General features: G+C 50.2%; 3 protein-coding genes across 8 annotated transcripts; 1 reads left to right on the top strand and 2 right to left on the bottom strand.

Annotated features, from left to right (window-relative positions):
• The first annotated feature begins 5,035 nt into the window (after positions 1-5,035).
• Positions 5,036-16,361, top strand: Rbm22 (RNA binding motif protein 22). Its single transcript, XM_005074699.4, has 11 exons — positions 5,036-5,196; positions 5,568-5,621; positions 7,728-7,757; positions 8,317-8,449; positions 9,518-9,618; positions 10,423-10,595; positions 11,224-11,424; positions 13,389-13,553; positions 14,551-14,639; positions 14,798-14,929; positions 15,767-16,361. The coding sequence occupies exons 1-11, from the start codon at positions 5,143-5,145 to the stop codon at positions 15,895-15,897; spliced, it is 1,263 nt and encodes a 420-aa protein (XP_005074756.1). The 5' UTR covers positions 5,036-5,142; the 3' UTR covers positions 15,898-16,361.
• A 939-nt stretch (positions 16,362-17,300) lies between these two features.
• Myoz3 (myozenin 3) lies at positions 17,301-35,698 on the bottom strand. Of its 2 annotated transcripts, none has more exons than XM_005074698.4 (7): positions 35,479-35,698; positions 34,007-34,068; positions 24,519-24,673; positions 23,486-23,539; positions 23,260-23,398; positions 22,843-23,005; positions 17,301-19,722 (listed from the first exon to the last, which is right to left on the bottom strand). In XM_005074698.4, the coding sequence occupies exons 2-7, from the start codon at positions 34,065-34,067 to the stop codon at positions 19,554-19,556; spliced, it is 741 nt and encodes a 246-aa protein (XP_005074755.1). In that variant the 5' UTR covers position 34,068; positions 35,479-35,698; the 3' UTR covers positions 17,301-19,553. The 2 variants fall into 2 exon arrangements, with proteins under 2 accessions (XP_005074755.1, XP_040597699.1); XM_040741765.1 differs by lacking the exon at positions 35,479-35,698 and adding an exon at positions 34,669-34,727.
• A 1,877-nt stretch (positions 35,699-37,575) lies between these two features.
• Synpo (synaptopodin) lies at positions 37,576-103,234 on the bottom strand. Of its 5 annotated transcripts, none has more exons than XM_040741763.1 (4): positions 103,138-103,234; positions 72,337-72,977; positions 45,307-47,684; positions 37,576-40,154 (listed from the first exon to the last, which is right to left on the bottom strand). In XM_040741763.1, exons 2-4 carry the CDS (start codon positions 72,716-72,718, stop codon positions 39,501-39,503), a joined length of 3,414 nt encoding a protein of 1,137 aa, XP_040597697.1. In that variant the 5' UTR covers positions 72,719-72,977; positions 103,138-103,234; the 3' UTR covers positions 37,576-39,500. The 5 variants fall into 5 exon arrangements, 4 of the variants coding, with proteins under 4 accessions (XP_040597697.1, XP_040597696.1, XP_012972268.2 ...); XM_040741762.1 differs by lacking the exon at positions 103,138-103,234 and adding an exon at positions 89,492-89,592; XM_013116814.3 differs by lacking the exons at positions 72,337-72,977; positions 103,138-103,234 and adding an exon at positions 55,576-55,600.
• Between the last annotated feature and the right edge of the window lie 13,082 nt (positions 103,235-116,316).

Here is a 116,316-nt window from a genome sequence, read left to right as displayed (position 1 = left end):
GCTGCCCCTCCCTTCATTCTTTATGTATATTAACTTGGTAATTTACCAAACCCTGCCTTGTGGTGGCACACGCCTTTAATGCCAGCACTAGATAGGCAGATCTCTTGTGAGTTCAAGGCCAGCCTAGTCTAGTGAATTCTGCAGAGACCCTATCTCAAAAAAAGAAAAAAAAAAAAAGGTAAGGTAATTCCTGGAACATAAAGGTGGATGTACCAGCATTTATCTCCTGGCTCATTACTTGCAAAGATACCTTTAAAATATACAAAATGGGGGTTGCTGTTGAATCTCCTAGCTCAGCTTTCCCTGCTATGAGTAGCCAGCATGAAAGAACCTGATTATTCAAATCTGTTATCCATGCATTTCTCTGCTGAACCCAGAAAGGATCTCCGTTATTTAAAGCGTATGATATGAACAAACTCCTAGTGCTTGAGAGGGAGCTAACATGGAATCCTTCATGGAGACCTCTTTCTAGCCATCAGCATCCTCCTGCCCACTCCTGACTGGGCCTTTGCCCTACAAGTGTCCTGTTGGCCCCTCCAGGAACCCTTGTTGCCTGGGTTCTGACTTTGCTGGGCTTCTGCCCCAACAGCAGTTTGAAAAAACAAGGATCTGGAAGCTGAACTATAGTTAAAGAAGATCCAGGTAAAATCTCTCTTTTGTGTTTGTTCTTCCTTTTTGTTATTGTTTTATTGAGACAGTGTTTCTCAGTAGCTTTGGAGGCTGTCCTGGAACTCACTTTTGTAGACCAGGCTGGCCTCAAACTCTGCCTCCCAAGTGCTGGGATTAAAGGCATGTGCCACCACCACCTGGTCAGGTGATATCTTTTTGAACATAGGGAAAGTTAAATGAGATCCAGGTGGTATCTTGGTGTTGGGTTTATTTGGTTTGTTTCCAAATCACTGTTTATCACTGAAGGAGGCCAGGATAGGAAGGGAATCAAACAGCAGGAACCTGAAGACAGGAGCTGATGTAGAGGTTATGGAGGTGTGTGACTAACTGGCTTGCTCAGCCTGCTTTCGTACAGAACCCAGTGTTAAGGTGGAAGCTTTGTCCCAGCCCCTGGCATCCATATACCCAGAGTCTGGGATGTTATGGTGGAGGTTCCACCCAAGCCCCCTCCCCCATCTCCCTCCAAACCCTGCTGCATCTCAGAAAGCCTGCCAAATGGCGGCCCCTCCCCCAGAGACACTCAAGACCACTCCCACAGGGTATTTAAACTGCCCCCCTCCTCCAGAACAGACTCATGGTTTTTCCAGTCTCTTTCCCTTCTCCTCTCTGGGGGCTGGAAGGTCACCCAGGAGCATTGTATCCATTAAATACGGGCTTTTTCTAATTTGATGTGATTTGGACTGCTGTATCTGCAGAGAGGCTTATCCGGGTGTAGAAACTTTTCACCCAGAACCACCAACCAAGGGGTATTCCCATCCACAATGGGCTGGGCCCTCCCACATGAATCACTAATTAAGAAAATGCCCTACATGCACACCTTTAATCCCAGCACTCGGGAGGCAGAGGCAGGCGGATCTCTTTGAGTTCAAGGCCTGGCTGGACCGACAGCCTCCAAAACAATACAGAGAAACCCTGTCACGTAAAAACCAAAAAAAAAAAAAAAAAAAAAAAAAAAAAATGCCCTACAGCCCAATCTCGTGCAGGCATTTTCTCAATTGAAACTCCCTCCTCTCTAGCTTGTGTCAAATTGACATAAAACTAGCTAGCATACTGTTTTGAGAGTCTCACTTTGTAAAGCCTGGCCTCGAATTCAGAAATCAGCCTTATCTGCCTTCCAAGTGCTGGGATTAAAGGTGCCACTATGCCCAGCCATAAAGTTTCTTGTCATGATTTGGGGGCTGATGGTCCAAAAATCCTGCAAGAGTAGGCATCCTTAACTTCGTTGAATTAGTGTGTATGGGTGTTTTGCCTGTATGTGTATCTGTCCATGTGTGCAGGGCACATGGAGGCCAGAAGAGGGGGTCAGATCCCCTAGAACCGGAGTTGCCATGTGGGCTCTGAAAGCTCAACCAGTGCTCTTAACCATTGAGCTGTCTCCCTTTGGTCATTTTGTATTCTATCAGATGTTTTGCCAAATGCTTTGTGCTTTCTTCTGATGTCTGTACAATTTAGAATAGTCTTCCCTCTCTCTACATGTCAGGGTTACTTCTACTCCCATCTAAATGTAATTTTAGCTGGACAATGGTGATACACCTTTAATCCCAGCACTTGGGAGGCAGAGGTAGGTGGATCTCTAAGTTTGAGGCTAGTACAGTCTACAGAGCAAGTTCCAGGGCAGCCAGGTATACATACAGAGAAACCCTGTCTTGGAAAACCTAAATAAATAAAATGTAATTTTCTTCCTTACATTGTGAGGTTTTAAGTGCACATAGCTCTTTTAATGGGTAGTAACTCCCTGAGAATCAAATACAGGTTCATTGTGTTAGGTCTCAGACAGTACGTATGTCCAGAAATGATACTCTTGGCTTAACTCAAGCTGGACTATAGAGGGATTTGTGTCTATTAGATTAAAAAAAAAAAACAGCATTACTCAAGAACTTGTGGATTGCATTCCCTTCTACAAAAGGAATCATCTCCCTTGCCTATGGCAGACGGGATATATGGCTCTCCATTGACATATACCTGTGGTTACATATCAAATTCCTGTACTGACCTCCAAGCTCCCTCAGTTTCAGTCACACATACATGTTATGCATCTTAAAACCCCCACAGTAGCCTCCTGGCACCTCCCCAAGTTCTCCCCACTGCAACCTAACCCCTTATAACCAACAGGACTCTCCAACCATTTCTGCTATCTTCTTGGCTTCCTTAGATGACCATATCCAGCAAGTTTCTTTTTCTCTCAGTTCTGAACTTTTCCAGATGTCTATGGATGTTCTCACTCTCTCTTACCTAAAATAAAAACCTTCCCACATATAATGGAGTCACCATTTCAATGGTTTCTTTACTGTGCCCCTAGAATATACATGGTCATCTGTTTCTTCTACACTCCTTTCAAAGAGCAACCTAGAGCAAACTCCAACCCTCAAGCAATTGCATTTCAGCCATGCTTCATATATGATTTTTTTCTGGAAACATAAATGCTGTGAATTCAAGAATCTACCAGCCAGGACTGAAGAGATGACTCAGGAGTTAAGAATATGTCCAGTGCCGGGCGTTGGTGGCACATGACTTTAATCCCAGCACTCGGGAGGCAGAGGCAAGTGAATCTCTGTAAGTTCAAGGCCAGCATGGTCTATAGAGCGAGTTCCAAAACAATACAGAGAAACCCTGTCTCAAAAAACCAAAATAAATAAATAAATGTGTCCAGAAGACCTGTGTTGATTCCCAGAACTCATGTGGCAGTTCACAACTGTCAGGTCCAAATTCTGACTGTTAGACAAATATAGTTGGAAATTTCTTTGGGCCACCAACCAGCTCCCAAATAAAGACATGGAGACGTATAATTATGAATGCTCAGCCCTAGCTTAGGCCTGTCCCATTAGCTCTTACAACTTAATCTAACCTGTTTCTCTTCATCTGTTTCTGCCTCAGGGCTCTTTCCCTTCCTTTCAGTCTGTGTGTCTTCTCTGCTTCCTCCATGTCTGGCTAACCCCTGGTGTCTCTTTTTCTTTCTTTCTCCAAGCCTAAATTCCTCCTCCTACTTACTCTCCCTGCCTGGAAGTCCCGCCTATACCTCCTCCCTCTCTATTGACCATTCAGCTTCTTCTTAATACCAATCAGCTGCCTTATAGCTTAAACCTAAAGAACAATGATTAAGGATAAGAAAGCCATGATACACTAGAGGGAATCATCAAAACTACCCAACCCAGACCCAGCTCTGTTGACTAGATCCTTCAAACTCCACACAGCGGAGCTCAACAGGACATAATCCACCTTCAATCCAGGAGCATCTGTATAGGGAGAGAACATAAATCAGTCATTACTATAGGCTGAATATGGAACTGAGTTGACTGCCTACAAGCACATCAAAACTTTAGGATGAGCCGGGGAGTGGCAGCACAAGCCTTTAATCCCAGCACTCAGGAGGCAGAGGCAGGGAGTTCAAGGCCTGGTCTACAGAGCAAGTTCCAGGACAGGCTCCAAACCTACACAGAGAAACCCTGTCTTGGAAAATGGTGGAGGGAGGACACAAGACTTTGGGATGATGAAAATGTGAATGTATGTAAAAAAGAAATCATAACTGATTAGAAAAAAATATTAAAGCTGGGCAGTAGTGGCACACGCCTTTAATCCCAGCACTCGGGAGGCATTGGCAGGCGGATCTCTCTGAGTTCGAGACCAGCCTAGTCTACAAGAGCTAGTTCCAGGACAGGCTGCAAAGCCACAGAGAAACCCTCCCTTGAACCTCCCCCCAATAAATAAATAAATAAAAACTCGAAAGCTCTGACTTGTAAGACCCTTTTCATGTCAGAAGTTAGAAAAACGGGGGCTGGAGAGATGGCTCAAGAGCCCTGGCTGCTCTTCCAGAAGTCCTGAGTTCAATTCCCAGCAATCACATGGTGACTCACAACCATCTATAGTGAGGTCTGGTGATCTTGTGCACTCTTCTGGCATGCAGGCAGCACACTGTACACTTAAGAAATACCTTTAAAAAAATAAGTTAGAAAAACTGTCTTGGGATCTGTGGGTTCACCTTTTTTTTAATCTCCAGAACCAAAAACAAAAAGGGGGGTTAACCTTTTATATAAAAGAGGAACCACTATCTTAGCCATAACGGTAGGTAGGGTGGCAACATAAGACAAAGGCTATCTAGTTAATGATAGACAATGAATCCGCTCTAGACTAAAGAATGCCCAACATTATACCGAAGTGATTCGTTGTCTTCTAGCAAACATACTAGACGATCTGTAATTTTGTATTCTAAGAGTAACAACGCGAGAGCGCCTGAAGACAGCGTGCGGACCCCAGCCTCGGGCGGTGCTCCTCCATCCCTTCATCCTTCGGCAGCGAGGAGGCGCGCTAGGCAGCAGGGCGGAAGCGCCGAACACAGCCGCGCTCTGACGCGAGGCCCCGCCCCGAGGCCGCCCCCGGCGCGCCCATTATACGTAGCCGGCGCCCGCCCGGAGTCTGCCGGGATTGTGGCGGTCGGTCTCCCGAGTCGGAAGCCGGCGCTGCCTCGGGATTCCCGATATGGCGACCTCTCTGGGTTCCAACACCTACAACAGGCAGAACTGGGAGGACGCGGTGAGTGCGCGCCGGAGGAGGACGCGGGGCCTGCGAGGCGGGGCGGGATGGGAGACCGTGGCCCGGGCTGCGGCGGGATCGGCCAGAGCCGCGCTGCGGCCTAGCCAGGCGGGGCAGCGGGAGGAGAGCCCTCGTGCGGCGGAGCAGGGTCCCGGGACTAGCGCTGTCCACCCTGCGACTCCACGCTTCCCAGATGCTTTCTTTTTTTCCGCTTGCCGGAAGTGCAGACAGCGCCCCTTCCCGCCCCGCGGCCAGTGCCGGAGCTGGGGTTCCTGCCAACCTTGCACCCTTCCCCGCCCCGGAAAGTGACTGGGGGAGCAGGGTCTTCGGGGGACTTGATCTTCAATCATGTTTCCCATTTTCCCCCCCAGGACTTCCCCATACTGTGTCAGACGTGTCTTGGAGAAAACCCTTATATACGAATGGTGAGTGCTTGCCTGTGCAGCGGGAGTTAACTGTACAATATATCGTGGTCCTTGCACGCTGGTTGTAAAATATTTCTCTTGGCCGCCAGAAGAATTATGTTACTAACCCGAAGTACAGGCCAACTTGCAAGGCAATGCCATCCGTACTTAATCTCCTAGACACTGAGCAATAATTCTGTAATGTAGGAGCCGTAACATAACAGCTAATACTTGTTGAACATCTACCTAGAAAGTAGGTCTGTTGGCGAGAGAGTATACCTTCTTGGTTTTTCGAGACAGGGTTTCTCTGTACCTTTTGGAGGGTGTGTCCTGGAACTCTGCTCAGACCAGGTTGGTCTTGAACTCACAGAGATGCATCTGTGCCTCCCGAGTGCTGAGATTAAAGGCTTGTGCCACCACCACCACCACCACCACCACCACCACCACCACCACCAGGAGATTCTTGCCTTAAATCCCAGCACTTAGGCAAGTGGATCTCTGTGAGCTGAAAGCCATTCTGGTCTACAAATCAAGTTCCAGGCCATTCAGGCCTATGTAATGAGACCTTGTCTTTTTCTTAAAGCACATAGACACCATTCTCCCCCACTGTCTACCTCCTCCAAACCAGTGACCTAGGAAACTGCTGGGAAAAAAAGCCGCCAGCCAAGTTTCAAAGTAGATGCTTTGGAAAGCCATTCCAGCTTCGGGTGCCACCGTCTCCATGTTTGGTTCTCCTCCTAGAACAGCCCCACCAAGCATGTAAAGGCAGCCAGGCAGGTGGTTGAACTCATCTTTAAATCAGTTTCCTCAAAGAGTAGTCAAAGGGAAACATGTGCTGGAAATTGAACGTTTTCACCTGGAATTTGTTTTCCAGGTAGCCCTTGAAATAGCCACCTCCCAGAACTGACTTTTTTTAATTATACAGGAATGGGTTTCATTTTATGCCATGTTTTGTTTTCAATTATTTCCTCTTCCACTGCCCTCCACCTTTCCCTGCCCCTTTCTGGCTAGTTTTCTTATTTCTCCCAGTAGACTCTTCTTTCTTTTTGCTGGGGGTGGTTTGAGACAGGGTTTCTCTGAATAGCCTTGGCTGTCCTCGAACTCACTCTGTAAACCGGGCTGACCTCAAACTCACAGTGATCTGCCAGTCAGCTTCCAAACGCTGGAATTAAAGGCGTGTACCACCACTACCCAACAGGAGCCTTTCCTAGATTCATGATCTGCACACACAGCACAATTTGAAATCTAGGTTCCACGTGTAAGAGAAAATATGGTGTTTCCATTAGGAATTTTATTCTTGAGAGCCAGAAGTAAATCTAAGAGTTGTAGCTCTGAGAAGATACTTACTTGTTATTAGATCCATGTACTCTTGGGAGAATATCACCTTGTTAGTATATCTCTCTTAATTCCTTTTCTCTTGGTTATGATAAAAGTTCCTGACACAAACAACTTAGGAGAGAGGGGGTTTATTTGCCTTGCAGTTCTCATTGTGGGGCGATTGGGACAACAGGAACTTGAAGCCACTGGTCACATGACATTCAGGCCAAGAGCAGAGGATGAACGCATGTGTGCTTGCCAATGCTGAGCCACTTCTTCCACAGGGTCCAGGATCTGAACTCTGGGAATGGTACAGCTCACAATCAGGGTGGATCTTCCCACATCAGCTATAGAAACCAAGATAGGCCAGGCATTGGTGACCCACACCTTTAATCCCAGCACTGGGGAGGCAGAGGCAGGCAGATCTCTGTGAGTTCGAGGCCAGCCTGGTCTACAGAGCGAGTTCCAGGATAGACTCCAAAGCTACACAGAGAAAACCTTTCTCGAAAAAAGCAAACAAACAAACAAACAAAGAAACCAAGATAGATCCCATAGATATGCCCACAGACTGATGTGGTCTAGACAGCTCATTCTAGGTTATGTCAAGTTGACAATTAGATTTAACCTTTACAGTATCCCTTATTGTACCACCCAACTAAAAGATGATTTAGGTTTGGTTTGATTATCTTTATTTACAGTGCCAGAGATCTCCAGGGACATAGCATGTTTTGTACTTGGGTGGTAAAAAACTGTTAGTTTCTTTTGTTTATTTGTTTTCTCTGCTGTAATTCCAGTTCTTTTCTATTTCAGACCAAAGAAAAATACGGAAAAGAATGCAAAGTAAGTGTGCCTATTAAGAAATTAACTATTTCATTTTCTTTATCCTACCAAATTGGCTCTGTGCTTACTAAGTTTTGAGGCCCTTCCAGCAGAGCTCATGCTCACAGCTTTCATGTGTTATTGATATACTCAGTGGCTGACAGCTAATATGGGAAATAAGAAAAGGACTCTTCTAATGTAGATTCCTAAGCAGCTTTCTGAGTCTGCACTGATGACCATGAGTCTGTGAGCTCGCTGTTGTTTGACTACTCCACGGGAGAAGGGTTGGGGCTATTACAGTATTCTCAAAGACATAATATTTTCTGCTTTGCTTTCCCTGTTCCTCACGAAAAAGATAGCCTGATTGTTTATGTTTGCCTCTAGGTAGGAGGACTTTGGCTTTCTGGATAGTTGCTTTTGTACTTTGTGAGCTTTTTGACTCCTAGAAAAGAGAAAGTAAATGGAATTGAGGGTTAGCTGACATATCCATTAGGTGATTGCTAAGGTCAACTCTACTTAGTAAGTGGAATTGAGCCCAGGTCAGGACTGTTAACATTCTGTGTTCTTGATGTGTGTTCAGATCTGTGCCAGACCATTCACAGTGTTTCGCTGGTGCCCCGGAGTCCGCATGCGCTTCAAGAAGACTGAAGTGTGCCAGACCTGCAGTAAATTGAAGAATGTTTGTCAGACCTGCCTATTAGACCTAGAGTACGGTATGTTTGCCACATCCACTAGACCTGAAAGTGTACTACCCTAAACAAGACACCAGCTTGATGTCTCTCACTCCTTCCCCATCTCTGGTTCTGATCCCACCATAGAATGTCTGCTGTGATCTGCTTTTCGCAGGCATAAACCCACAGTTAGACTGCTGTGGAACAGTAGTAGGAACAGGGACGAACTCAGAGCTAGAACTAACCTGCAGTTCCATCTCTGTAGTCAGTTGGGATAAAAGGCAATTGCTCCTATCATGGACCATTTCTTTGCTGGGGCCTTTTTCTTGATCTAAAACTTCCCACAGTCCCAACCAGAAGTTCCTGGGCTAATTATGCTGTGTGCTTTTGTTTCAACCATACTGTTAGGACTGGGTATTGCTACCTTAACACCTGCTTCTGGAACTTTTTTTTTTTCCTTTTCAAAAAAAGTAATTACCAGCAAGGAGGAGGGGGGGGGAGAGAGGGGGGAGAGAGAGGGCGCGCTATGGCTACATACTGACCCTTTAATATAACGCTATCCATAGGTCCTTTGAGACCAATTTAACAATAAACCATTGTGTTATATGGATTTTAAGTAAATTTGCTAGAACTAGATACATTATTAATTTATTTGGCAGTGACTAAAGTCTATTCTTTGAAATGATTTTCTAAAACATTTACCTCACCAAATTCCTTGACAGCACAGGAATTTGGACAGTTTCTTAGGATGGTCTAGAGCAGTTGTTAGCCTGATGGTGCTAAACAGTTTGGTTTTAAGATATTGTGAGCTGTCACCCAGTAGGTGTCGATCTTTGTGGGGGTGGGGTGCACATTCGAGTGCAGGGCAGAGTCCAGAAAAGGGTGTCAGCGTCTGGAGCCGGGTTACAGCGAGCCACCCTGCATGGTTATAAGCAAATGCACTCTGGTCCTGTGCAAGGACAGTTTGTACTCTGAAGCACTGGACCAGCTTGCTAGCTCCCACCAAGTAGGAAAGAGAGGGAAGAATGATGTTGTAGTTTATGTACCTATTCAGTATGAATGTGTCTTCAAATCTATATGATGTTTTTCCCCTCCATTTCTTTGTAACAGGCCTACCCATCCAAGTTCGTGATGCAGGATTGTCATTTAAAGATGACATGCCCAAATCAGATGTCAACAAAGAATATTACACACAAAATATGGAAAGAGAAGTATGTTTCTTATTTTAACTAAAATAAAATTCTCACTTCCTCTCTCTAACCCCTCCTATGTCTTCTCCCTCCAACCCCTCCCAACATCCCCATTAATGACCTCTTCTGTGATTGTTATTGTTTGCGTGTGTGTATATACTTGAGTATGCAAGCAACATAAATACAACCTGCTAAGTCTGTTTAATGTGGCTTATATGCATGTGAGTTTGAGGCTGACCACTTGGTGTTGGATAACTAGCTAAGGGGCTCATCCCCAGAAGAGACTGATACTCTCTCAGCAGTCATTATCATGAAATGTCTATAGTTCTTTAGTTCTTTATCTAGGGATGGATGGGACCCATGAGATTTAGTAGATTTTTTTTTTTTTTTAATGAGACAGGGTTTCTGTGTAACCCTGGCTATCCTGGAACTCACTCTGTAGACCAGAGTGGCCTTGAACTCACAGACTAGCTGTATCTCCCCAAGTGCTCGGGTTAAAGGCATGTGCCATCACACACACCCTCAAATTAGTATATTTGTTGTTCATGTCTTTTTGTTTAGATTTGTAGATGTTCATATTTTACTTAGGCAGCTATATTGTTGGGACATCATGGGGTAGCTTCCATGTCATTTCTAGGAAACACAATCTCACACTAGATTTTCTGGTCCTCTGGCCACTTTCTTAGTATCATTGTCTGTCTGAGGGGATGGATTTATATATATATAGTGCTGGGAATTGAATTCAGGGCCTTGTGATTGATGTAGTTTTGATTTGATAAAAGTCCTAATGAATTGACAGCCTATAAAGTTGTCCTTTTCATGCAGATTTCTAACTCTGATGGAACACGACCAGTTGGCATGCTGGGAAAAGCTACATCCACCAGTGACATGCTGCTCAAATTGGCCCGGACCACACCATACTACAAACGGAATCGGCCTCACATTTGTTCCTTCTGGGTGAAAGGAGAGTGTAAGAGAGGAGAAGAGTGTCCATACAGGTAAGAACTGCGCCTCACTTCCTGTATTTCCTTTCAGACAACTGATGAGTGGGAAACTCTAACTTAAACTCATGCTTTAGCATCTAAAGCTCTTATTGTCTGTTTGCCTATAGAGTATTTTACAAGAGCCTAGCCAAATTATATTTTCTCCTTAATGACTAAGAGAAAATAAATTGTTATATCATATAATGTACATGCTGACCTTGAAGTTTCTAAGGTAATTTAGTGTCATCATTTAAGTTGTTTGGGTAGCAAAATATAGTTGAAGTCAAAATAAGACCAGACTTCTGCAGGCTACTTTTGTTTCAACCACGACTACCAAACATCAGAAATTAGAGGTTCCAGCTAATGATTTGTCAGCTGTAAACCTTCCCCCTCCTCCAAATATATGTCCTTTTTCTGAGGTGAAGTCCATAGCTTTAATCAGATTCCATTACAGCAGTGAAAGTGGATTACTTAGACGATTAGGAAGTCTTTGTGTGGTATAGTAATCCCTTGGTATTTGCTGTTTAGTAACAGTATTTTTGTATTGACATGGTTTCTAGTTTGAAAGGCATTTGTAGCTCCTGTAGAGTCTTCATTTTTCCCTGCATTTCACCTTTGTGCTTTTTTCACTTGTGAATCTCAGACACGAGAAACCTACCGACCCAGATGACCCTCTTGCTGATCAGAATATAAAAGACCGGTACTATGGGATCAACGACCCTGTAGCCGATAAGCTTCTAAAGCGGGCTTCAACCATGCCTCGTCTAGACCCACCAGAGGATAAGACTATCACCACTCTGTATGTGGGTGGTCTGGGAGACACCATTACTGAAACAGATCTCAGGTTTGTGGGCATCATTTCAGAACTTTTTAACTATTGAAATAGTTTGCAAAAAGCAATTCTAAGGAAGGTTCATTTTTAAGCCATCCTGTCATTGAGATGAATGCTGACTGAAAGTTTTACAAAATTCTTTTTTGTTGTTGGGTTTTTTTTTTTTTTTTTTTTGGAGGGGGGGTTGGTTTTTGAGACAGGGTTTCTCTGTGTAACAGCTCTGGATGTCCTAGAACTAGCTCTGTAGACCAGGCTGGCCTCAAACTCTCAGCATCCGCCTGCCTCTGCCTCCCAAGTGCTGGGATTAAAGGTGTGTGTCCCCTTTTATGATGCCAGTATAGTTGCATTTCTCAAGAGTGCTTTTTTCATTTTTGTATCAGAAAATAATAAAATATGGGCCTAGTGGTCAATTTGGATTCTCTTTTTTTTTTTTTTTTAATTACTGTGTGATGTATGTGTAGGCTTGTGCAAGTGGCCACAAGTACCAAAAGAGGCGTAGTGTTATAGCATCCTAGAGCTGGAGTTATAGGTAGTGAGCCACTCGACATGAGTACTGGAAACCAAACTTAGAGTAGCATGTTCTCTTAACCTCTGAGCCATCTCTCCATCCCCTACTTTGAATTCTTAGGGATGACACACACGCATACACATCCAATTATTATGGAGGGTAGTGAGCACTGTGACTCTGAAACTTAGTAGAGATTCTGATTTAATTTGTATTTCTGGCTTATTCTGTGATTGACTAGGTGAGATATCTTTTCTCATTGAGCTAGTAATCTCCAGGAGCCAGCTAACTTTTTATGAAAGGGCTAGAGAAAATACTTTGGGCTCAGTGAGGGCCTGTGATCTCTTCTGGATATTGCTCCCCTTTTTTTGTTCGTTTGGGGGTTTTGGTATAGTTTCCTACAGTTCAGGCTAGCATGGAGAGCTTAAATGACCTTAAACTCCTGACCCTCTTGCCTCCACCTCCTGAGTACTGCCATGGTAGATATTGGCCATCAGGTCTGGTTTGTTTTGTTTGATTCATTAATCCATCTATCTATATATCTACTTATTTATGGTTGTTGGACCAGGTCTTGTCTTGTAGCTTAGACTGGTATGAAACTCAAGATTTTCCCCTCTCTCTGGTACTAGGATCTGTGCATGGGCTCCCACACCTGGCTTTCTCCTCTGTCTTGCACTTTCTTCCTTTCAGTTTTAAGCATTTTTTATTTCATTCATTGTTTGTAATCATTTATTTTTCCAGTGCTCGGAATTGAACTGAGGGCCTCACACATACTAGACAAGTGTTCTCTGCCATTGAGCCACACAGTCCTCAACCCTTAAACATTTTCTGAAGCATTCTTGGCTCATGGCTGGGCTTGGTAGCATTTGCTTGCAGTCCCGGCAGAGGCAGGAAGATCACTTGAGTCCAAAATTACCTTGGGTAACATAACAAGGCTCGATTTTAAGTGAAAATAGTCTTAGCTCATGGATCATAAGAACTGTAGCTTGCCAGTGCCTTATACTAGGGGTAAGACAGTATGGCTTTTTTTTTTTTTTTTTTTTTTTTTTTTGGTTTTTCGAGACAGGGTTTCTCTGTATTGTTTTGGAGGCTGTCCTGAACTCACTCTGTAGACTAGGCTGGCCTCGAACTCACAGAGATCCGCCTACCTCTGCCTCCCAAGTGCTGGGATTAAAGGCATACATCACCAACCCCGGGCTGAAAGTATGGCTCCTAAGTAACCAAATAAAGTCCCTCCCTTCTCCACAAGAAAAATCCAGAGGTACGTGAGAGCTCTTTTTAATTTTCCTTTATCTCCAGTAAGTAGCTCCTACATTAGGGCCAGGTACAAGGAAAACCTAAAGACAGGCATATGTCCATGGGGCCACCTGTCTAGTGGTGACTCAGAACATTCTAAGTTCATAGGCCATTTCTGTTTTGCAAGGCAGCATCTGGGTTGCTAACCTGTTTTCCTTGGCCTGTGTTCCTTCAGAAATCACTTCTACCAGTTCGGGGAGATCCGCACAATCACGGTTGTGCAGAGGCAGCAGTGTGCCTTCATCCAGTTCGCCACCAGGCAGGCTGCTGAGGTGGCTGCTGAGAAGTCCTTCAACAAGCTCATCGTGAATGGCCGCAGACTCAACGTAAAATGGGGAAGGTATGAACAAGACTGTTCTAAACTGTTCAGCTGCATGCTGAAAGCCTTGGGTAAACAGGTTTGACAGGGCCTTTAGAAATCTTTAGAAGAGCCTTCTCTAGTGTTTTAGTTAATGTGTACGGATGTTTTGCACTTGTGTGCTTGGTGTCAGAAGAGGGTGTTGGATACCCTGGGACTGGAGTGAGTCACCATGTGGGTGCTGGGAATTTAACTAGTGTCCTGAAAGAACACCCAGAGTTCTTACAGCTGAGCCATCCTGACAGCCCCCTTAGTATTTGATTTCTGTGGCTGTTGGAAGCATCTTACTTTAGAAATGTATTTAAGGTCTTGCTCTGATAACCTACTCCTTTGGAGTTCATGTTTTACCAGCCAGTATGAGCCAAGCATAATGCCAGGTTGCCAAAGGAGGATGTTGAGGGTTTTAGTTGAATTAGACCTAGATTCTCCCCCTCAGAGCCTGTGTGCTGGAGAAGTGAGGAAAGGGATAAGCAGAATAGATGTTGTAAGAGTGAAATTGACTGCATAAGAGAGATAATAGCGTCTTGGGAGCAGAGAGGAGCACCCTGGCAGCAGGTCCCTGGGTGGCCTGTTTTTTGTATGCTGGGCTCTTGCTGCACACAGGAGTGTTGTCTTCTCCAGCAATGACATGGTTTTGGTTTGGGTTTTTTGAAACAGTGTTTCTCTATGTAGCCCTGGCATTTCTGGAACTCACTAGACCAGACTGTCCTAGAACTTGTAGAGATCTGCCTTCTATTTCCCAGGTGCTGGGATTAAAGGCATGGGCCACCATGTCTGACCAGTGACAGTTTTGAACCCAGATCTTTCCACCTTCAAAAAACCTTGCTTTTAACCACTCTACACTTTACCATCTGTGGGAAGAGAGCGTTTGCTAAAAGGGGCAGGAGTGGTGGCACTCCGTTTACTGGGAATGAGTTAGCGCAGTGGTGTCAAGGAAGGCTGGACAGGGTGCTCATGTCCTGTGCATGTATGTCTCCAGATCCCAAGCAGCCAGAGGCAAGGAAAAGGAGAAGGACGGAACCACGGACTCTGGGATCAAGCTAGAGCCTGTACCAGGGCTCCCTGGAGGTAAGCGCGAACTTCTTGCTGATGGAAACACAGTCAGCTCGGGTTTCTCTGTTAGAAGAGGCCAGACTTTGTCAGCTGTTCAACAAACCCAGGATATAAATGATGGAAACATGCTATTGATTGTCTTCCCTTCTAAGTGTCTGCTATTTCCTCTCCAGCTCTACCTCCTCCCCCTGCAGCAGAAGAGGAGGCATCTGCCAACTACTTCAACCTGCCCCCAAGTGGCCCTCCAGCAGTGGTGAACATTGCCCTGCCCCCACCCCCTGGGATCGCCCCGCCTCCACCCCCAGGTAATTGCCTTCTTCCTTCCTGGCCTGGAGAAGGCCTTGTAAAAGTCCTGCACCTGAGTTGAGGCTGAGGCAGCTAGGTCCTTTGTAGACGTCTCTGGACAAAGATGGTAGGTGGAGAGGAAAGGCCCCACTCTGTAAGTCTGAGCATAGGTATCATAGGATAGGAGTTACTGCAGGCATCTGCCACCAGTCTGTTTCCCGTTGTAAATTTGTCCTAACTGTTATCTGTCCACAGCAGGGTGTAGGCCTTATATCAGGATGAGAATCAGTAAACCACTGCTTTCCGCAGAAAAACTTGCTACAAAGACACATATGAATGACATGGAGTTGCTCATGGAATCCAGTTGCACTTGGGCTCATATTCTTTTTCATGTCAGTGGCCACTAATAAACAGTTCAAGAGGTGGCCCCCCATGTGAATGTCCATGCAGTGTGGACAATGTGGGAAATAGTGGGTGGCTAGTGTTCTTTTGATGGAGAGCCCGTATGTTTGAAGAAAGTCATTTCCATTCTGGAATCCAGCAGTGAGGCTAATGACAGAAAGGACCTTGACATGGGCATGATTTTTTTCTGGTTTCCCACATCCTGATTGACTCCTGTCTGGTAGAATTTGCTATGTTTGATTAGTAGCAGACAGTTGGGTGACATAATAACAGGTGCGTGAGCCTGAAGTTTTTTGGGCTGAGGGAGAAAACAAGGAATATAGATAGATATTCCTAAGCACTTAACACTATGTCAGCCTTGATTCATGTGTAGGTGGGTTTGATCTTAGAAAGATTCAGAGGTTTGGAAGGTTGTCAAGGGAACTGAAAGCCTAATTTTTTCTCTTCCACATCAGGTTTTGGACCACATATGTTCCACCCAATGGGACCGCCCCCTCCTTTCATGAGAGCTCCAGGACCAATCCATTACCCTTCTCAGGACCCTCAAAGGATGGGAGCTCATGCTGGAAAACACAGCAGCCCCTAGCACAACATCACCACTCGGGCTCTGAAGAAGAAAGGGCACTCTAAAATCCCAGTAAATGAATCCTGGGATATTTATACTTTTCCTTGCTTTGTAGTTTCCATGGTAGCTGAATGTGTTCAGATGTGGGCAGTCAGAGAACACCGCTATGCTTCCCCACATGTGTCGGAGGATCATTGGGCCCAAAACAAGCTGCCATGAACACAGCTACCACCACCGCCCGGCCAATACCCAGTCTTTTTAATACTAAAAAGTTGGTAGTAGGGTTGAAATAAGAACAGACAGAAAGCTGAGTATAGTGGTGCACACCTTTAATCTCAGCACTCAAGAGGCAGAAGCAAGCAGATCTCTTATGAATTTGAGGCCAGCCAGGCCTACATAGTGAATTCCAAGACATACTGAGACCCTGTCTTTAAAAAAAAATTTATAGAGTCTTGTCTGTGACTTTTAATAAATGGTAATTTTAAGTGTTGTTCTTATACAAGCCATTGTAAAAGAAACAGCAAACCAAAGTGTGTTTGATGCCATTTTTTAGTTAAAATCTGTACTTTAGAACTTAACGTGTGTAACTTGAAATCAGGGATTAGGTGGTTTCCCCTTTTTCCAGTCACCCAGGTCCCCAGCTAGTTGGGCAGTGTTCCCACATTACAGACAGGTCTTCTTGGCTCACTGACCTGCTCCCAAGGCTTCTCTGGAAACCCACACAGGCACACCCAGAAGTGTCTGCAGCCACACTGCAGGTGATCCATTGCATGGCTTGTTCACATCACTGCTAGAAAGCGTTGCTAATTCGACCTTTTCTCGTACTTTCCATCTTTTTGCCTCTGGGATACACATGGGAGCTTGTTATTAGTTTTTCATGTGTAATGTAATGGATTTATCTGTAGTGTACATTCAGCCTTTTCAAAATTTTTGGTGGCTCTGGGGACTGAAAGTAACTTCAGTTAAAGAAGGGATCTTTTTAGTGGAAAGTTCATAAAACACAGATAACAACCAACTTCCAACTGTGTAACAGGCATCTGTGTAGCAGTCAGCCAGGTCTAGAAATAGAGAACCTCCAGTCATCCCAGAGATATTTGTGACCTAGTCACTCACCCACAAACAGCACTATTTTATGTTGTTTCTGGGTGTAGTAACCATACAGGTGTGTGTTTGGCTGGCTTTGCTCACCACCCTGCTTCTGAGAGGTACCCATGTGCTACATCTAACTGGTTCATGGTCATTGCTGCCAACTCCATCAGGTTTCTCAATGTTTTGTTGACTAGTCTTGGTACTTTATGTAAAAAAAGGAGACAAAATTAGAGAGTTGTATGAAGGACTAGGTTCCCAAATTGCATGAAATGTTTATTTGCATTTTCAGAATCCAAAATATCCTTGTTGAATAACTAACAGCACACATAGTATGGTTCCATTAAAGACCAGTGTTTTTTATTAAGTAGCAAAAGTCACATGAGAAGAAGGAATGAGGACCTACTTTAGGGTACAGAACCCCACCCTCCCAGGGTCTCTTCTGCACTGAGTACATTTCCTTCCTGCAAGCTTCACAAACAAGCAAAATCCCACTTTTCTGATGGTGTTGGTCTATAGATTATGGAAACTTGGCTTTCAATGACAGTCCCAAACCCAAGGGAAACATCAACTGCAAGGAATCCCAAGATTCAGGCTACTGGTTCCCTGGAACCAGGAAGGGAAGCAAAACTCCACAGAGCAAAAGAAAAATACAGCCATTGGGTCATCCAGCCTGGCTAGCATTCCTCATCACTGACCTGGAATCCTGCATCCTCACAGCCTGCTTTGTAAACGGCATCAACTGCATATCTAACAGGAGCGGTGGAGTATCTGGGACTGTCCTGTACTATGCTCCCAAGCCCTGCAGAAGACCTATGCTTGTCTTTACCTTACAAATAGAGAAGCAGAGGCTCAGTGGAAAATGGCTTCCCCAAGTTCATACCACTCAGGGTCCAAGTCCTATCTAGTGGGGTGCCTCTGGTCCCCACAAGATACAGGTAACACTGCTCCACAATTCCAGAATGAGTAGGCATCGGCTCAGCCAGTGAAATGGTTCTCGGGCAGAAGTCCTTAATAGACTCTGGTTCTTCCACCCTGACTCCAGTCCAGACAGCTCGTTTGCTTTTAGAGATGGATAGCCACATCTACAGAAGAGACTTAAGACTCACACATCACTGTCAGCAGTGTCATCCTCATCACTTGGACTAGAATCTTGTCAGAATGGAGCATGGGAAGGTGTGAGTGTTGTAGTTTGTACCTGATCTGTAAAGGGTGTCACAAGCTGGCCCCCTTTTTTTCTCCCTTCCTGTTCCAGGCCTTTCCTGCTCTCCAGCTATTCTCCTGAGCCCCACATAGAAACCAGTGAGGCCAGTGTTAACCTCTTCCTGCTCTACCCAGTAGAGCCACTGTCTCACTCCACAGCCTCTCCCCTCTCCAAAACACCGTACTCTGCAGTTCCCACCTCAACACGTGCCAGAAACGCCCTCCTCACTCCTTTCCTTGATGGGCTCCCATTCCTTCTCTAAGGTCTGATTCAAATCTTCTGGAAAGTTTCTGAAATCCCACTCACCCACACAGGATCCTGAAGTGCCACCCACCCATCCAGGGTTCTCCTGTTCGTGTTACTTTGCTCTCCTGGCTGTCAGAATTCAACTGCCTTACAAATCTCCTCCCTACCATTTCCCCTGAGACCTTGGCTGGCACTATCTAGCATGGAGCAGATGTTTCAGAAATACTGAGAACATGTGCAGAGGAGAGCCAGCTGTGTCTCAGCAAGTGAGAAGTCATGGGGTGCACATCTGTTAATCAGCACTTGGGAGAGGGAGGCAGAAGTATCAGGAGTTCAAGGTTGTCCTCAGCTACAGTTCATCGCCTGAGTTACAACCTTTTTTCTTATAGAGTCTTATGTACCCCAGGCTGGCCTTAAGTTCATTGTTAGTCAAGGATGACTTCAGATTTTCAGTCCTTCTGCCCCTGTCTCCCAAGTGCTGGATTTTAGGCATATCCACTATTACTGGTTTACATGGTGCTAGGAATCAAACCCAGGGCTTTGTGCCTGTAGGCCACATTAGACAAACATTCTACAAACAGCTGCATTCCCAAGTTACTCCTTCCCTAATGATCAGAACAATCCACGTATATGGACTACTATCAAGTGAGTGACAGCTGCTGGGGCCAGGCAGAACCAAGCATGGGTATAGCTTCCTAGAGATGCACACACCATAGGCAACTTACACAAGCCACCTGGAGTACTTGATACTAACACCTCCTATCACAGGTGGATCTGAGGCTGTGAGTTCTAGAACAAGTTCCAAATTCACATTAGTGCCAACGTTTGATGCATATCTGCTCTGAGGACTAACAACCCAGTGATCTTTGAACTGCTATATTTAGTAACGTTCAGTAATGAAGTCAGCCTGGCATGCTCACTTTGTAACCCTGGTGCTTGTAACCAGCTCACTTTGTAACCAGCCTGGGCTACATATTAAGTTCCAAGCCAATCAGGCTATAGGGCAAGATCCTGTCTCAGAGAGAGGAGGGGGGGGGGGAAACTAAGAAAAAGAAAAAGCAAATAAGCAGAGTAGAGACAAACATGGTGTTTCTTGAGCTCTAAGCCCAGGAACTGTAGCTTCAGGTTGAGGCTACAGCTCCTACAGCTCCTCAGACTCAGGGAGCTTCCGCACCCAGCCCTGAGCAACTCTGTTGAAACTGGGTCTGAGACGGAGAAGTTCCAAGCCACTGAAGGGCTCCGGGACAAAAGGGGTGCCTGCTTGGAAAATGGTCTCCCCGACATGGGGTCCTCCAAATGGCACTGGGGTCCTGGAAAAGAAACAGGAGAGATGGCCTGTGTGAAGGAGGGGTAACATGCATGCACATGTGAGGCCTGTTTCCCCTTCCAGGCAGCAAAGATCTATACTATCATTAGTGATCCTTAGTCCCGCTTTGTCTAAACCCATTCCCTGTAGTTAGAAGTGGCCTATGCTAAGTTCTAGGCGCCCTCCAGTCAGGGTCAGAAGAGAGCAACACTGGAAGGTGGATTTCTCTTTCTCACTTGCCCTTACAACAAAATACCCACAACCCAGGGGACAGAGGACGTCCAGGAGCAAAATGCAAGCGACAAGCAGAGCCCAATCCTCCCCCACATAAGACCACCAACAGTAAGACAGTTAATGAGGAGGCGGGGACAACGCTCCACTCATCATCTGCTGATTTGGTTTGTGGGTAACTCCGTGCCTTTACCTCAGAGGACAAATTAGCAGAATCGTTTTTAACCTGAAAATGTATAAACCGTCACCCAGCAACTGTGTTTCTAAGCATACGGCTGGGGGAGGCTCCTGCTTGCTCGTGTGAAGAAGCAGACAGCAGGGTATTAACAAGCAGGAAGTAGCCCTACACCCTCTGGTGAAGGGGTGGACAAGCCAGAGACACACAGAAACTCAAGGGAGAGAGAATCGTCTATGTGAGAGCGGTGGGTTTCAAGTGCACCAAGCTGAGCGCAGAAAGACAAGCTACAAAATGAAACAAAGTATTCATACACACAGCAATGCGTATCCTCTGCTAAGCAGTGGCCAGTACAAAAAAAAGTTCTGGGGCCATAGGGCATCCTGAGAACCGTGTTACCACTGCAAAGGAAACCAGGATCTGAGTGACCAACAAAGAGGTCCTGTCTTTGCTCCAGGATCAAGTCCGCTCTAGATTCTCCCAGATGTCAGGCCTCTGGCTATGCTCTCCCTCGTATCTACAATAAACTTCCCCCACTATACGTAGGAGCAGTCGTGTTCTTTCCTTCCCCCTTTATATTTCTTTCTTTCATTCACAGTTGACTAAGGCTATGTGTGATTTTTAAGCCTTTTTCTGGAAAAGAGCAGCGCTGGGCATTGAACATGGGGCCTCATGCATGCTAGGCAAGTGCTTGATTCCTTGGTTGCATCCACAGCCCTCTTTAAGAAATGCATGCAGGAGGGGCTGGAGAGATGGCTCAGAGGTTAAGAGCACTGGCTACTCTTCCAAAGGTCCTGAGTTCAATTCCCATAACCATCTGTGATGAGATCTGGTGCTCTCTTCTGGTGTGCAAGCATACATGCAGGCAGAGTGTTGTATACATAATAAATAAATCTAAGGAGAGACAGAGACAGAGAGAGAGAGAGACAGAGACAGAGAGACAGAGAGAGAGAGAGAAATGCGTGCCAGGCAGTGGTGGATCACACCTTTAATCCCAGCATTCACATTCGGGAGAGCAGAGTTCCAGCACATCCAGGGCTACACAGAGAAACCCTGTCTCACAAAGGGTATTCCTGTAGAAAGCAGTATTCCTGTAGTTCCCCTGCAGCAGGAACTACTGGAAAAGGGGTTTGCCTCTGGGTGGAATTGCAAACCTTGGCCAGGATCTGGGACCCTGCCAGGGCAGTGCTACTGCTGGGCTACCCCAGTTCCAGTAACAGCCAAACCCTTTTGGGGCAGTCTGGCCAGTGTCTGAGCCCAGCAGGCCTCAAGCCATGACTGGGAGTCCAGAGTCCTGCTTGTCCACAAGGGAGCTATTCCTCCTCTGCCACCTCAGTTGCTCCTTCTGTCCCAGAAGGGGCCTCCCTAGGACCCTCCTGCTGCTAGCAGTGTACCTCGGCTGCCATTCTGAGACACAGGAGTGAGGCATGCCTCCAAGTCAGCCAGTCAGGAAGCCAGCTGCCAAGACTGAGCCTGCTGTGGAGTTGGTGTCAGGCAGCAGGTGGGGACAGCAATTCTGCCTGGTGGAGAACTTAGGCTCTCACAGACTCTTCTGCCCAGTCCTTCCTCCCAGAGTCCTCCTTGCCCAGTCAGCCTGGCCAGACCCTCCCCACATAGTGCCTGTCTCTCAGACAATCTTCGTGTGTGGGCTCAGCAGGTACTGAGAGGGCTGGCTGGCAGTCTCCTCTCTGAACCCTCCTTGTTCTCACTTACTGTAGTCCAAACCAGAGAGGAACATGTTCAGAAACATCTTCAAGACAAAAAAAACAAAAAAAAACACACACACACACACACAACTACAGTGGAAACCCCCATCCCCCCAAGCTGGTGCTCCTCTGCAAATTCGTCTCCATCTGGGACTCGGGCTCTGCTTCCAGGCTCCCAGAGCAGAGTTACCCCCGTTTCTGCCCCATTTGCCCATCCACGTTCCCCATCATTTCTATCTACAAGCAGCAATCACCGTAGCAGCCCTAGAAGCAGCCAGCTTATTGTCCGACAGAAACTTCTAGGACTTCTCACATCGTCTCCATAGCAGCCTTATGTCCTTGGGAATGCTGTATTTTACAGGCAGAACAGCAGACGTGCAGAGATGTTAAGTTACTTGTCCAAGGCCACACAGCCAGGTCTGGTATCTGCATTGAAGCCTGCACTGAGGCCATGCACTAAACCAGTATAGGTCACCCACTGCCTCAGCAGCCCCAACTCTGGTGCTATTTTTCCACTTCCCACAGCCTCAGAGACACGTTCCAGGCCTTTTCCATAGTACTGGTGAAAGAAAAAACAGAGTGAACCCGGACCGGTGAGATCTGGAGGTGTTCCCAGAGAAGGACAGAGCTCAGATGTCCATTCCAGAACTCAATGGAGAGCAAGGCAACACAGATTTCTGGGACTTGATGTCCAGTGCTGCCCCTTCCTCCGGGGTCTGTGACTGAGCAGGGTGCTCATATGCCTGAGCGTGGTCTCTTCCATTGTAGAATGAGAGGAATCTGGTACTTGCAACAGCATGTGATGGAGGTGGGGCATGTTCAACACCCCCCCCCACACACACACAATGAACACCGAAAAGGTGCTAGGCACTGCTCTAGCAAGACCTCAGTAAGCATTTACGAAGTGCTGGGGCTACAGCTAGCTAGTAAGCAGAAAATACGCAGGCCTCCCCACCCTGTGCATCCCACGCAGGCCTCCCCACGCTGTGCGACCCATGCAACCTGACTTTACTTGTTGAAGTTGCGATAGTCGCGGAGAATGGGGGTGCGACTTCCGCTGCTACTCGGGAAGTCTCGGTAGCTGATGAACTCCTGCCACGGGCAACGGTAGCCTTTGGGGACGGCGGTGTGGTTGAACTTCTCTGGCGGGATGCCCTTCAATGGCTCTGCATAGCCTGGGGGTGGAGTGGCACTGGTGACAGGCACTGCCTGGGCTCTGCCATCACTCCCACTCCTACCCCGCGGGCGGGCGAGAATGGTCAGGGTGTCCGGGAGGAGTCAGCGGAAGTAGGGGAGGGGTACATGAGCTCAAAGCAGACTCCCCATCCCAGGACGTCTGCAGCAGGGGGTCCCAGCCTACGCTGAGACACGGATTCTCTGTGTGACTCTTTGACCCATCTGTGCCCCAGGACACAGGGCGGCAGCTCACCTGGTGCCAGGGCGCTTGGACTACGGAGCGACTCAGCCCCAACCACTTCCTGGTGGGCAATCCTGGGATCCCCCGGCGACCCCTGGAACACGTGAAGCTCGGAGCGATGGTTCTGTTGTTCCTCCGGGCCATTGGGAACCTGAGCACAGGGGCGAGCACTCACAGACAATGGCCAGCCTTAGCAGGCCGGAAGCTATCGCTGGGGGAAGGGGTCTCTCGTCCTCACCGTCTCTGGTGCTGCTCTGCCAGTCACTTTCCCTCGGACACTTCCAGCCAGGAGCTGTGGGGGGAAATAAACGGGCAGGGATGCACAGAGAAGCAAGAGGCCAGGATTTCACCACCACCACCACCTAAGGGATGTGGAGGGAGAATGTAGGGAACCGGGCAGCCTGGGAATCTACTAGATGGCTTGCAGGGATGAACCAGTGCCCGTGATGTGATGGAGAAATATCACTAGCACTCATTGCTACTGTAAATCTGGTCAGAGTAAGACACTTCTTGAGCCTCGGTTCCCTTCTGAGGGCGATGGTGGTGGTGGGGGCAGGTTGGTGGTGGTGGACGAGTGGGGTGGTGGTGGTGTTCTGTTGGTATGCTAATGGTGACATATCCACCTCATACATGTCGAGCCCTTAGCAAGCACCTGGCAAAGGTGGCCCTTTTGCCATCTCTCCTCCCGCTTCTCCCCCCACTCCAGTAAGGTCCAGAAATTGAACGGTAAGGGGAGAGATGCCCTGGTCTTTGTTAGTGTTTTCCAAAATGACCTGCCACCAGCAAACCATTGTTTTGTTGTATTTTGAGGCAGGATTATTTATGTAGCCCAAGCTGGGTTTGAACTTGCTCTGTAGCCAAGGACAACCTTGAAACCCTGATCCCCCTGCTTCCACCTCCCAGATGCTAGGATTACAAGTGTGTAGCACCACACTGGCGTTGTGTGTTACTGGGCACGGAGCCCAGTGCTTCTTGCACGCTAGGCAAGCATTCAACCAACTGGGCGACACCATGCCCCCATACTTAATTTTGTCTCTGTCAGCCAATTCTATGGCATTCTACTTCTACACTTCCTACCTAAGACCACGGGAGATGTGAACTGCGTCTGACATGCAGACAGCCCAGAGCATAATCTGATGAGGGCACGCAGGACACCCCACTCTCCCCACGCCCCATGCACAAAGGTCTTTAGTCTGGCTCACTGTCTTTAGACTAACCACTGGCTCCCTCTTGGCCTGGGTTTCCCCAAGAGCGCATGATGGCTTACTCACAGCCTGCAAACCTTCTGAAAGCTCAAAGGTAAACTTCTGCACCCGGCGCTGCCTCTTCTGGAAGAGGAGGGATCCCGGGTTGTTGCGGAGAGACAGCTCCTCTATCATCAGGTCCTGAGGCACACTCAACTTTTTTCCCAGGTCCAGTGAAGGGACTGTGGGAGAGGCCAGAGGGGGCTCTTACTATCTGACCTCAAGGCAGCCCTGCCACCACCCCTGGGCAGCACCAAGCCTCACACTTGCCGACACCAGGCATCATCGTTCTTTGGGATGTTTCAGATGTTCTTGGCCACTTATGCTTACTCCGTGAATTTCCTTTGCACCTCTTTGCCTATCTTGGTAATGAGAACAGATCAGACTCTAAGGTTTGTTTTGTTGTCGTTGTTTAAGGGAAGCCACAATAAGAGATAGTAAGAGAAAGGGAAGACTTACAACCAGAGTCACTGGGATGGTGGAGCAGCCATTCACCAAGATGGGGGAGATGGAAGAGATGGTTGGGGGAAAGATGCGGAGTTTGACTTGAGACACATTCTTTAAATTTTACTTATTTATATTTATTTTTGGTTTTTGAGACAGGGTCTCACATAGCCCAGGCTGGCTTCAAACTTGCGGAGGATGACCTCGAATGCCAATCTTCCTACCTCTATCTCTTGGGTGCCAACATTACCAATATATGCCAGCAAGTCGAGCTATGTCTTTTTAATTTTAAAAAGTGTCTTTTAACATTATTAAAACAACATATATGTTTAAGAGAGTTATAAAGTATAGATATAAGAAGAAAAATGCCATTATCTCCCACTCAGAGATGTACAGCCTTTCCGTCACTAAGTATTTATATAAGATTTAGTGGCTCTCCGGGATCTCCTGGACTGGGAACTGCAGCAAGCTTGACTCTCCCCCGCTCCTGGAGGACCAAGCTACCAGGAGCCTGCTGAGAGAGCCTGCCTACGCCTGCCCCCACTCAGGGCAGAAGGCAGAGCGCAGAGTGCAGAGGGCAGAGCTCCCACCCACCAGGAGAGGGAGTGTCTGAGGCCCATCTGCACCCACCATGAGACCTGCCAGTGAATTGGACCTGCTTGCACCCACCGGAAGAGAACCTTGGACCCCTACTCACCAGGAAAGGAAGAGACCCCACCTGTACCCACTGAAGGAAGAGATGGGAAGACAACAATACAAGAACAAACTCAACGACAGAAAAAACAATATGACGCCACCAGAGTCTAGGGACTCTACACCAGCAAGATCTGAGCATCACAACACAGATGAAACAGACGAGGATGACCTAAAAAACAACTTCATGAAGATGATAGAGACCCTAAAAGAAGAAATGAGAAAATCTTTTAAAGAAATGGAAGAAAAGACAAGCCAAAAATTACAAGAAACAATTCAAACAGTACAAGGTTTGAAAGCTGAAATAGAGACAATAAAAAAAAAACACAGTCTGAAGGAAAGCTGGAACTAGAAAAGGCGAGTAAATGATCTGGAACTACAGTTGCAAGCATAACGAACAGAATACAGGAGTTAGGAGAAAAAATCTCAGGCGTGGAAGATTCACTAGGAGAAAATACATTCATTGACCAAAGAAAATCTTAAGTCCAACAAATCCCTAATACAAAATATCCAGAAAATATGAGACACAGTGAAAACACCAAATCTAAGAATAACAGGTATAGAAGAAGGTGAAAAAACCCAGTTCAAAGGTGCAGAAAATCATAGAAGAAAACTTTCCCAACCTAAAGAAATACATGCCAATGAAAGTGCAAGAAGCCTACAGAACACCAGAGTGGACCACAAAAGGAAGTCCCCTCACCACATAATAGTAAAAACCCCGAACATACAGAATAAAGAATATTAAGAGAAGCAAAGGAAAAAGGCCAAGTAACATACAAAGGCAAACCTATCAGAATCACACCTGATTTCTCCATGGAAACTATGAAAGCCAGAAGGTCCTGGATAGATACTCTACCAACACTAAGAGACCACGGATGCCAGACAAGACTACTATGCCCAGCAAAGTTGTCAATCACTATAGATGGAGAAAACAATATAGTCCATGACAAAACTAGATTTAAACAATACATATCCATAAATCCAGTCCTACAGAAAGTACTGGAAGGAAAACTTCAGTCTAAGGAAGGTAACTATGCTCACAAAAACATGTGCAATAGATAATCCAACTTTACCAAAAGACAAAAGAAAAAGGGGTAAATCCACAAACAATTACACCAACAAAAACAAATAAAAAACAAACAAGAATTAACACTCAATGGTCCCTAGTTTCCATCAATATTAATGATGTTAATTTGCCTATAAAAAGACACAGGCTAACAGAATGAATACGAAGATAGAATCCATCCTTCTGCTGCATACAAGAAACACACCTCAACTTCAAAGACAGACATTACCTCAGAGTAAAGGGTTGGGATAAGATTTTTCCAATCAAATGGATCCAAGAAACAAGCTGGTGTAGCTATCCTAGTATCGAACAAATTAGACTTCAAACTAAAATCAATCAAAAGAGATGAAGAAGATCATTTCATATTCATCACAGGAAAAAAATCCATCAGGATGAAGTCTCAATTCCGAACATCTATGCCCCAAATACAAGGGCGCCCACATTCGTAAAAGAAACATTACTAAAACTCAAATCACATATAAGACCTCACACAGTTATAGTGGGAGACTTCAACACCCACTCTCACCACTAGATAGGACCACCAGACAGAAACTCAACAAAGAAACAAAGGAACTAACAGAAGTTATGACCCAATTGGGTTTAACAGACATCTATAGAACATTCCACCCAAACACAAAAGAATATACCTTCTTCTCAGAACCACATGGGACCTTCTCTAAAATCAACCACACACTTAGCAACATAGCAAACCTCAACAGGTACAAAAAAATTGGAATAACCCCCTGTAGGTTATTCCAATCAGACCACCATGCTTTAAAGTTAGAATTCAACAACAACACAAATTGCAGAAACCCTACAAACTCATGGAAATTGAACAATGTACAATTGCACCATTCCTGGGTCAAGGAAGAAATAAAGAAAGACTTCCTAAAATTCAATGAAAATGAAGACACAACATACCCAAATTTATGGGACACTTTGAAGGAGTACTAAGAGGAAAGTTCATAGCACTAAGTGCACATATGAGAAAACTGGAGAATAGTCACACTAGAGAATTAACAGCACAAATGAAAACTCTAGAAAAAGAAGCAAACTCACCCAGGAGGAGTAGATGCCAGGAAATAATCAAATTGAGGGCTGAAATCAATCAAGTCGAAACAAAACAATACAAAGAATCAATGTAACAAAGAGTTGGTTCTTCGAGAAAATCAACAAGATAGACAAGCTTCTGTCCAAATTAACTAAAAGGCAGAGAGAGAACATGCAAATCAACAAAATCAGGACTGGAAAGAGGGACATAATAACAGACACTGAGGAAATCCAGAGAATCTTCAGGTCATACTTTGAAAACCTGTACTCCACAAAATTTGAAAATGTAAAGGAAATGTACAATTTTCTGGATAGACATCACTTATCAAAATTAAATCAAGAGCAGTTAAGCAATCTAAACAGACCTATAATCCTTAATGAAATAAAAGCAGTCATCAAAAGTCTCCCAACCAAAAAAAGCCCAGGTCCAGATGGCTTCAGTGCAGAATTCTACCAGAAATTTAAAGAAGAGATAATTCTAATACTCCTCAAAGTGTTCCACACAATAGAAGCAGGAGGTTTGTTGCCAGAATCTTTTTACGAAGCTACAATTACCTTGATACCCAGCCACACAAAGACACAACTAAGAAAGAACTACAGACCAATATCCCTCATGAACATTGATGCAAAAATACTCAATAAAATATTAGCAAATCAAATCCAAGAACACATCAGAAAAATCATCCACCATGATTAAGTAGGCTTCATCCCAGGGATGCAGAGATGGTTCAACATATGAAAATCTATCCATGTAATCCACCATATAAACAAACTGCAAAAGAAAAACCACATGATCATCTCACTTGATTCGGAAAAAGCCTTTGACAAAATACAACACCCCTTCATGATAAAGAGATCAGTAAATGGCATTCCTCCATGAGTCTCCACTTCAGTTCCTGCCTCCACGTTCCTGCCCTGATTTCCCTCCATGATGGACTGTGATCAAGACCTAGAAACAAATCAACCCTTCTCTCCCTAAGTTGCATTTGGTCAAGGTGTCTTTGTCACAGCAGTAGAAAGTAAACTAAGACATGCTTGCTTTACCTAGTTTTACTCTCTCAATTATCTGGAAACTTGGGAATATTCTCAGAGGCTAATGAGAAAGGACTGTGTTCAAGGCAGGCTGGGCTCACTGTAAGTCCTGAAAAGGCAAAGGCGCCTTTTCTGTCTGAGTCATCTTATAAACGTTCAAGTGGAAATGCCAAGGAGGGACTTGAGAGTCTAATGTTCAAAAGAAGAAGACTATAGAGATCAGAATGTGGGGCATCGTGATCTTATAAACAGTAGTTGTTATTGCTACCGTTTTCATTTTCCTTTCCCCTTTTCTGCTCTTGTTTTCATCACATTCATCTATTTATTAAGTTATAGGGGCTGGAGTGTGCCATAGCACACCTGTGGTGTCGAGAGAACGTGCTGGCCCTCTTACTCCACCTTGTGGGTCGCAGGGATAGAATTCAGTTTGTCAGACTTGGCAGTGAGCACCCTTACCCACGGTGTTTTGACACAGCCTCATGTGGCCCAGGCTGTCCTTGAAATTGCTATATAGCTGAGGATTACCGTGAACAAGTATGCACCCCCAGGCCTGTCTCATGTTGCTTTTCAATGAAGAACCTAATATTTATCTCTCTTCTCATGGTTAGCATCAGTCATTATGCCCACTTAGAGGATTTTCAGGGCTGCTGACTGTCCTTAAGTGTTTGGGTCCCATCCCATTGCTTGTGCTTCCCTGAGAGCAAAAGGCGTAAGTGTATATTTAACCAACAAAGGAGAAAGCCTCCTGGAAGACACAGTGATAGCCTGCTAAGGATGATGGAGGGAGACCATGTTCTACATGGGCAGCTTAGCTAACATTGCCAGCTTCAACATCTGATTCAGGGTGGGGCTGTCGGTCAGCGGTAGAGTACTTGCTTGGCAATCTCCTCCAGCACAGGAAAAAATACACACACACACACACACACACTAAAAACAGACACAGAGCCTCCTGTGTCAGGTGAATAAATGACATTTTTAGATAGGAGGCTGGATGAGGTCAGGGAGAAAGCAAAACAGATCCAGAGAGTCACTGGCTTAGCCCAATTTCAGCGGAGTAGGAAAATGCCCTTGAAACCTGGAGACAGGGGAAGCAAGGAGGAAATGCAGAAGGAGGGCACCTGGAAACCAAATTCTGAAAGACTTCAGAGACAGACAGCCTAAGGAGTCAAATTCTGCTGACATGTCAAACCGGGTGAGACCCGAAGACTGACCGTCAGAGTTACCAAGTTGGGGGTCAGTGGTGATCTCCACTAAAGCGTGTCCATAGAGCATTTGGCTGTGAATGTGTGACTGGAGAGGGCTCAGGAGAAAACTAACAGTGGAACAAGGGGGCATGAGCCAGAAACAGGATGTAGGATGCTTGGGAAGTGCAGCTGTGCAGCTGTCTGGTTTCTTCAAACAAGAGGACATGAAAAAGAAAGAAAAAGAGAGGGACTGTTTAGATTACATGATATTTAAGAGACAGTGAAGCCACATAAGAACCATGAACCTCTCTTGGGTCCTGATTAAAGCTACAAATGGGGGCTGGAGAGATGACTCAGCATTTAAGAACACTAGTTGCTCTACTGAGGACCCAGGTTCAATTCCCAGCACCCTGAAGGCAGCTCACAAGTGTCTGCAATCCCAGTTCCTGGGTGGGTGGTGGAGGCATTTAATACCTTCTGGCCATGTAAGAACTGCATGAATGTGTAAAAACACCCATACACATAAAATACATATATAAGTCTTTTAAATTTTTTTGAGAGCCTGGCATTGGTGGAGCACACCTTTAATCCCAGCACTCGGGAGGCAGAAGCAAGCAGATCTCCATGAGTTCAAGACCAGCCTGGTCTACAAGAGCTAGTTCTAGGACAGCCTCCAAAGCCACAGAGAAACCCTGCTCCAAAAACAAAAAACAAAACAAAATTTTGAGACAGGGTTTCTCTATGTAGCCTTGGCTGTCCTGAAACTCAGTCTATAGACCACACTGGCCTCAAACTCAGAGATCTGCCTGCCTCTGCCTCCCAAATGCTGGGATTAAAGGCATGTACCACCACTGAAGCTTAAAAACTATTAAAAAATTAAATGGAAGAAATATGAATACAGCCGGGTGGTGGTAGCACACACTTTTAATCCCAGCACTCTGGAGGCAGAGGCAGGTAGATCTCTGTGAGTTTGAGACCAGCCTGATCTACATGAGCTAGTTCCAGGACAGCCTCCAAAGCAATACAGAGAAACCCTGTCTCGAAAAACAAAACAAAACAAAAAAATCTGAATACAGACTAGTTCTTAGATGACACTAAATCATTACTGATGATTCTGTTCAATGAGCTAATATTTTGAGATAAATAGGGAATGTTACTTTTCCTCTGGTTATAGGAATTGGAGATGGAGGAGGTGACCTGCTCTCCAGGGGAGGACCCTCCCATCTCTGCCTCCCGATGCTGCATGGCCCCTCCTGTCTCCTTATGCTCAGGTTACAGATGCCTGCAGCCATGCTCAGTGACTTTTACATGGGTGCTAGGAACTGGAACTCGGGTCTCCATGCTTGCATGGCAAGTACTTTGTACCCACTGAACCACCCCCACTGTCCCTATTGTCACTGCCAACAAGGACTCAGACTACAGCTAAGCTATATCCTTTGCACAAGAGCACCCAGACACTTTTTTCAAGGGTACCACCTAAGGTAAGCTTTGGACCACCATCACGAATTTGTTGGATAAATAAGACATGTTGCAAGCAATGATATGCTAAGGAAGCAGGTGAGGGGGACACAGCAAGATAAATCACGCCAGGATGGAAAGAAACCTGTGGTGTGCCGTGAAGGAACAAGAAGCCCAGCTGGAGAACGTGATCCATGCACATGCATTCATATAAAAATTTTGATCAGAGGAATCTACAGCAGTATGCTGGCAGTGGCTATCGTATACAAATTGTTTCATTATGAAGAACTTTCAAAGCCACTCGTGTGTTTTGTTTGAGTTTTTCAAAAACAATTATTTTGTGTTTGGATATTTTGCCTGAATGTGTGTCTGTACACCACATGTATACAATACCCACAGAGGCCAGAAGAGGAAGTCAGATCCTCTAGAAGTGGAGTTAGTTATAAACAGTTGTGAGCCCCCATATGGATTCTGGAAACTGAGCCCCAGTCCTCCGGAAGAGCCTCTGGTGCGTGTAGCCATTAAACCATCTCTCTGGCCACTTGTCCAGATGCTTTATTGGATGTATTATTTACAAAACCGCAATAGAAGCAGCAGATCTGGAGACAGAGAGACCAACAGTCAAATCCCAACTTTGATGCCTACCAATCAGGACCACCTGGCCGCTCTGAGCCTTGTTTCTGGTCTGCAGAACCAGGATGATAATCTGTAATTTAGTGCTGTTGTGAAGCTCAGGTGGCTTAGTGCATAAATGCTTCTAAACACAGTGTCTATCCCATAGCACCCAGAAATGATGGTAAGTGATTTGATATTGTTTTTTGGTGGGGGGATTGAGACAGGTTTCCTTATGTAGCCCTGACTATCTTGGAACTCACTCTGTAGACCAGGCTGGCTTTGAACTCAGAAATCTGTTTGCCTCTTCCTCCCAAGTGCTGGGATTAAAGAGGTATGCCACCACTGCCCAGTGATCGCTATTGCTTTTCAATGGCTGCCTTTAACTTTAAAATGTCACTAGTGTCTGTGATGGTTTTATGGAAAATTTCCCCCATAAAATCACTATTTAAATACATGATCCCTAGTTGGTGGCACTGTTTAGGAAGGTTGAAAACTTCAGGAGGTAAGGCCTGTTGAAGGAAGGATCTCTCTCTCTCTCTCTCTCTCTCTCTCTCTCTCTCTCTCTTTCTCACACACACACACACACTCATCCACCTACTCCTGCCCACCCCCACCACAGTGCACTCTCAAAGGTCATGTCAGCTGTATAGCAAAATTGTTTCTAAAAATAAATTTTAAGACACACTGTTGTAGAATATTAGTTAAAGATGTGTTACATGTGTTTGTGCTGTGGAACATTTGTTTAATGATGCAAAGATATGTTGCATTCTTTTATGTTGCATTTCTTTAACTCTGTGAGCTGTGTTACTGTGCCTGTCTAAAACACTTGATTGTTCTAATTAAGAGCTGAATGGTCAATAACATGCAGAAGAAAATGAGATAAATAGAAGGAGAAATCTGGAAAGAGGACATCAAAGATCAAGAAAAGAAGAAGCCAGCTATCCAGCTATCGAGCTACACAGCCAGTCGTGGAATAAGAAGGAAAGAAAAGACATTCAGAAATAGAGAAAGGTAAAAGCTCAGAGGCAAAAGGTAGATGGGATAATCTAAGTTAAGAAAAGCTGGCTAGAAATAAGGTAAGCTAAAGTCGGGCATTCATATGTAAGAAAAAGTCTCACTGTGTGATTATTTGAGAGCTGGGTAGTGAGCCCCCCAAAGGAGCCAAAGAGAAAAGATTAAAACAACAACAACACAACACAATTGTTGAGTCTGTCAGTCTCTGACCAAGACTAAGCAGCAAAGGAGCTCGGGAGCAGTTACCAGAGTGTCTCTGTTGCCATCCACGCCAGTCACCTGGGCATTAGTCCAGAAGACAACGGTGTGGGCCGCACCCCAACTGCACCAAACCATAGTCCCAGGAGACGATGCTGTGGGTCTGGATTTTAACTGGCAACACAGAGCCATTGAGGTCACATGAAGGCTTGAAACTCCAAACTTAGTTGGATTAATTTTTGGAATGTTTGAAGTGCTGTAATAATAAACTCCAAGATTATAAATGGAGTCCTCAAGGGGGCCTTATAAAATTGCCAAGTGTGGAATTGGGGTGATTTGTTCATGAAAGTAAAATGGTTTGAGGCCAACTGAGCCACCCTCCCTCCAGTCCCCCCATGCCCCAACACACACATAAACTCCTATTCCCAGAAACGGAGCTGGGCTACCTGTCCTGCCCTCAGGCCTCAGTGAGACCCACAGTTGGGCTGAACAAGAGGGAGTCCTTGGAGCTGTTTGGCCTTAGAGAGGGCTGGGAACAGGGTGGCCTTGGAACCAAGGACCAGTCTGGGTACTCAGTTGTAATGGAGAAGGATAAGCTTCCACAGAAGCCTCAGAAAGGATCCTAGCCTGGTGGCATACTCCACAGACATGTCTAGAGACTGTTGTGGGACCCTCACTTGCTTGCCAGCCCTGGGGGGCCAGCAGACCTGAATGGCCATACCCTGAGATCAAGAGGAGTTTGTTTCCTGGGTCCACCTTACCTGGTTCAGCAGGATCTCCTGTGACAGCCATCACTGGCTCCTTGTGCTCCTTGGGGATCATCCTGCAGGGGAGAAACTCCCACAAATGGCCCAGGAAGCCTCCTTTTCTCCCCAAACCTTTCTAAGTCCTTGTCACCCAGCCCCAGGCCTGAGCTGACCATAACCACAAGCAAAGGCTAGAGGGATTGAAGGGCATTTGAGGACTCTATAGGAAGGAGGAGAATGGACCCATGAGGCCACACAAATCAGAAACCAATCTACTAGGAAATCACTCTCTTTAAGGGCTTCTCTTTAGGGTCCTGTCCCCATGCCTGGGGCTTCAGGGGAGGGGGAGGCAGCACCTCAGACACAATTGTCATCTGCTGACCAAAGAGCTCTAATTGGATACTGGGGTAGGCTGGGGGGATCGTGAATCAGGCCAGAGCTACTCCGGGGTCTTGAGGGACTTGGTCTTGAGGCTAGTCCAATTATATAGGCAAAGCCATCACATGCTCCTCTGTCTCTCCACGGCAGCAGAGGTCTCTCTGGGAAATGCCAGTATAACCTGCTCCATCTCTGCATCCCCTTTGTAACACTCCCCTTTTGGAAAGCTGGCCCCTGCCCACCTGTCCCAACTCAGTTCCCAGCATCACCTCAAGGCCCCAGCCCTCAGCTGTCCCTACCTGTCTTCTCTTACTCTTCCTTCATCCCTCTCTTGCTTTCCAGGAATCTTGGAGCAGATTCACAAGCACAAGCCCCAGAGAACATGTGTGAGTTCCCAACTCAGTTCCCCAACATGGATCAGAAAAGGAAACCTAACCCTGAGTCCCTCGTCCCTGCCTGCCCCTGTCTGTGCCCCTCTTCTTGGCTTCCAGGTCTTCCCATGCTCCATCTGTGTCCCCATGCACAACAGGACCCTGGTGGACACTGGCTGAGGAGTCCAATAGGCTCCCTGGACTTTCTCTGCACAGATGAACAGGTCATTCACCGGCTCCATGCCGCAGTTTCTCCTTTGTAATTTAACAGTGCTGGTTGGACTAACCGCAGGAATGGACTTCAGGGTGTCCATGGACCTCTAAAACTGAATGCAAATCTGAGCACATCTGCACACAGTTGAGGGTTAGGGTCACAAGATAATTGACAGGTGGGAACTGAACTAGAACACCACAGCCCTCAGATCTGACCCCAGATAAACATCCACAGGATCTCAGCAGGGTCCCTAATTCAGAGTCAGGGAGTTGTCTCCCTGCAGTGCCTAAGGATCCTGGAGACAGAGAGAGTCCTTATCTCTCCCTCACCTTTAACCCCAGCCTTCCCATTTGATGTCCAGGACCCTGGAGTTTATAGTTCCCTTCCTCCTGATGCAGACCCTAGGCCTCTGTGAGGCCCAGACTCTCCAGATCCCCTGTAAGGCCCTGAAAATTATCTCATCTCCTCTGCCCACTCCCCCTAGGTCCCAAGAGCTCCCAAAGATGAGAGGATAATGCCTGTACCTGCAGGGGCCACAGTAGGTGGGAAGGAAAGTCAGACCCTCAAGATTAACACCTCAGTCGGGGAGCTGGAGTTGTGTGGTGAGTGTCTATTGCAGTCTCCCTGGTCAGCGGTCTGCGGTCAGCGAGCAGGGTGTGCCCTACAGCCAGTGCTGGCTTCAGCTGACAAGAATCACTCTCGCCTCGTCCGTGGGTCAGCCTTATTTCGGGCTGCAACAGGAGCCAGGGCCAGATGCTAAGAGCACTGGCCTCTGGGGAAGACAGGTGCCCCGGCAGCAGGCCCTTGCAAACAGAAGGCCTTGAACCCCCTGAGAACTCACATGAGAACTCTTCAGTCACCTGGGAATGCTGGAGATTGACGGCATTTGCTGAAGCTTGGTAACTGCTATAACCCTAGTGTCTAGAGTAATGCCTAATAGAAATTCAGTAGCTGTTTGCTGGATGAAGGAAGCATGGGTGAATGGAGAAATAAATGAATTAATTGTTGACCAATGTTTTTCTTGACTTTTCCTTCCTTCTTTCTTCCCTCCCTTCCTCTCCCTCCTTCTTTCCATCTCTCCTTTCCTCCCCTTGCCTTCTTTCCCTCCTTTTTCTCCCCCCCCACTGTCTTCTCATATTCTCTGAGCCTCTATCCATGAGCTAAAAACAAATATGCCAAGAGCTCAGCTAGCTCAGACTCGACCAGTAAAACAGCCTTTGTGCTATTACATCTCTAGCGTTGCCCTGAAAGAGCTCAAGGAGCATGTGGCATGGTGCCAGGTCAGTGTGCAGGCTGGGAAGGCCTCCCAGAGGAGGAGACGTTGGCACTGGATCTTGGAGGATGCAGGATTTCTGGGAGTTTACCACAGAGAGGCCAGGGATCCTGCATTTGAAGGATAGACCTCTTGCAAAGACTGTGGAGGGTTGGTAAGGAGGGCCAGAGATAGGAGCTGAGGCCGGTGCTGGGAGTTGAGGCCAGACAGGCGGGCAGGGGCCAGGTTTTCAAAGTAAAGTGTGCTGCAGAAGGCTGATGAAGAGATTGAGCTGGCGGATAGAGGCGATCAGATTGACGTTTCCCAGAAACAGCTGCTGTGCACATACAGGTTGAAGGGGCCCGACCAGAGGCAGGGAGATTGTGTGGTAGCTAAGGGAGAGATAGGGGTAGCTGGCTTAAGGTGGAGTCAGAAGCGACGGGGAGGAGAGGATGTTGAGGACACTTGGATAATACCCATATCCTGGAGACGGTCTGGAAACGGGAGGTGTGGTGGGGGCAGGGTCAGGTGGTGAGCTCATTCCATCACGGATGAATTAGTTTGAGGTCCTGAGCACTGGGCCAGAGGTAAGGGAGTGAAGCCGCCAGCAGGCGGTTAGATACTGACTGTACACGGGACAGGCTCTGGCAGAGGTCATGACTTGTTAGGGGCACACAAGTCAACCTCAGGGAGGGTGGGCGCACCAAGAGTTCTCTGGAAACAGGCAGGCACCTGAGTCCATTAGCGTGGATGGCTCCAGTGGCCTTCCTCACACCCACTTGGGGCAGCATCCTGGGCTCTGCTCTGAACTCCGCTTTCTGCCCCTTGGGTTGCCCAGCCCAGTCTCTGCTGACCCTGAATCTAGAGCGTAGGGCTAAGGGATGTCCTCACCTAGAAGTAGGAACACAATCACTTTCTCTGAGCCAAGAGCTGCCCATAGGAATCGGGTCCCTGATGACCCCGGTCTCACTATAGTTGCCTAAACTCACATGGAACCTCCTGGAATCTTGATGGCAGAGAAGAACTGGTAGCAGAGCACTGGACCCTGATCCAGCTTGGCTCTGCCCACTCCAGCAACAGCATTCCTGTAGCAGTATTACTCCAAGACACTACTTAGATCAACTCTCCTATCACTCAGATGGGGAAGCCAAGGCATGGGGAGGGAATGGCTTACTCAGATCCACCTAGTTAACCAATGACAGAACCTAGGCTTCAGTCCAAGGACGTCTATGGTCCCAAGGTTCTCCACCTGTTCTTATGTCTTCCAAACTCCAAGACCATGCACCTCAGATATTCTATCTGCTGATATATATATTTGGGAAGAAAAGAACGACTTCCTGGAAGGCAAAAATGACACCGGAGGCAGAAGAATGCAGGAAGCATTTATTTCTCTGAATTCTACAAGAGGCTCGAGGCAGGATACAGGCAAGCTCTAGTGTGTTAGAGGAGACCATAAGGGAGAAGGCAGTCGCTATGCCAGAATAGCAGAAACAGCTTCTCCACGCTGCCTCCTGCTGGTTCTCTAAGGAAATGCAGGTAGAAGCTGATCCATGCTCCAGCATCAGCTAGATGTCTAATAGTGTCTCTTCTCTGGGAGGCATTCCTAGCCTGAGACTCTTTAGCTACAAGGGATGTTGCAGCAGGTGGGGGCTTTGGTAAATGTGTCCATTTATTATTAACTGAGCTGAGTACCCTCTCATCTTCCCATAGGGCCAGGTTCCCCACAATGGGCATTACGAACCTCCCCTTTATTCCAATGCACTCCATCCCAACCCTGACTATTCCGTTCTTACCCTGGCTTCCCCTAGCCTTACTCGTGGGCTCTAGATCACCCTGATGTGTGGGTAAATCTACTAATTGCACCAAATCACATCATCCCTCACCTACATATATTTGCATCTACATATATTTACACCTCATTGAACTCCAGCACCCACACCCCCAGGTTCCGAAGTCTGAAGCTGATATTTTGAACCCCAAGGGTTAAAATCAGCCAATAATGAAAACGACAAAACTCAGCTACATTCTTCCCAGTGTCGCTCTTGGGGATTGGAATCAGAGTCACTAAAGTTTAGGGGACCAGCTCCTCAAGGCCACTGGTAGAGGCATGAGCTAGGCCAGAGTGAGATGTAAAGAAAAGGAATATAGCAGTGCCCACTCACCTGGGCACAGTGTAGACACTAGGCCACGGCCTGAAACCGAAGGGAAGACACATTTACTTGGTGGCTGGAAACACAGGCCCACCCTGGCATGGCCTCTTGAGTTCCCAGCCAGGGGCACTGTCTCTGAATTCAAGCCCTGTGGTCCCTCACCCTCACCCTCCCTTTCTAATACCCATAGGACGCATTTCAGGGTGGGAATCCTCAGAGGTTAGGAGCCACCTCCACCCAATACCGAATTCCCCACAACGCATCCTAGCCATGGCTTACAAAACAAGTACCTCTTTCCAAATAGGTAAGGCCAGACGGGGAGGGGAGGCAGCCATGTAAGGCTGCCATCTCTCCTCCCCCCAGCTTTGAAAAAACTCAAATTTGCCATGAGCAGGCTGAGAAGGGCAGAGGTCTGGGACTCCTGAGAAGCGTAGCCCCGGGGAACTCAGCACCGTGCATACTGCTCTGCCCTGGCCATACAGATACCCTGGACACCCTGAGCTGGGGTAGAAAAAGCAGCATGGCAGAACCTAGGGAGAATCTTCCAGCTCCTTCTCCCCAGAGGGGCCCAGTAAGGCACCTTGAGCTTGCCTGGGAGATCTCTCTAAAAGGTCACCAGGTTAAAAATAGAGCCAGTCTGAGAAGGGATGGAAAACAGCTGCTCCTGCCTAGGACTTGGTGCCAGGAGCCGGTGGTCAAGCCAGGGCCTGGGCATGGGTCATGGCCTAGGTTTTTTTTTTTTTCAGCACACACTTCATTTGCCAGGCTGCTGGAGAACAGAGTGAGGGCAGAGCATGGAAGCCTGGCATGGTGCAGGCCCAAGGGTGGGGTGCACAGTAGCAGTCCCCCAAGGCGCGAGTGTGTGGATGGAAAGGGAAAATGTCTGGAGACTACTGCATCGGTCAGAGCTGAGGGTCAGAGACAGGGAGGGGGCTCTTGCTCGGGGTCACACGAATGAATGACAGAGCCAAGGGCTAGAACCCAGGTTTGAGTGACTAGCTACTCAGCGCCCAGGCCCAGAGCTCTCCTTCCCTGACCGCATTCTCCCGGGCTGTCCAATGAGGTCAGACCTTGAGGGGTCCCAGTGCTGGGGTTCCCCAAACTTGGTGCTTCTTCTGGCTCGGCCCTCGCGGGGTGGGAAACTTTAGGTGGTGCAAGAGGCCTCGGTGGGGAGACTACCACGCTTGAACCTCAGGCTGCCATTCCAGCCTCGAGGACAGATATTGTAGCCCAGGATGCCAGGCGACTTAAGCCCGGAGTCCTCAGAGTCGAGGGACACGTCGGAGTCTGTGGGCGAGCGACGGTAGGGAAAAGGCCTGGACGGAGTGGCCTGGGGACTCCGGGGACTAGCGCAGGACGAAGGCCCGACGGGCAAGGGGCTCCGCGGGATGGGGGCGAAGGCGCCTCCGCGGAAGCTGCCTGCGGGGCGGGCGGGCTGCGGAGAGCGCATGCGCGGCGGCGGCCCCTGCGGCGGGGAAAAGGGCCGCAGGGGCTCGGCGGTCGCTGGCCGCGGGGAGGCGCTCTTGCGCCGGGCCGCGTTGATGATGTTGCGCGCCAGAAGCGCCTGCAGCTGGCGGCTCGGAGGCCGCACTTCGACCTCCGGTCGCAGCGGGGACACCGAGCGCTCGCTCCACGAGGGGGACATTGGCGGCGGCGGCGGCAGCGGCGGGGGGCTGCTCATGCTGCTCCCGCGACCCGGCTCCCACGGCCCCGGGCTCACCCAGCCGTCCAGGCTGCTGGGGGGCCGGGAAGCGCCCGGCGTCCAGGGTGGGGACGTGGGCAGGCTCTCGGGGCGGTCCTGGGGAGAGAGCAGAGAGGCCGAGGGGGAGGTTTAGTGCCAGGTCTTCCAGAGTCAGGGTTTTGGAAAAGATCGATATAGGAAAGGTACTCAACAAAGTCAGGTAGTGCCTGAAGTAATAACGCAGGCGGCTCAACTCAATGCAGAAGCTTTAAAAGCCTTTGCCATCTGGGGTCAACCACTGCTTGCTTTGGAGACAGGCTCCCTCACTTGGTGGGAGGGAATGGGCAAAGGATTGTCCAGCCCTCTAGCCTTCAGCTTCCTCCTCTGTATAATGGGGTGTCCACGAAGCCGGGAGGAAAGAACTCGTGTGAAAGGACACAGCATGCTCGCACGTTCCTTGGAGGGAACGGCTAAACAGATACTGCTAAGAGGAGAGATGGGAAAGACACACGAAGTTAAGGAATGGGGCTGGCAGGCACACTGCACACAGTCACAGGGGGTGGGAACCAGTCTTTTTAAGTTACTATTTTCTATGTATGTTTAGAATTTTGAACCATAGGGGTTTTATCTATTCAAAAATGTAACTTAAATTGTGTGTGTATATATATATATATGTACATATATATATATATAAACATTTTTGAGAGAAGGTTTTATGTATCCCAGGCTGGCTCTCAATATGTCGCTGAGGACGACTTTGAACTTTTTTTTTTTTTTTTTTGGTTTTTCAAGACAGGGTTTCTCTGTGGCTTTGGAGGCTGTCCTGGAACTCACTTGGTAGTCCAGGCTGGTCTCGAACTCACAGAGATCCGCCTGCCTCTGCCTCCCGAGTGCTGGGATTAAAGGCGTGCGCCACCAATGCCCGGCGACTTTGAACTTCTGATCCTGCCTTCACTCTTGGCAACAGGGACAGTGAGCCGGGTTCTGTGTAACCAGGCGGCGACCATCTCTGAGGTTACAAAGCACCGCATGGCTATGGTGGCGAACCCATTTCCTATCTACTGGAGTACTTATCCGTCTAATGCTCCATCTTCATCCATCACCTCTTACTCCTCCCAGTTAGGTCAGACTGGTTGGGAAGTTGGCCTTATCACATCCATTTCACTAGTGAGGAAAATGAAGCCAAGAGGTGTAAATAACACCCCAGAGTGTTCTCCCCAGCTGGGGTGTGTGTGCGCGTGCGTGTGCGTGTGTGTGTGTGTGTGTGTGCGTGCGTGTGTTTCAAAGGCTACATGTGCTTAAACAGTGTTAAGGGGGTTGAAAGTGGAGGGCTTGGGAATACAGGCTAAGCACGCTACTTTAAACTATCTAGCTGTTCACCCATATTCCAGAAATAAGCAGTCCACCTGGGCTTTCAGTTGAGTCCCCATTCACTATTGATCATCCATTCATCTCATTGCTAAGCCATTGGGTCCAGCCAGTGACTTCATCCCAATCAGAGTCTGAATCACCCACAAGATCCATCCTTTCACCCAGTCGGTAATCTGCTAGTCATCCTTTCACCCAGTGGAGAATTTAGTCCGTGCCAATCAAATGAAAACAGTAGAAGTACATGGCATCTATTCCCCAGTCACACAACAGCAGCGGCCAGACGAGTACAACCTCTGCCCTTTCACTGGAAAGGACCGTTAGGAGGAGCCAGAAGAGGACCCTTTTGGTGGGATGTTATGTGGCAGTGGTCTATGGAGGCTTTTCCAGGGTATCCAAGTCATCAAGGAAGCCTTCTCAGCACAAGGCCTCCTCCCCGTTTTATTCTCAGGGTCAGGGTTATATGTGTACATACAAGCCAGAGCCCCTGAGAGCTATTCTCTGTGTGTGACACATCTCTGCTTACAGCCGGGCCACCTGTGGGAGGCATACCATACCACAGGCTTGTGGAGAAGAGCTTCAAGGGAGGCCTCTGCCCTGGTGAGACAGGAAGGACTGGAGACTGAGGCCAGAGTCTCAGAGCCAAAAGCCAATCAAAGGGGCTCAGGCATGTCCCATCTTCTAACGAGTGCCACTCCGAGTTCATGGCCCAAGTCAGTCAGCAAATGTTCTGTTGTTGTTATCTTAGACAGGGTCTCTCTATGTGGCCCTGGATGTCCTAGAGCTCCCTATGTAGACCAAGCTGGCCTCAAACTCAGAGCTCCTCCCGCCTCTGCCTCCTGAGTGCTGAGATCAAGGGCGTGCACCACCACACCTGGCCCCAGTCAACAACGTTAAGGCGGAACCGGAAGAGGCTAGAGGAGCTGTGAGAACTGTTTAACAATTTCCAAAATTTTGTTTTCACCTTTCCTGGTCATAGGGGATTGCCGGTCCAACAAGTGGAAGGAGTCATCAGATTCAGCCAGGTCTATGAAGTGACATGGTTCAGGGACAGGCTGAACTGTGGAGGCAAGCCAGGCCTGACCTCATGCTCATTGCCATGTCTGAGGGCTGACCCCACGGGGTCAGAGTAGGCACAACACAGAAAGGAAGGAGGAGGCAGCTGTTGACTTCCGCCCAGGAGCCCAGGGCACCGTGCCTTCCAGACTCCTTGAAAATTCAGATAGTGGCAGCCAGTCACCCCAGCCTCTGGAGGGGGCAGAGACCAAAGCTGAGCAGTCACCACAGTACTGTCAGTGACCACAGAACTTCTGGGGCCACGTCCTGCAGCCAAGTCACTGCACTGGGAAGAACCAAGGGAAGGGAAACCAGGGCCAGAGACAGGCAGGGGCTCTGCAGACTCACACAGAACTGACCCCACAGCCTTTTCTTCTCCACCAGGAGAGCCAGGCAGGATCGGTGATAAACGTGGGAAACAGTCCAATTTACATGAAAAAGGAGACTGAACAGTGAAATTTCTGGTGGAAGACACTTCAACACCCCCACACACACACACAGGTGGATCTCGGCAAGTTCAAGGACAGCCTGGTCTATCTAGCAAGTTCCAGGTCAGCCAGAGCTACACAGCGAGACCTTGTCTCAAAAAGCAAAACAAAAAGAGTAAACAACAAGAACCAGGTACAGAAGCTCATGATTATAGTCCTAGCACTCAGGAAACTGAGGCAGGGGGATCATCATGAATTCAAGGCCAGCCTCTGCTACAGACCCTATCACTGCAAACCAGTGTGGACCACACAGCAGCGTGCTTCCTCTTCCCTCAACACCGTCTGGGCCAGCCTCGGGAAAGGAGTGAAGGGAAGAAAGCGCCCTCCTTTCGCAGGCAGCACAGGGCGGGCACCAGCAGACCCAGACACACTGCAGGCACTGTCGCACTCGGGGACACAACCTCACTTCCATGCGCGCGTGCACACACAGCAGTTGAGCCAGTCCATTTCACTTCCAGGCCGGAAACCAGGGAGGAGAGAGGGAGCCCCAACCCGTGGCAGCAACAGCGCAGAAGAAAGAAGCAAGACAGATTTGAGACAGAGTGTATTGAGAACAGGAGACAGAACCAAGTGGCAAAGAGCTCAGCCTGGTGACAAGGGCCGCGGGGTGGGGGAGGGGCTCCTCCACTGTCGCCCCCACCCCCACTCCAGGTGCAAAAGAGCGGGGTCTCCTAGAGGTTCTCTCTGTTCTGGGAAGACCTGGCCTGAAAGAGCTGCGCTCACACACAGTTCCCACATGCATCCCCTCTCCTGTGTGGATGAGCTCACTGACAAGCCACCCCTGTTCCCATAGAGACAAGCCCAAAGCTCACGGAAACTGCGCACTCAGCCCAGCATGGGCACCGCCTCCACCACCCCTGCCCCTCTGGGAGCCCAGAAATAGGGCTGGGGAAGAGGAAGTGGGTGGTCCTAGCCCCGAATCTTGGGAAGATTCCATCTAAATGTGTCTTCTTGAGTCTGCATTCTCTCGCCCCCAACGACTAGTTCTAGGGGCATGGGGGGGGGGTTGTGTCACATCAAAGGGAGGCAGGGAGTGGAAATCTCAGGCTACCTGACTCTATACCCTCTGTATGAACAGGGAAACTGAGGCCCGAGGTGCGCACCCAGTCTGTCAGAACCCACGTCTAAGTCCAAGGCTTTCCCTCAAAGTTCTAGGGTCTATTGTGTCCCTGTCTTCTGAGCTACCGAGCTATGTTCCCACTGCCACCGGCTGAGCCCAGGCTTCTGACTGGTTGGCTACAGCAGCTCAATCTGACTGTTCCTCACCAGGCCATTGGGAAGCTAGCTCCTGTGTCCTGCAGCCTCAGCCCATCCTTTGTACTTCCTTTCTACGTGACAGTCCCCTCGCCTCTGAGACTTCCACCCATGGCACCGGCCTCATCTCTCAGTCTTCAATGGTTATCACAACTGGAAGACTTCGTACATGGGAAAACTAAGGCCCAGAGAAGAAAAGTCACCCAGCAAATGGGAGGTGTGAGTCTAGAACACTCCTCCATGGCCTCTCCCGTGTTGTCTGTCTGTCTGTCGCACTGAGGTGGCTTATTTTTTTTGGTCAGGGAGACCGTGGCTGAGGTTACCGTATCACTAAAGGGTCACTCTCCTAACAGCATACTCATATCTGCAGAGCCCTCTAAATGGCATTCTTCTCAGGGATACCCTGGGATGTCCCCTCACCCCGGAACAGTGAAGGCAAGGCAGTTGGAAGGACTGAGGTCTGGGCCCAGGAGTTTCCCTCCCGGCGTAGAGTCAGGTCCCGGAGGAGGCAGCAGAATCTCAGAGAGCAGTAAGACAAGCATCAGCGGTGATGTGCTAAGTCCACAGGCAGCAGAGGGCTCAGGAGAGGAGGCGGAGCCAGGCAAAGGTCTCTGAGGCAGTAGAGAGGAAACGTCCAGAAGGCAGAGGGGAAGAAACACCCTGTGAAGGTGAGAATCCAGAAGCAGGAAGCCAGATGCCAGGAGCTGAGCCCTATGAGTAAGGCGCACCCAGGACTTGCAGATTCACGGGTGTCAGAAAGGTCGTCTGTTCCCGGAGTCCCCATGAAGACCCCCCTGGGACTTCTCCCAGCAAGACACTGTCATCAGACTCCCACCCCTGAAGCTTGCAGGACCAGGGAAAGACTCTCTGCTTATCGGGACCCTCCGTGGGTATTCTCTTTCCATGACCCTCTTCACCACCCAGACACGGAGTCTAAACCCCTTTGTCTACAGCTCAGACAGGGGAGATGGTCCACCCATGGCCACCTCGATCCTTGGGTGCCTGTCTTCCTCGCTAAGCCCTGAGCCACATCTGACCCACAGAGAAGGGGGCAAGACAGGCACTGGGAGGTGTTACTTGAAGCAGAAAGAAGGCTTCCACACCTGGGCCTCGATTCCAGCATTCCGGGTAGAGAAGGAAGGCCTGGGGGCCTGCTTGGCTCGAGGAGACCACGCCCTGGAGGGAGACACGGGGGAGATGTCACTGCTATAGGTGGGGCTCACAGCGGTGGGCTGGAGGCTGTCCTGGACGGGGGCAGTGTAGAGGCCTGGGGAGGAGCGGGAAGGCCGAGGCAGAGCAGGAGACGGTGGGAGCCCTGCCCTAGGCAGGTTGGGCACCAGGTCCAGGGAGCTAGGCTTGGCTGGGGAGGCAGCCCGAGGTGAGACGGTGCGTGACGGAGTGCGTGACGAGGTGGTACGCGACGAGGCCTTGGCAGGTTCCTTGACGGGAGACAGAGCATAGAGTGAAGGCCTCATCTGGTATGGTTGCTGCTTGGTAGGCTCTGGGCGCAGGACCCCGTTCTCCGGCAGATAGCCGTGGTAGAGAGAGGCAGGCGGAGTCCGCGCCGGGCTTAGGGATGCCACTCGGAAGCCCCCAGGGGCATTCGTGGAGTACTTCCAGGATGAAGGCAGGGACATGGTAGGTGAAGGGCAGCGGGCCAATTCAGCATGGCCCGATGACTCTATGACGTATTTCTCCATCCGAGACTGGCGCCGGGCATAGAGCTCAGCCCCCTTCCCTGAGGCCTCTGAGAGGTTCTGGTTGGGTTTGGGCTTCGGCTTGGCCTGGATACGAGGAGACTTGAGGCAGGAGGCCCACTCGGGGACAGTCTCCTCAGTGGCCGCAGGGCTAGCCCTGTCCCGAGCTACCGGCTCCTGCTGAAAGTTGGATGCCTCAGCTCCCAGGGCGAAGGGCTCTTCCTCCATGCCCACCTCGCCGTGGTCTCTCTGCCTCCGCTTCTCGTCAGCTGTCTGCACTAGGTCCAGCAAGTCTGGATTCGGGGTCACCTTGGGCTTCTCCACGAAAGTGAACATTGATTTCCGGCTGCCTCGGCGGGCCATAGACTCTTCCAAAATGCCTGTCTTGTTGGCAGGGACTACCTGGCTCTTCAGATGAGGCGGCTTGGGGTCAGAGCTGGGGTACAGGGTGGAGTAAGAGGGAGGAGACCTAACCCGGGAAGCCACCTGGGCTGTCGACAAAGTCTCAGCATAGGTAGGGGGTGGCGTGAAGCTTCCTAAGGGGCGCCTCTCCAGGACTGGGCTTCGCTGTCCAACCAGCCTCCTTTCTACCATGGGGCTGCGGGACATTATGTGCCTTTGTGGCTGGGGACTCCTGTCTACCATGGTGGTAGCTGGGGGAGCCCAGGCCTTCTCTCCAAAATGTCTTCTTCCCATCATGGGGCTCTGCTCTATCTGGCTGGTACTCGCCGGTGACTGGATCCCAAAAGGCCTGGCCGTTCTGTTGACCACTGATGCAGGCTTGGCTAACGTGAGATGCACTTCACTGTATACCTTAGTGGGTGTGGTGACAGCTGCAAGTCCAGACATCTCTGGTTCTGCTGATGCCACTAGGCTGCTAGGCTGCATGTCAATGAGCAGGGAGCTGGGCGTGAGATCTGCAGCTGGTGGCCCAGAGCTGGGGAGGGGAGTGGCTTCTCTAGAGAAGGTGTTGGTGGCAGATGATGGAGCTGACACCTTATCAATCAGGAGAATGCTGGATCTCACCTCCTCTGCTGGCACCTGGCGCTGCCCATCAGCACACGGAGTGCTGGGTTTGGAATCGGGTGTGCCATTTGGGGGACACTGTGCCTCCGGTGAATTCTGCTGGACAGGGGTGACGGTGGCTGGGGGATTCTGATTCACGTCGGCGGTGGGCTGGTTGTGGTGGCCGTTGGACGCTGGTGTGGTGAGTGTGGCACCAGGCGAGGAGGGGTTCTGGTTGACGTCCGCCGCTGGGCTGTGCACCTCAGTCGCTGGAGGGTTTGGTGAGGACTGTTGGGGCTCTCGGCTCTGGGACAGGTGCAACCCATTAGCTGTTAGCAAGGCTGCATTCTCCTTTAAATAAACCACCAGGGGCACTTCTTCCTCCTCACTGGCAACCTTCTCCAGGTGCTGCAGGAGACTGGCTTCCTCTGAGTACTCCTCCATGATGTGACCAGGGACCCCTCTGCTGGGGCTTCGGGGGCTGGGGTGCTTTGGAGGGCCTGGCTTGGGTGGAGATGGAGGTCTCAGACTGAGGCCTGGGGCATGGCCTGTGGGGCCCGAAGGATGCCCTGCTTGGAGGGCCTCTTGGCTAAGCTTCGGTGGCCTCTGGCCACGGCTCTCCAAGGTGAACTCGTTCACCCTCTGCCGGCGCCTGTTGAAGAGCTGGACCCCTCGGGAGTTGGAGCTGGGAGGGGTGGTCAGCTGGGCTGCAATCTGCTGGCTCCACGCCTTGGCCTCCTTCAGGTCCTTTTCAGTGAAGCTAGTGCTCCGGCCTAACGCTGCAGAGAGTACACAGGCCTAGTTAGCAAATGGGTGTACAGACAGACAGTCATCACGCCCTCCCACACCTGACCCTTTCTTTGAAATCTGATCTTCACTCGGGTTTCCTAGAATCGGCTGTCATGAAACTCAGGGATGAAGCTGAGCAGGATGGCCTGCCCAATGGACTGCCCTGGAAGGATGCTAATACAGTACTTCTCACTGACTACATCTCCCATGGTCCCCCTGGCCACTGACCGCTCTCACCCCTTGAGAGTGTTTCACATCAGCTCTGCCTCTCTTCTACACTGAAGACGGGGAAGAGGAAGAAAGACGAGGCATGGTCAGGTAAGGCCTTGTGTGTGCTGGGACCATCTTTCCTCCTGACAGCGCGCCCTCCCTGGTGGGGCCTTCCTGTCTGTCTTATCTCTGCTTTCCCTCTGTAGCGTTCACCACTGTTTTGAGATTAAAGTGTTTGTGCATCTCCTGATTTATCTTCTCACCTCAAGCGCAGCTCTCAGGGACTCGCTTGACATGTTTACCTCTCTGACTCCAACTCTGAGACTAGTGTTTAGCCTAAAGATTCCCAAATGGGCAAAGCAACCCCAGAACACCTTCCATATACCTTCCTGGGGATCCTTCATATTTTCAAATTCAGAGTATGGCCATTTGCTTGATATTTTATAGAAAGACACTGCTAACATTTAATTTGTAAGTATTTTAAGTTTATCACTGTGGGGAAGCATGCACCACGTTGCATGTGTGGAGGTCAGAGGATAATGTATGGAGTCAGGTCTCTTCTACCTTTACACGGGAGTCAAACTCAGTCACCAGGCTTGCACAGCAAGTACCTCTGCCTGTTGAGACGTCTCACCTGCCCCCAAAACTTCTTTAAAAAACATAGGTTAACACATCAGGCATGGTGGCTCACACCTTTTATCCCAGCCCTTGGAAGCAGAGGCAGGTGGATCTCTGAGTTGGAGAACAGCCTATTCTACATAGTGAGCTCCAGAACAGCCAAGGCTGCACAGAGAAACCTGTCTTTTTTAAAAAAGGGAAGGTTAACACATTCACATAAAAAAGAAGCCATGGCAGCGTGGCAGTGTTCCCACCCCTGATTAGTGGCTACACTGGCCCACTGAATTCATTCATCTGGCTCTCCCAAGCGCACTGGGTAACAGCCACTGTGTGCCTGTAGTGCAGGAGAGAGAAACTTCTGTGAGGAAGTTCAGAGATTCCTGACAGACGCAAGGCCACACGGCTACAGGTGGCCAAGGCTGGGTCAGGCCATATAGCTGTGTCCGGGGTCTTTCTGGGGGAAGAGGCAGCAGGAAGTGGAAAGGACAGAGGCCATGGGTCAGCCCCCTGTTAGTGAGGTCACCATTTCTCTTTCTGTCCACAGTGCCCAGCTGGCACGCACTCGGGGCTCTACACTGTTGAACAATGAACAAACAAAGATGCCTGGACAGATGAGTCACAGGCAGCTGGGAGAATCAGTCTATGACCAGGGTCATACTTACTCAGTGGCTGAGAAAACCCCTCCCCCACTGTGGGAAGCTAATTAGCTCTTGAGGAATCTGACCCTGCCCTCCCTCCTAACTCACCCTAATTAGCTCTGGCCCTGACAGGCTGATGGGTCTCCAGGGACCATCTCTCTAGGCATCCTGCCAGCCTGGCTCAGAGTTTGTGGACTCTGAGAGACGTAAGTGCCTTGATAGAGGAGATAGGTAGTTCACCACTATCCCATTTTATAGATGGGGAAACTGAGATCCAGCGAGTATCCAGGGCAAAGCCCCCTCCCCCCTATGCTGGAGTCAGCAGAGCGGTCCATGGAGACCAGGTACAATGTTTCATGGTTTTCTGGCTCCAACCTCCTGTCTGTCTACTATACCTGTAGCTCCCCCCTCATGCCACAATGACAGCCCAGAGCCGCCCCCAGCTGTGGTATTCCTCTTCCGACCTAGGTACCCACTGTGTAAACCATGGAGTGTTCAGCCAGACCATTCCCCTGGGACAGCTATAATGAGGTTTCCACACACGGAAAAGTCATGGGGAATGTGTGGACCATGCGGTGTCTACCTCCTCTGCTCGGCTTGGAAACAGGTCCGCTGGTCCAAAGCCAAGTCCTTTGGCTGGGCTGTCCCCATGATCTTGGCAAGCTCTTACCTCCTCCCAGAGCCATGGGCTCCTTTGCTGAGAAACAGTTGGGGACCACCCTGATATGACAAGTACAAGGAGTCTGTCATTATTATCAACTCCAGAGCAAAGAACAAAGGAGGCTCATGCTACCCCAGGAGGAGTCGGCCACGGTGACCCCACTCTGCTCGTGGGGACAGACAGTGTCCCAAAGGACGCACATCAGGGGACTCATGTTATGGAGAAGCACCATAGAGTCTCAGCATCTCAGAGGAGGCTGTCACAGCAGAATCCATCCACACAATCCTTGCACTCCTAAAGCCCTGTGTATGCAAAACTGTGTACACAGCCAGTTGGCATGGGCTTATGACTCCGTGGTGTGCCTCCCACTGGTACAGACCTCCCAACCATAAATTCATCCAGTGGCTTCCACATCTTGGCGTTTCTGTGCACCACCACCACCACCACACTACCAACACCACAGCTACAACAACAACACCACCACCACTACGCCACACCGCCACCGCTGCTGCCGCCACCACGGCCACCACCGCCACACCAGTGAACAGCCTTACTTTACGTCCTGACATAGCATGGAGAGATTCACAGGTGCAAGCCCGCCCCATATGACCCAGGATAAAGAGCCCGCCGATGTTGCTTATGACACACTTGCAGCAGGTGCAGCTAACATTGATTAAGCACACACTACACACTTAACATGCACTTTACATGTGTTGTTGGATTCGCACAGCAACCCTGTAAGGGGCAAACTGCTACTGTGCTGTTTGTGTTGATGAGAAAAACCAAAAACCGGAACACGGAGGTGAGATGTCCAGCATTACAGAGCTCCCTTTACACCTGGCTCTCGTCACACAGAGCACCAGGATCCTGGCTGGCAGGATCCCACAGTGTAAGGCAGACAGACAGCAATCTGGTGTTTGAATATCCAGGCCACTCCCTGTCCCTGAAGGTTACTGTTCCCTCCTTCCCTTCCTGCTTTAGGACAATCCTGTGTCTCCCACAGCCCCTCACATACACACTGTCCTCTCCAGCCCCATCTTCCAACGTCAATGTGAAGGGCCCTTGGGGGAGAAGCCAGCTTGGGAGGCTCAGGAAAAGGAAGGGTCACAAAGAGGAGATGACCCAGGAGGCTGCTGACTTCCAGTCAGGCTCCTCACAGCCTGCCCTGCCCTGAATGACTCTCCTCTCCTGTGAGTTTGGAGCTGACCCTAAGCTCCAAGAGGAATGGCAGAAGGGGCCGGAGGGGAATGAGTCTCCCTCCCAGTAGAGCTCTGCCCCCAAGGCCAGCTGCAGTGACACCATAAAAATGGAATTTGACTGGAGGTTTGAGGCCAACCCAGTCAACAAGCCTGGCAATTTTTTTGTCACCCTGCACAAACATGGGGGAGGGGGAGGGCAGGATTTGACCAACAAAGGCACCCTGGAGTGCCTTGTTATAAGCAACAGGGGACGTGCCAACTAAAGTCTCCTAGGACAATGCCACCTCTGGCAATGGCAAACGTGTAAGATTTTGCTTCTCAGGTTTAGAGAGTCCAGAGGTGAGCCCCAGCCACAGGGACCAGCAGCCCTCAATGCCTGGCTGTGGCACAGGTCATGATGCCCTTTCTTCTAGCCTAGGTCTCTGGGAGGCCCACTGAGAGCTCTGGACAGCAGCCCTGAGTACAAGCCTTTGGTGGAAGAAGACTGGAGGGCCGGTGAAAAGAAGAGCTGCCTGGAGCCAGGTGAGACGGGGCAGATCCAGAGTGCAGGACAGGCTCCAAGACAGAACATTGCCTCAGGAAGGTGGGGATGCCATGACACAGGCCTCACGTGGCCCATGGACAGCACTCCTCATTCATTGCTTTGATCATCTATAAGCTGGTGATCCCAAAAGATAATGCTGTTGCTACTACCACTGTACATGACAGCCAGGCTCAGAGATGCCCACTAGGTTGTCAAACAACTTCAGGTGGAAGAGCTACAATTCAGAACTCAGGAAGTCTGACTGGCTTTCTAGCTTGGTGCCTTGGCGGGAGGGACGTCAAGGAAGCTTCAAGCTTCCCAAAGGACAGTCTGCAGACCCCCATCTCCCATCCCGCCAATGCCCCTCGACCGCTTCTGCCACTCCTTCCTTTTAGGAGAAGCTGATGAACTTGTTCTCACGGAGACAGAAATGACTGACAGGCTATGAAATGCCGGTGAAGGATGAGGAGTAGGATTAGAAGTAGGATTAGGAGTCAGTAAACTCCGAGCTGTGGTTTTGCTCTAGCAGGAACAAGCCCTCTCTCCAACTACTCCTGGTCCTTATCACCGTCTGTAGACAGTCCCCTAATCCTGCCCACCACTTCGTCCATCTGAGCTAAAGGAAGGGATCCGTGGCAGGGGAAGAGAGGCCAGAGCAGAAGGTCAGGACATTCAGAATTCAAGGAAATGTTTCTCCACACTAGTGCCGTCAATGGGAGTGTCCAGGCAAGGCCAGTCGGGGAGGATGGGAGTCAGAGGTGGGAACAGAGGTTGGCGTGAGGCAGCCCATTGTAGCAGCCTGGGAGCCTTGGCAACAGGATGGGTAAACAGGCTGGGTAAACTGCCCCCCTGGTGGGGTCAGGAAGGACCCAATGTCCCAGCCACAATACAGCCTTTGGCTTGGCTGGGGCAGGAAAATGAGGAGGTCTGAGTAATAGCCTAGCCCCTTTGCCAGTCCAGCCTACATCCTCCCTGCACAGAGGGAAATGACACAGACCCCAAGGATGCATCCATGCCAGAAGTGGACACAGACCTACGCATCCCCCTATGGAATGATCCACACTTGAGAGAGAAGGGCTGATAGCCAAAGGGCATACAGGGATAGGAGCGGGGATCCCTAGGGCCAGCTCTAGTCTTGCTACTAACAGGCTAGCAGAAGTCCCCATCTGCCTCTTTCCTGGCACTGGGAGGGAAAATAGGCCAGACAGGGGATACCACATGCCCTGAGTCACACCCCAAACCCCAAAGGCCCCTCTGAGTGTTCAGCTTACTCACTCTGACTGGGTCCTCCCTGCAGCCCAGCTTCCCCAGGATGCTCTGCCGCCGGCCTCGGTTCTCAAAGCCTCTGGGACAGGCAGCCAAGCTCCTGGCTGATGGAGAGAGGAAAATCCTACCTTGACAGTACCCAGAGGAGCTAGATATGACTTCTCTCCTCCACAGATGACTCAGCCCAGCTCTTTATCAGGAAAACGATTCTGCAACTGCCTTTTAAATGGCCTCTCCACCCCCAGTCTCTCCCCCGCCAATCAACCCACCCCACGCAGCCAGATTCACCAGATTCACTTGTCCTCCCTCCTGCTCTCTGCTTCTCTCCTGCTCAGAACCCCAAGCTACGGGAGAGCCAGAAGGGTCTGCCTCATCCCAGCATTCCGGGGTCCTGATAGCAAAGCTACCTAAGCAAGCACTCTCTTTCTGTGTCCTCGGCAATGGCTGGGAGCACAGTGGTTCCCGGGTCACGCTCCTGCCCTGGAGTTCCTGCCTGGAAACAGATCAGGAACCTCTCCACTTGAAGCCTTCTACTTGCCATCTTTTCTACGCACCCTACGCCCCCAGCCTCTCACCCAGTTTGAATGTGATCAACCCCACCCCGAAGCCTCTCAGCCTGTCAGTACTTAAACTGTACTGCCTGGGGTCATCATCACTTGTGAGCAGTCTCACTTCCAGGGAGAGCTTGCTGTTTGCTAGGAACTATGACAGGACCTTGCTTCATCACTCTGATCACAGCAGCCCCGAGGCTGGCAGTGACCTCATCTCTACCTCAGAGGAGACGTGTACTGCAGAGGTGCTGTGACTTGGAACAGGCCACAAGGCTAGTTGGAGCTGAAGATCACTCAGGGTGGCCCTCCCAGTGTTGGTTTCATGACATCCAGGGTCTGGGTCTTCTGTCCCCCATAGACTAAAGGAGCCTGAGGGCAGGGCCACCCACGCTCCACTCCTACAGGCCTTCCTGCCCACATCTTCTGTGAGGATGACAACTGCCACTCTTTGCCTGCTGAGTTCCAGATGTTCCTGGTCCCCTCTCCTCTGTCCCCGCCACCCCATTCTCCCGCTATCAAAAGGGCATCAGACAGGCAGAGACAGAAGAGGAAGACAAGCTCAGATCAGCTGCCAACTATCCCTGCAGGTAAAAGACAGACTGCTGGCTGACCAGGGACTTAAGGGCTGGCTAGGAGGTCCTGGTAGGACCTGACTGTCATAGCATCCCTCTTGCCTGTTCTACTGGCTAATCACTCATGTAGAGTAGGTTTCAGAGTCTTAGAAATGGCAGCCAGAGGACTGGAGATACAGATCAATGTGGAGCACCAGCCTAGCCTGCACAAAGGCCTTGCATTCAGGGTAAGTGGCACGTGCCTTAATCTCAGCATCGGAGGTGGAGACAGGAGGGTAAGAAGTTCAATGTATGGTTACTCAGCAAGTCTGAGGCCTGCTGGGCTACATACGACTCTGTCTACAACAAAACAAACAACAAACCAGCCAGCCTGGTGGTGCGCGCCTTTCATCCCAGCACTAAGGAGGCAGAGGCAGGTGGATCTTTATGAGTTTCAGGCCAGTCAAGGCTACAAAGTAAGACCTTGTGTCAAAAAACTGACCTATTATTAGGAAACAAGAAACAAACAAGCAAAAACAAAACAACAATAAAAACAGAAACCAGGGGCTGGAGAGGTCTCTCAGAAGTCAACATGGCTTACTGCTCCTGCAGAAGACGCAAACTCAGTTCCCAGCACCCACATGGTGGCTCACAACCATCTGTAGTTCTAATTTCAGAAGATCCAACACCCTCTCCTAGCCTCCATGGGCACTGCACACACATGATACACAAACATATATGCAGGCAAAACACCCACACTCATAAAATAAAAATTTATAAATTTTAAAACAAAACCAAAACAGGCATGTGGCACACACCTTTAATCCTACCCTTCTGGAGGCTAAGGAAGTCAGGATTTCTGAGAGTTCCAGGCTTGCCAGGGTGACACAGTTGAAACAATAGAGAGAGAGAAGACAAAACCCAAAATGGTAACCAAAGACAGGTAAGTTTAGGCCTAGGCGAACAAGACCTACAAAAGAGGTAATGTAGGCCTGCAGGCTATGAGGTCTCTTAGGTCTCTTGGAGGAGTCAGGAGCACAAGACAGAACATACGAATAACCCTAGGGACATGAAGGTCCAGAGACACGGAGGTGGCAAGCCAGGATAGGAGAGAGAATTTTCCTTTATCTCTGCTCATCAGGGCCTGCCCCACTCTGGGCCCTACACACAGATGAGGCCTTTTCCCTGAGCTCTGTGCCAAGGCCTGCCTCTAGCATCTCTAAATGCCTCAGCCCAGGCAGAAGGATCAGGAGGGGCGCGCAGTGGGTGTGGACTGAAGGGTCAGTAACCCCACATCCAAGGAAGGCTTCTGGGTCTTCAGCTTTGCTCCAGATTCATCTGGATTGTAGACTGGAAAGTGGTTCTCTCGGTGGGTTAGACCAGCAAGCCTGTGGGTGGGATGGGAGATGAAGCCCAGAGTCGTGTCAAACCCAAGGAGAAGAATATTCCCTGAAGTACCAGGAGAACACAGAGCCTGGGAAAGAGAGAAATCAGGACAACGCAATCCAAAGGTTTCCTTGGAGAGGACAGCATTTGCCTCAGGTTTTCGTAAGTGGAGATGAGGGATGCTCCAAGCAACAGGGACAGTTTCCAGACACTGGAAGACTCAAGGTAGTCTGGCCCCATCCACCCCCACGGCCCAAAGCAAGACGGAGAGAAGAAACCTTTGACAAAGAATGACAGCAGCCTTGCCTGGAGTCCAGTTTGCATGCAGTGAGCCGGGTATCATTTCACAGGAGCCCAGGAACTCTGAGGCTCTGCCCTGAGCTACGTGCACCCTGGGATATGCCTTGGGCCTCTGGGTGGTTATATAACACACACCGACCGCACAGCCCCGACGTCAGCCAGTCCCCTCTGCCTCCTCCACTCTGCCATCTGTCTCTCTGCCACTTCCTTCATATAGAAGAGGCTTCTGTGCGGCCAAAAAAAAAAAAAAAAACGAAGGCCAGCCCTGTGGTAAATTCCCCACATTCCTCCCCTCAGAAAAATAAATAACCCAGGAGAAAAAAACACAGGAGGAATGATAATGACGGCACAAGCATGCTGGCACTTGGGCTGCTCACTGGGGTAGACAGCATGGGAACCCAGCACTGCTTTGTGCCTCCCCCGAGGTGGGGCCTGTTGCTGCCTCTCACCAAGGGTTTAAGGCCAAACTGGGGCTCAGGCGTGCTCACAGCTTCCAGAGGTGCGGGGAGTCCCTGTGGTCACCACAAGTAGTCACCACAGCAAACCTGTCAGCGGCGAGGTGCCCTCGCTCCTCAAGTGGCCACCCACTCACCACATGCACGCACGGGGTCTTCCTTCTTCACGTAGAATCATCCTGTCAACGTTTTACTTTATCCTCGTGCGCTCTAAGCATTCTTATCTCCATTCTCGAGACAAGGAAACCGAGGCTCTGAGATCTGAGGATTCCCTACAGCATTGGGCTACAGAGTCAGCTGTGAGTCTCCAGCACCTGCCTACATTCCCATCCTGTCAGCTGGCGCCTCCTCCAGGTAGCCCGCCCTTCTACCTACTGTGCAACAGGTCGCCCATCACCCACCCAGAGTAAGTCACTGCGTCTCCCAGTCTCAATAAAACAAGGATAAGCAGCTTAGAGTAGTGGTTATGTGCCTCAAATCCCAACACTCAGGAGGTGGAGGCAGGTGGATCTCTGTGAGTTAGATGCCTACCAGGGCTACATAGTGAGACCCTGTCTCAATCAGTCAATCAGTCAATCAATAAATAACAAAGACAGTCTACTTCTTAGTCACCGCTCAGCAAGCGGCATGCAGAGGTGGCTATCAGGTTTAAAGTCACGGTCACTCCTGCCGCGGTTAACTCTGGAGAGCCTTGCAAGGCTGGGGCTCTTGGTCTCTCACCCCCTCTGCCTCTCTTCCCCAGGCAACCTCTGCTCTATGTATAACCAAGCCTACCCCCATCCCGTTTCCTCTACCCTAGGGACCCTCTGAGGCATGTCCCAGGTCCAAGATCCCAGTAGGGAAGAAGCAGCCTATGTAGGTTCTGGCTGGCCATGCACCCAAGAGCGCACCAGGACTCCAGGGAGCTAGAAGATGCTGGCCCTACCACACCCATTTCAATGGGGCTCATCAGTTTCCAGGCCTAACTGTCCCCTGGACCCAACAGGAATCCTGCCAGAGAGGCCAAGTGAGCCAATCCTGCCTTTCCATTTTCCTCAAAGTACAAAAGAACATAGGAGGCCAGGACGATTCTGGTGTTTGTCCTGTTGTGTCTGGGTGGCCTTGAGCTAACTCCTAAACCTCTTTGAACCTAGTTTACCCATCTCCTCAAAGAGGGGGGGGATTGCACTGGGACCAGTCCTTAACATCTTAATAGCTATGTAAGTCTCAAATGTGTCTCAGAAAACACAAACCAAGCCTGTGGCCTCAGGTGTATCACATCTTAGGGAGAGGATAACCAGACAGTTTAAAGAAAATAAGTATAAGTAGTACACACTCCCAGATTCAACCAATATTTATCTCACAAACTGAGGGTCGGGCACTGTTCACAGCCATAAAAAGAAATAGTACAAAATGTGCAAATTTTAGAAAGGGGGCACAATAATAAATGCACACGTAGTCTAAGCCTGTGGAGAGGTCACTTGCAAAGTTAGCTACAGCAATAAAGGTCGTCTTCACAGAGAAAGAAAGCACTCTGAGTGAGGCCGTGAGGAGAACGAGTAGCTTGGCAGAGGGACAGCTTGTGCTAAGGTCCTGAGACAGGCTCCACCACACCCAAGCAGGGAAAGCGTCTTTTCCAAAGGCCTTCTCTCTGGGATCTCATTCTCTTTCCTCAAGGCAGGACAGACGCCAGCGGGTGGCACACCTCTCCCTTTGCACACAGGCTCCCACACAGAGGTTCTGCCTGCTTCAAATCTGCACGACACACAGCAGAGCCCACCCAGGCATGCACACACTGAACACAGTGGGCAGGACAGACACATGAGCGCCTGCAGGCATGTTCATGGAAGTACACCGTGCTCACACAGTGCGCCAGCATGGGCACACTTGAAACAGGTACACACTTTGTGGGCGGGTATGTGTCCGTTCAGGCTACCCAGTCTCCAGGTATGGAGTTACCAACTGTTCTTGCCACAGGCACACGCTGCTGGAGAGGGGCCAGTGACCTAATGGTATGCTCTGCAATCCATGACTCTGCACCTCTGTCAGAGCCTCTCTCTTCGGGGACGCATTAAAATGTACCACATGGTGCTTGAGTGTCCCAGGAGACAACAGTGTTCCAGAGAACGTCCCCCTTTCCACCCTTACAACACCTGTAAAGTATCTGTGCGGCACTGAGTATATCCATAGCAACTGTCAGCATCATCAGCTGCCGCCACAGATGCCCCAGCTCTTTCCTATACAGTGATCAGGACAGCTGAGGACCGGGAGAGAAAGACCAGCCCCAGCCTTAGACCTCAGCAAGTCCCCTTCTCTCCTGCCCAGATCAGAACTTGCAGGTGGTCCACATGGCAATTCCTGGGCTCCAGTCTAGACCTATGGCTCTACCTAAGGGACTCTGGTATCCAGCCAGGGACTCACTGGACCTTAAGAGCCCATCAACCCATAAGTTAAGTTTATTGCTAGCAAACACATAGACAGATGCCTAGACTGTGGTCTGGAATAAAACATGACTCCTTAATACTAACCCAAAACATTTAATAACATGAACTATGTGAAAAAATGTATTATGTGGGATGGGTATGAGAAATGTTTATTGACGTGTACCTATACATAGTGCTGTGGGTGATAATGTCATGATGAAACCTAGTTATTTTGTGTGCTAAGTAGAAAACTTAATAAAAATGATACAGTTCCACACACAATGATCTACAGTGAATATAAGTCATCCTTTAAGTCCTCCACCACTTTGGTAGTTTCCATAGCACTTTTCGTTTATCAGAAATGCAGGCAGAGCAGGGATTGTTACATCATTCTACAGACTAGGAAACTGAAGCAGCGGCTAGGTGTAGTGGCATTTGCTTATACCTGCAGAATTTAGAAAGTAGAGGTAGGATTGCCATGAATTTTATAGCCCAGCCAGGGCTACATAGCAAGACCCTGTCTAAGAAAAACTAAAAAGCAAGAGGTGCAGGGGGGCAGAGAAGGTCATCCTGCCTCCCAGGATTTCATAGCACACAGCCTTTGGTTTCCAGCCTGAGGCTTAGCCACCTCCAGCCTGATCCACTCATCCCTTAAAATTTGGTTTTAGCCACAGGGTAACTGGCCTTTATTCCAGGTTTGTGAAAACTGACACATGTTACTTCAGCGACTCAAGCTTCCCTAGCCATGGGACAGCCTCAACCAGTTAGTTAATCTTCCAGCATGGTAGTTTCTCTCTCACTGGGCTGTATGCAAAGGCCCAAAGCCCTGGAACTACTTGCTAGCATTTGACCTAAAACAATTATTTTGCCCTAACTAACCTCATCGTGCGCTACGATGACCGTCAGCTGAATCTCTGTAACAGTCAGGGTTGGTCACATACATGCAGAGTACCCATCAACAGGCCCATGGCTCATGCCCCAGTGACGGTGGTGTGCGTGGGATCTGACTAACATGCTACCTTTTAGAAGAAGAGAAGCTTGTTTCACTTGTCAGCGTACATACACACCGCATATGTACAACTGCATACATGTCTTTTGTAACTCTCGACGGCCTCAAACTTGCTGTGTAGTGGGAGACGACTTTGATCCTCCTACATCTACTTCCCAAGTGCTGGAATTATAGATGTAGATGTGTACCACCACACCCAGGCTTGTGTGGTACTGAGAACTGAACCCAGGGCTTCAGGCATGCTTGGCTAGCATTCCCCCCCACCGAGCCACATCCTGGATTCAGCATTGTATTTCACATTCCATTTACCAGCTTGAGCTTTACAGGCCGAAGTGGGGTGACAGGCCAGATGACAAAGCCTGCACCTCCGCAGCACCATGCAATCTCACTCAACTGGAGTATTTATCTGGGAATGGGGTTTTCAAGATGGGTGAGGTCAGGTCTCCACTCGGAGGCTTCCTGGGAACTCAGTGGCCTTTGCAGGTCATGCCCCTTCTTGGTGTGGGTTCCCCAAAAGGGTTTGTCAAGTTTGGGGCCCTGGGAAACTGTTTTCCTCTCTACCTGGTGCCAAGCACTTTCTCACCTCAGGGCTACACAGCAGATGTGCTTGTCACAACAGTGACGAAGGCCAGGCTGGAAAGGCCATGTCCTGGGAGCCCTGAATGTAATCCTGCTGACGAAGAGGCATAAATAATGTACCAGTATGTTCTCTCCTCCCCACCCTGAACCGCTAAGAATAGAACCAGCTACCCTTCCAGGGATCCCAAAGAGAAGAGGACAGGACACCAAATGAGAACAAGCAGGCTGTGGCCTGCCAACTGCTCCCGTTAGCCCACATTTCTAGACTCTCAAGATATGGAACCCCAGAGAATTAAGGGTGCTTAGAGGCCAGTGACCAAGTTCTTGAGTAAAAGAGAGGCCCGGGAAGACTATATGTAAAACCTCGGAGAGGGAGGAAGCATCTGTGGACTTGAACTCTTTCCAAATTTGAAAATGCTTGGCCTAGAATGGTTCTCATGCTCTGAAGCACAGGGGAACGGTGCAGGACACTTGTCAGACTTCACACTGTAACTCATGGGGAGGGTGACTGCAGGGGGCGAGGCACGAGACCCTGAACTTCCAGTGATGCTGTCGCGGCAACCACATGCCCCCATTTTGAGAGCAGCAAAAAAAAAAAAAAAAACAAAAAAAAAACAAAAACAAAAAACAAAAAACAAAACAAAACAAAAAAAACAAAAAACTATTCTCTAGGACACTGATTGGGAAACCGGGTCCAAAGAAAAAGGCTTCCACAGAGCACAAGCAAATGAACTGCCACCCCAGGGCTTTGACTTCCGGGGACTCTGAGCTGCTTGCCCAAGGACATGCTCTGACCTGTGGCTGCTGGGCCACCATACCCTGCTCATGGCAGTGCCTTCATATACAAGCACAATGACCCCAGCAGAGAGGTGTGACTCCAGATGCTCTGTGAGCAGCCGTCTCTGAAGTAGCTGAGTATGGGATCCACTGACAGCGCCTGTCACAAGAAAGAGGATGCAGGCCGCCTTTGGCACAGCTCCAGAGAGACTTCTCCTTCTCAGTGTCCCCCTCAAATCCCTTTGGGGCTCCAGGGCTGGGTGACTATCTCCATTGCCCCGTGATGCTCCTACCTCTCTTTGGACGCCTCATCCTCCTAACACTGCAGGCTCGCTGGCCTTCCTTTAAAGGTTCATTGGAGATGCGACACCTTTTCTCATGTCAGGGCCTTCCCCTCGCTGTGTCACTGCCTCCAGCCCCGTTCTGTCCCTTGCCCCATCAGCTGTGACCTCCTGACCACACTTCTCCTTCTTTGGGGGTGCTAGCATGTGGTTTCTACCCCTGGGAGTGACATTCTCACCATGGCATCGTCAGAATATTCTCCCAACTCATCAGATTCCACCACTGTTTGTTTTAATATCAGTCTGCTCCACCCTAACAGGGCAGAGACATTGGCGGTGACCTCCCGTGCCTGCAGCTGGGGTCGGACAAACATCTGTCCACCAGGAGAAAAGAACAGAGGAATGACCTGTTCGCACCTCATTTTGCAAAGCCTTCGCCGCCCTATGAATCTCACTCAACCAGAGAAACTGTTAAGAACAGTATTTTCGAGATGATTGGGGGTAAGACCTGGACCCTGCTGCTCTCTGAGGCACAGTGGCCTATACAGGCCATGCCACCTCTTGGTGTGGAGTCCCTAGCACAGTAGTCTATACAGGCCATGCCACCTCTTGGTGTGGGGTCCCTAGCACCGTCTGCCAGGTTTTTGTGGAGAAGGAACCTGGGTAAGACTTCTAAAGCTGCAAAGAAAGCACTTTCACTAATCCCATTCCTCTATCTTTGCTTAATGCCCAGAGAGGGATGGGGTCTCACCCGAGGCCACACAACCAGTGCATGGCGACACCAGACATCCTTGGCACAGTTAGAATCCAACAGCCGAGCTTCAGGCCCACCCTAGCTCCATGAGAGCTCCATCTGCCTAGATACTAGGAGGGAAGAAGAGAGTAGCTGTGGCTGAGCGCATGTGGATTCAGGCCCAGAGCCAGGGTTGGTGGATGGGACTCTCAGCAGGAGGCCTGAGAAGAGTCCAGCAGCTGGGTCCCTGGAAGCCAAACAGAGGCTGGGTGGTGGCATGTCTGGCCCTCACGCACATGACAGTCTATTTTTTAATCAGTACCCTCCCCACCCTACCCCCAATTCCATGTATGCTCTCAAAGGGTCCTGTGTCCTATCTCTCCATGGAGACCAAAAGGATACAAGAGTCCAAGAACGAAGAGTGTCCAGCTGTCTGGGAGGTGTGGGACCGGTCTGTGGACTCTGTGACTTCAGTTTCCCTCTCTGTACAGAGCAGGGACATGCCAGGCTGCATGGGTTGTTACAGCTCAGGCACTGACACCCTTGCAAGCTCTTCAGCGTCAACCACACTCACTCTGGCAGGGCTACCCCTGCCTGTTGTACCCACGGAGCACATCTAATCATCCTTTGCCTACCCACAAGGAAGAAGGGGCGGGAAAGAAAGGAGAAGCCCAGGAGGCTACTCTTGCCAGTGCCTGAGGGTTAGAGACAATGAAATTCGGGAGACACTCTATGATCTGGAGAAGGTAGAGTGGCCTCTCTGGACTGTGTTACGCAGTAATAAAGCATGTGGTCTATGGGGTCAGTCTTTGGAGCTCATTGAACTAGCCACTCTGTGCCTCAGGTCCCCATTCCTAAAACAGCGAGGCTGGTCTGGAACACAGGAACAAAAATAATACTTTTCAAAAACTGTTTTTTATTTATGGAGCACGTTGGTTCCAAGAGATCTTATTCTGGACTGGCCACAAGGGTCTCAAGTCGGCCCACTGTTCCAACCACGGTCTCGTCTAACTGTTCTTTCCTTACTACAGGTCAATGATCTTGGGTTCTACAAAGTAGCTCCGTCCCATCCTTCCTTCTCATTCCTTACGGCTGAAACCTGAGGCCTGAAGGAAGCAAAGGGCTGCTGGAGACCACGGGTCTATGAGGTAACCCTGAAGCTCACTCCAGGTCCTGTCCGTTGTGCTGGCTCGCCCTGCCACCTCCACAACACGCTGGCCAAACAGCAACAAGAAATTTACAGGAGATATGAGGAGCCTTGGGCGAGAGGCCATCTGCTCAAGGGCTTGCTATTTTAATGGAGACCGAAACATGGAGATACTATTAATAAGTAGTAGCACATTTCTTAAGTATTCATCATCAACTCGCTCCATTTTCGTAACACTACAAGGCCTAGCATTGTCTCTGTCTTATAGATGAGGAAACAAGGGTCCAGAGGGGTTACACAATGTGCTTATGAACTCTCAGGCAGCCAGGAATGAAACCCCAAAGTCTGACCACAGCATTCATGCGCCAGCCATTCAGGAAGCAGGCGACACAGAGATAGACTGTAGCATCCAGGGAGGTACACGGGGCAAGGCAGGGTCAGCACAGACCCACAGTGGGCTGCCTCACTGAGTGGAAAAGATGAACCGGGGTGATGGAATGTCAGCATCAGCCAGTCAGTGAAGAGTTCATTCCAGAAAAAGGGCTTTGGTTAAGCCTCTGGAATTACAAGGCCTGGGGGCTGTGTCATGTAGACTCCTCCTCCGGTCACCCTGAGTAATAACTGAGCCCCAGCGTCCAGGGATAGTTCACAAAGGGCTCCATACACACACTGACCTAACTCACAGAGCCTCCCCAGAGGCAAATTAAGCCCTCCCTCTGACCAGACATCAGGCCCAAATCCTATGGCCTGTGTTTTAAAGCCCTGGCCTGGGGGGGGAGGGGAGAATATGTTACAATCTGCAGCCAGCACACACCACCCACACCTAAGTTTTCTTCGAGACATGCTTCCTCCAAGAAGCCCAGAACACCCTTCAAATACCATTCAGACCCCCAAGCCACAATGGCCCCTGATAGGCCTTCCCTGGTCACAAAGGAGCCCCTCAGCTTGCTCTCCATCTCAACAGTGGACTTCTGCTACCCCCTGAAATTATCTTGTTGATTTACTCATTCCTTTTTTGTTCTTTTCTTATTCTCTCAATTAAAACAAAAGTGTCCATGGGGAGATGGTCCATCATATAAAGACGCTTGTCACCAAGCCTGATGACCTGACTACAATCCCTGGGACCCACATGGTAGAAGGAGAGAACCAACTACTACTGATCTCCATACACATACCATGTGCTTATTTACAAACATTCATGATGCATTCCCCTCCCCACACACATACAAGAAATGTAATTTAAAAATTTAGACAAAGCTTCTAGCTTCTAATCAGGTGAGGCAGCACGTATCTCCTGTAATCTCAGCACTCAGAAGATGGAAAGAGACCGATCGTGAATCAGTGCCAGTCTGAGCTATATAGCAAGTTCCAAACCAGCATGAGCTACATGGTGAGACTCTGTCTCAAAAAGCTCAAGACTATGTGTGTGTGTACACATATATATACTCTGTGTGTGTGTGTAAATACAAATATATAGCTAGCACCCAGAGGGCAGAATCTGAATGGCTTGTTTTCTACTATAACCTGGTTCCTAAGCACCCTTCCCCCACTCATTGCTAGCCAGGGCTATTGAGGTCCCAGGAATGCAAGGGATTTAATCAAGGTCAATTGTCAAGCCAGCAGGTAGCAGAGGTCAGCCTGGTACTATAGCTGGGGCACTCAGCCTGGCTCCCATCTCTCCCTGCCAACTTCCTGCGGCCTGTTTTGATCCTGCTTCACAATGGGACAGAGCTGGAAAGCCTTTGACAACAGTGCCCACTCTACTTCTTAGAGCCCGTGGTAGCCTGATCTGGGCAGCCCTGACTGCTTCCCCTCAGTCCCTCCCTTCCTGGCATCAACTGCTCAGATGAGCTCATGTCTGGAAACCTAGGAGCTGCCATGAAGGAAAAGGTGCCTCCCAGGCCTGGCCCCTGGGCTGGAGGTGTGTTCAGAGCCTTGTGAGAAGGCTACCTTCGTAGGTGGGGCACATGCAGAGTGTGAACTTCCCACCTAGCAGGCTCTGGAAATCATCCCTGAAGACTATAGGGAAAGAGACAGAGAAAGGCCCCCTGTGTCTCTTGCCACCCTCCTGATGCCCTAGGGCACTGTGCCCCACTTATTAAAGGGCTCCGCTGCCTTCTGCATACAGAAGTGCCCTGACAAACTCTTCCCCTGCCTGGCCTCAGTCTCCCCAACTCAGACAAGGGAGATGCACTAAGCAGTCAACAGTCCATTACAAGGAGCCTGCAGGCTTGAGTCACTGTAATAAGAAGCCAGGAGCAAAGCTAGCTATCCAGAAATCAGGCACCCCCTCCCAAAAAAGTTTACCTTACCTTCCAGACAGAGTAGAAGGACAACAGCTGGCAAGGGAGGGAAAGAGTTAAAGGCCTTTTTTTCCCCCACTGTGCAAATACTGACTCAGTGCTAACTTAGTTTAAAGGGGTGCAGGAGATAGGGCGTGGCTTGCAAAGTGATGGCAGGCTAAAATTTGGTGCCTGAAAGCCTTGGTGGCCCCGCAGTAAACATTTGCTGTTAGTTCTTCCAGTATCAAACATGAATGATGCTAGAACTAGGCAAAAGCAGGTCAGTTCCAGACAGGGATTTCGGCCTCCCTCTGCGGGACAGTCTTCAGATTCAGTTTTGCCTTAATCCCCCCTCCGCTTACATGGCTAGGGGCCAGGTCTGGGTCAGTGACAGGGCAGGCTGGCTTCAGGCAAAGCACCTCACTGTACCCTCTCCCTCATGACAAGCATCAGATTTCATCCCCCACTTTCCAAAGCAACAAGGGTGGGGCATCCTGACTGTCCCTAGGGCCACCATGGTACTTGGATTTGTAAGGCAGTTGCCCCCTTAGGGTCCACCTACCTACTTCTGTGGGATCTGGAGAAGGGAAGGGCAGGTCTAAATCCTACAACAAGACCTTACACTCCAGGGCCACCTGCCACTCCCTACCGGTGGGAATGGGGATAGGATACATGCTATCTGAGGTTTCTCACGCAACTGTAGAAACTTGTAGAAAGCCCAGATGTGGAGCACAGGCGTCTGTATCTCCATCTAGAACTAGGCTCAGAACTTGGGGTTGAGGGAGAACGAGGAGGCTTTTCCCCTAGATTCCTCAGAGGTCTTTCCAAGGCCCTAGACGTGACCTTCCCCCTCCCCTCATTCCAGCGTAGTGTCAGAAAGGAGCCGGCCCTTTCCGATAATTAAGAGAAAGGGAGAACAGTAATCGCGTGCTGTGAGATTAGGATGAGGAAAGGCCCAGGAGTCCCTAGGGGCACTTTAGGAAGGTCTTGATTTCCCCAGGTGGGATTGGGCCCTGAAGGTCCCAGCTGGGTGGCGGTGTGGCAACCCTGCGCACCGCACTATGCAGCTCCCTCTGCCCGGCCGCTCCGCCCGCGGGAAATGGAGGTGTCCGCCGGCACAGTCAGTCCTGCTGCCCCCGCAGGCGCCCACATCGGTTCACCCGCAGGCTCCTGGGTCTTGCAGCCTGATTTCCCGGAGCGGGCAGGGGCTCAGAGCTAGGACGGTGCCCATTGCTGAGCCTGAGGGCTGCATGCCCCCAACACCGACAGCCTTGAGGAGAGGGACACACAAGCTGAAGCTCACACAGCTGGGGAAGATAGCGCTCCGGCTCCGGAACAGAGCGTCCTCCGGTTTCCTAGCTGCTGGAGAGCCTTGAGATCTCTCCAGCCTGCACTGCACAGATGTGGGAAACTGAGGCTCCGTGTAGAAGCAACTAGGCAAAGCTCGCCCTGATTGCAGGGACTGGAGCCCAGATGTGCCACCTTCTCCGGGGAGGTACGAGCAGCTGCGCAGGTGGCAAGGGCGAGGCTCACTGGGCGCCTCGCCAGCCCCGAGCCCCCCCCACTCACCTCCAGCAGCGGTGCGCGGTCCCTGAGCTCCTGGGCGCCGCCGCCTTGGCTCACCTGGCTACGTCCACGCGTGAGCCCCGCCCCGAGATCCCTCTGCACCCCGCCCAGCAGCGGCGCCCGCTCAGCGCCCGAAGCAAGGTCCTGGCCGCTGGAGGCTGAAGGGGACCCGAGCGGGAGCCGCGGGCGCTGGGCGGGCGCCGCTCTCCTGCTGTGCGCTCCCCCGGGCCCTAGCGCCGCCCCTCCCGAGCCCCGCCCAGCCCCCGGGGTGTGACACCCCCTTCCCCCCTGTGACCGAAGCCTCATCTCCCGGCGGGTCCAGCTCTCAGCGTCCTCACTACACATCTCACTTTCAGTTGCCCCTATCTCCCCCGCTCCCCCCGTTTCCTCATCTTAGTGCGTATCTGTGGGTCTGTAGTTCTGCCCTTAAATTCTTTTTCATTCGTTTTTCTCCGTGCGCCGCCATCTCTTTGCCCCATTCTCGTTCCCTCCCCCATTACCCTCCTTTAAAATCTGTCTTTGGGATTCTGTCCCCTCATGTGAGAGCCACAACACTCCCACCCCAGTAACTAGAGTAAAACTATCGTCCTTGGTAGGGCTTAAGCAAAGAGGCTGAGGAGGGCTGTTGACTTAATTAGCTATCAGCAACAAGGGCAGAGATGCCGCGTGGCTTCGATTCCCCAACTTTTGCAGAACACCGTTTAGGCTGAGCTCAGCAGAAGCCATGGCAATTGTCACTGTGCTTCAGTGGGAGCATCCACACATAGTCCATAGTCTCACATTCCAGGGCAGATCCCGCGGGGAGCCAGTGGACTGGGAAACATAACGGGTTAACAAGCACCTCCACATCCCCAGCAATTCGGGAGGGAGACCACACTGGTTGATCACTCCTTCAGCCAGAGTGACTCCTGTGTCACTTGTCTCCAAGTGACTGTGTTTAGGTTTCTGATAAAGGAACTTACAAATATGCTGATGTACACCCGCCACACTCAAGGTCCTCTAAAACACAGACAGAAAAATGTTCAGGTTTGAGACTGTCCCTGTCCCCAGTGGGTAGGCTCTGAGCGCAGGAGGTCAGGTGACCAAGGAGGTAAATTCATTCCGGGCCCCTCCACCCCTCTGTCTGGCTTTGTGGGCTTCAGGGCATTCCCCTGACCCGTGGTCACCCTTGTCCTGTTGTGTTGGGTAGGGCACAAGAAGCTAGTCTGGTGATGGCACCAGGCAAGTGACTGCCTTCTCCTAGTATATGCGATGGGGAGGTGTCCGCCCAGCCTGTAGAAATCCAGGAAACAGAGTGCGTGGGTGAAAGGAAGAGAGAGAGAGAGGGAGGGAGAGGCTAGGATTACTGTGTGGGTGGTTGTGAAAGAGAAAGAGATTGGAAAAAGACAGGAGGAGAGAAAGTGGCTCAGTCTGCATGTGGGTGTGTGACAGTGGACCTGCAGGAGTGACCGTGCCTGGAGGACAGGCCATGAGTGTCGAGCACACGAAAGTGAGAAAAGGACGAGGTTTAGCTCTTGTCTACAGGAAGCTGTGTGCTTGTGTGAGAGCACTTGCCTGCGTCTGCATGGCCTGAAGTAGGATAGAAGCTATACAGACAAGCCTGAGATTCTTGTCCACATGTACTGTGATATGATGGATAAGGGGTTGTTTGGGAGTGCGTGTGCCAGTGTCTGCCCATTGCACATATATGTGCCAGGGTTTGATAGCATTCACACATGTATAAACTCTAAAAGTCATATATGGGAGGATGTTTGTCTGAGAATGGGGCATAGTCTACATTGTGGTGTGCACATGTGTTTATGAATGTATATGGTATGTACGTTCGATCAAGCAGCACGGGAAGGTATATGTAAACCTGTGAGCAGTGCTCTCCCTTGTCACCTTCACACACCTGTTAAAGTCACTAGGGTGTGGGGCTCCCTACCCAGCCTCCTGTGCCATCTGCTCTTTTCCAGAAGCCCAAGGGACAGGCTTGACCTTGACCAGACTCTGTCAGCTCTCTGCCTAATAAAATGGATGTAGTTTGTTTTCCTCTGCTTCATCAAGATGGATGTGGCCAGGGCAGACTTCCCATACAATCTATACTGGTACCCCTGTCCTCCTACCCTTCTGAGGCTCAAGGTGGTGTCTATTAGAGTGACAAAGGCCCCCGAATTCTCTAGATAACCCTCACCATCAAAATGGCCCCTGGCAGAGGAGAAGCTGGGTCAGCAGCGGCTCACAGGTCTCCCCCATACAGCCGAAGAAGAGGAATGTGCCTTGGCTGGGTCCCCCACCCACTCTCAGAGCCTGAACAACCATTTTCCAGCCCCAGGTGGGTGGAAGAACACAGCCTGCTTCCTTGTCTCCATGGAAACAAAGCAGCAGAAAAAGTATTTAGAAGCATGGGCCCAAGACCTCCCAGGGTTCAAATCTCAACTCCTCCACCTACAGGCCATTGGATTGCAATTTTGACACTTTTCTTAAATTCTGTGTACCTAGTTTCCTCACCTGTAAGGTAGGGGTAAGAAAAGAATGAACTAGGTGTGGGAGGCACACCTGGAATCCCAGCAGTGGAGAGGCAGCTGTTCAAGGTCAGCACAGGTTCCTTGGCAAATTCCAGGCCAGCAAGGCAACATAGCAAAATAAAAAGAAAAGACGAGGGAGAGGAGGAGGAAGAAGAAGAGGAGGCAGCAGTGGCAAGTCTGAACTCCCTAAGGCTATTCCGAGGATGCAATGAACTCATCTGTATAAAACATTCGATACAGAGCCTAGCGTCCGAAAAGAGAAGCCTGGGTTTCAGCCTTCGATTTTGCTACCAATCTACTGGGTGACTTTGCACACTTGTCGTTTCCTGCTTCTCTCCTTCTGTCTCCATCAGCCCTGCAGACTCGACCTTCAGCTGAGAAGAGGACGGTGGAGAAGATGGCTACCGAGCAGGGCTCTTTCTTGGTGAACTGTGGACCATCTAGCGTTTGGCAGAGGCCTGATCACATTCCTCTATCAATCAGGCTTCTCTCAGCCACTGCTGACATGGAACTTGAACTTGAGGCTGCAGTCCCTTCTCTCTTGCCAAAGGCCCTGTTCTGCCCAGCTCAGTGGTTACCAGCATCCACTGACTCCCAAATAAAGTTCTGCAAGGTGCCTCAGGCAGACGACGAATGGCTTGGACTTCAGTCTGCCAGGCAGCACTCCAGAAAGCCAGGTTTAATAGCGGAAGGATGGGTGTGATTGTCTGAAGATGCTTATGATCCTCTCTGTAATGAGAGGAAGCTTGGAGAGGAAGCCCTAAGCTGCTAATAACCTGGCAGCTCCCCAGACTTCTTCCCTCTGGCTCTCTAGGCAGAGGGAAGAGACCTGCCACTCCCCATCCCCGGGGAGCAGAGAAGCCATTGAGACTTAGATCCAAGACCACCCAGATTTCAACTCCTTAGCAAGACCAAGCTTCCTTTGAAAAGTCTTACTGCTCCCTTCTCTCCTCCTTTGGCTGCTCCTGCCCCTCTGCCCCTAGAATGCTCAGACCGACTGGATAGACAGTAAAGAGACAAATGAACTGGGCTATTCATGAAAAAGACACAGTGAGTCTCAGGGATGACAATGACTGTGTACCTTGGATGGGTGACCTGATTACTGAGTCTCTGTTGCCTCATCTGCCCTTCCTTGGAAAACTACAGTAAGCCAGAGAATGAGATCCCATCAAATGACCCATGGGCTGTGAGATGCCACCAAGGTAATTAAAGGTGATCTTTTCTCCTCTCCACCCCACCTGTAGTTGCTACCCTTCCAGGGTATCTGCAAAAAGCACACTTTCAGAATAGAATCCTAGCTGACAACACAAGGCCCCTAGTCAAACAACTATGGTTGAACATGTTTGCCACGTCCTGTACCAGTCACTTACGTTCCTGAGCCTCCATCTTCCATCTTTGTACTGGACTCTGCTGTGAGACTGCAGGGAGCCCTACACAGACGCTGTTAGCACAGCAGCAGCCTCTGCACACAGCTCAACCAACAGCAGCTAGGCCATTCAGCCAGCAACGATCGTTTCTATTTCACTTTACACAGCTACCTAGAGCACTGTAAATTTTCCAAAACATAGTCACAGCTAAGACCGTGGCACCCTTTCAACGGCTCCCGCTTTTATTCTGTTTTCACAGATGAAAAGGAACAAAAAGATGAGCTCACCAAAGGGACTTGCTAGGGCTTGAATACTGAGCACCGGGCTGATAACCCAACATCCTACCTCCTGACCCAGCTGTGGCTCCGGGGAAGGAGAGAGAGCGAGCCACAAAGCCCCTCAGGTTCATGAGGACCCACATTCGGGCTGACTCTGGGATCCTCCTCCCTGCTTAGAGACTCTGAAGGCCCCTCATTGCTCCCGACCAGCTCTCTACAAAACCCATGCCTCGGCAGGGACTGGGACCAAAGGAGATGACCAGAGCCTGGAGAGAGTTACTGCAGAGAGCAGAGTGGGTGAGAAGGTTGGCGAGGTGCCAGCTCTGGCGTCGTCAACAACACCTGCAGAGAAATGAAGTGTTCCTCCACTCTCTGGACGTACAAGCCCTCCCAGGACTGTCCCCCACACACTCTGCACCCTGGGCACTTGCTGGCAGCAGCTCTCCTGCCTGGGCAGATGGTGGCTCAGCTCACGGTCAGCCCTATCCCCAGTGCGAACCCACTTCATCTCCATTGCCATTGGCCAGCAGCGGAGGGACTCAGTAACCTCCTCTGCCTCATCCTGCCTGCTCTGAAGGCCCCAGCTCTTACTTGCCCCAGGAGAAACCGATCTTCTCCCTCCACAAGCTGTCACTGGATCTTGCTGCAATCCAGGTGACAAGGCTTCTGCCTTTGTCACTCAGCCCTGACAGATGGAGAACCAAGGGCTGAGTGAGGACCCTTTGCCTAGCTCAGCCATCAATATGCTTAGGGACCCTGATGAGCACTTTCCTCCTTTGAGTCTCAGTTTCCCAATGGAGGTCAGCTTACACTAAAGGCTTCACTCTGCCCGGTCAGCACCTGTGAGGCGATGACCGCTGTCAGTCAGAGAGTCTGTTTGTGTAGAGCTCTGTAGGTTTAATGAGGGGCTCTGCCCACTCAGGTGCTCAGGACTTCACAGTCACTTGCTACCAGTAATGGCTAAAGGGCAGGTGTGTGGGGTTTTGTCAACCAGGTGATATATAGGCTTTCTACTGACAAACAGCTGGAACTGCACATATGACCCAGGTGCCCATCTCCCCACAGCTGGAGATCTGGGCGTGCTGGAAGACTTGTGATCATTGTTAAACATCCTGGGAAAGCATGCTTTAAAAGTCCCTGATTAGCCAGGCGTTGGTGGTGCACGCCTTTAATCCCAGCACTCGGGAGGCAGGGGCAGGCGGATCTCTGTGAGTTTGAGGCCAGCCTGATCTACAGAGCGAGTTCCAGGACAGCCTCCAAAACAATACAGAGAAACCCTGTCTGGAGAAAAAAAAGTCCCTGATTAAGGCCTTGTGGAGTTTTCTATGACCCTAGGGAGAAGGGACACAAGCTTACCTGGTTTGGGGGCCACCCTGGGCCCAGGGCTGCTGCTGCCAGTTGCTGTCATCACTTTCCTGGCCTGTACCACATCGCAGTCACGGCTGGCTGTATCACGGTGCTGGAACCCATCTCGTGCCTCTCTGGAACAGCTGGGTGGCTGGATCATGCCTGAGGCTCTGGATAGCTGTGGTGTCCCATGGTTGACTCCGCTTCTGCCAGCCACCTCTTGTTCCTGGTCCACAAGCCTCACCTCTCCCTGCTGGCCGTCTTCACTGCTGCTCTCCTCAGCTTCCAGAGTCAAGCACCTGTAGCTCCCATCTGGGATCTGAAAGGTGCAAGGGGCAGGCCTCGCCTCACTGGGTCCAAGGGCTGGGGGTGGGAAGTGAGGGCCCAGCATTGTGGTCCTCTCCTTGGTGGTGCAAACGAGCAGCCCCCTGGCGCAGGGTGGGCGGCCGGTGTGAGAACTGTTCCTCACTCCTCTTGAGGCCTCCTTAGGTTCTCTGCAGATTCACCTTCTTCTGCTGCTGCACAGGGCTGGAGTGAGGTCTGGATGAGGGATGAGACAGACCTTTCCTGGCTGGGGGAAGATGTAGTCCTCCAACACTTCTCCTTACTCTCCTTAGCTCTGCTCTATAAGGACCTTCAGAGCGATCTGTCTGTACAGGAAGAGAAGGTACCACATGTCGGAGAGCTCACTGTGTGTTCGGAATGGAATCACTGAGACCCGTCCACCCCTGGGTAGCCTCGAGAGCTGGCTGGGATCTGGGGTACAGTTCTCACTCCTCCACAGGGAAGTGTTCCCAGAGGTCCGGTCTTGCAGCCTGTCATTAATACCCTGTCCTTAGGCTACCTGATACTTAACGTTTCCCTTCAATCCACTTTAAATCACATAACTTCTATTACTTTAGACTTATCTTGAGCAATAATTGCAGGAAAACCACAAGCACATAGTGCCAAGCCATCCCCTTGGCTTGTGCTGACATTAAATAAATATCTAGTTATTGTAAAACACTCATGAATTCTTTCACATCCCACCAAAGGTACACACACCACAAGAATCACAGGGACAGTGGGGTGGGGGTACACAACTAGGGTACACAGCTGGTTATAAGAGCCAACACAATGGGGTGCTGACATGGGCCCAGACTTTGAGCCAGAACCTAACTCCGCCACTTACGTGTTGGTCTCTGAGTTTCCCCTCCCCCACTTGTAACCTAGCTTGAGCACCCCATTATCTGAAAACCCCAAGTCCAAATCTTCTGAACACCATTGTGTAGCCACTGGTCCAAACCCCATCCCCAGACTTGAGGACTAACTCACAATAAGCATAAGGCTCAGTCAAAAAAAAAAAAAGCATCGTATAAAATGGCCTTCAGGCTGGGTATAAGATATGTATGAAACAGAAATTAAACTTAATTTTAGACTTGGCTTCTCATCCACAAAGCTAGCTCATTATGCATATGCAAATTTTCCAAAAAAAAGTCTAAAATCTGAAACACTTTGGTCCCAAGCACTTTAGATGAGGGATCAACTCCAATTTAGTTGTGCAAAGGGTTCTATGAAAAAATAGGCCTGGCATGGTGGCACACGCCTTTAGTCCCAGCACTTGGGAGGCAGAGGCAGGCGGATCTCTGTGAGTTCAAGGCCAGCCTAGTCTACAGAGTGAGTTCCAGGACAGGTCCAAAGCTACAGAGAAACTCTGTCTCAAAAAACAAACAAAGTAAAAATAGAAAAAGAAATGGATGCAGAACATCGAGCACACTTTCTAAGCCATTACTCAACCTATGTGGGCTACTCTTTAATGCCACAAAAATTCATCAGGCCCCTATTCTACTTCAGATCTAGTAAGAGACATGTAGTGTAGATGAAGGTATGGTATTCTAGCTCATGAAGTTTTGACATCTATTAGAGCAGTGGTTCTCAACCTTCCTAATACCGAAACCCTTTGATACAGTTCCTCACGCCATTGTGACCCCCCAACCTAAAATTATTTTCATTGCTGCTTCATAACTGTGATTTTGCTACTGTTATGAATTGTAATGTAAATATCTGTGTTTTCTGATGGTCTTAGGCGTCCCCTGTGAAAGGGTTCTTTGACCCCCAAAGGGGTTACGACACACAGATTGAGAACTGCTGTGCCAGGGAGAGCTGTGAATGATAATGAAAAAAAGGGTGATAATAGTAGAATTATTTATAAATGTTACAAATGATGATGATAATTGGGATAGGGCGGAGGCTCTCTCTTAGGGCTGAGGAGGAGGGCATGAATGGAGGTGACTCAGGGGAAGAGCTTAGCAGATGGACAGTGGGTGTAAGGAAGGAGGAGGAATGTGGGGTACCACACAGGTCTCTGGCTCTGAGGATGCGTGACGGCGTTCACGGGGGGGGGGGGGGGTGGAAACAGGGAAGGGCAGCTGTTTGGTGGAACAGGGAGGTGTCTGATGTTTAGATTTCCAGGGGAGACCTGCAGTGGGCAGGTCTCCAGGGATCCCAGAGAGCAGGAGAGAGTCCCACAGTGGGGACAAAAGTCTGGAAATCATTTGAAGAGACACAGTCTGACATGAACAAAACCTTTCCAGTTGAGGAGGTAGCCGCCAGTTATGCTTGAAGGCACCCTTGTAGTGAATGGATCTTATTGAAAGAGTCCATTCTACCACCGCTTAGCCATGGGAACTTTAGGAGATAGATGGAGGACTCGGGTGTGCACATAATCATGTACTGGCTGTGACTGACTGGTGAGAATTTATGGTAGCTTAATGACAGTGGGGTTGAGCCTGACACCCATGGCCCTTAGGCCTCTAGTCCAGGCCAGTCATCGCAGCTGTAGTAGTGTGGATTGAGGTGCTGGCCTCTGTCTGGGGCTGTACCAGGAGAGACCGGCAGGCAGACTGGGAGATAAACGCATTACCAGACCCTCTGGTAGATCAGAGCCAACCAGGGGAAGGCAGACATGAGTCCTGATCAGAGAGACAACCAAGTACCTATTAGCAGGATCTGGGAAGAAGAGTGCCTCCAGGACTGGGTATTCCTGGGTATCCACTTAGGCAAGCATCTCGGAGTACTAGACAGATGCTTTCTTTCGTAACTCATCCTAGAGGGAGGGAAAGTGAGAACCCACCGAATGAAGTGACCCAGCTGGGGTCACACCTTGCTCTGACACCTTGACCATGAGGCTGGACCTCAGACCTGGCAAAGGTGGCCTCAGGTCTTCCCTCTTCCCAGGACCCTGCTTGCTTACTGACAGACGTCAGACTCCTGCCAGTGGAGTCGCAAAGGTCTTAGACTCTCATGAAGGGGACCAGAGCTTGGCCAGGGGCCTCCTGCCCTCTGGAGTCAGTTTGCCCCAAGGGCACAATGCAACTCAGGCAGCCTGTGCTAGAGCGGCCACACGTCACAGATCCACAGTTTTCAGTGCTCAGAGCCACCCACCCCTACCCTGTCACAGAACCAGATGGCAGGAGGCAGCAAGAGTGGGTGAAGGGCGGGGGCGGAGCTCTCTGACTCCCTGCAGGGGCCTCGCCTGCTCCATCCCTGCTTCTGTTTTGCTGTATTTGACAGTGGCCACGGTTTCCAGGAAAGAAGAGAGAGGCGGAAAAGTTAACTTTCCGCCACCCACACAAATATTTTTGGCCAGCTTTGTCTTCGGGCTGCCAAGCCAGGAGGGAGGGGTTGGCAGGAGCACTGCTTCGAGCTCCCTCCCAAGGAGGCAGGGTTTCCAACCCAGGCAGGGGCTCAGCAGGGGTCCTAGCAGGCCTGTGCTCTGAGACACCACCACTCCAGAGACACAGGGATTCATAATCACAATAGCAGGCACCGCCTCCTAAGTGCCTACTAGGGCCTTTACCCATAACTCTCCAGGAGGGTGGTGGGGGAGTGTTATCTGGGCATGAGGACCCTGAAGCTTGATACCATGTGTAGAGTTTTGGGCAAGAAGGGTAAGAGGGTGGGGACCAAGGTTGTCAGGATCTGTGCTCGAAGGTGCCACTTTCAGCAGCTATAAACTGTGACTCCAGGGACTACACAGCCCCTGGAGATGCTGAGCCCATGTGGCAGCTCCATCTGTGTGGGCAGGAGAAGGCCAGTCCTGCTTAGCAGAGATGGAAAGGGTCCCTCCCAAGCTTGAAATGCATTTTCATGCACACACTGCCCCTGTCTTGCTACCAGCTCTGAGCTCTGGCAGGGGCCTACAGAGCCCACGGTTTCTCCACCAGAGGGAACTTGAAGCCCAGGTTAGGTGGCAGGTCCTAATTGAACCCAGGCACCAGCCTCAGCCCCACAGCCCAGTTGGGCATCAGATGGCCTGCAGTCCCAGTACCTGATCAGACAACCTAGGCTCTTTCTGCTGCCAGTTTTTTAAAATGGAGCCCAGTATCTGTGATGGGGGAGGGGGCCGTTTTGAGTCCTTTTGTGCAGCTCTCTATATAGTGGAGGAAGGATGCTGGCTTGGAGTCAGATCTTGGTTCAAATTCTCTCTGTCTCTGTCTCTCTCTCCCTGTTCCTCTTTCCCTCTCTCACTCCCCCTCCCTCTCTCTCTCTCTCTCTCTCTCTCTCTCTGTCTTACACACACACACACACACACACACACACACACACACACACACGCACGCACGCACGCACGCACGCACGCTGAGCTGCCTGGCCTGAACCAGTCTCCTGTGCCTCCCAGGGTGGTTGTAGGGATTTGTAGACAGAATGCAAGCTCACTGCTTTCAGCCACCAGCTGCTCCCCAGGCTCTGTGGATGCTTGCACACCAGACATTCAGGGCCAGTGACTGGAAGACCACAAGAGCCTACTACATTGTTACAAGGAAGTGAAGAAGCAAGGGCTGCCAGAGACACACAGCAGGGTGCACCGAGAGGTGCACAATGGTGTCCGGGCACGGGTCCTGTCATCACTCTCCCAGAGTCATCACAGGATCTGAGCCTCTCTGGTTTTGCCTTTTCCTTTTCTTCTTTTTTCTATTTATATTCTCCCCCCTTCTCTCTCCTCTCTTTCTTTTGACAGTCTCCAGCCCACACAGGCCTCAAGCTGGTTTTGTAGCTAAGGATAACCTTGATCTCCTGTCTACCTCCTAGGTGTGGATCACCAGGCCCAGTTTATTCAGTGCTGGGGTTACAGCAAAGGCCTTGTGCATGGTAGGCAAGCACTCTACCAATTGAGCCACACCTTTGGCTCCCTTTTTCTTTATAAAAATACTTTTAACTTTTTATTTCATCTGAACCGGGCGTTGGTGGCGCACGCCTTTAATCCCAGCACTCGGGAGGCAGAGGCAGGCGGATCTCTGTGATTTCGAGGCCAGCCTGGTCTACAGAGTGAGTTCCGGGACAGCCTCCAAAGCTACAGAGAAACTCTGTCTCGAAAAACCACAAAAAAAAACTTTTTATTTCATCTGTACAAGTTATTTTACTACATGTATATATGTTCACCCTGTGCCTGCCTGGTGCCCACAGAAGCCAGGGGTCAGATCTCCTATAACAGGAACTAATGGATGGCTGTGACCCATCATGTGGGTGCTGAGACCTAAACCTGAGTCCTTTGCAAAAGCAACAAATGCTCTTAACCGTTGAGCCATCTCTCCAGTCAACCACCCCCCACCCCCCTCTTTTTTTTGACATAGTCTCACTATGTAGCCCTGCTTCTCCCTTACCCCCACCCAAGTGCCAAGACCATAGGCATACCTGGATGACAGTCTAATTCCTCTTTTTTTGTTTGTTTGTTTGTTTGTTTGTTTGTTTGTTTTGAGACAGGGTTTCTCTGTGGCTTTGGAGGCTGTCCTGGAGCTAGCTCTTGTAGACCAGGCTGGTCTCAAACTCACAGAGATCCACCTGCCTTGGCCTCCCAAGTGCTGGGATTAAAGGTGTGCGCCACCACCACCTGGAGGCAGGGTCTAATTCTATAGGTAGAGAACAAATATTAGGCTGAGAAGGAATTAGCAGCCCAGGAAGATAAGACCCTCATTCCCCAAAAGGTCCTTCTCCTTATCTGACCCTGTCCTCCTCTACGGTCTATTTCTGTCTCTATACTGTATAGGATCTGGAAATCCATTTGAGTTTGGACAGGCCAAGGTTGAGCATGTTGGGCAGGGCACAGGCAGGGGAGGCTGGAAGAGAGAGGGTCAGATTGTGACAGGCTTCAGTTGCGAGGACCCTTTCCGCTAACAGTGTAGACGCAACCCTGTAGGACTGCTGCTGGCCAGTTCTGTGGAACGGGACTGGGGGCAGCGGAGCTGGAGCCGATGGCAGGGGACTGGACCAGGGCTGACACTGAGGGGTTGGTTCTTGGAACAGAAATGTGCTGGTTTCCTTGGCTGGCGGCACAGTGCAAGCATATAAAAACAGTATGGGTGATAAGAGATGATGAGTGTGTATTGTCTTTGTCAGGTTCTCTTCCAAACAACTCACTCATTTGACCTTCCTCGGGAGAAGGGGGCTGCTATTATTAACCCCATTCCATAGATAAGGAAGTTGCGCTTCCATGACCTGCCAAGTTCACACAGCCAGCAAGTGACCAAATCAGGTTCTGATCCCAAAGTCTCCCTCTAGACATCACAACTCATTCACAAGGCTTCACTCCCTCAACAGTGTAAATAATTACTGAATGAACTAACGAGAGAATGAGGAAGATGACAGGACAGGAGATTCCCTCCAATGCCTGCTACATTACCTGGCACACTATAGTCCCTTAACACATGAATATGGGATAACCAGCCAAGGGATTAGCTACATATGCAGCTGATGTTAAAAATGGCGTATCCCTGGAGAAGGGGTTACTCAGAATCTGCCCAGGCCTCTCCTATCTGGCAGTACCCTCAGCTTCAGAGTATATAAAGGACAGTGTCTGGCCTATTTAAAGCTGAGGTCTTCCTGCTATTAAACAGAAGGCTGGTGCTGTCCCCAAGCATCTGAGCTAAGAAGGTGCTGTGTCTGCCTATCTCTTGGAGCAAGGATGGGTACCAAGGCAGGGGCATCAAAGCAAGAATCCCATGACTGGCTGGGGCACTTGTCATTGCTCTGTTCTACTTTCTTGGAGAAGCTATTTCCTTTCCCTAGGCCTCACTTTCTCCAATTAGAAAAAAAGGTCTTGAGTAGTGTGGTTGGTGGAGCAGAAGCAGAGAGGTGACAGACACTTCATGGACCCCTTCCTTGAACTTCCCCTGTCCCATTGTCCTTGGGGTGGATGGAATATGACTGCCCATTTCCCAGCCCTCCTCCTAGACCCTGAAGGAAGACAAAGATTTTGATCTTCTTCATCTATGTCCCATCAGAGGTGTCAAGAGACCCAACCTACTCTGGTTTCTCCTTCTTCTTTGATATTATTTTCCTTTCCTCCTTCCCCACCTGTCCCTCAGGGAGAAGGGTGGGGTGGGGATGGTGTGAGCCTAGGAGAGCCCAGAAGCATCAGGAAATCCCTGGCATGAGAGGGCAGTGAGAGGGGTGTCCCCCAGGGAGGTGAGCGCTAACTAAGCCTCAGGTTTGCAAATAACCTCGGGTGAGTCACAATGCCTCTCTGAATCCCTGGTGCCCTCTTGGCAAAGCAGAGTCTCGGTCATTCCTTTCTCTGTTCTTTCACTCAACACGAATTCACGAATGCCTGCTATTTTAAGCTCTGGTGGCGCACAGCGAACAAGAGGTAAAGAAACCCTACCCACGTGGAGCTCACATGTTGGTTGGGGTGGACAGATAATAAATAAATAAGTAACTTAGCGAATCAGATGATGCTAAACAGGATGGAAGCATAATTAAGCAGGAAAGAGAGCCAGGAAGTGTTGTGTGGAGCGAGCAGAGAGAAACCTCCACAGACGCTATTCTGGGTTTTGGGTGGCATATGTACTTCAAGTTTGCGGTGGTGTTAGATTTTTCATATGCAATAATTTTTGAAAAGCACACAAATCGACATTAAATGGCAGAAGCCCTGGGAGGTGCTATTGTTCTGAGGGCTCAGTTACTCACTGTTTTAGAACCTGCTCATCCCCCTGTGACTGTGACTACTGTATTTTTTGTTTTTTGCAATCTGTATCCAAGGCCTTTGATTTCACATCTCAGTGTTATTTCATTTGAGAGCAGTGTTTCAAGGTTATGAAATGGATAGGATGCCTCTCCTCCTCCTGGAAAAACAGACAACCGTGCAATGCGTCTGGATAGACCTTGCGAGGACTAAATAAGGCGACCTGTGAAAGCGCTCTCTAAGGTGCAGCTCTTGCCACTGTAATTATTGTTTTGTGAGAGGATGCCTGAAGGCATAATAAGTATCAGAGTCGCCATCTGCTGAGCGCTAACTCCATGCAGGGCCTATCCTGGCCACCATGTCCACTGAGGCCAGCGCCTGCTACTCCTCCCTGTACCTGCTACTCATTCTTCCCAGTTACTATAAGAAAGCAGATGCCCAGCAAAGAGGAGTCCCCACCCATGGTCCAAGAGCATGGGGAAGGCCAAGCTGGGACCTAGCAGATCCCTGGGATATGAAGTCGTCACTAGGGTCCTCTGAGGACTCCAAGAGGATCCTAGTGACAAAAGGGCTTCATTCTGGCCCTGGCTTAACCACAGCTCTCCATTCTGGTCCTCAGTGAGCCCTAAGCCTGAGCCTCAAATGCCATTTCCAACTCTGGGTTGCCTGTGGCACCTGACACTCGGGGCTCTACATGCCAAGCCTGTTCAAAATGGACTTGCAAATCCAGGCTGCACCAAATCGGCTAAGTCCCCTTCCGTCACACCTATTTCTGCCATGCTGGGTTGACAAGTACATGGGCCAAGGAACCAGCTCTGACGAAACTGGAGAGACTGAAGTCATGGCTATAAATATAGGGCTAGTGCTGGCCGGATCAGACCAGCCTGGGAAGCCACAAGTCCCCTTCTGGCCACAAGAAGAGATGAGGACCAAGAAGGGAAGGAACTTCCCCAAGGTTGTGTGGTCATGGAGGGTCCACAGTAGGCCAGAGCACCAGGAGCTTAGCCCTAAAGCTGTTCTTTCTGGCCATCCTTGCCCTGGGAACTCAACAGGGCAAGTCCAGACTGAACAAAAAATAGTGTGGTATGAGTTCAGTTTGTAAAAGAAGCAAAAAATTCAGAGCATTCTTATCCATTTTCCTTTCATTCACGGGCCCCTTCTTCACCCAGAGTTATCAGCATGTGGGAACCCAGGCATATCTACCTTACTGTCAAATACCCTCTCTTCTGTTTTATCTGAGTGCATGTGTGGGCACATGTGCGTGGAGTATGGGAAGGATGCACTAGTAGAGGCCAGGGGAGGACATCGGGGGTCCTAGTCTATCAATCTTCATTCTATTCCTTTGAGACAGGATCTCTCATCGACCCTGGCACTAGGCTGATGGCCAGCAAACCCCAGTGATCCCCCTGTCTCTGCCCCCACAGCGCCGGGGTCACTGGCACAGTCACACACCTTCATGCTTATGCGGCAAGCACTCTTCCACCGACCTGTCTCCCAAGTCAGAAGTGTGCACACATCTCTCGCCTCCTCTATGCCCTCACAAGGAGAACCGATAGCTTGAAATGGACTGTGGTGGGAGTGGTTGCAACACGGAAATGTGAAGATGTTGCAAACCATGGTCTTTCCCACAACAAAGCCCACTCTTCAGCACTGACCACCCCAGAACTGGTTAAAGCCACAGCCAGCGAATTCCACTACCCCACATTTCCTCAATTGAGGTGAACCTCTGCTTTCCCTGAAACCACACCTGTGCCATGACCACCATGAGAGCTGCCTGGGCACATGCCCCGGGCACAGGTCTCCAAGAGGAAGCACCTGCTCCCCAAGATGGCCCATACATTAGAACCACCTGAGAATGTTCCACACATTTCAAAGCCCTGGCCGAAGCCCTGGCGGATGGCATATGTGTCTATGAGTAGGCCGGGAGCATCTGAAAGTTTTTATCTTTCCCAGTGATTCCTGTGGGCAGAGAATTTGGGAATACCACTCTTTGAGAGCAGTCATTTAGCTGTTCCCAGACAACAGTAGGAAGAAGGGAGCAGTGCAGACCCCTATCTCTGTTCCACTTAATAATTCATGGGGTTTCATGAAACGTGTGTGTGTGTGTGTGTGTGTGTGTGTGTGAAGGATAATAAGTTTTATTTGTTGGCGTACAACCCTCATAGCAGAAAGCACACAGGAACCTGGGAGGCAGAATTTCCTTTGCCTTCTTTTTTTTTGCAAGCCAGTCACTTACACCATCCTGAGCAGATGGGCCACAGGCTTATCAACCCTCTGGAGGCCTCACTTCATGTGGTACCCAGCTGGCCAGCCAGAGAGGTGGAGGGTTCTCAGCCAGCCCCTCCTCCTCTCCAAGCTGCCACTTCCTAACCTCAAGGCCAAAGGTTCACAGAGGTGGCTCCCCCCAGGAGACATCAAGCTTCAGGCTCAGAAGCCTGGAAATAGAGACATCGGGGTGCAGCTTATGCCAAAGGCTTGTGGCATCATGACAGCCTCTTCTGGGACAAACAACAGCTAATGATAAAAATGATCATGCAAGAGTCTAATATTGATGGGTCTCTTCCTGTGACCCAGAGACACTGTGGTAGTAAGCCCTTGCAAGGATGCACTAACCGCTAGTCACACATGCTTCTGAGTAGTTGTAATGTGGCACTCCAAGTGACACATGCTCCAAGCAAAGAACACAGAACATCCCCAAGATGACACCAAAAGAAAATGAGAAAGAAAAAAAAGTAGAGAATGTCTCAGAACAACTCCACCTGGTTAGTAAGCAAGTTATTAGAATTGACTGCACTGGTGTCTTTCTTCCGCCACTGTTTTTGTTTCTTTTGCTTTTTTGTTTTCTCTTCCCTTTCAGGGTGACTGCAGACATTATAAAACTACACATGGGCCTCTCTGGTCAGCCCTAGCGTGAGTCTGGAAAGGCATGGCCGCCACTGCCACGCCTCTGAACTCCAGACTGAATTCTGCATCCTACCACTTCACCAGCTCAGAGACTCTGGGCAAATTATGCATCTTTTCCTCAATTTCCTCATTGTCAGCTAGGACAATATTAGCCAGTCTCCAGTCGATGTGTACCTGGCATCTCAGTGCTTAAAAAGTCGAGGCAGGAGGATTGAGGTGGGAGGCCTGCCTAGACAACATAGTGAATTCCAGGCCAGCTTGGGCTACAGAGTGAGACCCTGCCTTAAAGGAAGAGAGAAACAAAACAGCTTGGGATAAGAATAGTATGAGTTTAGCCAGGCAGTGGTGGTGCACGCCTTTAACCCTAGCACTCAGGAGGCAGAGGCAGGTGGATCTCTGTGAGTTCAAGGCCAGCCTGGTCTACAGAGTGAGTTCCAGGATAGTCAGGGTTACACAGAGAGACCCTGTCTCAAGGTGTGTGTGTGGTGGGGGTGGGGTGGAGGATAGTGTCTGCTCCTCATGGTCACAGTTGGGGTTTCAGCAAGCGCTGCGCAGAGACATTCCCCAGTGAAGAGCAGCCGAGCTGGGGAAATTCAGCGATGCACTAAGCGCTGCACAGAGACATTCCCCAGTGAAGAGCAGCCGAGCTGGGGAAATTCAGCGCTGCACTAAGCGCTGCACAGAGACATTCCCCAGTGAAGAGCAGCCGAGCTGGGGAAATTCAACGCTGCACTAAGCGCCTTTTTGGACATCATAGGCCTCAGCAGTTGTGGCAATTCCCACCAGTGGTAGGGAGCCAAGGGGTCTGCGAAGCTCTTTAGCAGGGCCCCTCCGATGGTGTCTCAACGACGGCAGATGAGGGACCCTGTGGGAGGACACGGGGAAAGGCAGCAGGGTTGAAGAGTGTGAGGCAGGAGCTTGAGTGTCACAGAGGGTGGGGGATGACAAGGTAGGAGAAGTTGCTGAGCCTCTTAGCCTTAATCTGACAACCTGTAAAATGGGGCCAAGGACAGGGTCTCCTGGGCACTGTTGTGGGGCCGAAATAAGGTGACACAGGAGGGGCACCCTGAGCCCTGCCAGATACAGAGTCTGGCTCAGGAAGGGTTCTGGTTAGTCATCCTCACTCTGCCGATAATGTAGCTTTTCTCACTGCGTATTCACCCCAATAGTTTGCTTCTTTGGGGTTGGGAAGGGTAAATTGTTATATTTCCTTTTTTCTTTCTCTTTCCCTCTTTCCTTTCCTCTCTTTCTTTCTTTTTTTTCATTTTTGAGATAAGGGGCTTATTATGTAGACAATAGCCATGGCTAACCTTCAAATCACTATGTAGCCCAGGCTAGCCTAACAACCACCTAACAGTATTCTGTCTGCATGTATGCTTGCAGGCCAGAAGAGGACAGGACACCAGATCTCTCTACAGATGGTTGTGAGTCATCATGTGGTTGCTGGGAATTGAACTCAGGACCTCTGAAAGAACAGCCAGAGCTCTTAACCTCTGAGCCATTTCTCCAGCCTGCCTCAGACTCTTAAATGCTGTGATTACAAGTATGAGCCACCACCTAGTGTCCTCTCCACCCCTTCTCTCACTTTGTTTTGACAGTCGTTCTATATAGCCCTGGCTGGTCTGGGACGATGTAGCCCAGGCTGCCCAGAATGATCCTCCTGCCTCTGTGTCCATCGTACCGGGCCATGGTAGGGCCTCAGTGGCTCAGACATGGTTGGGGAGCTGACAACTTAAGCTCTGCACTCTGGTGGTCTGCTTTGGGATAGCTACTAAACAAACTGCAGCCTCCAGCAAGCTGCTCTTCTGCTCTGAGACTTGACTTCTCCATTGGCACCTCGGGGCTGATGACAGTGCCAATCTCACGGGGCGCAGTGAGGGATGACAGTGCCAATCTCACGGGGCGCAGTGAGGGATGAGCAAGGTAATGTAAGAGTTTTGGGCAGAACCTGGCTCCATACATGGCAAGAGTTACTGACATTGCAGTGAGGGCCGAAGAGAGGCAGAGGCAGGAGGTTGATCCCAGCACCTGCCCTCCAGCTTGGAGCCTCCCAGCCCCCTCTGCGTGTGTGTGTGTGTGTGTGTGTGTGTGTGTGTGTGTGTGTGTGTGTGTGTGTGTGTGTGTGTGTGGTTATGTGTGTGTGTGTGTGGTTATGTGTGTGTGTGTGTGTGGTTATGTGTGTGTGGTTATGTATGTGTGCCCGTTTCCATGCCCACATGCCCCTGTGTGTCTGAATGCTGATATATAGCTGTATGCTCGTTTCCGTGTGTGAGATGCATGCCCATTGATGAAAGGATCTGTGTGTGCTCATTTGCTCATGTGTATGTGTGTGTGGGGGGGGGGTGGCCTGCAGACCCTGGGAGTGGTCCAGGAGGCTGCTCAGCTGACCAAACAACCCCATCTTAGCACTCCAGGCTTTCTCCTGAATTTGTATTCCTCTGCTTTCTGGTTCTTTTAACCCTTTCCTGTTTCCAGGGGAGCTCCAAGGCAGCCTGGTGTAGGCTCGCCTGGTTCTTTCTCCTCTCCTGCACGGGTCCCACACTTGTTCACACCAGCCCTTACCCTCTCAAAGCCTCCGTTTCCCAAGTGTGTCCCACTCAGTATTCTTCAGGTGTGAAACCACCCCACTGTCCCCACCACTCACCACGCCCATCCTGTGAGTCTAGAGTGAGCTGTTCCAAGAGCTATTTTGGACATTGTTCATGGCAAAGTCTAAGACAAACCCTGGGGCAAAGTACCTGAAGTCGCTGGCCAGTGAGCCAACTGACTCTGCAGGCTGTAACCTGACAGCGCAGGAGGGGACTATAGGAGGGGATTCATCTGAGGCACAAGGCCTCGAGGCCTCCATCATCAAAGTCCTTCCAGTGTACCAGGACTTGAAGAGCTGAAGGAGTCCTGTAGCCACCATGAGATGGACGCTGCTCCTGCATCTGTTTCATATGAGGAAATGAGACTCAGCAGAGTTCAATGACCTGCTTGAAGTCACAGAGCTACAGGCCAGGACTAGAACCTAGCCTGGGGAAGAATTGGCGCTGGTCCTGCACCTCAGGGCTCCATACTCAGTGTCTTGTCTTCTCTGTCATAGGATGATGACAGCCTTCCCTGGGTCAGTAGAGTTATGGAACTATAGTGTCCTTAGTGTCCCCTGTGGTGTGTACAAGGCAGTCTGTCCTCCTGGTTACTGTGTCCCTTTCTGATGATCCATCTTACAGCTCAGGAAAGTAGATCCCAGATTCTCATAAAGATCTAATGACCTCAGCAGGAGCTGAGAGAACGAGCCATGCAGGCTGCCTAGCTTTATCCTTTGTTTCCTGATCCAGCTGCGGCCCTCAGTTTCCCCTTGCCTGAGGCTGAAATTGCCACTAGCAGCTTGGGTTCAACAAACCCAGAAAAAAAAAAAAGAACTCAAGGAAGCCAAAGGAGGTGGCGAGCCCAGGCATGGCTGCAACGGGGAGCTCAGTGGAGCGCTAATCCTATGCCGCGTCACTGACCACCGTAACAGAAGCAGGTCTGTTCTCTAAATGAGGACATTTCTTTGGGGAAAAGCTGGTCTCGCAGCTCACATCCTGCCCGCTGAGCAGAGCCTCAGTCAAGCTGATCCCCATGACTCTCAGGAGCAGCCCAGGGCAGGTCTACTTGACCTTGGCAGTGGAATAGCAGTGAGTATTCCGTAGACCTCACAAGGCTTGTTAGATGAGTTCCACAGGCAGGAACTATGCCCTTGAACCTGGCCAGCTGCTTCTCCAGAGTTTGAAAAAGTGACCACCAGCACCCGTGAAACCTGGACCTGCCGAAGGTCGATGGCTCCACTCAGTCAGCCTGCTTGAAGGAGCCATCCACATTCTGCAGGAAAGTGTCCTTCTAGAAAAGAAAGAACATTCAAGAAGTGGGTTGCTGGTCCATCACAGTGTATTCAGTCCAAACAAAGACAATGATGCCTTGAGTTAGAGGAGAGAAAGAGAATACCCTAAGGAGCTAGTTCATGGTCACGCAACAGATTAGTGGTAAATGTAGAATGTAGAATGAGCCTAGCCTTCCGCTCCTTCTATCACCTGCTGCCTCCTCAAGAAGGGGTCATAAACTCTTCCCTACCCAAGGATGTTCTCCACCACCGTGTGCCAAAGGTACAGGATGAGATGAGAAAGAATGGTCCCGGAAGCTGCTGTTTTACCTCAGAGCAGAATAAGGCTTTCCCAAGGGCTGGTGATAAGAAAGTGCCCAGTGAAGCTCTGTGTACGAGCAATGACCAAGCCACAGCAGCCGCCGCAGTGAACTCATGCAAGAGAGGCATGTCCTCAAGGGTGCCGTCTCAGGCCAGCTCAGCCTGGAGAAGTGACTAGGATGCGGCTAAGGCTCCCCCAAGCCCCTGCAAGTCCCCCCAGCACTCCCTACTGAGGTAAGTCCTGGCTCAGCGTATAAGTCATAGCCAAGTGGCTGGGAGCTAGGACTGAATGGCCGGAAAGGCGTGAGCCTTAGGACAGCTCCGCCCGACCCTCTCAGCAATTCAAAGGAAGGCTGAGACCAGAGGAAGCACTTGAAATGCCACTCAGGGGACATTCTTTTTCCCAAGACCCTGCTTTTGACCTTAGACACCAAACTCACAGTAAGAATGAGCCGGTCTTTCCCCTCTGCCCATGCTGGCCCTTGCTTTTCCAAATAGCACCCATCATAAACACACACACACACACACACACACACAGACACACACATGCACACGCACACACTCACAGTAGCAACTGTGCTTTCTCCTCTGAACTCATAGAATTTGGCACTACTAATTTGTGGGACCAAAAGATGGTCTCCCCAGAAGATCACATGTGGCTCTCAACAGCTAGAATTGCACTCTTATTTTTTGTAAGACAGGGTCTCGTGCATCCCATAATGGCCACAAACGACATATATTGGAGGATGACCTCCACCTCCTGGCTACTGGGACTACAGGTACACACCGCCACTCCTGGCTTATGCAGTGATAAGGATCAAACCCTGGGCTTCATGCATGTGCATAAATAAGCCCTCTATTAACGGAACTGCATATACAGCCCAAGAACCAACACTCTTGAGAGCAGTTCCAATGCTATAAGCATAAAAGGAGTCACTGCCCAGAAAGACAGGACCTAAAGGATTCTCTACTGAGTGCCAGGTTTCATTCGTTGTAGAAGAGTAGATCTCACAAACTTGAGATGCTGTTTGTATATTTTCTCAGCATAAGGAAGACTAACACACACCCCTTGTTAAGATGAAAACTAGCAGTGCACGGAGCACTCTGACATGAGTGAGCTGCCAGTGGTATGCACGCTGAGCTCTGGAAGCCCCGCCCTGGCCCTACAGTATGTCACTGTAGGCAAGAAGACTGCAGCCAGGTGATGGGCGGGGCCCTGTGTGGCAGGGCTTGGCAGAGCAACCTCCTGAATAGGGAGCTAGCTCCCCTCGAGGCCCATTCTTCAGGAAGAAACAGCCTTGGACTCGGGTTACTTGACCCTCAGAAATGATCCCAATGGCCAAAAGCATGGAGAAGGGAGGCCCTGTCTTTGCCCAAGCTCAAGTCTTCACTCTAACCTACCCATGCCTCTGGCTGAATCTGGACAGCCAGTCCTCCTGATGGCCATGGCTCAAGCTTGGTTTCTTTACCTTCCAGAGCTTTGGTGACAATGCCATGCTCCCAAAGGTGAGGGACTACTATGAAGAACAGAAAACAGATGGGAGGGGGACTGCTATTACCCTCCCTGTCTTCTGCTGTTTCATCTGGGAGATGGAAGAGGTGAGAGAAGTAAGAGAAGATGAAATGTGGTTGTAAGAAACGCATAATAGAGAGAAGCTGGCAGAATAGAGCCCAGTAAAGTAAGGACCCCACTGGGCCAGGAGGGAAGCTATGTGAGCCCTGAGTCTACCCACTCCAACTTGATGATGGCCACATGACCTTGACATCCTCTTGCACTCTGATGACCCCCAACACACACACACACACACACACAAGCACACACACGAATGGGCACACACACACATACACGTGTGCTCGCGCACACACACGCACACCCCTCCACCCACCCTGGAGCACACTGCAGACCAGCCTACATCTTTTCTCTCCCAGTCCCAAGCCTCAGGCCAGGCGATGTCCTTGTCCCGCTGCCTGGGAGGCACATGTGGTTTCAGTTAGCAGCAGAGCGGGCATTTCCGTCCCAGACAGTGGGACCCTGCCAGGGCCCCAGCTCCCCAGGAGTCCACAAGAAGGGCCACCTCAGCTCCCACTCCCCACTGGACATCCCAGGGACCATTCTCCTCTGGAAAACTCTGCAGCCCTCTCCCGCTCCACCGCCTCACCTGGAACTGGACTCAGCACACAATGGAGAGGAAGCCGGCTGTGCCCGGCCTCTGTCCACAGCAGCTCGCTGCCCACCGCCTGCCCGCCTGCCTGCCTCCTCTCTCTGCTGTCTCTAGCAGGCTGAACGGGATGGGAGGAGGGCAGGGTGTCAGGGGGGCGGGCGGGAGGGAGGGGAGGGGGGCGTGTGGAAATGAAACTTTAATAACAGAGCCCCTTTTGTTTCCGAGCATATGGGATATTTCATACATACTGAAGACATTAGCCGTCTATATTTTTAAGGGCTCGGGCGAAAGGATGAATAAATAGAGCCCATGTTCTACTCAACAAACACACATGCAGAGAACTGACTTCTGGGGCATTTCAAACCCCGAAGAAACAGCCCCCCGTGACACCAGACACTTCAGAATAAACATGTTTCCGAGCCTTTGGGCTTTCCTGGGCCCCTCTTGGAGCCACCTGAAGCTTTGGGGCTCCTCCCTCCCTCCCCCCCCCCCCCGCACCACCGACCCTTGTGCCTCCATACCTTCTACTCTGTAGGGGGAGGCAAGTCCCCAGAATCCAGCCCCATCCTAACCCCTTTCCCAGGACCCCCAGGACCCAACCAGATCTGTCAGAATTCCAAAAGAACTTGGAAATCTCTGCCTTCCTCACTGTGCAAACCGGGGCCAAGGCCCAGAAATGGGCAGGGACTTGCCTGAGGTCACACAGCAAACACATCAGGATCCTGGGCCAAGGGGCAGCACAGCTTCCTTCAACAGGCGGGTACCCTATTTCCTCACCTCAGGGCAAAAGGTGGGGAGACCTCAGGACCTGGAGGCAGGGCCAGTGTGTGAACTGGGCGTGTGCCCGCCTCTTTTTCCCACTGGACCGGCTTGCTTCTCTGAGCACTGCCCCCCCCCAACACACACAACACCAATTCTGGGCACCCATCCAAGGGCACCGTCAGCTCAGCAGCTCTAGGAACAGGGCCCGCCCCAGGAAATCCCCTTCAGGCCGGCAGATCCCAACAGGCCTGGAGGCTTCAGGTGTGAGAAAGTCTCCCTCTGTGGCAGCAAAGCTCCCACTCCTCAAGTGCCTTCTTTCTGTCCTCCAGGAAGAGAAATGGGCCCAGAGAGGACCAGGCCTTGGCGGAGGTAAAGCAAGATGGTGGCAGGCCAGCCTGTGTTTGCTGCATGACTATGCAACCGAACGGGCCTTCAGCTCCCTTCAGGCAAGCCTTGGTGCGGTGCTGCCCAGAGATCCCACGGTACTCCATTGCCTCTATCCCTGTTGGAGCCCAGTCTCTTCTTGCCAGCTGTCTACTCGTCCATTTATGTGAGTAGTTAGCATAGAGTATGACACTAGGAGCCCATAATGAACACAAGTAATTATGAGGCTGCCTGAATCTTTCCATGGGCTCCGTCCATGGCCACGCCCCTGCAGCAGTCATAGACAGCACAGAGAGGTCTCGGCCTCCGTCTACTCAGAAACCATTCAAAGATATGTTTGCAGTAGACTCCACCACTCATCTCTGATGGTAATCACTCAGGCTCGGGGATTCTGTTCCTTTCCTGGGTCACACGGCTGATCAGTGCAAGCCTGGACCTTGAACCAGAGTCTCCTGACTCCAGACCTGGCTACTCTTGTGACCCTAATGTCACTGACTCATCACTTATCCCCAGCTCTGGTCCTGAGCCTGCAGAACCATCACCACACTACTGAGACTCTCTTCATTTAATAAGTCTATTGTGGGCCTGTCTGCATAACCTGTCCTTAGGCAGTGCCCCTACGGTGTCTGTACAAAAATGACACTGGCCTGAGAGCAGGAGATCAGACTTTTTAGCTTCATCCTGCCATCGGTGACCTGCAAGGACCCTCTGAGGACATTCTTCCCTCTGACGAACGAAATAGACAGAACCATCTCACTGAGTGACAAAGATCACATGATAGAGGGTGTGAGAGGGACTCTACCTGCCTGCTGGTTTCCCTCTCGGGATTTCATGCTGTGCCTAGATCCTGGCATTAAATTCCGTCTGGATTCCAGCAGGCCCTAACCGGTCTCTGTGCCTGGGTGGTCCTCAGTGTGACCTTCAGCTATCACAGACTCGGCCATTCCACCTGTACACCCCAACAGTGAGCAGACAGCAGCTCTCATCACTCCAGATGAACGGATGAACTGGAGTTCCCACCTCAGTTTCCTCCTTGGTTCCCGCTCAGACCCTCCACCCCAAGCTGGTCGCCCCTGTGGTCTCCAGGATGCCAACCATCCCACGATCCCTTCCATCCTGTCGACAGCTTTCTGGTGAGAGGGGACCATGAGCTCCGGACACAGGCACAGAACTCTTGGAGTTCAGAGTCCTTTTGAACGAGGCTTCTTGTGAGTCCTGGGCTGTGGTCTCCATTAGGACATTTTCTAGGTGAGGAGCAATTGTCTTGATGATAGTCATTTCACACGATAATCATAACCCTGTCACGAGCAGAGCAGCGACTGCTGGCATAAGAGGAGTGCTGTGTGAGCCCCTCCCCTTCCCTGGCAGATTTTTCAAAGCGGGAGGAGGCTAAGCCGAGACCCTAATAGCCCCAGCTTGTCCTTTTCAGGGCAGGTACGCAAGCGCGGCCATCAGCCTTGACTCTTCTCTCTCACACCAACTGACGTGAGGGTCAGCTTCCTGGGGCTCCTCTGACAAGCAAGCCCCGGGGAGGGAGGTGTGGCCCTGGACTTTGCTTTCTCTGGGCCGCAGAACTGAGCACAGGGCCCTGATCTGAACTGGCATGGTGGCCACATGCCTAGCTCTCCACTCGACTGGTGTTGAGTAGGTCCTCAGGGGTAACGCAGAGTGCAGCCAGCGTGGCCATGTAGAACCTGTAATAAGCCTGTGGCTTATCTCACCCAGAGGGCTGTGGTCTTCACAGGACTGATGCCGCTACCCATGAACCTGAGTGGTCTTACCTGTTGTTTCTTTCTCTTTTCTTTTCAACACAGTTTTTGAAAAAAAGTTTTATTTGTTTGTTTATTTGTTTATGTATGTGAGCACTCTGCCTGCATGTACTTTAGGTCAGAAGGGGGCTTCTGATCCCACTATAGATGGTTGTGAGCCACCATGTGGTTGCTGGGACTAGAACTCAGGACCTCTGGAAGAGCAGCCAGAGTTCTTTATCTGCTGAGCCATCTCTCCAGACCTACCCGCTGTTTCTTATCCAAGCCTGTTTATCTTTCCTTAGGCAACCTGGTGGTTCCTCACTAGGAGGTCATGATAGTGATGACAAACTTAAGGGAGTACCTGATTGGCATGGCGCACTGCGCCCAGAACTCCTGAGCTCGGATCCTGTTAGATGTGTATATGTTGGTAGAGATGGAGAAAGAGGGGCAGGGCGGGAGGGAAGCAGGATGGCCAGGAAAGTAGCCTTGAACCATAGGCTCAAGGCAAGGGTCTCCAGTGGAGAGTTTGAGCATCAGGAAGCTCCAGAGACCGCCAATCCCACTAAACTTGGCAAAAGCCACTGGAAAACAGCAGGAATTATCTTGATTTCCCAAAGAAGGATACTAAGACCTAGCCCAAGGTCCTGAAATCCTCACAGTCACAACTTTGCAAACACCATCTTAACTACTGAGGTCCTCTAGTGGGGTTCAGGGTGTGAATAGAGAGAGACAAGGAGAATCCCATTTGCCTGGTTGGCGGGCATGATCAAAGAACAACTTCCATTGCCCTCCAGCGTATAACCCTTACCTGGTTTGGGGGTGAGGTACTTGAGTCAGTACAGAAAGTACGAGCCTTACTGGGTCTCTGTTCTTAGCTCAGGAGGACACTGCTCTCCAGAGACCTCATGAAAACCCTAGAGCTGTGAGAGGAGCCAGGAGCCCCCAGTCCTACAGAACATCTGCACCAGGGCCTCTTCTGACACATGAGCTGTCCTGATCACATCACAGCAATGGAGTTGCTTTGGGGGTAAATTCCATCCAGATGTGTGGAGGGTGGGGTGACTTCCTGAGCAGAGCGGGGTGGTGTGGGGGCCAGGCAGCTAGCTTGCCAGTGCCCAGGAAGCCCAAGGTAGTGCGTTGTTTTCTGCAAAAGCCAAAGGAGGGATTTCAAGACCAGGTTCTCTATGTCTAACCTTGATGGGCAGAGGAAACAGAGGCAGAGAGAGGCAAGGGACTGATCCAGTTGATGGGTGGATTTGGTGGGTCAGGACACCAGATCTCTCTGGCAGGAGCTCTTACGTCTGGGGAGTTTTAGATGGAAACTGGCTGGGTAGCCTCCTCCCCTCAAAGTCCCCAAGGAGCCTTGGATTAGGAGGGCAGGAGTGGGGGTCAGGAAGCAGAGACTCTGTGGTTAGGGGAGCTCTAATCACCTCCAGCTTGAACCTCTCCGCATTCCATTTGCGGGGGTTATAGGGATAGCATTAAGGAGAAGGCTGCGGAGGCAAGGCTGTAAGTGACATGCCCTCTTCCTTTATCTGCTGCCTCGGATCATCTGATCACCGTTCAGGGGAGCCTGTGGCTTAGGCCTCTTTCTTCAGGGGGGCTCTCTGTGTCTCTCCTTTGGCTCCCACTGGGTCACGTACCTTCCTGACCCCTTTGGGCTGACTTACTGGAAGACAGGAAGAAGCCAGTCAGCTTGGGGGGGCGGGAGGGGTATGAGAACTTGGAGAGAATGAAAGGAAACAGGGGGGAGTGGGTAAGGGGGAATTGAGAGGGGAATTTTTTGCCTCCTGCCTCATGTTTTGGCTGCCTTAGTGTGAACATGTCTAGGCGCCTTATCGTGAAGGCCGGCACAGTCTGCACGAGAAAGAAAATAGAGTCTGCAGCCGGGGGGGAAAAATACATCTTGATTAAACTTCCCTTTGGAATGGCACTGGGGGTCTCTTATCAGCAGGCAGCTGGGCCCCACATACCTCTGTCTGCCTGCCTGTCCCAAGACTCCCACCCTCACTCTTCCCCCCACCCGCACCCCCTACATCTCGCCTTCCCAGCAAGCAGCTGGTGTAGAGACTGTCAGCAAAGCTGAGACTCACCTTCTCTTCCTGCCACTGTCCTTGACGCTGTATGACCCAGGCCAAATTCTTTCCCCTGTCTGGGTCTCAGTTTTTCTTCATTAAAAGTCAGGAAGGGAGGGCTGGAGCAGATGGTGTCTAGAGACCTTTCCAGCATTAACACTTTGTGATTCTGACATTTTTGCAGTTTGTCATTCTGTGTGTGTGTGTGTGTGTGTGTGTGTGTTTGAAGCTTTCCAGCCTCCACCCCAATCCTGATGGACTAAATGTCTACAATCTAAAACTTTCAAGTCCCTACCTCTCCCAACAGTCTCTCAAAGCACTCCGAGCTCGCTGGTGAAGACAGTGACCCCTGAGCGGGCAGACAGTGACCCCTGAGCGGGCGTGGCTCCCCAGAGGGTCCTTCTTGGCTCCTCTGAGAAATCCTGCAGCAGCAAAGGACCAGCAACATTTTTTAGACACAAGTATTTTCTTTTTGCTCAAGATACATTTTCCATGAAAATCCATATAGAAAGTAGGCGATTGAAACACAGTGCCTGCCCTGCCTAGCCCTTCCTCAGAACATTCTGTCTTCTATGCCCTCCTGACTCTCCTCTATAGCCTCCAGGGACCCACTGTTGTCCCTTGAAGACATCAGGCACAGTGGACAGAGATGAGGCCAGAAGGCATCTACAAACTAGATAGCACCTTTTTCTCTGAGCTGTGATGCTATCACCAAGGGCTGGGCTTGCCAGGCCCCCCTCCCCAAGTTGCTGGGGGATCAGTAGGACAAATCTCTAGGGACAGACTTAGAGGGCAGGGTTGCTGAGAGCAGTGAACCTCAAACTTCACATAGCTGGAAGGGAAGCTTGTGAATGTGCCCAACACAATGCAATGATAAATGTTTGAGACATGGATAAGCTAATTACCCTGTCTGATCATATCCACCCACTGAAATATTGTCCTTTACCTTATAAATACGTATAATTATTGTGTCAATTAAAGGAGGAAAATAAGAAAGAAGGCTGTAATTGTAAGAGCACAACGGTGATGTTTACAGAGAGCTTGGAGCTTGGAGACCAACGAGGGTCTCTACTGGCCATCTGTCAAATTCTTTCTCACATAATTAGGAAAACTCAAGCTGGAGGTGAGGGCGGAGCACTCGGCAAAGGTCAACAGCAGAAGCAGGGTCACGGCAAGAGCCGTCTGTCAGAAAAGCCTATCCACGGGTGGGGGAGGGGCTGGCTAGCATTTAGGGAGTCCAGGCAGTTTAGAGGTTCAATACAACCCTCTTGAGACACTTAGAGTCCTCAGCTCCCCTTGCCCAGGCTCCTCACCCTGAGACACAGGAATGAGGAGAAAGCCCCTTTATGTGGTAGCTAGGCCCCCGCTCTGAGCCATGATAAACACCTTTCTGTCTTTGCTCCCCCAGCCCAGCCAGTCAACCGTCTGCTGCAGGCCACAAGTCCAAGCCTGTGTACAGGACTCCACAGAGCGCCTCTGTCTTCCAGCTGTCTGAGTGGCAAACGCGTGATGGTGCTCCGGGTGGCAGAAGGCAAGGCCAGAAGCAGCAGAGGCAGGCTCTGCCTCTTATCTGACTGGAGTAACAGCTCCCCATTCTGCCAACTCTGGCATCCCTCCCCTCCCCCCCTCCCCTCCCCTCCCTTCCCCTCTCCTCCTGGCACCTACTTAGCCCCCAGTCACTGTTCACTGTCACCCTTCCTGCTTTCTCTCTGAACTGAGACACTGCCTAGGATGTTTTCCTATCCCCGAACTCCAAGCAACACTAACTAGTTAGAACTCATACATTCAGAGGGATCAGCCAGGACACTCAGAGGACATTAAAAAATGCAGAAAAGTGAGAGACCAGGACTCCATGGCTCTGTCTGCAATTGCCACAGCTTGAGCATCACAAGAAAGGTGGCTCCCTCCCTGGCATGGCCTCTTCTAGGCACACCAACCTCTCTCCCTGCTCCCACATCATACACTGTAGTGCTGCACCAGGCAATAGCCCAGACTCCACCCCAAGACCGGAACTGTAAGAACCGAGTCTCTTCAGACCCCAGCAGGCCTCCAGGCCAGATGGCAACCAAGGATGAGCACAGTGCTCACTAAGTCTACAGTCAATAACGTCTACGCAGTCCACGAAGAGCCTTCACACAGTAAAGATGCCCCAGGAGAAGAGAACCCTCCAGAGATGCTGAGTAAGAGACAAGACCCCAACCCCAAAAGGGTACACAGGGGAGGGTGGAGATGTTTAAGGAGACGGCCTCAAAGCTCTTTTCTGTCTTGAGAGGCTGTGTGTGGAACAAATATTTAACACTCATGCTTTCAAGCCAAACACTCAGACACAAGCCCTCTGTCCTCTGAAAGCTGGGTCAAGCCATCTTCCCTGAGGCTGTCTTCTATCCACAGGCCAGCTGACCTTGAGAGTCAGCCCCAGTGTCGCCTTGTCCCCCACATGCCTTTCAGATACTCCCCCCAACTGGAATGCTCTTTCCTGCCTTCAAATCCTCACAGCTGCATGCAGCGGTCTAATGCAACCTCCCTGCCTTCAAATCCTCATAACTGCATGCAGTGGTCTAATGCAACCTCCCTGCCTTCAAATCCTCACAGCTGCATGCAGCGGTCTAATGCAACCTTCCTATATTCAAATCCTCACAGCTGCATGCAGTGGTCTAATGCAACCTCCCTACCTTCAAATCCTCACAGCTGCATGCAGTGGTCTAATGCAACCTCCCTGCCTTCAAATCCTCACAGCTGCATGCAGCGGTCTAATGCAACCTTCCTATATTCAAATCCTCATAACTGCATGCAGTGGTCTAATGCAACCTCCCTACCTTCAAATCCTCACAGCTGCATGCAGTGGTCTAATGCAACCTCCCTGCCTTCAAATCCTCACAGCTGCATGCAGCGGTCTAATGCAACCTCCCTGCCTTCAAATCCTCACAGCTGCATGCAGTGGTCTAATGCAACCTTCCTATCTTCAAATCCTCATAACTGCATGCAGCGGTCTAATGCAACCTTCCTATATCCAAATCCTCACAGCTGCATGCAGCGGTCTAATGCAACCTTCCTATATTCAAATCCTCATAACTGCATGCAGTGGTCTAATGCAACCTCCCTACCTTCAAATCCTCACAGCTGCATGCAGTGGTCTAATGCAACCTCCCTGCCTTCAAATCCTCACAGCTGCATGCAGCGGTCTAATGCAACCTCCCTGCCTTCAAATCCTCACAGCTGCATGCAGCGGTCTAATGCAACCTTCCTACCTTCAAATCCTCACAGCTGCATGCAGTGATCTAATGCAACCTTCCTATCTTCAAATCCTCACAGTTTCATGCGGCGGTCTAATGCAACCTTGAATCAGAACGGGCTTTCTCGAAATAGTTTTTGATGACATAAAAACACCACATGACTTCTTAGCCATGAGAAAGTTGTTCCTTTAAACACTTTAATCCTGGGGCTGGAGAGAAGGCTCAGTGGTTTAGAGCACATGTTGCTCTTCCAGAGGACCCAGGTTCACAACATCTGTAACTCCAGTTCCAGGAGATCCAACACCCTCTTCTGACTTCTGCAGGCACCAGGGACACATGGTACACATACACGTATGCATGCTGAACACTCATACCCATTAAATAAATCTAAAAGATAATTTTTAAAACTGTATTGCATTCACTGAAGGTAGGGTTGCCAGATTTAGCAAGCAAAAATGCGTCTGCCCTATCAAGTCTGAACTGAGACAACTCATTTTTTCAGTGTCTGTATGATTATGCATTATCTACAATGTACGTATACAACACAATTATTTGTTATTGGGCTTGAAGTACAGTTCAGTGGCAGAATGGCTTGCCTAGAAGGCAAGAGGCCCAGGTAAGCTTGATCTCCAGCACCACCAACAATGAAAAATTTCATTGTCTATTAATGATGGGGTCCTGCCTACAGCAATGGGGCTCACCATCCCTGAAGGCTTCTCTTTGCATGATCAATAAATATTAATCACGTCCTAGTACTCAAGTTTAGCTACATATCTTGCATTTTACCTGGCAGGTATAATGGGGAAGATTCTTGTCCTTCAACAGCCCTCATATGTGCTGATCTTCCTGTTCCAAATCAGAGAGGAATCTCAGGCACTAAGTAACAATTAACAACACTGTTCCATTTTTTATTACATCTTCCCTATGTAGTTGCTAGGTCCTGGGAGTCTACAGTCTTCCATTTACAGCAGCAATGTAACGTTTCTTTTGAAACTAAGTGTATTCAAGGTGTTTTAAGTGACTCAATCTAAAGAAAAAAACGTTACATAAGTAGCGTCACAGGCTAAACAAGGATAAGGCAAATCAGAATGAGAAAGCTCAAGAGACCAAAGCAAAGGTGCTTCTCTTTTTCTCCTCTGGGAGCCAGGGGCCCTGGTCCTCTGGGTCCAGTAAATATTCAGGTCATAGGTCTGGGAGGCCTGCAGGAAGTGCCAGAGCCTGCACTCTGCGATTGCAGGGGCGAGGTCCCAGCCTACTCTCCATCACTAAGTCCCTGGAGCCCCTTTATACAAAACAGCCCTCCTTGGCCAGCCTGACTTCAGAGACTGTTTCTGGAGGAGGCAGCCGCCAGGCACTTCTCACAGTGTTTCCAAGTCAAATCCAAACCTTTTCAGCTTTGCCAGGAAACCACCCCACCCCACCCCCTTTCTACTCGGGCTGCCTCCAAGAGTCAGGGCTGCAGGCTTCCAGATGCTGCCCCCACCTACCAGGCCCCTTCCGGCCCAGACAGAGCCTGCGGCCCCCCCCCCGCCCCTGGCCTGGCACCTTCTTCCCCTCCCCACCCCCCAAACCTGGGGCTCTGAGCAGAGAGCCTTGGAATTAGGGGCAGGAGGAAGGAGTAGAGCCAGAGGAGTTAATTCTCCTATTGCACCAAGGGCCCAGTGAATCCTCAGACCATGCCAGTGAGAACACATTAGGTGGCTTTTTCTCAGAAACCCCGTCACCACCACTCCTCTGCCATCGTCAGCAGTCACTAGCTCTTCTTTCTGAGCCTCTTCACACACCAGACACTTGTGCAGTACATCCCACGAACCCCCTGTTTCTCCGTGACAGAAATCCTCAAGGTGGGGATTGCCATAAAAAAAGTTTACCTCTGACAGTGGAACCAGTATTTATCCCTAGTGCACAAATGGACTTTAGGAGCCCATTCCCCATGGAGGGATGCTCTCTCAGCACAGATACATGGAGGAGGGACTAGGCTCCGCCCCAAATGATGTGACAAACTTTGATGATCCCCCATGGAAGGCCTCATCCTCCCTGGGGAGTAGATGAGGGGTGGGAAGGGGGGGTTCAGTGGGGAGCATGGGAGGATGGGAGGGAGAGGGAACTGGGATTGATATGTAAAATAAGGTTGTTTCTAAACTAAATTTTAAAAAAGAAAAAAAGTTTGGGACCAATCCACTGTGTTAATTATTTTCCCTACAAGAGACAGAACTCAGGGCTTGGATCTAGGTAGGGCAACTGTTGACACCCACAGATAACTACCACTGTCAGCTACAGGGCATCAGTGCTTGGAGTCCCAGGCAGTGATGTAGAGAAGTTGAGAGATTGAAGGTAACAAAAGCTACCAGACTCATATATGATACTGGCAGCTTCATGCTCTTGCCATTCAAACCAGAACCTGGGACAGCCCCTTGCCCTTACTGGGCTCAACTTCCCATTGTAGGCTCTATCATAGGGCCTTTCAACTCAGCTAGGAACCCACAGGTTCAGCTGGAGTGGATCCTGGAGAAGGTATTGGGGGAAAGGCCTTGGGACCATCTCGAGCTGTGGACCGCCCCCCTTGATCCTCAGCAAGATGTGTTTCCCCCAGGCGGGGGCAGGCTCAGCCCAGACATCAAAGGGCCTGTGCGGCTGGTGCTTTGAAGGGAGCCTTGGAGAGTAATAGGAAACATGAGGGTGACACTGTGACCCAGCCCAAAGCGCGAGACTTGGGAAAATGAAAAGAAGGAACTTCTGGCAGCCCTCCGTGTGGGCTTTGGCTGAACTCAGCCCCTCGCAGCTGCTGGCAGTCTGTCCTCTCCCCCTGGATGATGTGGGTTCTTGCATAGCCCAGGGGCGGGGACTTCTCCAAGCAGAAGAACTCTATCCACTGGACTCCTCTCTTGCTGCTACAGAGAGCATTATAGACAGAACCAGAGCTCAGGACTTGGAAAGGGAGAACAGGGACTCAGAATGAACTCACTTGAAGTTCCTTTAGCCCACTGAGACTCTATGGCTCATAATACTCCCCTCCAAAGGTATCGGCAGCAGCCGTGAACTAGCCCATGCAGGTGACAATCAGCTGGTCTCTACTGAAGTAGATACATGAGCCTCCTGGTGTGCAGTAGCAGTTCTAGGAAGTCACCTGGCATATGGACCTAACCATATGCTTAGAGATGGTTACACAGTATCCACTGCAGGGCCATTTGTGGAAGGAAGCAAAGGTTCAAAAATATTATGGATTCCCTTGCACACCGCCTATGCTAGGCAAGCACTGAGCTCCATCCCTCCATTTTACAAGCAGTAGCGTATTATACGCACCATTTTGTCCAACTGTGCCTTAGCAATGATTTCTGACTGGTATCTGCAATCCGTGTTTTACCTTCATACCCTCAGATGTACCGTTCGGGTTTATTTTCCTTTTACAGTGGTTATGCAATATGAACTTGTTAATGGCAGAAGCACATGAAAGCTTTTTATAGAAACATCATTCTCTCCTTTATAGAGGAGAAAGTCCAGAGGTCAGCCTGGCTTTATGGCCTTGCGAGCGCCACCCTGCCTCTCCTTCTCTCCCTGCCTGCAACCCCCCCACTCTAGCACAGCTGTCATGTGCTTCCCCAGACCCAACACGGTCAGCAGAAAACTCCCTCCTCCCATCCAGACTCCACAGCCCTCTATGTTTGGGGTTAGAAACCCTTTGTTTGTTTGTTTGTTTGTTTGTTTGTTTGTTTGTTTTGAGACAGGATTTCTCTGTGCAACAGCCCTAGGCTGTCCTGAAACTTGCTCTGTTGAACAGGCTGGTCTCAAACTCACAGAGATCCTCCTGCGTGCTGGGATTAAAGGCATTCGCCACCACACCCTGCTTAGAAACATCCTAAGACCTACTAGTTTCCACAGCCACCACAGAGACCCTTTCCTTACCTGCACGTCCCCCACCCCAGCTGGGAGAGGCATCCCCCAGCCTCAGGAGCTGGAGGGCTGCCTGAGTCCAGGGCATTGAGCATGTCCTAAGCATGTCACGTGGGACCCTGTAAGTCACTAAGGGGCCTTTCACAACACAGCATCTAGGATGCTCCTAAAATGGAGATAGGGGACGTGGCCAGGCTGAGATTAAGGCTGGTGTTCCCACCCTACACCTCACTCCACCCCAGGTTTAGATCCACCTTGTTATCTCCCTGGGTCTTTGTGAAAGGGGTGGGAAAGAGTTGCTGAAACAGGTCTAATACAACCAACAAGGTAGGACTTCTCAAGAAACAAAGGAAATGCTAGATTTGGGCCCTGGTAGAGTTTCAACCTTTTCTTTAAAAGGAAAAGTAGAATTCCAATAGCTTGTCCTACGTCACCCGGAAACTCAGAAGAGACTGGCTGAAAGTAGAACTTTTACTCTCTTCTCAGAGGCCTTTTTGCAGGTGGTGAGGAAGCATTGTGGTCACCTCATTTGCTGTGTGAGCTTGGGCTAGTCTACTTCACTTCTCAGAGTACATGGGAGCAGAGGTCTATAAATGTCCCTCCTGCTAACGCTGTCGACTAGAGACATCTTTTCTCGCAGTTTAGAGTCTCTGGCTTAGTAGCAGGCTGCTAGTCTAATGACCTGGAGTTCCTCTCTCATAATTGTCTGTTACCTTCCCTTTTCCCCCACCCACCTTCCTAGCATCCATCGTGTGTGTCCATCTTTTTATTTAACTAACGACCATTCTCCCACACATTCAGCTCCCCACTCACTCGCTCATTTATCTGCCCGTCTGCCCACATCCATCCACACGTCAACCAACCCTTTGTTCACCAAGTACGTCTTGGCTTCTTATCATACTCCAAGGCCTGAGGATACTCTGGGGAACGGAGCAGACACATCTGTCTTCTCAGAACTTTTAACCACAGGGGCACAAGTCAATCTAAGCATACCATGCTCTGGTGGTAGTCGTCAGAAACTGAGGCATAAGAAGCCCAGCTGTGGTAGGGCTATGGAAGAGGTGGCCTGTGTCTGTGCAGGAGAATGGATATGGCAGAGGGCTTGCCCCAGCAGGCAGTCATGGAGTAGACACTTTAAAGAAGAGATTCGGGGGTCGGGCAGTGGTGGCACACGCCTTTAATCCCAGCACTCGGGAGGCAGAGGCAGGCAGATCTCTGTGAGTTCGAGGCCAACCTGGTCTACAAGAGCTAGTTCCAGGACAGCCTCCAAAGCCACAGAGAAACCCTGTCTCAAAAAACCGAAGAGACAGACAGACAGACAGACAGACAGACAGACAGATTCAGGATGCTTCTGCCTGAATCATATACTGGTTCCTGGGGTTGGCTTCTGTGCTTTGGGGGTGTAAGTGAGCACATCACCGTACTAGACTCTCAGGCTCCTCCCTACTAAGACAACTGGTAACGACAGGGCCATTCCTCCCTTACCATTTTCCAGTCAACAATTCCCTCAACCCACCACAGCCAAGGGCAGTCTTGCCTAAACTCACCTCTGCAGGCCTGGATCACTGGCCAGCAGCCGTCACACATGCCAAAGACCGTGATGTTGATGAGTGCCGAGGACCTTCAGGATGGTACAGCCACTGGGACTCTCCTGGCTCCTCCTTCCATGTGGGATGGTTTATGATGCCAAAGAGACCTTTGCCCAGCTTAGAGCCTATGAGGCCACTGGCAGAGTCTAATGATCTCCTATACCTGGGGACATGGAACCAGATTGACTCGATGGAATCTCTTTTGAGAAGGAAGGGACGTAGGGATGCCCTGCTTCGTGGCTGGTACCAGAATTCCCCCAGCAGTTTTTACTGTTCAAACAGTGTCCACCACCCAGAATGCTCCCCTCTCCTCCCATCCTCTTCAAGTCCTACTTACTCCCAGTTGCTTGCCAAAGCCCTCCTAAACAAGGCAGCCCAGCCAGAAGGAGAAGTTGGGTTTGGTAGCCCACAGTCAGGTCTTGGTAGCTGACTGTGAGCCTTCTGTAGCTACAAAGTAGCAGAGGCAACTAATAGTGTCACGCCAGCTTGTTCAGTTATTGAGGTGATAGTCAAGAGAATGCATAGAAAGTGCTGGAGGCTCCAGAGTCTTGACTAATGTCGGGACTGCTTTGAACTCAGCCTCCAGTGTCTCAGCCTTGGATCTAGAGGGCAGCATATGCCACCTTGGTCCACTGGTTCTCCTGTTGAGCTCCCAGACAGAACACTGACTTGGGCAGAGGGTGCTTTCACTATTCTGTCTGGCTCTGTCATTCGGTCCTTGTGTGACCTTGAGCAAATCCCTTCCTTCTACATCTCCGATATTTAGATGAGCTACTGGGTTCCTGGGACCAGGAGCCTGGGTTCCTATCCTCTCCATAGCCCAGTGCCAAGCCTAGTGCCAGGCACACAGAAGACAAGTCTTGGGGCTGGCTTGAGAGGGCAAAGGAGGACAAGGGAGAGAGTTGGGAAGGGAAAGGACTCAGCAGCCTGTGGCGGTGGCCTCTGCCTCCTTCCAGTTAAATTCAGAGCTGGGAAATAAATAAATAAATACACTGTGTCTATACAGGAATCTAAGAAGGTGGTTTGTAGCCTGGATTTACTATGTCTCCAGCTGCCTGGATGAGGACAAGCCAGGTCTGTTCAGCTGTGTACCAAGGGCCGGGTGAGGCATGAGGGGTTGGTGTGTCGAAAGCACTCAGCCTGACTGGGATAGGAAGGAGGCAAGTAAGGAGACCAAGGGGGCGGGGTGCGTCTGAGTGGGCCAGAGGCGGTGTGCATATATAGGGTGGAGCTCCCTTTGTTCCTCACCTCTGTGACCTTAGCCAAGTGAGTTCACCCCCTTTGTGCGAGGGAGCTAGCAATGGGAGGAGCAAACGAAGCCAAGGAAAGGTCCGGCACTCAGCAAGTGCACAATAAATCAAGGAATGTGCTACTCCAAGTGTTACTCTTATTGTGCTGTCAGAGTGCGCTGACGTGTGCGGTGACGCAATGGAAGTGCATTGCATGCGTGTGTGCATGTGTGTGCGTGTGGGGGGGGCAGAGCAGCTGCTGACAATGGTTGATCTGTGTGCTGATAAAGAAGAGCGTGTGCAGGCCAACGTCATCATGAACGAATTGGCTCTGCACGGTTCTTAGGATCCTTAGAGTTCCAAAGAGCGCTAAACCATCCTCTCCCAGTCCAAGGTCCTCCAACCTCCTTCCAGTGGCACAGCCCATGCTGCTTTGTCACACATCCATGTCCCCAAAGAGGGGCATCCAGTCTTCCTTGGCCACCCACTCCTCGGCTAAGTTGGGCCTCTCTCACTTTGGCCACGCCTTTCAAGGTCTATGGCAGAAAACTGACCTGTCCCTGCATAAGTCTGTGCCTAGGGCAAGTATCTGTGATGTGAACATTTTTGCCTTGTTCCCACCCCAGTCCTTAAGTGCTTGCAGAGTCCCTGCAGATCAGACCAGATCATCAGGGAACCCCCTGTCATTCAGGCTGTGTGAACTGAAGAGAATACAGACAGGGGCTCCTCAGGTCCCCGAAGGGAAAGTGTAAACCAAAATGACCATAGTGTCTTCAGTCTCAGGACTTCCCCACCCTGTGGGCTCCTCTAGAACAGTGGAGGCATGTGTTTCTGGGTCCCCAGGTAGGTTTCTGCCACCTCAGTCACCAGCCACTCTCCTCCAGAGGTGGGGGATTGTGACATGGCGAGCATTGAACTAAGAAACTGCAGAGCGGAGGAAGGAGATCTGCACACATGAGCTGGGCTAGTTTGGTTTGGCAGTTTTGCTTCATGGAATCTACCATAAGGAAGTAATGCAAGTATGTCCAAAGACGCATGCTCAGAGTCAGTGCTGCCTGTCTATATCGGCGTGGTTTTGAAGGCACAGGCTCACACGCTCGCAAGGAAAGCCCTGAACCGAGCAGTGCAGATTTGCATCTCTTACACCAGCAGAAGTTCACAGCATGCTGTGAGGTAGGCAGGAACTTTACAAGGACAGGCAGTGATGATGAGCCCGTTTTTTAACGCACACCTAAACATTTACATATATAGATCTGAATATAAGAATCTGAACTGGCTTGCTGGCAGTGAACTATGCCACACAGTCATGTTGTTTCTGTTTTGTTTTGGTTTTGTTTTTTCTTTTTTGAGTTGAAGTCTCATGTAGCTCAGTTGACCTTGAACTTACTAAGTAGCCAAAGATGACTTTCAACTCCTGATTTTCCTAGCTCTCAAATGCTGGAGTTACAGATGTGAGGCATTAATTATATCTGGTTTTGTGTGATGCTGATTACTCTGAAAATTCTAGACAATCACTCTACTTACTAAGCCACATCCCCAGCCCTGAATTTTGCTTTTAGTTGGGTTTACTGGAAGTTGAACCTCAGTCCTCAAAAATGCCAAGCAAATCACCACCAAGCTACATCCTCAGTCGTATGTCATGACTCCAGGTGATGCTTAGTTCTTTTGTTCTGTCTCTCTGTGTGTGTGTCTCTCTCTGTCTCTCTATCTTCATCTCTCTCTGTCTCCATCTCTCCTCTCTCTTTTCTCTCTCTCTCTCTCTCTCTCTCTCTCTCTGTGTGTGTGTGTGTGTGTGTGTGTGTGTACAGATGCTTTCTTCTACTTATTGTTCATTCAATACTAAAATCACAGGAAAGTCCAGAGATGGGTCTTGGTGCTTGAGACAAGCTCATAAAACCATATACTCTGGGTCTCCCATGGCACCGTTGAATATTCTGGAATCTGTCTTTAGATTTACACTCCAACTAACAAACCCAGGGGCTTCTGCTGGGTCAGCTCATTCCCAGAGGTCTCAGACCCTGATCATAGTCTCCCCTGTGGCTCTGACCAGAACAACTCAAGAATTTGGGGCAGTCAGATTCTCTCTGATGCTGAGAGCTCCTTCCTGGGCAGCTATGTACCTTGACCACCATGACAGGGTGAGTTAGGACTACCATCCCCAGGGTGACACAGCAACTGACCCAAACCAGCTTCAGAACCAAAGCTCCCTCAGCTCAGTTGCAGAAAAGATAGGGAGGCCCAACATCTGGGCAGCTGCCCTTTGCCTCACAGTTGGCCTGCCCTGCCCCCACCTTAGTTCCCCAAACTCTGGGAACATCTGGCTGCTGGCCTCGCTCCAGGAGGGGTGAGCAAGGGGCTTCCTTCCACCAGGCCCGGAGGCTGCCGTGGTGTAAGGCACATCAATCAAAGGCTAGCTGGTGCTGGAAGAGAAGTCGACTCCTTTCCCAGCCCCTCCCTAGACATTCCTGCGTAATGGACTCCCCTTTCCTGTTCACTTATTATCAGCCCACAGAGCTCCGCCAAGCCCAGTCTGCAGACTCAAACTCTATCAGGACTGCCTTCCCCTGGGGAACCAGGAAGAGCATCGGACCCTAACGCTCACTTACATGTCCTGAGCATGCTTCCCTACCCTACACACAGACCTGCCCCAGGGGCCAGCTCTGTTACACAGTTTACATAGGCATCTTGTATGTCCCCATCATGAACTGAACATCCTCTCACTGCCTGTGTGTTAGCAGATGAGAAACTCAGCTCAGAGACACTAGGTCACTGGTTTGGAAAGTACTGACATTTTAACGGGGGTAATGTACCGTCTAGTCCATGAACAGATGGTATTTTCCACCTAAACATAGGTATTTCTTTCCCCGAAGCTTTACAGCTTTCTAAGATTTGTACCTCTCCTCTTAGTAGTGTCTATGTATTTTTTTTCTCCTTTAATTTCACTGTGACTATGATTGTTTTCTTAATCTTGGATTGTTCTTTGTGACTATGCAGAAAATATAACTTTTATTTTCAGTTTATCTTGTACTATATCAAACTTATTCTTTTTTGTTGTTGTTTGGTTGGTTGGTTGGTTTTGGTTTTTCAAGCCAGGGTTTCTCTGTGTATCCCTGGCTGTCCTGAAACTAGATCTGTAGACAAGGCTGGCCTGGAACTCAGAGATCCACCTGCCTCTGCCTCCCAAGTGCTGGGATTAAAGGTGTCCTCGAATTTCTTCTTTTAAAGATTTATTTGTTTATGGGAGAGAGAAAGAAAGAGATACACAGACAGATACACTGTGGGTACATGGGTGCCCACAGTGAGCAGAGGTCAGAGGACAGCCTTTGAGGAGTGTGTTCTCTCTTTCCGCCTTGTTTCTGTGGTGGGGTCTTTTGTTTCTACTACTGCACCATGTGGCTGCACTTTGGTCAATTTTCCTGTATCTGTCTCCCATCTCACCATAGGAGGGCGTGTCTCCCATCTCACCATAGGAGGGCGTGTCTCCCATCCCACCATAGGAGGGCTGTGACTCCCATCCCACCATAGAAGGGCGTGTCTCCATCCCATCTCACCATAGGAGGGCTGTGACTCCCATCCCACCATAGAAGGGCGTGTCTCCCTCCCATCTCACCACAGGAGGGCTGTGACTCCCTTCCCACCACAGGAGGGCGTGTCTCCCTCCCATCTCACCATAGGAGGGCGTGTCTCCCATCCCACCATAGGAGGGCTGTGACTCCCATCTCACCACAGGAGGGCGTGTCTCCCTCCCATCCCACCACAGGAGGGCGTGTCTCCCATCCCACCATAGGAGGGCTGTGATTTCGGACTCAAGCCTCCGCACGCAGCCGTTTAATGTGAGGTCCAGGGATCCGACTCAGACCATCAGGCTTGCTTGCTCGCCACTGCACCTGCTGAGCTGCCTTAGCACTCTTGTTGGACTTACTGATTCTGCCTTAGAACTGACTATCTATACGATCATGTTAGACTAGGCGCAGCTCAGTGGTTGAGCACTTGCTGAGCATGTACAAAATCGTGGGCTCAAGCCTCAGCTCTTCACAGAAAGTATAAAGCATATATACTTTTTGTATAAAGGCAGAGTCTTTCCATCTAAATGCTTTTTCCCTCCTTGCATCATCACCCTGAGGAGAACCACTTTTGGATCGTGATGAGTAGGGTTAAGGACGGACATCTTTGTCTCTGCCCTTTTCTTCCTGCCCTACATCTTTCCCCACACCCCCTTATGCTTCAGATCCTCCTCCTCACCCCCCTCCCATCCCCCACCCCCACCCCATCCCTGCCCACCCAGGAGGGGGAGGGGAGAGGTGTTAGAAGGGGGGAGTGCATTTGCACAGTGGGTAACAAAGAAGAAACTCTGAATAATAATGCATGCCCGTAATCCAAACTCTTAGGAGACAGAGGCAATAGGATTCCCCCAAGCCAGCCAGATCTCCAAGTCAACCAGGGCTATATAGTAAGATTTTCTCACAAACAAACAGGACTAGCGAGATGGTCCAGTCAGTGAGGTGCTGCCCTTATAACCATGAAGACCTGAGTCTGATCCCAGATCCCATGGGAAAGCCAGGTGTGGTGGTACTTGCTTGTAATCCCAGCACTGGGGAGATGGAGACAGGTAGATGGCCGGAGTCCGCTGGTCAGATACCTGCACTGGCTGCTCTTGGGGAGGGCCTGCTTCTGTTCCCAGCTCCCACCCACACTGTGGCTCGTGACCATCTGTCATTGCAGTTCCAGATGCCCTCCCTGGGAGCACTGGACATGTATATACTACATATCTATACATGCAGGCAAACATCCATACACACAAAATAAAAAACGAGTAACTTCTTAAAAATTAGTTTTAAGATACTCATAACCCAGAAAGTGGAGACGTAGGAAGAAAAATGTGATGACTGATGTTTGTCGCATACCTACTCCCATGTACTCAGAGTGCAAAAATGAACCAGCTATTCAAGAGTCGAAGCTGTGGGCCGGAGAGATGGCTCAGCAGTTAAAAGCACAGGCTGCTCCTGCAGAGGACCCAGGTTCAACCCAGTTCAGTTCCCAGCGCCCGCATCAGGTGGCTCACGACTCTCTGTGACTCCACCTCAGCTATCTCTGGTCTGCTTGGCTGCTCACACAAACACGTGTACTCAAACACAGACAGGGTCACACACATACATGCAACTAAAAATAGAAATAATCAAATCTCTTTAAAAGGAGTCAAAGCTGGAATTCAGACTGAGACCAAAGTTCAGGCAGTCCCATGCTCAGTCTTCTTTTCTTTTTTATTGCCACTACCAGGGATTGAACCTAGGATCCTGCACATGCTGGCCAAGTACTGTGCCACTGAGTCACATCCCTCAGTGATCCGCATCTCATCTTATAAAGCGGGAAAATCTATTCTGAACCCATCATTGCCGCTCAAAATCCTCCTCCACCGTCTACAGGCAGCAGCTCCACAACTGCGCAGCCTGGTTCAGATGAGTTTGCAGTGCTCGGATTCCTAGCTGTGGGCTTATAGGTTTCCCTGTAACTCTGTCTTTCTGTAAAATGAGGAAAAGCAGTAGCAACCTCAGAGGGCTACCCCGAGGACCAAGTTAGTTCATTGACAAAGTGTTCTTGCATGCCATGGGGCTACGTGAGTGGTTCCTCTTCTGCAGATGTGGTACCCAGAGAAGCCCACCTGCCTGTAGTGAGTCTGGTTGTAGCATCTGAGAGGGGGCTAGCTGCTTGGACCCCTTTGGAGTTGTGGAAAAGTTGCCACGACTTACGTTCCTTATAAGACAGGTCTCTTTAGTGTTTGTCAGTGGTGTGCTACGTGCAGAAATTCACAATGACAATAATCTCATTAATGACTGTTCTTACTGCAGCTTACTATATGTCAGTCAGAGCTCAGCCAGAGAAACCCAACCAGGAAGAGACATCTTCTAGGATACTTAATGCTAGGACTTGGCCTTCACAGTTGTAGGGACTGGCTGGGTATCTTAGGGGTTCTATTGCTGTGATAAAACACCACGACCAAAAGCATCTCAGGAAGGAAAGGATTTGTTTTGTTTATGCTTCCAAATCACAGTTCATCATTGAAGGATAGGAACCTGGAAGCCGTGGAGGAATACTGTTTACCGGCTTACTCAGCCTACTTTCCAATACCATCCAGGACCACCTGCCCAGACAGGCACAGGCCACAGTGGGTAGGGCTCTTCCGCATCAATCATTAATCAAGAAAATGCCTTGCAGGGGCTGGAGAGATGGCTCAGTGGTTAAGAGCACTGGCTGTTCCAGAGGTCCTGAGTTCAATTCTCAGCAACCACATGGCAGCATGCAACCATCTATAGTGGAATCTGATGCCTTCTTCTGTCATGGAAGCCATACATGCAGATAGGGTGCTCGTATATATAAAATAAATAAAGAATTCTTTTTGGTTAATCTTAATGGAGGCCTTTTCTCAGTTATGATTCTCTCTTTCCAGGTATGTTTAAGTTTATGACAAGCTGACAAACCCAGCCATCACACTAGGCAAGTCTACGATCCACAAGGGCAACAGGTTAATGGCGCAACACGTCAAAAGAATGATGCATGTTATCAATGCCTCTGGAAACTGTGAGAGAGGCTCCAGGAAAAAAAAGGCAGAGGACCTTTCACCTCAGGTGCATTTTGTTCCCAGGGTTATTCTTGGACACGATTTTGTGCCTCTGTGACAAACATTCAACTTATAAGATGCTTATTCTTGATAGATGTCGGACCATAGCTACAGAACACAATCTGGTCAGTGTACCCTGAACCTGGGTATGGCCTTCTGCCTTACTTCGGTGCTCTCCCACATATAATCTACAGTACACGGCAGGCAATTGTGTTTAAATTGGTCTGACCTGAGAAAGCTCTGGGAAAGGGCTACTCTGTTGCTATTTAGTGTGTACTTACTGATGCTTATTTACATGTTTTTCTGATCATGCTTTTCTGAACTCAAACAACGTCCCTTGGATCATTGCTTTCTTTGTTGCATTTGTGTATAAAAGTGCACTGGAAAGAAAGCAAGGCTGTCTACAGCGTTAGACTGTAGCCGGCCCCGTTCTTTCAGGCCCTCAGATCCCAAGCCCAGCAGACAAGATCTGCACAGGTCGGCTGAAAAGTCGACAGTTGATTTTACAGGCCAACTCGACTGGGCTAAGGAGTGCCTGGATATTTTTGCTAAACAGTATTCTTCCACACGAGGCTGTTGGTGGATGGGATTTGCATTAGAATCAATGGGATGACTAAAACACATGGCCTCGCCACTGGATGGGTGGGGGCTTCATCCAACCAGTCAGATACAAAAAGAAAAAAGACTCCCTCCCCGGAGTGCGGGAGAGTTCTTCCTGCCCAGCTGTCTTGGAACTGTGTTATCTGCTTTTTTACACCTTCAGATTTGAGCCAAAACATTGTCTAGGTTCCCAGCTTGCTGATCTGGGGGAATGGTCCTTAAGCACATGTAATAAACCCTTTCCTATTTATACAAATACACAAGCGCACACACAGACACGCTCACGTGTGTACATAAATGTTCATACACAGCCTGCTGGTTCTGTCTCTGGAGAAGCCTACCTAACAGAGGGACAGGCCCCGAGGAAGGCAAACTGGGGCTGCCAGGAACAGCACAGGCCAAAGCTGGCACACACAAGCAAGCTGTCCTCTTGAAGGAAACCTCAGCTTTGCATATGGGTGAAGACAGGCCTGTGCCTATCACCTGGAATCCTCTCTCTCACCTAACACATTCTGGATTTTAATCACATCCACAAAGTACCCCCAAAGTATCGCCGGCATCACCGTCTCAGCCAACACCTGGCTCTCCAACCAAGCCAGAAACATACCCTCACAACATGTGTGAGCATGGTGCCAAGCCCATAGCAACTGCTCTGTTTTTCCAACAAATCCACAAGGAAGGCTTATCCGGCTCTTTGTTCTAGAAGAATCTGACTTGTCCAGGGTCACACAGCCACTGTGGAGAGGAACTGGATGAGAACCCAGGTCCTCTAGGGCCCCCTCTGAAATCATAGCTGGCTCTGTGCCACTGACTCATTCTCTGATCATACCACCCTCTGCGGCAGGATGCTCTTGCTGGTTTTATAGGATAAGAGTTTTAGAGACAGGATAGGTGGCCACCCTGGTTACTCAGCAGGGAGAAGGTGTCCTGTCCACTCCTGTTCCTGCCTTACCAGAGCCATCTGCCTCTACCTCACCTCAGCAGCTCATCACATAGGAAAAACACCGCCCAAGATCCCTTCCCTGGGTGGCAACACAACCTTCCTTCTAGCCTCAGCCTTGCGTTGTATAAGGAAGGGCACATCTCTTCTGGGTTTAACACTGAAGGGTCTGTCTGGCATGAGAACACAGTGTAGCCTGTGGGATTCCATGACCCAGGGAACTCCTATTGTGGACTAGTCCCACTCACAGAAGGTGCTGATACTTCTTGGTCAGGATCCAAATTCACTTTGTGAGCCTAGCTTCAGGCTGCAAGGTTGTGGGTCACTTAGTAAGATCAGCATGCCTGGGAAACCAGGACAACTTCTGAGGCTAAGCACTCAGCTGGAAGGGTCTCAGTGCAGCCAGACCTGTGGTCAGGGCAGGCTGTGGTCTGGCTTAACCACCCACCCCTTCCGGTGGGGGCCTCAGCGCCAGGGGAAGCAGCCCTGTGAACAGCGTCTCACTGTGTTCTTGGCTAATTCAACTACACCTTACACCACTCCCTACTCACCCCCACAAGTCACATCTGCTCCCAAACAACCTCTGAGCTCCCTGACACAATGCAGAGGTCAGGACAGGGGTCCTGAGTCTGGATATGAGGGCTGGCACGTCAGCAGAGCTGGCCGCAAGCATCCATCCAACCTTCCCCTCAGCCACTGTGAACAAGCCCCGTTCAGTGTGTGGTGAATGATGAGAGAGAGCTCCGAGAAGATGAGCAGCTCGCCTCTTGTCAGACAGCCTGGGGACAACCCAAGCAGAAACAAGGCCAGATCCATGTGCACCCCAGAGCCCACGGTATTAACCACTGCACCCAAATGCCCTGTAAAGTTCTGAAGAAATCATAAGGTCAGGGGCTCCAGGGGTGCTGTGTGGAGAGCTCAGCATACACATACACACCCATTCCTGGGAACCAAAGGCTGCCCAAGTCTGCCTTTTCCAGACAGCTTTGAAGGGGCCCCTGCAAAGTCCTGAGGTCTCCTAAGCCCAGGCCTCCACCTTCACCTGGAGAAAACCCATCTCCCACAACCCAGCCTGATCCCAAGAGCCCAGCTCAGGGTACCATTGGTATGTGTTAGGGGGTAGGAGTTCCAGTCCTGCCCCAGAGTACTCTCAGCCTGATAGGCCTATGGGTCACCAACCCCTTCCCCCAGCCCTTATAGCCACAGGCCCCAGGCCAGGCCTGGTTTCCGGAGCTGCCGCCAGCAGGGCCAGCCACACCACACATGGTTTTAATCAGTAGCCTGCCTGAATGAATAGCTCCTTGTGCAAGCGCCACAGGGCTCACCTCCATGGCAGGGCAGACCAGGTAGGCAGCCTCAGCGAGGGTGGAGTGCAAGGAGACCTCAGCTGAGGTGTGGGGAGGGAGGATGGTCTTTGAGGCAATGCTACAGTGTAGCACAGCAGTTGCGAGCCAGGGCCTGTGTTCAGACAGAGGGGTGAAGCTCCGGCCCTGCCACCCACAGTCTGTGGCTAGGCAGCTCAGGAAGCCTCTGAGCCTCAGCCCTGCCCTGGCACCCAGGACTGAAGAGATTTCCTGGCAGGGCTGTGAGAACTTTGAGAAGTGACACTAGGCACAGAGCAAGCATTTCACACCTAGAGTCCAGCCCAACCTGTCAGGAGACAGGGGCAGGGGACCCACAAACAGGTGTGCTGTTTAGAGCCAGGTAGAGTGTGTGAGCAGGGGGGCTCCAGCCGCCTCTGTGGTTCACTGGGCTCAGGGCCCCAAGCCCTGAAGCTCCCTGCCCACTTCCAAAGCCTGGTGGTGAGAAGAGGCCTGGTCAGCATCAGGCCAGCTCCCCTGCTCAGCCGCAGCTAGATGGCAGGAGCTGATATCTGGGCGCAGGACTTTCACCCATGCTGCCCTGGTCAGTCTTCTGTCAGTTGGACACAGCTAGAGTTATCTGAGAAGAGAAACTTCGATTAAGAAAACGCTTCAATCAGACTGGCCTGTGAGGCATTTTCTTGATTAATGATTAATATGGAAGGGCCCAGCCCACCGTGGGCTGGGTCACCTCTAGGCAGGTGGTCCTGAGCTATATAAGAAAGTGGGGCTCAGAGGCAGCTGACCTGAACAAGGGGGAGCACATGGACCCCAGACTGAAGACTGAGAGGCCAGCATGGGACTGATCCAGACCCCCTCCTACTGAACCTGGGTGACAGAGAGGAGGCCTTGGCAATCTGTGGGTCCTTGGAGAGTGGAGCAGTATTTATTCCTGGCATACTCTGGAAAAGAACGTGGGGCTCAAGTCAGTGAGTGGTATTCCTTTGATCCAACTCCCTAGTTTCAGTTTCAGTCCCTGCCTCCAGGTCCCTGCCTTGAGTTCCTGCCTTGGCGTCCCTCAGTGGACTGTGACTTGGGGCAGCTAAGTGAAATAACCCTTGCTTCCAGCTGTCGCATTTGGCCATGGTATTTTATCACACTTGAAAGTGAGCTACGACCCATGTTATGGCCCTGTCTCGGGTCATATTAATCTTTGATCATTGGCTTATCACAAACACAAAAAGATAAGCAACCTGCTCACAGCCTGGAAGACAGCACCGTGGCACCACCTGTCAGGGGGCATCAAGTCTGCACACGCCCCCATGGGGGACTGCTCTTGAGAGAGCTGAGGATGCCTTTTCTGTGGCTGAGACCCCTCCCAGCCTCCTTTCTGTGCACAGGGCTTCCCATGGCCAGGCCAGGGGCCACGGATTTGTACCTTTCTTTCCACCTCACCCTAGCACCGCACAGCCTGACTGAGGTCATTTGAAAGGGGAGTAGGGGGTGGGGAGGGAAAGGCTCTGGAAGTTTCAAACCTCACTGCATCACTCCTTTCTGGGCCAGAGTCAGAAAAGAAAGTACAGGCTGCACGCCCCTTACACCCCACAGGCTCAGCAAGCCCCCAGCTCCTCATTTCCCTCTCTGCCTTCCCATAGTTACCACCGTGTGGCTAAACTGTAAGGCCTAGCTCACACCTCCAGCTGGGCTCAGTGGGCCCCACTAGCAAACCCCTCTACCCTTGCTAACTGTCCTCTGAGGCCCAGCCAAGCACACCATGCAGTGTGATACCTGATGGTCAATGTGAGATATTAATTTGTTACATTCGTTTATGCTGCGGGACATTTGTTTTAATGGTTCAAAGACGTGCGTTTGTTTAACTCTGTGAAGCTGTGTTACTTTGTCTAAAATACCTGGTTGGTCTAATAAAGAGGCGAATGGCCAATAGCTAGGCTGGAAAAAGGGTAGGCGGAACTGGCAAGCAGAGAGAATAAACAGGAAGAGGAGAAAGGGGGATTGAGGAGCAAGACGGAGAGAAGAGAGGACATCAGGGGCCAGTCCCCAAGCTAAGCAGCAAGGCACAGAACATGAAGGAGAGAAAAGTTACACAGAAATAGAGAAAGGTAAAAGCCCAGAGGCAAAAGACAGGATAATTTAAGAAAATCTGGCTAGAAATAAGCCAAGCTAGGGCCAGGCATTCATAAGTAAAAATAAGCCTCTGTGTGTCTATTTGAGACCTGGGAGGCAGATCCCCCAAAGAGTAAAGACCAAGAGTAAAATAAACAACCAACTACAATGGTCTGGCTGGGTGAAACCCCTCTGTGTTACATAGGTTTCTCTTTCTGGTAGCAGAACTCTTAGGAGTTCCTGGAATTCAGAATCCATTTCTGCAGAAGCAGGAACTGTTCTTCTATCCAGCAGTGAGGAGATGTCACCATTACAGACTGACCTCTC

This window comes from Mesocricetus auratus, unplaced genomic scaffold (genome assembly GCF_017639785.1).
Source record: "Mesocricetus auratus isolate SY011 unplaced genomic scaffold, BCM_Maur_2.0 Super-Scaffold_6730, whole genome shotgun sequence".
NCBI classification, from domain to species: Eukaryota; Metazoa; Chordata; class Mammalia; order Rodentia; family Cricetidae; genus Mesocricetus; species Mesocricetus auratus.
Note: the sequence above shows the minus strand (reverse complement) of the source record. Positions and strands in the feature narration are given on the sequence as shown.

Coding starts and splice junctions, on each gene's coding strand:
- Rbm22 (XM_005074699.4), top strand. CDS start 5,143: ATGGCGACCTCTCTGGGTTCCAACACCTACAACAGGCAGAACTGGGAG. Junction 5,197..5,567: donor GGCAGAACTGGGAGGACGCG/GTGAGTGCGCGC, acceptor TTTCCCCCCCAG/GACTTCCCCATACTGTGTCA. Junction 11,425..13,388: donor ATTACTGAAACAGATCTCAG/GTTTGTGGGCAT, acceptor GTGTTCCTTCAG/AAATCACTTCTACCAGTTCG.
- Myoz3 (XM_005074698.4), bottom strand. CDS start 34,067: ATGATCCCCAAGGAGCACAAGGAGCCAGTGATGGCTGTCACAGGAGAT. Junction 23,540..24,518: donor TTTCAGAAGGTTTGCAGGCT/GTGAGTAAGCCA, acceptor TTCCCCCCACAG/CTCCTGGCTGGAAGTGTCCG. Junction 23,399..23,485: donor GCAGAGCAGCACCAGAGACG/GTGAGGACGAGA, acceptor CCCTGTGCTCAG/GTTCCCAATGGCCCGGAGGA.
- Synpo (XM_040741763.1), bottom strand. CDS start 72,718: ATGCTGGGCCCTCACTTCCCACCCCCAGCCCTTGGACCCAGTGAGGCG. Junction 47,685..72,336: donor CAGGGTGGCCCCCAAACCAG/GTAAGCTTGTGT, acceptor TACTCTCTGCAG/CGTTAGGCCGGAGCACTAGC. Junction 40,155..45,306: donor ATGCTGGAATCGAGGCCCAG/GTGTGGAAGCCT, acceptor CTCTCTCCCCAG/GACCGCCCCGAGAGCCTGCC.